Here is a 115,538-nt window from a genome sequence, read left to right as displayed (position 1 = left end):
TCAAGAGTCACTGCCTTTTGTTTTCTTATCTGAATCAGTTGATTCAAATTCAGGCTCCACCTTCTCCCCACTCCCTCTCCCCAAAACTCATCACAAGTGGCTGACAAGTCCTGACTCAGCCTGCAGAGGTGGTGCAATTGTGCTTTCCTTAATGACTTTCTGCCCTTCCTCCCTTAAGGAGTTTTTTGAGAATGTATTAGTTCACATTCTTAGATAATGAAAGAACCACATTTCTGAAATAGTTTGAAATCCAAAAATTAATCAATGGTTCATTTGGAAAAACTTTAAAGTAACAAGGCCCTTTAAGAAGACATTACAGGGCTCTTCTGATTTCTCAAAAGGCCAGACAACAACTTAGTTCGGGTTTGGTGACATGGAACTTTAGCAAAGATGACTCCATTTTGATCTTTAGTCCGGTCGGTTGGGGCCTACTGCAGGAACTTAGTCTAAAACAATGGCCTCCTGTAATGTTCATTTAACAGTCTTCTCACTGCACAAATTACAATGTGTAATTCTTTTATTTGTTTGTTTACTTATTCATTTTGTCTCCCCCCAATAGAATGTAGTCCCCCAAAAGAAAATGGTCTATCCTGTTTACTGCTGCATCTCCAACTGGCACATAATAAGTGTTCAATAAATATTTGTCGAATGACTGAAAAGTAGGACATTGTTTCATCATTTACCAAGGAGGTTGACAGGAAGAGAAAAATGGAGTTTGAGAAGTCACAAGATATGCTAAACCTTGAAAAAGTGCCAGGTGACCAAGAGATTGAGAGAAGATAAAGCTGGCTTATGTGAAGCAGCAAGCAAGTCAAGTCAGTAACCATTTGTAAAAGGCCTGCTCTGTTCAAATCATGGGGTCACCTAATCTCTCACTCTGAGGTCTTACAATCTAGTCAGGATGAAGGGAAATTAACACAAAAATAGAAAATAAAAATGTAGCATGGTGGACCATCATCTTTAAAGTAATGAAAGAAAAAAAATGGTCATCTGAGAATTCTATACCCAGTGAAACTCTATTTTTAAAAAAAGGTGAGGGGGGTGGAAGAAGATATAACAATCACAATTACTTGAAGTTGATACGACAAGCAAACAGAAAGGACATTGTTGGGGGGAGGGGGGGAGGGAGGAGGGAGGGAGGTTTTGGTGATGGGGAGCAATAATCAGCCACAATGTATATCGACATAATAAAATTAAAAAAAAAAAAAGGGGTGAAATAAAGATGTTAAAAAAGTAAAATAAAGGCATTAGAAAGCTTCTTAGAGATCTCTTTGCCAATGTACAAATTCATATTTCCATAATCTCTAAATGTTTTCATAATTCTACAAATTATTCTTTTTATGGCATTGTTAACAATGAGGAATATAGAAAAATAAAAACTTTCTCAGTTTTGGTAAGTGACAAAGTAAGACCCAGAACTAAACATAGGGTATATGTCAACGCTTTTCAAACTCTTCAGTGTGAATCACCCAGGGATCATGCCAAAACGCAAATTCTGATTCATTAGATTCATCTGAGGTGAGGCCTGAGGTTCTGCATTTCTACAAACCTTGAAGATGCCCAGCTGCTGGTGGTTCACAGAGCACACCTTGAGTAACAAGGTTATAATATACATTATGTTATACATGTTAGTTTATGTAAAGACAATACTCGGAAAATACAGAGAGGATACACTAAAGCTATTTTTATATAGTTTATGCTTAGAAAAGCACATATGTACACATATACACCTAAATATAGAATAAAATAAAATCATACTGGAAACATATCAAATGTTAAAAAAGATTTAGGGTGATGGATGAGTTTTTGGTTTCTTTTATTCTACTGTTCTTTTTCCTCACAAAATAATCCATTCCCAAATTTTTCTGCAGTGACTATAACTTTTTCTTTTAATAGAAAGCTTTCTTTCTTTCTTTCTTTTTTTAAAGCAAAGAGCCACATTGAGTTTTATCACCAAGCACTGGTAATGTCCGACAGGAATAAGAGCAGGAAATCAAATGTAATGCATCTCAAAGGTGATAAAGGTTGTGAACAAAGGGTTTTAAGAGAGGTCGGCACTTGCCTGACCCATGGTGGTTACCTGCTCTGTGACATTTGTCTTATGGTCACTCGAGTGGTCAGGCGGCTTCTTGAAGTCTTTGATGTGATTCGTACATCTAATACAATTCTAGAAGATCATATTTTTCAGGGTGGTAAAGGTAAGGTCAAAGAGCCAAGGTCCAGCCATTCTTGGAGATTTCTTAGTATTGAAGATACCCAAGTTTCACTTTGGATGCACTCCCAGGACACTTGTGAATGGGAAAAGACTACTCAGGCTCCTCATACGATGGGATTCTGCTTGGATCAGGAGAACCTGTGAAGCAAATTCAACAGTACGTCAACTTACTAGTTTTTGTTTCCAGTGAGACATGTGCTTAAAGGAACTCTATAAACATGTAAGCAGTTAACAGAGAGGCTGGATAAATGCTTTAAAAAATTTTTTTCATTTAAAGAAGATAAAATTAACTCAAACATGTTTGGGTTAAAAAAGTTAAGCTAACTTGAATAAATATATTTTTGACAGAAAGGAGATAAAATAAAAACTAACTGTACCTACTCTACTTTTTGAAGATGACAAATCAGATTTAAAATTTCATAGGGAAAACTAACGTGACAGGTCCTAAAGAAAGTATTCAAAGGTCCTACCTTGCAGGAATGAGGCAGTCTGCGAAAACTTGATAGACCCTGTCAAGCTTAATGCACCTTAGTCCTTTGAATCTTAGCATGAGTCCTTACACAAGACATGGAGGTCATTTCTAAGGAATTAAAGGTATGTACTTACTGATCCGTTACATGTTAGGAAAAGCTGGGAATAAATCCTTTCAGGAGTGCCGAATAGAGTCTTAGTAAAAAACACTGGTTTGGCTTTCATTAGATTTCTTGTGTTATGTGCTTTCTGCTATTCATTATTAGATAAAAGATTAAAGCGAGGTTAGGATGAAAAGTGAACTAAACAATAGCAACCACACTAACAATAACAGCCAGCTTTAAACATTTATTGTATACCAGGTGGAGTACTAAGTATCTTCATTTAACTTATCCTAGAGAAAACTCTATGAGGTTGACACAATTTATTATCCCCATTTAACAAATCAGGACACAGAAGCACACAGAGATTAGGCACCTTGCCCAAGGTCACTCAGTAAGAGGGGAAGCCAGTTTTGAACCCAAGCAGTTGAATTCAAGTCTGCTCCACAGGGAAGACAACTGAATGAAGCTACCGGTTTGGGGTCATTATAAAGGAGGCTTTTCTTATTGTCTGTATTCAACGGTCAGTCACCTGGGGCATGTGATGATGATACAAACAAACTAGGAAGCTTAAGTCTTAAATTTATCTGCCGAGAAGGTTAACCTCATATAGGAGATAGACAGGGTGTTGAAGGAAAAGAGTTCGTTTTAAGGGGACAATATTACCTTTTCTATCTATCAAACAGCTTTGAACATGGATTAGCTCAGGTGCTGAATTCCTCTCTCAAGTGAGGGTCATGCAGATCTGAGAACCGCTTGTGGTGACTCTCCAGTGCACAGGCCTTGCAGGATTCAGGGACATCAAGGGAATTCTAGTACTTCTCATAAACTTGAGTTGTAAAACCCAGGATGTCATCAGTCATCTTTTGACCCCTAGAAACAAGTCCTAAGGGCCATTCCCAAACCTCTAGGAGGGAGATGACCACATTCTTTGTACACTTAGTAAGCACATGCAATTACTGTGTGATATACACAAATTATGTGACCTACACAAACTATGTGACCTCTAGACCAAGGTAAGATATATCTTACATGTCTTGCCTGTCAGGAGGCAAAAGGTGGATCAGATGACCTTTTGATGGCATTTCAAGCTCTAAACTGAAAGTAAGGGGCAAACGGGGAGGCCTTGGGTAGGAGGCACTGTTTAACTGTTTACTTCTCAAAAGCCAGAGTCCCACTTGTTTTGCTAATTCTTGCAGTAAACAAATACTCCTTCAGTGTTGGTAGGGTTGAGCAGTTTATCTTTCTCCAAACCAGGCCTACTAATTAAAGAGTTAATAAAGATGGTGTTTAATAATAAAAAATAAATAAAATAAGAAAAAAAGAAATTAGTTGTTTCAATAGCACCAGGAGAGATGTATTCTCGCCTACAAATCTTAGGATAAAAATCTATGGACAAGAATAGATATACAAGCATTTTATGGCAAACTATATATTTCTATTTACCTTTAGATCAGAAGACAAATATGCAGTATTTTTAACATTAAAATAATTAAAAATTTCAGACAAAAGGCATTTTTTATTGGACTAAATTAGATATTCTTTTGAGTAAAGCACTTTTAAACGGTATTTTACCTTCAAAGCTCAGTCTTCTGTCCCCTCGCCACCCCACCCTTCTTTCCTTAGCTCCTCTCTTTTTCTTTCTACCACTGAAATGGGGGGAGGGAAGGGAATGAAAACCGTGCACATCAAGAGAGTGACAAAAAAATTCTGTTAACTTGCTGCTGTGGTTTTATTTCCCCATTTCATTTACTTTATTGGCTTTTATAACAATTCTCTCTCCCACCCACTTTGCAGAGAGCAGACCTCAAACTTCCGCTTTTAAGTTCTAAGGAGGAAAGGGGGAGACAGAAAAGAAATCAATTGAAAATTATAGCAAAACGCGAATTAACAAGTTTTTCTTATTTCAAAACTCCCCATTCTGACAATTTGAAAATACCTTGTTTCCCCCTCTTCTAAAATGACTTGGGTCCCCAGACTCACAGTATTTAAACCCAGCTGTACTGGGTGTCTTCTGCCTCCCTGAAGCGTAGCGCCAGCCTCTTAAAAAGTTCTTCGGGTCGGTTCATTGTAGTTTTGTGTCCCCAGAACAGCATTTGCTGTTCAGGATTATTGTTCACACACCAGACCGTAACACTCCTCGGTCTCCTCTTTCCTGTTTAATTTCCTTGGGGAATCAGGTCCTTGGGGACGGTGGAGCGATCCTCTCCGCGGCGCCGTCCCCGGGTGCCTCCGTGCCAGGACAGCCAGGGCTTCAGCGGGGGTCCCGGCGCCCCACGGGCTGTCTCACTCCCTATTGGTGCGAAAAGTGACCGCGGTCATGCAGTGCTCCTCGGTCCTCGTGGTCATGCGACCCTTCGTCCACGCGGTCCGCAGCACCTCTTGTGTCACCTCATAATCCACGACCCGCACGAGCACGGATTTGGGGGGGGCTGCGGGGTCCCGCGGCGGGGCTCCGGAGCGAGCGGCTACACGCCTGCCAGAGATAAGCTTTTCCCGATGGAAGAGATGAGAAGCGCAGTGGGGTTTCTGGTTGTGGTCATCTCCGCGCGCCTGGGGGAGGTCCTCCTCACTGGCCACCTCTTCCCTTGCAGGGTTCCCTTGAGTCCCCAACCACCTCTCTGGATGCAGAAGAAAGAGCAACTTTCTCTCTGACCCAGGGCTCACAGTCCAAATTCTCTCTGGCCGGTGGTCCGAGGGTCCGACCTGCCGACCGGTCTTGGTGGGCGCTGACCCGGCTTCCGCTGGCCTCCGCCACCGTGGGGTTCGGGGCGCCGGGATCCAGGGGAGCCCCGCGCCCCATCTCGCTCGGAAAGGATCTGGCGCGCCCCAGGTTGTGGGGGGAGTCCGTGCGATTCGCAGCTCCTTCCCGGGTCCCCATCCCGGCGGGAAGGTCATTCATCCGCTTGTTCTTTCGCTGGTTCAGGCAGAAGCTCTTGCTGAGCTCTAGAAAGCGCGGGACAGGCAAGCCCTGGGTGTGGCCTCCACGGCAGGCCCGGGACTCCCCGCCCGCCAAAGCTGGAGACAGGATCAGCCTTACGCCAGTTTGGGCTTAACTCTGCCTGCTCTCCCTCCGCTCTTCTCTCCGACTCGTCCACCGCCGGGCTTTGCAGCCATTCCCAAACAGAAGGCCTGACAGCCCCAATCGCTCCTCTACCCCTTCCTACCCCTGCCCCTAGCCCTGCCCCTTTAGTCGTCGGTCTCATTCTATCCCTCTCACTTCTGTCCCGCTTACCCTACGTTTTTCTGCAGAGCTGAAATGCAAAGGACACCCTCACACTGCGCCTCCTGTTCCCGCCCCCCACCCCTCACCCCGTGCCCCAAAGAAAGTATGTTTTCTTTCAACGGAGGCTCCTTCCTTGAAGGAACAAGGAAATTTGTTTATTTTTCTAATTATTTGATCTAAACAAATTCTTCCGAAAATGGTTTCCCAACCACACCGAAACCACCCCCACCGTGCTGCCAAGAGTATCAAATACAGATCGAAAGGTCAGTTGAAAAGTTGAAGCCTTGGAAAAAATAGCTTTTGATGTGTTTGTCCTTCTTCCTTTGGAATGCTGGAAAAGGTAGGACAGGGTCACACGTGTCTTCATGTTGGTTATAATCAACTCTTATTGAAAGGGACATTAGGCAAAGTGTAGCCATCTTTGGGGTAACTTGCCGGAGTCCAGCCCCAGCTGGTTCTTGGAGCCCGAGAAGGATGTGTGGAGTCGGCGAGAAAAAAAAAAAGAAGAAAAAGGCGGACCAATGATGTCTAGTGCGTCAGTGGACAACGGACAAAAGCCGTTTTCCTTTATTTATATCATGTCTATCCTCCAGTTATTACACAAAGCAAGCATTTTTCATCAGGTTAATATTACACTATGAACATAAAATTGATCAATACAATACTTAAATCATTTTCTTTTGATCATACTGAATCATAAGTTTTTAAAGAACTACATATCATTATTTATAAATCATAATCTTTAGGAAAGTACATGTTATTTTTCAAATTAAAAAAGGTAATGAATCATCTCAACTGATTGTTCCCAATCAGTCACAAATCACAATCTCCTAGAAAAGTACATATCATTCCTTAAAGTGACACAAACTTAACCAGCAAGCAGGAGTTTCAAACCGAGGTCTGTGGCCAGTGTCCAGAGACCTCACGGTTGGCAGCACATGCGGGTTTTGAATAAAACATTTAACCCTTACAACATATGATTTTTATATACCCATCACATTTTGATTTTAATTTTTTATCTTAATCAACTAAAAGCAAGAATTATTTAAAAAGGCATATTCTTTTCAAATATGATTTAACTATTTGTGTAAAACGATTCTTTGTTTAAAAATTTTTTGAGGAACTTAAAAGCCCAGACCTAACTGATTTTTTCATAAGCAAAACTTTAAATTTTTTGCTCATATTTAATCTTATCATATCGTATATTTGTCCTCTATATATGGCCCTGTATAAGAAAGAGGAGGTCTATCAACTCCTACATGTAACATGCCATTTCTTCCTCCAGGAGCTCACCAGACTTTTAAAATTTAACCAACACAATTGTCGTCTCTGACAGTAAAAACCAAACCCATGCGTGGTAAAATAATGTCCCGGGCAACTTGTACCTCGGGTAAATTTACAGGAAACTTATTGTTATTTTACTTTATCTCACCGCCCCATCCATTCATCTGTACAGAAAGGCCTCTTGGTTTCTCTGTACCTGTTTTCTGGAACAATGGTTAGAACAAATCATAGACCCAGGTGTACTTTTTAACATTCTTGCCTGGGTTTAATTAATCAAATCAAACCTATTTTTCTTAACTAAAAGTTTCCCAGAAAACCAGTTTCAATAACCAGAAAAAATGTAATCTCATTTGTATCGTTATTAAAAGGTACAACTGCCACCTCACGCCAAACGCACAAGAGCAAAAACATTCCCATAAAACATCCAATTATATCCAGGGGGGTTGATGACTACATGCAATCCAAAGAATACCGGAATGGGGATTTTTGGGAAAACTTCCGCGGGACCCCTTGCCACACATACGGAGATTCTCCGCAGCTCTGCTAATCGGAGAACGGTTCTCTTTACATTCCCACACCGGAGTCCACTGACGCATGGCTTCCGACAGCAACTAATACCGGGTGGAAAATTCCAGCTAGCCATTAACTTAGGAACAATGCTATTACAGATCCATGACTTGCTAATTGCTTGCACAATTCTTAAAGCTAAAGACATTCCTGAGACTTTCCAAGAAGCTGATAATCATCAGTGCCTTAAGTCACCAGAGGAACTGCAAAACTGACCATAGGGCAGAAACTGCCCAGATATGAAACTGTGCCCCAGAAGAATCCTCCTTAGAAGTTTATTTCTCTTTGTTTCCCACCTTATGCTCTTCTGCTTACTTACTTAGATTTTATATACGTAAAACTGAGGATCAAAACTAAGTTCCTTCTATTTCGCCTTGCTTTTCTAATCAATTTGTGAACAAAGGAATTCCAAGGCACCCTAGCTGAATATTAATTTACTCACTTGCTAGAGTTAGATTGCGTTCACATTAGTCAAGGGCCCAAGTCAGGCAGTTTTATGTTCCAGTAATGCCAGGCTGAAATTATTGTCTTTGAGTTCTCCGTAGGAGATAAGGATTCCAGCCTCAAGATAACATCAAGGGTTTGAAACTTACCAGTCTGCAGACCGCAGACTCCATGACACCAAATATTCAGTCCATCATGGGACTCTAACATCAGACTCATACCACCTGCTAACCCTGTGACCAAACCCCCTCGTCTGCAAGGCTTCAAACCTTTACCTCACCTTCCCACCTCTTCTCCTTTATAAACCCCAGATCAGACATCAGAAGGCAGGAGGATTTCAGCCTGGTCATCTCCCAGATGGCAGTTATCGGAGTAAAGCTTCCAATCCTTGCACCAATGTTTGGACCTCAAGGTTGTTTGTTAAGTGCGAGAGGGAGCCAAACCTGTTGATAATATCGTTATCTCAGGAAGGGGCTTAGTGTCTTTGATTTAAAACAAGCTATAAAACAGAAACAAAACAAACCACTAAATGAACTTCTTCAGAATTTAAAATTCTATGTTCGTGTTGTTTTTTAAATCCCCTCTTCATCCATCCTTCCTCTTTAACCCCTGAGGTTAAAAAAATATATATCTCTGGCTACCCTTTCAAAATCTACCCATTGCTGGGCCCTCTGACCCTTTGCCTAAGGTTAATAGGAAAAGCTAGCTAATAGAAAAAGAGAAGCTTAATTTGTGATTTCCAGTCCATCCTTGGTAACAGGTGCTTGTTTTATTAGAAAATGCCCACTGTTTTCCAGTCTGGTTTAGAAAAATGGCTGTGATGGTAGACATTTCTGCATTTACAATGTCTTTGCAATGTCTTCAAACCTATGTTCTCCTCTGCGAGGTATAAAAAATACCTGCCCTGCTTGCTTCCCAAGGTTATCAGGCAGTTCGATTGAAACAATTCTTCTGGTAAGCCTTTGTAAACTATAAATCCTGCAAAACATTTAAAATTTTTTAAAGTATATTGTTCTTTAGAACGGGGAACCCAAAGAATAGTTTCTGATGAGGTCCTCAGGGAAAAATGCCGAAGTCAAGGGCTTAAGCTAGGAAACGAGAACCAGACTTGTAATCTTGGGATAGAAGAGCAAATGTTGGTAGTTATAAATTCAGGGGGAAAAAAGAAGAGAGGGAGAGTAGCAATTCTGTAAATATAAAGCAGCTTAGCCCAGCTTTAGCCAGTGGCCTGAGATAAAGTGGAAACTGAGGTAATGTTTTAAAAAAGAGATCTTTGGTTTAAAGTTTTAGTGACTCATATGTGTGTTACTGGGAGAAAATAAAATATGTCTAAGTTTACATAATACGTGACTCTGAGACTAACTTGCTATATATATTTTGAATAAAACATTTAAGCACTTTCACTCCATAGAGAGGTTGTGACTCCTGAATGATGTTGGCAAGTCACTTTGAAATTTGGGGTTAAAAGGCAAAGAATACTAGGTTTTCAGAGTAACTGCAAGGGATGACTCATGTAGCACTCTGAGTAATTAATAGCAGCTTAAATGTGATTTTAAAATTGTAATTCAGTGTCAGCTGCCTGAATTATTCAAGGTTTTAAAGTATATTCATCATTATCCTCTTCTGTCAGAGATGAGATTTAAGACTAGACTCTGAGTATGAATAAGCAACTTACTAAACAGGAAATTGCATCACCAGTAACAGAGTCAACATTTAATGGTAATAATAAAGAACCAATGTTTTTTAGCCCATATCCATCTTGAGCATAAACAGGAGTTTATCTGTTCAATAGCAGCACATAGTGTTATTTCACAGAAAATTTAATCTTTGACTAAAGATCAATACTTTTATCTAAGTTAATATTTATTAAATATTCAAATAAAAGAATCACTTAGATTAGTAAAATAAAGGTCATGATTTTAGCAACCAATCCTGATTAGGTTACAGTAAAAAATTTTAAGGGGGCAAGGAAATTTTTCATCCTATTATGTTATTATATAATCAATGTACATGAGATCAGGTTAGGATTTTGACAACTGTGGGAATCCTCAAAAATATTTTAGATCTGCAGAGACTTCATTTCCCAAATATTTAGCTCCATATGAAGATTTAAGACTGTGCTACATTATATCAACAAAGCAAAGAGTGCGTAGAAGATACTGCTTGTCATTCAGCAAGTTTGGGAACAAGTTGATATGGAAAGTCCATGAACTCAAAGAAACTGTTAGTAATAATCTCTTTTTATTCCTTGTACATTCTTCATAATTTACCCCTAAAAGGCAAGGCTTGGACAAAATGATACAGTAGGATGTGTTTGTCATTAGCCAACCCTGCTTCCTATCTCTACTACACCTTCTTTCTCAACCCCTATGTTAAGGACAATCTCATATTATTTTCTTATTTTCAATACCATAATTTCATTAAGAAAGTCACAGAACTTAACTGTCAGTTTAATACTTCTGACAGCTCTTTTCCTCTTAACATGCTTTACATCTCTTTTATTCTTCCTCTGCACTTTCTCCTATTCTTTGTCTTTTATGCAATCCCTTCCTTACTTTCTAATGTGGTATAGTGCAGAAGTGAAGAGTGTGGGTGGTGGAGCCAAAGTCCCTAGATTTAATTCTTATCTCTACTATACACCAGCTGTGTGACCTAGGGCAGGATACTTACCTTCCCTTTGTTCTAGTTCCATCATGTGAAAAGCTGGGTAAAAAGAGTACCATTCTCCCAGGATGAGTTAATATAGGTTAAGTGCCTAGAATAGTGCCTGGCACTTAGTAAAAGCCATTTTCTCCAGAACAAAGGCAGGGATTTTTGTTTCTTTTGTTCACTGCAGTGCAACCATCACTGCTGGATCCCCCATACCAAGAACAGCACCTGACATCATTGTCGAGTTAATTAGTTTGGCTCTTTCCTCTCTATTTCTATCTTATTTATCATATTCATCTCACTAATGTGCTCCCCAAGCCCCACGCCCCATCTGCCAGCACTGCTTTCTCTTTCTTTCCTCTGTGAGATGTCCTTGTTTCTACTTCTACATTCTTTCCCTCTAAGGTTTCCATCATCTATTGCTGATGTGCTTGTTTCTGATGTCTGGGTTTAAGGTTTTTGAGTAGTATAAACATTGCAATTTTAATATTTATTAATAATTATTAGTCATGGGTTTACCAATAAAAAGAAATCATTTGTAAGGAAAATTTTTAAGAAAAATCATTTGTCAAGGAAAATTTAAAATAAAATAACATTTTAATATATTTTACACTAAATTTTTGGTGACCTGTTTCAGTCATTTGTACACAGTTTGAGTTGACTGTTAATCTGCCATTTTTAATCAATACTTTTGATTTAATATCAAATCATTTAATTTTCCTGAGTTTTTATTTGCAAAAATAAGCAGAGATCCTATGTTGACATACACTTTTCTTATTCTTTCTTACATACTCTTGTGCATGTAAATTTTTTTTTAAATTTAAAAATATATCATGGAAGTTACTCCATTTTATATCATAGAGAACTTCCTAAAAACTATATAGTGCTCTATTGTGTGGATATATCACAATCTATTCAATTAGACTCTTAAGAATGGGAATTTAGGTTGTTTCCAAAAGATATTATATTACAAATAATATCAGCATGAACTGCCCTGTGCAAATATTTGTTTTATATTTATGGAGGAATCTTCAGGATAAACTTCTAGAAGTTGAATTGCTTGGGTAAATGCATATGTATTATATTAGATATTACTAAATTCTCCTCACTGGAATTGTAATATTTCACATGCTAATTTGTCAGTGTATGACAGTGTCTGTTTATAGCTTTCAAGATTTTGTTTGTTGTAAAGATTTTGGTTTTTTCCAAACTGATAGGTGAGAAATGGTGTCTCCTAGTTTAAATACCATTTTTCTTTTGAGTAAAGTTAAGCATATTTTCATATTTTTAAAGGTCATATTGTTTATGTTTTTTTGTGAACTAACCCTGTCTCTTCCCCATTTTTCTTTTGGGTTTTGAGTGTTTTTTCACCTCTCAATTTTAATGGCTTCTTAAATTTTATAGACAATAGTTTTTTTCAACTGTGATATAAGTTGTAGATAGTTTCATCTAATTTGTTATTTGCATTTTGGCTGTAGTTCTGCTATTTTGCCACTGAAAATCACACACATGCACACATATTTAAGTTTTTGAACTTAAATTTTTACAAATATTTTCTTTCTTTCATTTTTTGGCTACTGGCCAGTATGGGGATCCAAACCCTTAAACTATTTTATTTTATCAAAAAAACTGCCAGCCAAGAATACTATCCTAGCAAGGCTATAGTTCAGAAATAAAGGAGAAATAGTGTATTTCCAAGACAAGCAAAAACTGCAGGAGTTCACCACCACATGACCAGCTCTGTAAGACATCCTCAAGGGAGTCTTGAATCTGGAATCTAAAAAAGTGATAACCACCACCATGAGTATTCAAGAAAGAACAAAACCCATTGATAAAGCAGATATGCAAATGAGAAAAAGAAATAAACTACATCTTACCACCTCAAAAAAACAGTGAATACTGAAGAAAACAATGAAGAGAAAGAAAGGAACTATAGAAATTTAAAACAAACACATGAAAGTCAATAAAATACCAGGAGTAAGACAATACCTTTCAAAAATAACCATGAATATAAATGGATTTGAATTCTCCACTAAAAAGACAAACACTGCCTGATTGGGTTAAAAAACTAGATCCAACTATAGGCTGCTTACAAGAAACTCACCTCAATGGTAAAGACTCACACAGACTAATAGTGAAGTGATGGAAAAAGATATACCATGTAAAAGGAAACCAAAAATGAGCAGGAGTAGCTAGCTATTCTTGTGTCTGATAAAATAGATTTTAAACCAAACATCATAAAAAGAGAAAAAGAGGGTCATTATGTAATGATAAAGGGATTTATCCAGCAATAAGACATAACAATCATAAATATATACACACCCAATATTGGAGCACCCAGATATAGAACATACACATAATTAGATCTAGAAAAAGAGATAGACCCCAATACAATAATAGTTGGGGACCACAACACCCCCCTCTCAACATTGAGCAGATCATCTAGGCAACAAATCAATAGAGAAACAATGGACTTAAACTATACTTTAGGCCAATTGGATTTGGCAGACATCTACAGAGTATCTCATCCAATAACAACAGAATAAAAATTTTTCTCATCAGCACATGGAACACTCTCCAGGATAGACCACATGTTAGGTCAGAAATCCAGTCTCAACAAACTTAAAAAAATTGAAATCATTTCAAGTATCTTTTCAGACCCTGACAGATTAAAACTAGAAATCAACAACAAGTAAAACTTTGGAAACTATACAAATACGAAGAAATTAAACAACATACCCCTGAATGACCTATTGATCAAAGAAGAAATTAAAGAAGATAAAAATTTATTGAAACTAATGAAAATATAGACACATCATACCAAAACCTATGGTATACTGCAAAAGTGGAACTAACAGGGAAATTCATTGCAATAAATGCTTACATCAAAAGAACAGAAATACTTCAAATAAACAACCTAACGTTACACCTCAGAGAACTAGAAGAACAAGAACAATCCAATCCAAAATTAGTAATACAGAAGGAAATAATTAAGATCAGAGCATAACTAAATAAAATAGAGAGAGAGAGGTCTTTATATATATACACACATATGTATATGTGTACACACACACACACACAAGATCAATTAAACAAAAAGTTGTTTTCATGAGAAGATAAATAAAATAGACAAGCCACTGGCCAGACTAACTAAAACAAGAAGAGAGAAGACCCAAACAACAAAAATCAGAAATGAAAAAGGAGACATTGCAACCAGTATCACAGAAATATAAAGAATCATTTGAGACTTATGAACAACAATATGCTTAAAAGTTTGAAAACCTGGAGGAAATAGATAAATTTCTGGACACATTCAGACTAAGACTGAACCAAGAAGAAGTAGAAAACCTGAACAGACCAATAACAAACAATGAGACTGGAGCAGTAATCAGCAGTCTCCGAACAAAGAAAAACCCAGGACTGGATGGCTTCAATGCAGAATTCTGCCAAACCTTTATTTATTCATTTATTTTTTTCTACTACCAAATTATTTAAAAGGAAATACCAATTATTATAGGAATAATAATTGATAGAAATCAAACCAATTCTTTCCAAACTATTCCAAAAAATTGAAACAGAGCCTATTCTCCCAGACTCATTCAATGAGGCCGTATCACCCTGATACCAAAATCAGTCAAAGACAAAACAAATAAAGAAAACTACAGTCAAGTATCTTTGGTGAACATAAACATAAAAACCCTCAATAAAATACTAGCAAACAGAATACAGCACACATTCAAAAAGATTATTCATCATAATCAAGTGGGATTCACCCCAAGGATGCAAGGATGGTTCAACATATGAAAGTCAATAAGTATGTATCATGCGGTGTATCACCACATCAACAACAAAGAAACCAACAAACACAGAAGTCTACAATAAAATAGAACAAAAGGAACAAAAGATTTTAAAACATCCAAACAAAAATCAGTAAAATGCCAGGAGTAAATCAACACCTTTCAATAATAACTCAATGTAAAAGGACTAAATTCCCCACTCAAAAGACACAGACTGACTGACTGCATTAAAAAGATAGATCCCAAAATATGCTGTGTTCAAGACACTCACCTCAACTCTAAAGACATACATAGACTAAGAGTGAAAGGATGGAAAAAGATATACCATGAAAATAGAAACCAAAAACGAGCAGGCGTAGTTATTCTTGTATCAGATAAAATGCACTTTAAACCAAAAACCATAAAAAGAGACAAAGAAGGCCACTATATAACGATAAAGGGATCTATCCAGCAAAGAGACATAACAATCATAAATATATATGCACCAAACATTGAAGCGGCCAGATATATAAAGCAAACACTATTAGACCTGAAGAAATAGGAGTAGGGGACCTGAACACCCCTCTCTCAACGTTGGACAGATCATCTAGGCAAAAAATCAGCAGAGAAACACAAGACCTAAACAACACTTTAGACCAATTGGACTTGACAGACATCTAGGACATCTACAGAATGTTTCATTCAACAACCACAGAATATACATTCTTCTCATCAGCACATGGAACATTCTCCAGGATAGACCACATGCTAAGTTATAAGTTAAGACTCAACAAAGTTAAAATAATTGAAATTATTTCATGTAGTTTTTCAGATCACAATGGATTAAAACTAGAAATCAATAACAAATGGAATATTAGATATGCTCTTAAAACATTCGAATATTTTAAATATTCAAAGTTTCTACTCTTATCGATCTTTTACTTTTATTTTTACATTGATTTTATTTTTAAGTCTTAAAAATTATTTGAAAGTATTATGAAATCCATTCTTATTATAAAAATAGATATTTAACAGTATATAACTATATACATACATAGCAAACAGTGAGTCTCTGATCTCTCATTTCTTGTGCCTGCTACTTACCAAGAATAACTGTTATTAGTTTGTGTATCCATCTATAATTCTTTTTCTCTCTCTAAATATATATTCACACATATGTTGTATATATACATATGTATATATGTATATGCACATATTATTTAATAAGCAAAACACAAATATACTTTATTTGTGAATGGGACTATGCTATACACATTGGTTTGAAACTTGCTTTTTTGGTATCCTTTTCTGTTGCTTATTTATTTATTCATTTTTATTACCTCCCACATATAAGTGAGAACATGCGTATTTCTCTTTCTCTGCCTGACTTATTTCACTTAAGATATTTTTCTCTAAGTTCATCCATGTTGTGGTGAATGTCAGTATTTCATTCTTTTTTTTTACCAGAGCAGTATTCCTCTGCAAATATATCACATTTCCTTATTCACTCATCTGACAATGGACATTTGGTTCCAACTCTTGGCTACTGTGAATAGAGTTGCAATAAACATGGGAGTACATGTGTCCCTTCAACATGATTTCCATTTCTTTGGGTATACACCCAACAGTGGGATAGCTGGGTCATGTGCCAGTTCTATCCGTAATTGTTTGAGGAACCTCCTTGCCATTTCCCATAGGTGTTGAGCCATTTTAAAGTCCCACCATCAGTGTAAGAGGGTTCCCTTTCTCCACACCTTCACAAGCATTTGTTATTCACAGTCTTTTTGATAATAGCCAACCTAACTAGAATGAGACAATATCTCAATGTGATTTTGATTTGCATTTGCCAGATGCTGTGTGATGTTGAGCATTTTTTCATGTGTCTGTTGGCCATTCTTATATCTTTCTTTGAGAAATGCCTATTCAGCTCCTTTGCCCATTTTGGGGGTTACTTGCTTTTTTATGTTAAGTTGTTTGAGTTCCTTGTATATTCTGGATATTAATTCCTTTGTTGTATGCACATTTTGCAAATATTTTCTCCCACTCTTTGGTTGTCTTTTTGCTCTGTTAATTGTTTTTTTTTTTTCCTGTGCAGAAACTTTTAGTTTTATATAATCCCATTTGTTTATTTTTCCTTTTGTTGCCTGTGCTCCTGGGTCATATCATAAAGTCTTTGCCTAGTCCTAATTCCTGAAGTGTTTCCCATATGTTATCTTTTATCGGTTTTATAGTTTCAGATGTATTTTAATTCTTTAATTCATTGTGAGTTGATTTTGTTATACAGCAAGAGGAACTGGTCCAGTTTCATTCTTCTACATATGTATGTCCAATTTTCCCAGCACCATTTATCAGAAAGGTACATAAACTTTAATAAATATAAGTGTCCCTTCTTAATCAAATTAATAAAGTGTTTTTATTTATTCCTTACAATGTAAACAAAACTACTCAGCTACAGTGAGGTCAAATGGAATAATTTGGCACAATTATTTGAGACAAATGTTCCTTGTTATGTACCAATATTTTAAGATGTTCACATTGTTTGATGTGGTAATTAAGCTCATAGGAATCTTCTGAAAATGTATAGTCCAAAATGCAGCAAAAATTCTAATAAAACTAGAAACAATTCAAGTGCTCCCGCTGTTGGGAAATAAAATAGATCTAAAGTCTGACACCTAGTGTTCACCGACATAACTGCATGGTATTAGCTAAACTGATAGTCTCATTATGTATAAGCAATGCCTTTTAACAATGTTTAAAACCTAGAGCTTATTTAGTCTTGGAAACATGTGCATCTAATGATAGAAGAGAAATTTACACACAAAATAGTAAAATAAATACTCAGACATTAGCTATTCTTTCCATCATTTTTTAAATCAAAAGTGCAGAGTCAATGGAAAGTAACACAAGTCCTGTCAAGGAAAAAGAAAAGCTTATTCAAGAAATGAATGAAATTGGGACAAGGCTAGGACTATATATGACACCAGCACTGCTGAAGTGAGAGAGGGTAAGAAAAAGAAGAGAGGCTGGCAGTGGCTGCTTTATCGTTTTTATCCCATTTTTCAGGTAGAGTACAGGGCCAAGATCAAGGGAAAGGCAAAGGGCTATCAGTAATTGAGTTTTACAGTTGAAGCTAAGAAACTTAGACTACAAGAAACTTGGGAAAAGTGAACTATGTTGTTAATTATAGCTGCACTGGTATAAAAACAAATTGTATTTTATACTTCTAATATTCCCATTTTCCCCGCTGAAATAATTTTATTGATTGATTTTTTTTTTTTTTTTTTTTGGTGGCTGGCTGGTATGGGGATCTAAACCCATGACCTTGGTGTTAAATGTCTGCTCTCTAACCAACTGAGGTACCGGCCAGCACCCCCCCACCTGCCCACCCCATTGAAGTCTTAAAGCAACCATTGCAGGAAAGAAGAAAGAAATCATTTTTATACTTGGTGGTATGCTATTCCATCTGCCCACCTGTTACTTTCAGTGTTATTTTTTCCTTGGCCCTAGTGTTTACTGAAGTTAGGGACAACAGATACAAAACTTTAGGTGTATCATAGACAACTGAAGGAAATTTAATATATAATTATTTTGTATTTCTTTCTGAAAATTCAAATTGCCAAACAAAAATTAGTGATTATGAAATGCAGAATGAATAGAAACAAACCTTATATTATTGAGATTCTATTCTACAGGACATATAAATATCCCCCCAAACTGCAGTCTTATCTTGCTCCCAAAGTTTAAGCACAATGAATTTTCAATTGTTCCCCTATAGTTCTCAGTGAATTGTTGGCAGAGTGAATACTCATTCTTGCTAAAATACACAGATGCTTACAAAGCTTGGTCAACATCCATTCAGAACAAGCACACATCTCAGAACTGAGCATGTTACCTGTATTGACTTTTATCATTTTATCTAGCCATGCTATGTAGCCATGACACCATTGAAATACTTTTTGCCACTTAGTCTCCTCTGTCCCCAACAAAAGCCATTAAGCTACTTTTAGAACTGTCTACCTATCTATTTACTCCCTCTTTACTATCACAGCTGAATTTCAAATAGATTATACATACTTTATTATAATCGTTTTGCATTTAGTATTATCATGTACCTCTTTTCCATATGAACAAAATCATAGTTTTCTAATGTTCCACAGAATTCCACTGAATGGATTGTTAGTTGTACTATATTAATCACTGAGTCATTTAAAATATTTGTTTTTTGCCTTTATAGAACAATGCTATAATAAACATTGTTTTATATAAATCTTCGCATACTTGCTAATTGTACTTCTTAGCTAAGAAATAGAATTGTTAGATCAAAGTAATATGCCCTTTGTAGTAGTCCATTTCTGTTGCTTATAACAAAGTACCTGGAACTGGGTGATTTGCAAAGAAAAAGAAATTTATTGCTTATAGTTTCAGAGGCTGGGAAGTCCAAAGTCCAGGGAACACATAACGGTGAGGGCCTTCTTTGGTGGTGTCTTTACAGCAATGCAGGGGTCTGTTAGTAGAAAATGGAAGAGCAGAGAGTGGGACAGACTCTTTGTGCTCCCCTTTTAAAGCTCTCAGAACCACACCCCTGACCATCATTATTAATCCATTCACTACAGCATGGCCCTACAATCCAATCATCTCTTCAAGGCCCCACCTTTCAATTACCATAAAAGGATTTTACCACCCTCTTAACGCTGCCACAGTGGGGGTCAAGTTTTGGGAGGACACTCAATCCAAGGCACCTATTTTTCAGATTCCGGGCTTGTTTTCTATTAATTAATATTTCTTATTGCAGTATAACATGCATACAGAAAAATACATATAATTGTAAAGCTTGATAAACTTCCCATAAAGTAAACACACCTGTGTAACCCACCCAGGTTAAGAATGAGAATATTACTATAAATCCAGAAGCCATTTTCATTTCCTTTTCTAGTTACTATCATAGAGAGTAACTATAGCTACTTTCACATCTAATGCTATAGATTAATTTTGGCTGGTTTTGAACTTTATATAAACAGAATCATACAATATGTAATCTTGTTTCTTTTCTCTTTTTCTTTTTTTTGGTACATGTGTTTAAAACATTTTATAGTGCAATGGAGATTTTTTATTTCTTATGTATTCTAGACATTTTGGCATAACTTGGCACCATTGCTGATATGATTTGAATATTTGTCCCCTCTAAAGCTCATATTGAAGCTTAATCCCTAATATGGTATTTGAAAGGTGGGGGCTTTAAGAGGTGATTGAACCATGAGGGCTATGCCCTCATGAATGGATTAACCCATTCGTGGATTAATGGGTTAATTCATTGATGGGCTGTCATAGGAGCAGACTGGTGGCTTCATAAGGAGAAGACAGCATGTTAAGATGCTCTTGCTCCCTCATCATGTGATGCTCTGCACCACCTTGGAACTATACAGAGAGTCTCAACCGAGAAGAAGGCCCTCACCAGATGCACCACCTGGGTCTTGGACTTCCCAGCCTCCAGAACCAAAATAAATAAATGCCTTCTTGTTATAAACTTCAGTTTTAGGTATTCTATTATAAGTGACAGAAAATGGACTAAGACAACTGCCATCCCTCCATTATGAAATTTTTCTCTTTTCCATGACAATCTCTTGGCTTTCCTCCTATCTTCCAACTGCTCCTTCTCTTATTCCAGACCCTTCCCCTTCACTCACCTAAAATATTTGATGTATTCAAGGTTCAGCCCTAGACAATCTCAGCCAAACCCATGGCTTCTGTTGTAATTTACATGATGATGACTCCTAAATTTATTTCTATCCCAAACAACTTCACTGGGCTTGAAACTCAAATATCCAACTAGATCCCATAACTTGCATGTTTCTAAACATTTGGAAACTAAACAATTCTTCCTGCTACCAATTGCCTCAGACCTGGTACTGTTCCAGTGTTTCTGATCTCAGTGGGAAAAAAACCACTAGCTACCAGTTCCACAACATAAAAACCTAGGAATCATCCTTGGCATTTCTCTGTCATCATACCCTACAGCCACTAAATTACTAAGTCCTGACAACTTTTCCTTCTAAATAGCTCAGGTAACTGTGCTCTTCTCACTGTCATCACTACCAGCACTTAAATCCAAGCTACCATCACCTCTTGCTTAGACTATAGCCTCCCAATTAATTTCCAAACAGATTAATACTCTGCTTAAAACTCTTGTTTTTTATATTATAGTAAAGAATTTCCTTCAATCAGCAAATAAGGCCCTATGTAGTTCTAGCCCCTTCCTACTTCTTGTCTCTTTTTCTCTTTTCCTTGTCTTCCTCTCCTTAATTTAGATATTTCTCTGCACATTCCTTAATAGGGTCAGAAACAGGGTTGAGAGTTGAATAATTATATCCAAGATAGTTATGTGTAAGATAAAAGTAAGGAAATAAGATGATAAGTACAATGTGGTAGTAAAAACTGTCTTTTGAAATATGGGATTTATTGATGGAACAGAGGTGGAGGTGGAAAATTCGGAAAGCAATGAGATAAAGGAATAATTGCCTTCAAAGTGTTCTAAGCTGCTTACGAGGACAATTAGCATGACGACTAACAGTACAGGCTTTGAAATCTGACAAACACAGGATCTGATCTTTACTTGGACACTTGAAGCCTGCATAACTTTTGGTGAGCCATAACACCTCTAAACCAGAATTCCCACAATAAGATAATACCTCATCCTTCACAAGAATTAGGTTAGACACATCTAGTGTTTGGCAATAGATGCATATAAAAATTATCAGTACATAGATAAATGCTAAATAAATGGTAGGCAAATTATCATTAGGAAGAAAATAAAGCTATAATAATATTGCCATATATCAGTCCGGAGTAATCCATACTTAATTAATGTAAAAGACAATGAGCACCTCTGGGGTGGAAACTAGACCATGTTCTCCCAAGGGGTTTATGGACTCCTATTACTCTCTACTCTTCCCTCTGGCACCAAAGATGTTTCCAGGTAACCACTGGATCAGGATGATCTAAGCATATATTCACTCTCAAGGAGTCTTATTTTTTATTAGAATGTGCTCTACTTCAGACAGTTTGTTTCCTTTTCTCAGAAAAAAACACCTAAAATTTGAATTTTCCTTTATTTATGTAGTAATGATTTTGCGACTTTTTTTCTTATCGAAGGGGATAAGAATCCAGCATTTTCTATATGGCTAAGTCAACTTTATACAGACTAGACAAATCCAAACATTGTGTTTACGCCTGCTTTTATTGCAAATGGAGAATACAGCTTGTGATGTATATCTCCTCCTTTGCTGTCCTTGAAAGATATATATACACAAGCAATTGGAGCTCAAATTAAAAACAAATAATGACAAGGATAAAATAAAAGTATTAATTTAATTATTTAAGCATTTAAATTTTCCTTATAAAAAGGGTACATGATTTAGTGAAAAGAACAGATTGAAATCAAAACAACAGCATTCTGGCTTGGCCTCCAGCATTAATTATATATAATATAATCTTGAAGAACTCATTTATTTTCCCTGGTCCCCAAATTCTTCATATGTAACGAGAAATTAAAGTTTATTATCTTATCGAAGTTCTATGAGTATATGTATATGCATATAGAAAATACAAATGGAATCTCTATGTAAATGTGTATGTATATGTGTTTATATGTTGTATACACAACTATATATGAATCTTAGTTTTTTTTGAGAGAGATTATAAACAAGGGGGCCGAAATAGGTTATAGAAGATCTTGTCCTATGCTGACATCATCAGTTTATAACATTAAAGTGCTCATATCTTTATCCATCCAAAGTAAGTCGGTGGTGGGAACCTATTAGAAATGCAAATTCTCAGGCCTTACCTCATACTTCCTGAATCAAGAACTATGGGGGAGAGACGGGCCCAGTCATGTGTTGCCAACTGCCCTCCAGGTGATTCTGATAAACACTAAAATGTGAGAACCACTGCATTTGGACATTCCCAGGGGAGAACTACAGGCTAGAATCATAGGCAAAAGTGGAGAGCCAGTAATTAAAGGGGAAAAAGCAGCATATCCTGCAGGGAACTTGGGGCAGAGGTGGTAGAAAGAGAGGTTGGTGAGACATAGTAGTGGGGACAGGGGAGTGTTTAGGGCAGTATGGAGCAGTGTGTTGTGAGAATACAGAGCAGGAGTCCAAGCAGCAATAATAAAGCAGCAGCCACAAGTTCCTGTGTTAAATCATTTGTTCTCATACAGTCATTTCTGCTACTATGCTAACAACTGCTGGTTTTAGAACCTTTTTTCCTACCACGGATCCTAAGGGAGGAAATCATCCTCTGCTCTCAGCCACAGCTACCCCTGACCCCTAACAGATATTTACTGCAGAAACCAATAATGGGAAGAATTAAGGCTTCTCAGTCTGACCCTGGATGTCTTCTCCAGGCCCTTTTCAACAACCCAAGATTCTCTTAACTCTAGTTTTAACTCTTACCTCACTGGCAGCTAAGAGTGTGTGTGTTCATGGAGAGTAAGAAAATTCCTCTAGTTTCACTGGGCTAGTGGTGGGCTTGGTCAGAGAATGTTGCAGGGGTGAGAATAAGCCTATGAAAACGACAAGGCAAGAACTCAGCATGGACACTCTTCAGGAGGCTTATCGATGCCACATTGTCATCCAGGACGTTTCCCTGGGAGGGGAATCCCCGGCTTTGCAACTTCCTGGCCAGCGTGAGGGCCACCAGCCGGCTATAACCTTTCCTGCGATGCTCTGGCAGGGTATAGCCATGGCACATGGTGGCAAACTGGTCTGTGATAGACCAGGAGACTGGGTTTCCCTTATCATCACGCACACACACACTGGGGAAGCAGGCGATGAGGTTGGCAATGTACTGGAGACACTGTTCATTTCCACCCCGTGACCAAGTCCGGTTGAGTAGATCAGCATCAGCAACACTCAGGTAGGTTAGTCGTGGGGAAGACCCTGTTCTACAAGAAAACAACATCAAATAAAATATGAACTCTGAATCATATGACTGTCAATAACTGCTTCTGTTTTCATACAGATTCAATGTGAAAAACTGTCCCTGAGTCAGTGCCTAACATTTTCAATGAGTTAGAATCCACTATTCCCTACTTACAAGCATCTTTCAGGGTTTAATTTCTGATAAGATAAAATACTATTACAACAAATTTAAATCTTTCCTTCTAATATTATGTCCACTTGTTTTTGTCTTCAGTACAGATTAGGTGTTTCTGTTACATCAACTTCATAACATAACATAACATATTTAAGTTGTTAAATCAACTTAACATTGCCTCATACCTAGAGTACTGAGGTAGCAAAGTATAACCTAACTTAGTATGTAAACTAACCAACACCTAACTAAGGGGTATAACAAACAGCCAAGTTTCAGCCAAGCATTAAGCAGCTGAGCTTCAGCCAGTCGTAGGCAGGATGATCATACCATGCCCACATAAGGCGGATGCCTCACTTTGGCAATAAGATGATTTCTCTACTTTGCTTCTGTGTTAGGTCTAAAACAGGTCTTTGCCCACTCTGAGCTGGAGCTCTCTTAACCTGTTCTGGTTTTGAGTGCTGCCCAATTCATTAATCATTCTTTGCTCAAATAAACTCTGATAAATTTAATTTTTCTAAGGTTTATCTTTTAACACTTTCTGTAAACAAATTCTCAGAATTGCTCTTATTAAGTCTGAATCTACTGAAACTCTCTGTGAGGCTTTAGACAAGTCCTGACTCTTTGAGCCTAAATCTTTTGTTCAGTAAAATAAATGTTTGAATATAAAACTTAGGTCATTATGTACCCATGGCCAGCAAAAAAATACAAATTGCCTAACATGTCAGGCCCTAGAAATGTTACTTTTTCCAGACCTTTCCCTAGGTCTGCTCTTCTCTAGGTTAAATTTTCCCAACCTCCAGCTTTAACACTAGCAATATTTTTATAGGTCACTAGCCTTCACTATAATTATTCTAATGTTATATAATTTCTATTAATTTACTGTGTAAAGGGCCTGATATTAATATTAAAAATTAAGATTAAAAAAAAGGAATTGGTGAAATTTCTAAGAACTGAGATGAATCACTTAGTTGAAAACCTATGAGACTGTGCCTCAGATTTGCTTTCATTCTTGAAGTTATCAATATCATAAGGCCATCTCCAGTAACTGGTAAAAGACTGGTAATGTTGTTCTTGTTATGATTTTTATACAGCACAAACTTGTGTTTTCTTTTTATTAGGAGCATGAGTATTAGCTCACATTCCAGGCATACTGTCAGCTATGGCTCTGGGCCAGGCATCTATCCACTAAGCAGGGGTAAAAAAAATCTACAAGAATAACTGGCTTAATAGGATTTTCAAGTTCAGTTTTAAAAATGAAATTTAAAGCAAGAGCAAAGAAGCCTCATGCAGAAATGCTGCAAATAAAACATGGCCCAGGCAAGAGTTTTAGGAATAGTTACGTTTGAAACTCTAAACTTGCTTCTGAAGGGCAGGATATTTACAATAGAGTTCACAAATTTGGATAATGACTTAGATGTTAAAGATAAGTTGTCTAACTTCCTATGCAGAAGAGATCAAATTAAAACCTGATTTAGGCCTGACTGGGGACAGAGGAAAATTTTAAATAACACCTTCAGGATACAACAGTAAATAGACTGTGGGAAACTCTAAAAGACAAATAGCCTGATTTATTTTTTTAAAAAGTAACATAAGAAATAAAAAAGATAAAGAGAAACATATATGTGAAAAGAAACTTCAGATATATTAACCAATATTACAAAAATATTATAACAATTGGGAAACGAAGAAACTAAGTAGTTATTTTACTTTAAGGAAATATTGTTAACAAAATTTTAAGGGGTTGTGCAGAAATGAATTAACATAGCAGGCTTGAGGCCATTATTCTTAGACAGGCCTAATTGTAACATTTGCCCTTGGCTGGTGTCTGGTAATATGTATATGGAGGGGTCCTGGCATTCCCAAGACTGATATTAGAGGCTGTGACTAAACTGTACAAACATGGTTTATGCTGAACACCTGTTTTCCTTCTGGGGGTCTAGGAAATTGGTCTATGCTAGGCATAGGGTGCCTCCAGTAAAAATCCTGGCCACCGAGTCTTTAAAGAGCTTCCATGGTAGACAACATTTCACATATATTGTCACAACTTATTACTGAGGAATTAAACACTTGTGTGACTCCACTGGGAGAGCACTCTTGGAATCCTGTGCTTGGTTTCCTGTGGACTTTATCAATCCCCTTTTCCTTCTTTTGATTTTGCTTTGTATCTTATAATTGTAATCAGTCATATTCATGAGTATAACTATATGACGGTACTTCAAAAAGTTCATGGAAAGATTTGTATTATCTTTTAATTCTATTTTTCCACAAACTTTTTGAAGTACCCTCATATTTGCTGAGTCCTATGAGTCAACATAGAAAATCATAGGGCCTGCGGGTGGTCTCAGGGACCCCTTACACAGGAATGATATTTCTATAGTGCTTTTTTAAAAAAATCCTTATCTTTTAGAGTTATGTTTAAAAATATTCAAGGGGGCCAGCCCGTGACTCACTCAAGAGAGTGTGGTGCTGATAACACCAAGGCCATGAGTTCGGATCCCATATAGGGATGGCCGGTTGGCTCACTGGGTGAGTGTGATGCTGACAACACCAAGTCAAGGGTTAAGATCCCCTTACCGGTCACCTTTTATAAAAAACAAACAAACAAACAAACAAATAAATAAATAAAAATAAAAATAAAAGTATTTAAGAATTATGTCTGGGACACTACCTGCAAAATAATCCAGAAGGTGAAAAGAATATATAGAGACAAAAATATATTAAAAAACTAAACCTAAAAAAAAAAAAAAGTACATAGGGGCATAGATTAAATAAGATTAGCTAGGTATTTTAGCTATGTATTGGTGTGAGGTTCTTTACACTATTCTTTCAACTTTTGTGTATGTTTAAAATTTTATTAAAGAAAAAAACAATAAAAGAAAAATCCAGTTGCTTTCCTGTGATATAAAGTGCCCATTATTTTTTACGTTTAATCTTGTTTTGCTCAACAATTCCTTCAACATTCACTGTAGAAACAAAACTAACATTCATTGAAGTGAGTACTTTTCAAGTATCTTGTTTTCAAAAAAGACCTGTAAAAAAGATATAACTTAATTTTTGAAAAGAAGAAATTGAGGCAAAGTAAAGTTAAACTGAAAGGAAGGCAATTAGTAAATGACAGAGCAGGAACTCCTAAGTAAGAGAAAGGAAGAACAAATGCAGATACAATCTAACAAATGTTCTTAAAGATTGCATGCCGGAATTGGATATTTTAGGATTATTTCCTGGCTCTACAATTTACTCCTGTGTGCTACTTGAACTCTGTTTAAAAAGGGAATAATAATAGTTCTACTTTATAGGTTTGTGTAAAGAATTAAACGGGTCATATATTTAAAACATTCAGTGCCTGGCACATAAGAGTTCAACATAAATCATAAGTTATTTACCCTTACCCCTGAAGCAACAAAGACCAAAAAATAATAACCTTGGACTCCGACAATAGAGATTATTTAGAATTATCTTGGGGAGGAAGACACTAAGAAATCAATTTTCAGTGTATACTATGAAAATATAGGTTTCCCAAGTTCATTTACAACTATGGACAAAGATACTGATTTGATTTTCAAGGAAATTATGAGCAGTTAAGCACAAGGGAGAAAAGAAGAGTAAATAAAAAAACGTGCATGCACATACAAATTTAGGCTCAATAGCTCAAATCCAAAGTGCCTAAATATTCCTTAATGAGACTCTTATTACTGCGACTTGTACTTCTATAGCAGTAAGTCCTGCCCCAAATGCAGAAACTTGGTTTACTTACAGGGAACCAGTGTTTGGCAGAGTTGAAACAGGAGAAAAATGAACAGCCTGGAAGGAAGTAAGCTTTACTTGCAACTGCTTTGAGTTGGCAACAGTTTTGGTAACATTGTATAACTCACTCTGCAGCCCTATATATAAAAAGACATAATTAAAAATGTGGGCACTTAATTTGAAAAAGCAAAAAGAAAATCTGTTGCACTATTTTTGTACTGAGTACCATGAATATCACGTTTGCCATCTTGTATTATAGTAACTACCATATATTTATATTTAAATTATTATAGTTATTTTCTGATATTCAAATTTTCGCGGGACTTTGAAATCCCCATTATGTTGCCGATTGTGACCACCTGTCATTATCTTTCATGGAAATTTCTGATGGGAATATTCCATGAGAATTTGGAATCTCTTGTGGGAATTTTGATTTTGCTTTTTACTCCTGAGACTGACCGTAAGTTTCTTGAAGTAAGGGACAATGTTATATATCTCTAAAATTCTGTGATCTACCATACAGCTAGAAGTGTAAAACAGCTTAGATTGTTTGGTGTGGCAAGCTAACTTTAAAGACTCTCTTCCACCCTGTTGCCAAAATGCCCATTTACAGAATGCAAGGTGCAAATTCAGTGTTGGTGAGATTTATCCTAAATTTAATGCACCCAGATCCACTTACTTATCATAGCTATACTACATGATCCACAGATCTTTATTCAGTACTTTTATATAAAGCACTGTGCTAGGCACTGGTTCACAGTGGTACACAAAAATGGTATGGTCTCTATTCTTATACAGCTTCCAGTATTACTCCCTTCTCTACCTCTCCAAATCCTCATGTACTCTACCCTTTCTGTCTGTGTCCTGATTAACTGAATTCTCTGGAAACTGACTTTCTCTCCCTCTTTCTTCCATAACTAATGGCTTGTTTCCTCCCTTCTGGTGAGTTACTTCTCAGCATGGCCCTTTGATATAGTTTGGATATGTTTGTCCCCACAAGGCTCATGTTGAAATCTGATCCTCAGTGTGGTAGTGTTGGGAGGTGTCAGGGTCATGGGAGCGGATACCTCATGAACAGATTAATGCCTTCCCTGGGTGAGGTGGGGATGGGAGTGAAGTGGGGAGTGAGTGAGCTCTCCCAGGAATGGATTAGTTATTAAAAGGAGCCTGGCACCTCTCCTCTCTCTTTTGTTTCTTCTCAACCATGTGATCTTTGTACACAGCGCCTGCCTTGCCACCTTCTGCCATGAGTAGGAGAAGCCTCAGGCCTGCACCAGATGCAGCTGTCCCAGAATTGTGAGCCAAATAAATCTCTTCTTGATAAATTACCCAGTCTCAGGTATTTTGTTATAGCAACACAAAAACAAACTAATACATCCTGTGACTTCTTGGAAAATACGTGAATGGGAAGGCATATTAAACGCAGTGTGATATCTGAGTCTAGGCTCCTTCCTCAGAGAGTTAAGCTTCAGGAAAGATAAGCAGGTCTTCAAGTTAATGCTATGAAAATTATAGGTGCTGTCACTAGCATTCCATTTTAACAGTGAATTACATTTAAGTAATTCAAAAGACTACTCATGAGAAAAAAGTAGGCAGTGCCAACCAAAGCGCAGAGGGTAGTTCAAGCAGAATTTCTTTCTCCCAAATTAAACTGAACCAATTATTTCTAAAAGTCAGATTAACATGTTTAAAAAAATTTTAAAGTTGTAAAATGTAACAGATAAAGACAACTACATGAAACAAATGCATAGCTTAATTATTATGCATTTTAAATTAGGGACATTTACCACTCCAGCTATATTTGGTGCTACTAATTCACATTTGTCCCCACCATACCTTCAGGAAAAATGATTAGGTCAATTTAGATGACTGTGACTCACGATGACTATGACTCAAGACTGTCAGCTCAGTCATCTGAAAAAATATTGGCAATTATAGGCATGTTCTCCTCTTAATGATGGATTGAGGTGATTTAAGGATAGTAGGCCTATAGCACCAAGATCCATCCAATTATTGCCATAATTTTTCACACCAAGGAAGAAAGAGATTTACTCATTTCCACATTAAAGTAATACTGGTAAGAGTTTAGAGCTTCCTCCATAAGGACTTTTTGAGCATTTACAAATGAATTTTATACAACATCCCAAGTCTTTAGGCTATGACTATGCATTAGTCATTGTTTGTAAATTTTCAGGATGAAAGCTTTTCCTTGTTTGAGGGCTTCAGCTCTGAAAAAAAATTACTAGACTTTCTATTTCCAATATGGAAATCTCAACCTTCCTATCAAATGATCAAGAAATTCATTTCACTGGAAGTCATGAACAGCAACTTCATTGCTTGTATCAACCCCCAATCATTAGGAAAAGTCTGAAGAGTAAATGGTACACTGAAGTTGGAACTGTTCATCCAGACTATGGGAAACTCATGATCTTCCTCTGTCTTGGCATAAAGTTTTGCCACTAGCACTGATGGCCATGTGATTATCTCCTCAGAGCTCACATAGCCTCTTTCCTCAGGACATTCTATGCAGATCAATTGATTATTTCTTTCCAGAATCATCTGTTTCAGAAGGAAGAAAAGGCTTACCCTATTGGCTCAGACTTATATTTATTTTAAATAGTTGTGATAGGAAAGGATTGAAAGTAGTAAGACAAAACCCGCTGTGATACTCACTGATATCCATATTACAGTGACAATAGAAAAAAAAGTCACTAAAAGCAGCTCCATTTAAATAGCCTGCTCTACTCTGAAGGCCAAGCCTCATTAGGAGTAACAAGTGTTCTTATAACACTATAATACACAAAAATTCATACATAAAATGTATGTGTGTGTGTTTGTGCATATATATATGCATGTGTATATATCTGTATATATCTCTCATATAAATGAAAAATCTATCTGTATCTGATACATATGATAAAGAGGAGGAAACAAATGACTGCATAATGTTTGTCTTGCACTTGACCTCACCTTGTATTTGAAAAACTTGGTCCCAGTTAATAATATCACGTTCTTCCAATAGCTGCTGGTAAGCCCTGACATCTTTATAGAACACAGCATAAGCATTAGTATAATGGTCGAAGTTATCTGTCTCAGCCTAGGACAGAAAACATAATTATAAAAACATAAACATATTCTCTGGATAACCCAAATCTTAAATAGATTAGATACCATTATCTGGGCATGTCTAACTAATTTTTCATTACCAAAATTAGCCACCTATAAAGCAATGGCTAAGTGGGAACGAGGCTAATACGCTGAAGTAAGGGGAAGAAGAGATACTTTATAACTTTTGCTTTGATTCTTTCTTAAAGGATTAGGGAAGTTTTAAGGCATTTATTTTACACTATTCTAGATATTTATTTATAAAAATAAAAAGCATAAATCTCAATGTCATCCACCTCCAAAAATCAAATTCAGAATCTTTCTAATGTGGTCAGGGAAGCACATCTTTGATCACTTGGGTTTCTACTTGCTATCAGAGGCAGAATGGTGGAAATTTTGTCTTCTTCAATCTTACTCCCTGTTTACCGACATGACCAAAGTTATCAGTCATAAAAAATAATCCACCTCAGTGGAAAAGCTAGTATGTACAGGCATAACCTGATCACTGCAATAAAGCCAACATTGCAATTAAGAGAGTCACATTTTTTGGTTTCCCAGTATACATAAAAGCTATGTTTACACTATTCTGTAGTCTCTGAAATGTGCAATAGCATTATATCTAAAAAACATAAAAGTTACATTATTGCTAAAAAATGCTAACAATCATCTGAGCCTTTGGCGAGTCATAATCTTTTTACTTATGGCGGGTCATGCCTCAGTGTTGATGACTGCTTATTAATCAGGGTCGTGGTTGCTGAAGAATGGAGCGGCTATGGCAATTTCTTAAAATAAGACAACAATGACGTTTGCTGCATCAATAGACTCTTTCATGAAAAATTTCTCTGTAGCAGGCAATGTTGTTTGACAGCATTTTACCCATAGTAGGACTTCTTTCAAACTTGGAGTCAGTCCTCTCAATCCCTGCTGCTGCTTTATCAACTAAGTTTATGTAATATTCTAAACCCTTTGTTGTCATTTCAACAATGTTCACAGCATCTTCACCTGGAATAAATGCCATCTTAAGAAACCACTTTCTTTGCTCAGCTGTAAGAAGCAACTGCTTATCTGTTAAAGTTTTATCATAAGATTGCAGCAATTCAGTCACATCTTCAGGTATTACTTCTAGTTCTAGATCTTTTGCTACTTCCACCAAATCTGCAATTACTTCCACCACTGAAGTCTTGAACCTCTCAAAGTCATCATGAGGGTTGGAATCAACTTCCAAATTACTATTAATGTTGCTATTTTTACCTCCTCCCACGAATCATCATGTATGTTCATAATGGTATCTAGAACGATGAAACCTTTCCAGAAGGTTTCCAATTTACTTTGCTCAGATCTATGAGAAGAATCCCTATCTATGGCAACTGTAGCCTCACAAAATTTATTTTTAAAATATTAAGCCTTGAAAGTTGAAATGATATCTTGATACATGGGCTGCAGAATGGATGTTGTGTTAGCAGGCATGAAAACATGAATCTCTTTGTACGTCTCCATTAGAGCTCTATGGTGACCAGGTGTATTGTTAATGAGTAGTATTATTTTGAAAGGAATCTTTTTTTCTGAGTAGTAGGTCCCAACAGTGGGCTTAAAATAGTCAGTAAACCATGGTATAAAGAGATGTGCTGTCATTAGGCTCTGCTGTTCCATTTATAGAGCACTAGTAGAGTAGATTTAGCATAATTCTGAAGGGCCCTAGGATTTCTGGATTGGCAAATGAGCATAGGCTTCAACTTAAAATCACCAGCTATGTTAGCCTATTACAAGACAAGTCAGCTTGTTTTTAAAGCTTTGAAGCCAAACATTGACTTCTCTCCAGCTACGAAAGTTCTAGATGGCTCTTCTTCCAATAGAAGGCTGTTTCGTCTACACTGAAAATCTGTTGTTTAGTGTAGCTACCTTTATCAATGACCTTAGCTCTATTTTGTGGATAACTTGCCGCAGCTTCTAAATCAGCATGTGCAACATCAACTTGCATTTTTATGTCATGAAGACAGCTTCTTTCCTTAAACCTCATGAACTAACCTCTGCTAGTTTCAATCTTATTTTCTGCAGTTTCTTTACCTCTTTCAGCTTTCATAGAATTGAAGAGAGTTACGGCCTTGCTCTGGATTAGGCTTTGGCTTAAGAAAACATTGTGGCTGGTTTGATCTACCCAGACCATGCTAATATTTTCAATATCAGCAATAAGGCGGTTTTTCTTTTTCTTTGGTTTTGCTTTTTCATGTGTTCACGGAATAGCACTTTTAATTTCCTTCAAAAACTTTTTCTTTGTGCAACTTGGCTAACCGTTTGGCACAAGAGGCCTAGCTTTCGGCCTACCTTGGCTTTTGACATGTCCTCCTCATTAAGCTTAATCATTTCTAGCTTTCAACTTAAAGTGAGAGACATGCAACTCTTCCTTTCACTTGAACACTTAAAGGCCGTTATAAGGTTATTAAGTGGCCTAATTTTAATATTGTTGTCTTTTAGGGATTAGCGAGGCCTGAGGAAAGGGAGAGAGATGGGGGAATATGGCTGGTAGATGTAACGGTCAGAACACACACAACATTTATTGATTAGGTTTGCCATCTTACATGGGTGCAGTTTGTAGTACCCCAAAACAATTACAATGGCAACATCAAAGATCACAGGTCACTATAACAGATATAATAATAATAATTTCCAAGAATTACCAAAATGTGACACAGTGACATGAAGTGAACACATGCTGCTGGTAACAGGATGCCAATAGACTTGCTTACCATAGGGTTGCCACAAATCTTCAATTTGTAAAAAACGCAATATTTTCAAAGTGAAATAAAGTGAAGTGTAATAAAGTAAGTATGCCTCTGCAAACCAGCCATGGATGCTTCATGCGCCTAGAGATTATTAAACACTAAAGAAACACTTTATTGAACACATTTGTACTAGAGGTTTTCCATATGCCTTATACTCCAAAGCCAGTCAAATTAGACTAATGGTAAAATATGTAGTGTGTTATGCTAAAGTATATGGCTACTATGGTTATACTATCCCTATTAACTAATCTTTCTTTCCAGTTGATGCAATTGTTTTTTGTTTTTTTTTTTCTTTTTGTCTTTCAAAACTGTACCCCTCTCTGTCGCCGGGTGATGACAGCTTTGAAGTCTGGCCATGAATCCAATATCACTTCCTTTTGAAAGGGATTCCCACGATTTATGTTCATCACTGCTCCATAAACCTGAGGCAGAGAATCCAGAGAAACAAGCCAATCACATTACTAGTTATTTCAGTTACATATTACCCTCCTCATTTCTTGTTCTGTACAATCATGGCCATAAGGGGAAATTACAAATATATATACATACACATAAACAATATATGCACATACAAACATCTCCACTCTCGTTTTCTCAGTGTGCATGAAAACTGGTAAAAAGTCTATGAAAGCTAAAGTACAACAGTGAGAGGTACCAAACTGATAGGCTTACTAGAAAGGAACTTGGCACATAGGTCAGCAATAAATGCTTGCTGAATGAATCAGAATCTGACATATGGACTTAGGCTCATATGTATTTCAAAAGTTCCACAGATAATTTTGATGCTTAGCTGCTTTTGAAGTTCAGTGTGCTATCTGAAAATAACTTGTGAAATGCAACTACTCCTTCAACCCTAAATGAATCACAATTAAACATTATTTGAAGGTGAAACAAATGCAAATTAAAAAAAACAAAAATCTGCATTTCAGATTTGATAGAGCAAGGCTTCATAAACATTCCTTGTGGGTCATAACATGTCATATTTACCATTATATCCATGGGACCTGACATAGATGGGGAGCAGGAAGAAGTAGTGTTTGGAAAGGAGCATTGGTAGTGGACAGGAGTGGCACCTGAACTAATATTCTTCCTGGACTGAAGTGGATTTACATAGGTATTTGCTTTATGAAAATACATTGAACTGCATAATTATATTGTGTACAATTTCTAGTATGTTAGACTTAATTAAAAAAAATTTTTTTTTCAATTATAAGGGCGTTGGAACCTACATTCTACCTCCTTTATCACTATCTTAGTCCAAATCTCTCATCTTTCCTCAATGGCTAGAACATTGTACAACTTTCTTTTGTCTTACCCAATCTGGGACCTCACTCGAATATTTTCATAGAATGTGTTTTTCCAAACTGAGTTTGTCTTATGTTAATGTGTAACATGGATCACCCTTGCAAATCCAAGAACTAAAGTAGACTGAAAGAGTCACGCTTGTCCTGTTAATCATTAAATTCTGTGGCTGCTCATCTTACATATACAGATGATGTTACAGATGATGTTCATTAAAACGGTTTCACATAAGGAAACTGTACATTCTTATTCAAGAATGTAGCCTAAATATGATTGGAATGTTCAGAATATTAAAAGGGAAAAACCTTTTCAATATTCAGATTTTAAGAGAAAAAAACAAATTATATAAGATCTGGAACTAAAATATTTGGTATTGCATAAAAAACAAACAAGCAAACTCTTCCAATAGCTATTTATTCAAATAAATTTGAGGGGGCTGGCCAGTTGGCTCAGTTGGTTAGAGTACAGTTTTATAACACCAAGGTCAAGGGTTCAGATACACGTACTGGCCGGCCAACAAAAAAAATCCCAAAACAACAACAAAATAAAAATCAAATAAATCTGAGTGTTGAGTGGAGAGGGGGAGAGGCTAGAAGGAGGTAAAGATGCTGGAGGAATAAACTGAGCTTATGAAGAAAATTGGGAAAGATATTTAATCACTTAAACACTAAGCTGAGGTTATAAAAAACATAGCCATAAACTCCAAAGAATGAAGAAAGGGAGAACAAACAAAACTATATTTCCTTTAACTTTTTGTTCTTTGATATCTTTTATGACCCTGTGAAGGTCACTGAAATCTTTTTAGTTATCCCTGGCAAAGGAGTTAGACATTATCAAAGCAAAGTAGCTGTCTTATTCCATTGATTCACCTCAGTGTCAGTGTTTGAAATGAAAAAATTGGGGTCATATTGTCCATTTGGCACTTTTTAAAGCTATGCAATCTCAAATTATTATTCAGATTTCATACAATTTAAGCATAAGCAATACAACATACAATTTAAGCACAAGCAATAAGGCAAGATGACCAGATTTAATCAACACAGTTCACTAGAGGACTCCCTTTAGATTACTTTTGCTCAGATTTTAGTGTACATAACGATTATCCAGGGTGTTTATTAAAAATGTAGGACCCTGGTCGCTATCTTCAAATATTCCAATCCATTAGGTCTCTCCTGGGTGATCTGCATGCTATTCACATTTGAAAACCACTGTCATGGGGCTGTCTCTTTCTCTCAAAGGCTCAAGAAAGTCAGCCTTCAAAGGCAATTTCACTGCATTCTGTACTTTTCCTCCACGTACTTATAACAGTTCTAATATTACATTTATTGCAATCTCTGATTAACAACATCTTCCACGGTAGTGCTAAATTATCAGTAGGCCCTCCTAGATTTTAGAACACATAGAGGGTTGATGACCTCAGAGCCACTGAAAAACCTTCAAAAGTAAAGATCTTGAAATAAACAGAAAAAATTTTATAACAACCCCTAAACTTCAGTTCTATTGTTTACCTAGGTGATGTTCTTAACTGCAATACCACACAATTGATACCCTTCTGCCATTTAAAAAATCTTAGAAATCGAAAATATTTTGAAATAATATAGTTCTGCATTACCTAAATTTCCCTGGGAGGCATCTAGAGTGACTGTGAAAAACATAATTCCCCGGGCCTTATCCACAATCCATTGAATCAGTCTCTAGCAGGAGGGAGCTGGGAAACTGTATGTTTAAAAAGTGCTTCTAGAAAGTCTTATTGGAAAAAAATGGGGAACAGCCACAAGTCTGACATTATTTCACAGATAAAGACAATAATAAAATAAATAAAATTCTTAAGTTTACAGTACCTTGAGTGATTGAGGAAAGTGATTCTTCAATATTTTTTCCAGTATCAGTAATTTGGTACAACAGTTTAGCACCAACATCTTCTCCAGAGATCTTCCAATTCTAGACCTAATTAGAAACTTGAGGGTATGCATTTAAGTTTTGCCTATTAACATCTGAACCTACTTGGGTACATCCTTGTAGTCCCATTTTCATTGGGTGTAACTCTGACTGCTATTGCTCCCTCTGAAGAGGGAAGGAGGAAGATGGGGAGACACCAGGATGGGTAAAACACAGAATACATGGAAATGGAGAATGTTAATGATCTAATCCTGAACAAATGTGAGTATCCATATTGTATTGTCTTTCTATTATGCACATTCACTGTACTCTAAGCTCTTCCTTTAGGGCACTTATAACATTTGTAATTTTACATTTATTTGTGTTTTCTTTGATTTAAGACTGTCTCAAGTAGCCAGTGAGCTGCATAAAGGCAGAGCCCATGTTTGCTTTGTGCCCAGTTGTATCCACAGCACCTGCCACAGAGCCTGGTACATAGTAGTGAAATTCTAACTAGTTGGTGAATGGCTAATATGAAGCTCAGAGTAAGAATCTTGGGGTTAAGTAGGGAAACTTCTTTTTCACAATGTGGGGCAAAGACTAGAAAAAGACTTGAGTGGAACAAATGGTTATGAGGAACAACTGAAGGAGAAACACTTTGATTGAAAATGAAGAGTCAGATGTAGGCAAAAGCTGAGGCTTATTCTAGCCAGATAAAATTATGGAAAAAAGAAGGGCCTAAATATAATGTTTGTAACCTTGTCCATTCTTATGTAATTACATTTTCTATATTTGGGGGTTCCACCTCCCTTGCTTTGTTCCCCTAAAAAACTTTTCCCCTAATATCCAATCAGGGCTTGACTGAATTAAAGAAAAACATTTTTTTCTCCTAAAGTCAATATAGTGGAGCTCGTCCACTTACACTCTTAGCAGCCAGGCACTAGGATGGCAAAGATAACTCAGTTAGATGCGAGAACCTGGTGCCTCTGGGATTGTGTGGAGAACTGGGATCATCCCTTTATGACACATTTTCCAGACTGAAAAAGTCTCTTGATATCCCTATGTGGAATACCTGTGTGACTACAAGATACACATAGTGTTTGATTATGATCTACCCAAAATTCACTGTAAAATTCTGTCATGAGTTTTATGCGAATCTGAACTTCTAGAAAGCATGTGATTAAGCCTGTAGGCTCTATAGAGTTCACTGAGTGATATACTTGAGGTGTTTTTGTTCTCTACAGGAGTCAGAAGAGATATCAGGGGTCAAGGAAGCACCAAAAAATGAGGAGGCTTTTGGACTCTATGACTCAGTCTGAGCCAAAATTAGAAACTTTGAAAAAATCAAGTTTCTGGACTTCAGGATGAGCAAAGAAATGAGAAGTGTGGCTTGCATCTGCTTGTCTTTTCACTCACTCATGTCATCTCTAAATAAAATTTTAACTTTTTAGTAGATACATGTGTTAAATGCATTTACGTATTCTAATTCAATATATCTTGATAGAAAATGAAATGAAATTATTTCAAAGGGTAGTTTATCACAAATCTCCTAATTAGTTTTGATATCTAGAGCTTTTCTTATGCCCTGATACTAAGCAAAGTAACTAATAGTAAGAGTAAAATTACAAGTATTTGTTGATTTGCTTATTTATTACCCAGTTTGTTCCCCAAAGGATCTAAATATACCAAGAAAATTAAGTTTAAAGTAAAATTCAGGCAAGGGAAAAATAGAGATACCAAAGTAATATAGTCAAGAGTGAGGTTAGCATGAAAAGCATGTGGAATATATCCTACATATACAGTTGATCCTCTTTATTTGTGGATCCCATATTTGCAAATTCACCTATTTAACTTAAAACTTTATTTGTAACCCCCAAAGCAATACTTGCAGCACTTTTGCAGTCATTTGCAGACATGCACAGAGCAGCAAAAAAATCGAGTCTCCCAACACACGTTAAAGGTTGAACAGATCATGCTCTGCCTTGTTTCATTTCTCATCCTATAAACAAATGTCCTTTTCTTGGTCTATTTAGTGCCACGTTTTTCTCATTTTGTGCTCTGTTTGTTGCTTTTGGTGTTTAAAATGGGCCCCAAGCATAGTAGTTAAATGCTGTTCTGGTGTTTCTAAAGTGCAAAAAAACTGAGAAGTGCCTTATGGAGAAAATACATACGATGTGTTAGATAAGTTTCATTCAGTGGGGCTGGCGGGTTAGCTCAGTTGGTTAGAGCATGCTGATGACACCAATGTCAAGGGTTCAATCCCTGCTGTACCAGCCAGTCCCTAAAAAAGAAAAAAAGTTTTGCTCAGGCATGTGTTATAATGCTCTTCACTATGAGTTCAATGACAATGAGTCAATAATATATGTTAATAATGTCTTTTAACAAAGACACACATAAAGCAAGGTAATGTGATAATCTGCTGACAAAAATATTGTGACCAGAGGCTTACAGGAACCTAACTCTGTATTTCCACTAGCAGCAATGTTTCAGTATTGACTAAGTCAATGTTTTATGTGACTTTATTGAACTTTACCACAAACAATGAGAATCAACTGTACTTGCACGAGATAAGAGCTGCTTTGACTCTAAGCTTTCTAGTAGATAACACAAAGAGAAACAAACATGATCAGCTACATGATTCAATTTGCCCATAAAATTATCCTTATGCTTTTCCCCCTAGTATTTCCTTATTTTTTTTACTTATGCCATCTCTAAAGAACAATTCTCTAACTTCTTAATAGTTAAAACTTTCCTTGATCTGGCTTCAATCTACCTTTCTACACTAAGCTCTATGCAACTTACAAATTACTGATGGTGACAATTTAAAAACCAAGAGACATTTCCCCATGGGGTCACACGGAGAGAACACTATAATTAATGCACAACATTTGACAATACCCTTTCAGTAAACAGTGATGAATTTCATAGGTATCTTTCATTAAATGCCATAAAACAGAATGCAGAAACTTTCATAGATGCAGAAAATATTTTTTACACATTTTTGAATTATATTAGAAAGACATAATGACAACTATTAACTCTGATACGAGATCAGAATGTCATATCCTTATCACTCAATTACAGACTCCCAATAATCAGTATGTGTTCGAGAATTGAATGACAGAGGTTTGTAACTCTTTTAAGCAAACTGCTATACAACAGACTCAATAACTTCTGAAAGTCTTTGTCAAGAAAAATAATTATACTCATAAGTTTAAGGAACTGAAGTTTCTTTGGGGTATTTGAGTATTCAATAGCACACAGCAAGCACCTAAAATATTTTTTATTATTTAATATTAATCATACAATGAAAGCATGACACTCTCTTGGGAGACTTTTAAATCTTATAAACAAATAAAACATAAAATCTCTGTTTTTATGGTGTAATACACCATTTACAATACAATGGTGGGCAAGTGTTAAGGAGGAAAGAAAAGTTTTTTTTAAGCAACTGCAATCCAGTGCTAGTAATTATTTTCCATATTTCAGGTTTTTTGTTTGGAGATTATGCTTATCTGTTGCTCTAGCTGTGCCCATAACACAATGCAAGGAATTTTATACTTTATAATGCTTATTCTCCTAAGAAATTTAAGAGTCAAAGATGAACACAAAAACATACCAAAAACCAAAAGAATCTTTTCCTCTAAACCTAATTATAATTTATTCTTTCTATATAAGGTTGAATTTCATCTCTCCCGTATCTCCCACTCCATCCAGCAATTATAAAATAATGATATGGATATCTATTATTTCAAAGAATAAATGCTTACCTGCTGTTGAGAGTTTAGTCTGAAATTGAAGTTTTTCAGTTGTGCATCAATGCAGTGGCTCCTTCTAAATGAAGTTTATTCAAGGCTACTTCCCTAATTGGTCCTTAGTGGAAAGAGGAAGAGAAAAAAAAGTCACCATACCTGTAGAAGGGGAGGGGTTTATGACGTCAATAAGGTGAAAATCATCTCACGTACAGCACAGGCATTTTCATTCCATCTCTTTCTTTCTGTCACACTTAGTCTTATGGTATAAAAGCCGATGAATTCTAATCTTGATTTAGAGACAGACATTTTCTAGACATAAAACCATAACATCAGGATCTCATGGAAGAGAACGAACAGAAGTGAGACCCAGGCAAATGAGAGTACAATAAAAAAATAACATAAAGGTACTGACTATCTATTCTGAAGAGAATGATTTTGCTGCCCTAAACTTCCAAAGCTGAAAGAGGGTAATCTCTAAAGAGGATACTTGTGAATTGAGAGTAATTTTGAGAATTTTAATTCCTTTACCCTATTCTTTTAAACAAAAAGTCATTCAGAGTCAGAGTTTATTCACTTCCCTCAAATGGCTGCAATTTCACCCACTGTATAAGTATTTTCTTGGGCATCACAACACACAACACAACACCTGAGTCTTTGGATAACATGCAGTACAAATGTCTGAACGGCATACGGAGTACTTCAGTTTGAATGTGGTCACATGGGAAGATACTGTTTACCATCTTTATGTTTCATAAAATGAGCATTCTTTATTAGAAGACACCAGGTTAAGTAATACAATGGGCAGTTGGTAGTTGAAAGTGAGTGGAGAAATTAATTACGTTAGATGTTAATTACTGGAAGTCAGAAAAAGAGTGTTTTTGACCCTGGTATATTAATAACTTTTAAAAAGATGCAGTTAAGGACAACATATATCTATTCATGGCCCTATGGATGTTATATAATAAAGTCTTTTCTAAACATTAACTGAGTAAAATAGATTAAAAAAAAAAAAGAACAGAAACTATTTGCAGAACAGAAAATCTTTTAGATATTAAGTACAATATCCTAGAGAAAACTTTAAAAAGTTAGGGGTCAGGTTATTTATGGACCCCAAGAAATGTATAATGGTCTCCCCAAATTTAGATTCCATCCTGTTTCCAAGTGAGTACATCCAAAACAGAAACTTCTATACTTTTTTCAGAATTCTTTGTTCTCTATAAAACAGAACTAACAAGCATAGTTGCTTTTCATCTGAAAGAAAAATAATCAAAAAGCAAAGCATATTACCTTCCAAGGAAAACTGCACTAGTTCAAGGTAGTTTAATTTGAGGTATATCCATTAGGCTTAGATGAACTTTTAACTCTGAGATTAAAAGGAAAAAGAAAAAGAAGGAAAAAAGTTTGCCAATGTAAAATACATTTTAAGGAATTTTCTGTAAATCCAAGTGAACAAATCCATAATAAATACCATCATTATACTCAGAAAAATACATGGATTTGTACTTTTTTGTAACAGGATTTACTCATTAGATTCAGTAGCCCCTTCTGCTTATAGCTTATCAGAAAATTCCTAAGAAGCAAAATATCAATTATTTTTTTCACTTCCTAATTCTATCACTTACTATCTATGTAATCTTAGGACAGTTACTTTGCCTCCCTCTGCCTCAGTTTCTTCACCTGCAGGAAGTAGATAATAGTGACTATTATGAGGTTTAATCTGCACAAGTTATTAAGATTAAACATTAGTATAAACACATGTATACATGTAATGGGCTTAGAATGGAGCTTGGCATACAGCAAGCACTTAATAAATGTCAGCCACTTTTATTGCTGTTATTATTGTCATGTAGCCCTGTTGTCCCATTTGAAAATTTACATCAATTTTAAGGACCTCGTTGGGGGTAAAAATGGGCTAAAACAGGCTAGGCATATTTGTTTCAATTAGTAAAAAAATAAGCAATTTCATTTTATAAAAGTACTAAAAAATGTAGTTTTATTTAATCTAGAAAATGTTATTCTTTCATGTCTTTGTCCAATTTTAACAACTATAATCAGTCTTTGGATATGACAGCAACTTCACAGCTCTGATAACAGTAGAGCCCACTTTAAAGAAAAGAACAAACACTAAGCCAAGAGAAAGCAGTTCTACGGTGGTTTAGTAGTGAAGAAATACATTCAATAGCACCAACTCTTAACAAGAAAAGCAAGTTAGAACACAAAAATGGCTTAGTCATTTTAGACATGATAAAGCCCAAATGAGAAATCTGAATTTCTCTATTTTTGCTTTCCTTCTTTCCTTTCTCAAAGCTATTTCTTGACAATGAATGAAACATGAGAGGATTTAGAAGACTTATGTTTAGAAAATAAGCCAACATGAACAAATTGAATACTAATTTTGACAGGTGTAACTGCATATTTTTGGTAAACAGAGAATGCCAAGAAATTCTATCCTACCAAAATAAAAGCAAGTAAATCCCTTAATTTTAGATTCCAGTGTCTCATATTTAAACAAAACTTGTTTGTTAAACATATGTCCAAGTGAGAGTTGGGGAATGAAAGGCTCATATAAAGTTTTACTGAGCTGCCCCAGGGTCACCATGGCATGTGGTCTCCCTCATTAAAAATAGGCATTAAACACACCTTGTTTAACTATAGGTATGTTCCTGGTGGTCTCTGCCTGGGAAATACTTATAGAATTATGGCATTTTCTAAATCATGATGAAATATTCAACATTATAGACAGAAAAATAATTTAATCACAGTTATTTTATTGTACAAATAGAAAAAAGGACTCAAGAAAATACACTGTAGTTGGTTAGAAATGATTTTTGATATATTTAAGTGATAATTTACTCATACACATAAACTTATTATCACAATAAGAAGAGATTTATACAAAAGGGTTTTCTGGTTGGTTTTTGTTTTGGGGGAATAAATATTCCTTTTCAAAAATTTCCTAAAGTAAAAATATGCTTTGATGGCAGTAGAAAGTACATATTTGACATCTATTCACTAACCAACCCCCAAAATAAAATGTTGACGTTACCTCCAAAGTTAGAGATATCCAGTAAATCCTAACTACTTCACAAAAAGATTAGGGAGTTAGGTAAAAGAATGAAGGCATTTGGGGATTACTCAAGTTCCAGATGACCAGACAAAATGCAAGCCATCAGCTAATAATAAGTAATTGCTAACACTAGGTTTTATGCACTAGGCTCTATACATAAACGTTTTACATATATTACGTTACGGCATCAAGATTCCTCTGTACTAACCAGTAAAAGAGCTCCATTCAGCCATTATAACTGTTAGATCATAGCTATTCTTATTTTATGGTTTTAGGAAAATAACTGCAGGTATAGCAATATAAATGTTGATTCCCTAGATTTGGCAACTGCTAAGAGCTCAGAGTTTTCAGAACTATATTAGATACTAGTGACAGATCTACACAGGTAATTTTAAAGTGCATATTAGGGGATAATGAATCTTGCAGAAGCCTCAGCCTCTGTAATATCATCATAGGTTAAATTTTACAAATTCAAAACCATTAATTTAATATGAAACAACCTAAAAAAAACCCCCAAAACAAAAAACAACTTTTAAGAGGCATCCAGTTTCTTATAGGCTTCTTCAATGAATGTTAACATGTCTTTCATCTGGGATGAATTATGAAGAACATCCAAGTCCTTTAGAAGAGCATTCTGGTTTGGAATTAGTGTCAAAATTTCTTTCTGCGGGTAAAATAGTATAATTAGTTTTTAACGTTTTATTGAGAAAAATGTTGTGGGAGAGGGGAGAGGGAGGGGGGAGGGAGGAATTGGTAATGGGACACAAAAATCAATTACACTGTATATCGATGAAATAAAATAAAATAAAATAAAGAAAAATGTCAAATGTATGCTATTTAGAGAGAACAGTATACAGGTTGAGTATCCTTTATTAGAAATGCCTGGGACAAGAAATGTTTCAAATTTTGGATTTTTTTGAATTTTAGAACTTTTGCATTATACTTACAAGGTTGAGTGTCCCTAACCTGAAAATCCGAAATCTGAAATGTTCCAGTGAGCACTTCCTTTGAACATCATGTCAGTACTCAAAAAGTTTTGGATTTTAGATTATTTCAAGTTTTGGAATTTTAGATTAGGAATGCTCAATCTGTATGAAACCTCAACTACCCATCAGCCAACTTAAGTAACTGTCGACTCATGGCTATTCTTTTAAATCTCTTTCCCTCTCCCCACTTCTGCTCCTCTCACCACTGGTCGATTAAAGGTAGAAAAATTTTAAATTACTTTTTGAGAAAACATGAAGATTTTCCACTGCTATAAACATTTACATTGTAATATCTACTGGAGTCTTTGAAGAAAGATAAAATCACCAGTGTAGAGTTTACTCCAAATAAAAATGTTATTTTATAAAAAGTTATATGCCACTGTTAGATGCATAAACAAAAACTGTCAAAATTTACTCCCAGAAATGTATCCTGCAGTTATGACTTCACAAATATGTAAAGATGTACGTACAAGGGTGTATCTAGCATTAGATGTAATATAAAACTTATTTATTTCCAACAGTAATTTACAAATCATATTATGGTATATCCATGCAATGCAATGTTATATAGCTATTGACAAGTTCACGAGAGATCTACATGAACTGACAAGAAAAGAAGCTCAAGCTACATACAGTAAAATGAGAAAATCTGTTAAATAATTTACATCAGGATTCCATTTGTTTAAAGAAAGAAATAGGACATAATGTTTTTATATACATGCTATGCATAACTGGTGATATAGTCCATATGGTAAATGGGTGCTCACCTGAAGTGTAGGTGCTCTGAGACTGTTCTGAGAAAGTTCTGGAAGAGAAAGTACCCCACTACAATCCATTTGAAGCATCTACAGTAGAAAAAGCTATGAATTACTTCAAAATGCTGATTTCTCTTATCTTATTATACTCAAAACCTGTCTTGGTAAAATATAAGCATCAAAACCAATATTTAAATTCTAGAAATACATTTTTTAATAATTACCTGTTTTACTTTCTCCTCCTCTTCTTCCACCTCACTTGCCAGAATTTGAATTTTGTTCTTTAGGCCCTGAATATTCCCAGTCATTACCTCTACGGTTTCTACTATTTTATGTATTTCTTCCTGAGTCAAAAAAAGAAAATTAACATTTTAAATTAAATATATTATTAAATCAAACCTCAACAGATATTATTATATATATATATATTTAAAAACACCTCATAAATTAAAACTTTTATAAGAAACTGGTGAATTTACTTTATTTTTCTTTCAAAAAGCAGACTTCCTAGAAAGTTGCTTTGCCAATTTAACAATGCATTATAAGGAAACATAATTCCCCTATGATGTCGAGATATACCCCATGTACATGGATGTTACTTCAAAAACTTACCAAAGCTGATAGTATGAGAGATTCTGGAAGACCCACCAAAAATGACTCTATTAGAGCCCAAGGGCTGATAAGAGCAAATACAGCAGTCTTTCTTAAACAGCATATAACATCACGTAGCACAGAAACTAATGTTAATTTTTTTCATTTATTTAGCAACATTGGACTGTCTGTTATTCTAATCTGCCAAAGAAAGCAGTGCTGGGCATTAAGGCAGGGATAGCAAAAACAAAAGAATGAGTTTCCCAAATCATTAAAGGAACGTACAGGGGAAGACAAAGGAAAAAATGAAAAATGAACAAAATGAATACGGAGATATCATGGATGTGCTGACTGCAGGCCAAGTATGGAATTGGCCAGCTTCCAGGTTTCTAAATTACTTATTTTAGTACAGTCCAAGAACTATGAATAGTTTTTACATTTCAAGAATGATTAAAAACCAAAACAAAGTTGGCCAGTTAGCTCTGTTGGTCAGTGTGGTGCCGATAAAACCAAAGCCTAGGATCTATCCCTTCACCAGCCAAAAAAAAAGCTTTTCCTTGGGGCTTCTCCAGCCTCACTGGTAAATCTTTGACTCCAGTCCTACGAGACAGCTCTTCACCTGGTGATCTCAGCTCCTGTCCTATCAGCCTGCTGTTGCCGATTCACTGAGAGTTCCATCCCCAACTCCTGAATGCCAACATCACCTCTCCTTCCCTTTGTTTCTCTAGCGCAAGGAGAGAGAAACTCAGAATAGCCACATAGAGAACAGAAGGAAACACCCAGCTTCCACTGCCCCATCTCCACCCAGGAGCAGCAGGGAGCCAGGAGGAACTTCTCTCTGTAAGGAAAAGGTAAGTGAGAGGATGCTCTGAGCCCTCATTAACACCTTGACCACCTACCATCCTTATCACTGGGAACCTTGGCAGTCCTCACAGGCCCTAAGCCCAGCTGAAGGAGCTGCTTGGGATCCACACAGTTGTGCTCTCCCAGAGGAGCCAACACTGTGCCCTGCCCTCTGTGGCTCCTGTGGCTACTACACCATCTTGAAACTGGAAATTCTACTGCAAGGTGTCTTATCCCAGGGGTCAGTGATACCCTTTCACTCCAGAGACTAAGTCACCATTGAACTGACTTCCCTAAACCAAGGTGAGAGAAGCTGTTACACCCTAATCTGAGGGACTAGGTGGTAGTAGAACCTCTCCAACCATTCCTCCTAGTGCAGCAGAGGCTAGAACTGAAGCTGCAAAGCTGCACGCTCCCTCTGGGGAATCATTAACTACATCTCCCTGTCCTGGCTGTACCCCCTGGGGCCTCAGCTGAAGGGGTGCTTCACCTCTTGGGGAAATGCTGTTTTGGCGAAGCTAAGCAGTGCATCTCAGAGCTGAGCTGAGGCACCTTGCCTGAGGGGCCGAACAACTCCAGTACTCTGCTTCCCTGGAGCTGGACTATTCACCTAGAGACGGAGCTAATGACAAATGCCTTCCCCTGGGAGTGAAGTCAGTGCTGTGCTGCTGCCTGCACCCAAGGCCCAAAAAACAACTGCACTCCACCATCCTGGGTTCCTGCTACTGTTGTACCTGGCCTAAAAGAGACTGAGATATTGCTGAGTTCTGCCATTTCAGGGGCTAGGGTCATCACTATAAGGTGAGTCACCCCCGTGATCAACTGATTCCCATTTGCTCTGGTACCTGAACTGCAGCCAGACTCTGCTCCCTTGGCCTAAATCTCCAGAGTATCCCTTCTCCCAGAGAATCAAGTCAGTGCTGTGCTCAATCCCCCAGGGTCAGAGTCATAGCTGTAACCCAGCCCACAGAGCCTGAGCTGCCGAGGGGTCTCAAAGCCACAAAACCTGGCACAGTGGGCTTTCAACATCCAGTACTGCCACAGAGAATGATATACCCCAAGAGCTAGGTGCGACGATAGGTTTGCAAGACACTGAGCCCAAGATCCTGATCCTGGCTCCACAGCAACTCCAAGCACCCGTACCTCGAACCCAGCACCACTGCAGCTTTGTAGGTTGGGGTAGACCCAACACCAGTAGGAATTTCCTTGACAAAACTGTCCCATTGTGGAAAAAATGAGAATAGAAGGACCCCAAAAGCCCTTGTCACTGAAGACCTTAACACCCTACACCGCCACTCCTACCACAAACTTCTACAGCTTAGGACACTGAGACACCCACAGTTAGTGGTGAAATTGATCACAGCTGAAGAACCTGCCCAGAGAGTAAACCACTGCATCTACATGGAAACAAACACCACGCCTTTTTCAACCAGCAAACTAAGACCCAACTATGGGTGAAAGACACTCTCTATGAAAGCTACTTCGTAAAGTTTGGAAGAGGCAGCTGTTTCACCAGGTGCACAGATGTCAACACAGGGAGATGAAAAACGTGAAAAAGGAAGGAAATATGATGCCACCAAAGGAACACAATAACATGCCAGTGACAGACCCTAAAGAGAAGGAAATCAATGAACTGCTGGAAAAGGAACTGAAATAATGATTTTTAAGAAAACTCAACAAGATGCAAGAGAATACAGATAGACAATTCAATGAAGTCAGGAAGACAATTCATGATATGAACGAGAAACTTAATAAAGATATAGATAGACATCATAAAAAAGAACCGAACAGAAATCCTGCAGCAGAAGAATTCAACAAATAAAAATACAATAAAGAGCTTCAATAGCAGATTAGAGCAAGCAGAATAAAGAATCTCTGAACTTGAACACAGGCCATTTGAAATTACTGAGGGAAAAAAAGAAGTAAGAATTAAAAAAAAGTGAAGAAAGGCTAGAGGAAATATACAACAACATTAAGTGAACAAATATTCAAATTATGGGTATTCTTGGAGAACAGAAGGAAAAAGGCATCGAAAATCTATTTAATGAAATAATAGCTGAAAACTTTCCAAATGTTGGGAGAGATATGGACATACAGATTCAGGAAGCACAAGGATCCTCAAACAGATTCAACTCCAAAAGGTCCTCTCCAATGCATATTATAGCCAAAATGTCAAAAGGCAAAGACAAAGGAAAAATTCTAAAAACAGCAAGAGATAAGTGTCAGGTCACATATAAAAGAATCCCCATTGGACTAACATGAATTTCTCAGCAGAAATTTTACAGGCCAGGAGATAATGGGATAATATATTCAAAGTGCTGAAAGAAAAAAAAAATGCCAACAATACAACAATACAATACCCAGCTATCTTTAGGAATGAAGGAGAAACAAAGTCTTTCACAGATAAGCAAAAGCTGAGGTAATTTACCACCACTAGACTGGCCTTACAAGAAATGCGCAAGGGAGTCCTACATCTAGAAGTGAAAGGAAGATAACCACCATCAAGAAAACACATGAAAGGAAAAAATTCACTGGTAAAGAAGGTACACAAACGGGAAAGAAAAAGTAATCAAACCTTATCACTACAGAAAAGCACCAAATTGCAATGATAAATGATAAGAGAGGCAGAAAGGAATAAAAAATATCAAAACAGGAAAACTATGAACAAAATGGCAGGAGTAAGTCCTCATCTATCAATCATAACTTTGAAGGTAAGTTGACTAAATTCCCCAGTTAAAAGATATACATTTCCTGATGGATGAAAATACAAGATCCAACTATATACTGCCTTCAAGAAACTCACTTCACCAGTAAAGACATACATACACTGAAAGTGAAGGGATGGAAAAACATTTTCCACACAAATGTAAATCAAAAGTGAGCAGAAGTAGCTATACTTATATCAGGTAAAATAAACTTTAAGTCAAAAACTGTAAAAATGATTCTAAGTAAGACAGGAGAAAACTAATGAATACAGAGTTTACAAATAGCTATTTCAAAAATGCTCATGCCAACGAAGAACTCTCTTGCCCAAAATGCCAGTGGTGCTTCCACTGAGTAACTGATTACCAAGCAAATCATAGACCATATTTACGCATCTGTCACACAGAGGTCCAATTTTAGCTGTAACCTAGAAATGCTTCCCAGTATTACGAAAATCACACTAGTATTTACTAGTTTAAAACACCTTTAACTGATTTGTGGACATATTAAATGTTAAAATAACCTTTGCCATTATTATATCTTAAAATAACCTACATTTAAATAACTGACATTAATGTCATATAAATGTTACTAAGTGGTAGAGCTAATGCCAATACCAGAAAGATGCCCTGAAAAAGTAGTAACATTGGGATGGAAATTAAATATATCACACAATGAATAAAGTAAGCCAAGCACAAAACTACCACTTTATTATTTCGCAATATATGTAGATTTGCTGCTCAGAAACCTATCCCTTTAACTTTATTCTCAATCCTATGGAAAAACTGGGATGAATTATTTGTGAATTTTGATTTACTAAAAATTCTTGGGTTAATGTTCCTTGAATAAACTATTACCACCCTACACTTACTGAATTGCTAACAAAGACCTAAGCACCACATCTACAAACTACTTTAAAATGTCTAAGAGATATATAGTCCAATCTGTTTTAGTTTTATAATTATTTAACAAGCTCCTTAAGGTGCTTTTCTTAGATGTTCAAATATCTACTAATTAAAAGCCTGAAGTTAATCATGACAGTTAATATTATCTCCCATTATCATTTACAGAATGTGATATAGCATAACGATTAAGAGTCATGTTCTAAAGTTAGACTGATAAGGTTTGCATCTCATTTTTAAGCAGTTTGTCTAAGACTCAGAAATAGCAGTGTCTTTTTTCATATTTGTAAAAAAATAAGGATAATTTAGGTCAGACTCTTTCAGTCATTGTGAGGATTAAGAGATACAATTATAATGGGCTTAGAACAGTGCCTGGAATGTCCTAAATACATGCTAGTTGTAATGATAATAATGACGATGATTGTACCTTCTTGCCATTTGCAGGATGGAAAAATTAATATGTTTTGAAATTTCACATTTAGTGATTAATTCCTATAACTTAATTAAAAATACAGTCATGTGCTGCATAATGACATTTCAGACAATGACAAACCACATACGACGGTGGTACCATAAGATTATAATGGAACTGAAAAATTCCTATTGCCTAGTGGTTTAGTTGTTTTAACACTGTAGTGCAAGACATTACTCATGTGTTTGTATTGATGCTGGTGTGAAAACAGTGCACTACCAGTCATATAAAAGTATAGCATATATAATTACGTATATACATAATACTTGATAATGATAATAAACAATTATGCTATTGGTTTATGTATTTACTATACTGTCATTTTAGAGTGTACTTCTTCTACATATAAAAATAAAAAGTTAACTTTACAACAGCCTCAGGAAGGTCCTTCAGGAGGTATTCCAGAAGATGAAAACTCCATGCCTGTTATTGCTCCTGAAGACCTTCCAGTATGACAAGATACAGAGATGGAAGACAGTGATACTGATGATCCTGACCCTATGCAGGCATGGGCTAATGTGTGTTTGTCTTTTAGTTTTTAACAAAGAAGTTTAAAAAAGTAAAAAAAAAAAAATTAAAATAGAAAAAGCTTATAGAACAAGGATATAAAGAAAGAAAACATTCTGTACAGCTGTACAATGTGTTTGTGCTAAGTATAATCACAAAAGAGTCAAAAAGTTAAAAACAAAAAAGTTTATGAAGCAAAAATATTACAATATGCTAAGGTTAATTTATTCTTGAAGAAAGAAAATTATTTTTATAAATTTAGGGTAACCAAAGTGTACAGTGTTTATAAAGTCTACATAGTGTACAGTAATGTCCTAGGCCTTCACGTTCACTCACCACTCACTGACTCACCCAGAGCAACTTCCAGTCCCACAAGCAACATTCACTGTATGTGCCCTATATAGGCATACCATTTTTTATCTTTTATACCATATTTTTACTGTACCTTTTCTATGTTTAGATACGCAAATACTTACCATTGTGTTACAATTACTTAAAATAGTCAGTACAGTAATATGTGGTACAGGTTTGCAGCCTAGGAGTAGCCTAAGTGTGTAGTAGGCTATACCATCTAGGTTTGCTTAGGTACACTCTATGATGTTTGCACAGCGATGAAATTGCCTAAAGACATTTCTCAGAACATATCTCCATTGCTAAGTGATGCATGACTGGACCAAGATAGTTCAGTTAAAGTAGTTAAAAGTCTGTCTGATGAAACACATAGGACTGCTACTTATCCAGATATATTAGAAATACTTCAACTACTGAAAACCAAAGTTTGGACAAAGTTTTTGCTTTGATTAAAAAAATACTAATTTAATAAAAAACCTGGTCCAGAATCTAGTATTTATTACTGGAAGAATATCTTAATAATTTAAAAAGCTTTTTGTTTTCTTCCCTTTTCCCTTAACTCTCCAATTATGGATTCCCTGTTCAAATTTCATACCTGCAACGATGCCAGACCTTCTTCATTAGCTCTGTTCTGTGCACTTTCCATTTTCAGTAAACTTGACACATTAGCTAAATCTTTCAGCTTTTTGGGAGGGACTTTTAGGGTTTCACACAGTTGTAGCAATCTTAAGAACAGGATAAAAACATGATTATTTTGTTTATTTTTGAGTACCGTTAGTATTATTTGTTTTGAAACAGTTCTCATTTTTTTTTTTTTCCTGCCCTCATATTCCTAAGGGTTACAACATTCTTTTATTAACAGTGGCTAACTAAGGCAGTAGGTGCCCCCTGACCAACAAAAGCCCTGAAAAATCATCATTTAACCATTTAATTTATTAAGATTTACTTCAAATTATGGGGCACTGAGGCTGCTTTACTAAAACAAAATTCTATTTTACACATATAACAATTAATTTATTTATATTTTAAAATAAAAATTTCCTTGAATCATCTAAATATGTTTCCTAGACTTTTACAGCACTTAAGTCTATCATTTATTGTAGATTGTTGGGGAAGAGACAAAACACTAGTTTAGAAGTCTTACCTATGACCCTATAACTCAAATGTTGGTTGTTTTAGAGAATGCGACCAATAAAAGAGAACTTTTATGTTAGTTACTCTAAATGGTTCAAAGAAAACTGAGTTCCATAGAGTTTAAGGCAGATAAAACACTAAGATTATAGTGCTTTGCTCTAAAGTTCTATTAACACAAATGATATTCAATATTAAAGTTAAAAAGAGAAAAGTAATCACTAAACATCACAGTCAGTGGTGTGGCTTTTAAGAATACTAGAAAAGAAACCTCCATTAGTGACTTGCCGCAAAATGAAGAGCAGTAATATTCTGGAAAAGTATACTTGTTGCTTGTGCAAATAATGTAATACAATATGAAATAAAGGAAAAACGCAGCAATATGATAAATATCAGATAGATAAAAGAGGTGAACTGTTAACTTCAAATTGTTAAAAACGAAAGAAGAGAGTTAAAGTTGACAAAGTATTTTTCTAATCTTGATACAGAAAAGTGAACTGTGGAAATATGCATTTTCTGATTTTCATATTGTTTTACAAATTATCTGAAACAACTTATTTAAGAAACGCATGCAGCAGCAGTTTAGGGATGAAAAAATACATATTTCCACATTATTTATCTTTTTAAAAAAGAAAAAAAACTTATATTCCATAAATGTCTGTTTTGGCAACACAGCAAGAAGTCAGATTTTAAAAAATTAAGTTTTAGCCATTTTTAATTGCATATTACCTTTTCTTCAAGAAGTTAAGATGATATTGAATTTGTTCTTGTTCTCTAATACTCTTAATTAAAATTGGTCTAGAAAAGAAAAAAGAGAGATTGAATAAAAATTAGTTTGAAATGCAAATTATACAACCTGTGTACTTTTTGACTATGATTTTTCTCAAGTGCCCCTCCTCACTAGCCAGGCAGAATCAGTCACTTTCCTATTATATTAAATACATTTTAAAAGAGGTATAATGAAAGATTTGTGTTTTTTTAACCACATAGTATTGTAATAATTAACTTATATGCCTGGCTCTTCTTCTGATGGAGTTCAGTTCCATGACGGCAACAGTCTGTCTTATTTTCTTTGCATCCCTTCTAGCATGGTAGCTTCCATAAAAAGCATCACCTTGAACTCAACTTCCTCCTAAAGAATCCTTATTGATAGAGGTTAAAATTTTACAGATAGTATATCAAGCCACATAGACTTGATTTTTATTTCATTGTTGGAATCCTAAGTTTCTAAAATTAAGGAAGACTTTTTTGCTGAAGGCTAATGCCATCACAAGACATAAAATGTATCTTCTTCTAAAACGGAAAAGTACTTTGTCACCTTAAAATACTTAATAACATTTAGAATATTTAGAAGGACAATGTCTATAGGAGCACGTAAGTAGGAAGAATGAAATGGAAAAAATATATACTCACATTATTGCTGATTCCATCATAGCTTGCAAATGCTCTCTGCTACTCTTTGAAAGAGGTTGCCAGGTTTTCCTCTTGTTGGGTGCTATCTTCACCAGTTTTAGATTAGTATGCTTTGTTTGTCCTGTCATTGGTGATAGAAGAGACTCTGATCAATCCAGAAGTTTGCATGTTTTTACTTAAAAAGTAATTTTTTAAATCTAAAGTATATGAAATTATGAGAACAAAATATAAAGCTTTGTAAACTGTTTAATTTACTTTTTATTGCACAGCTATAACTTGCCAGGTGTTGAATATGAACATACTGTCTATTGTTATGTTAACTGAAACACTATTAAGTGATATTGCAATACAAATTTAAAACAAATAATTTTAAATGAAGGACTAAGCTACAATTATTAAAAGTTTGGTTCTCAGAAATGACCTGAATTCTTTAAAAGCTTCATTCAGAAGACTAGAAAACTATTTCTACAAAATGTTAGATGGCAACTGGAACAAAACAGACTAACCAAAACACAAACAGATATTCAGTGTTGACTACGTTGTTGGTACTATTCTACTGACAAGGGAAATACAATAGAAATACAGCAGTGACTCTCATAAACGTTAGATCTGGAGAAAAAGGATATTAAATGAATTACAGGTGTGCAAAGCATTACAAAAGAAAAAAGTACTGTGCAATCTGGTCTTGGGTGAGCAGATGTAGGGAACCTTTTCATGAAGAAGTGAAATAAGCAAAGATGACTATTCCAAACCTCCAAACTAATTTATTCCAACCAAACTTAAATAGTGGTTCCAAATTAATCTATACAGTGGTGTTGGAACAGTAAGCATATTTGTCTTGAATAGAAATCAGTAGGTTTGTCTTTACTATATCAGTAATAGTTCAGATTGTGGGTCACTTCAATTTTCTTGAGCTCCTATCAACTTAGTGGCATAGAAAGAAGCCTCCATAGTATTTTGCTAGAGGTGCTAAGTAAAATTTCAGTTGACCAAAATAACTAATTAGTATTACCTATTGTTGCAAAAATGCAACTGCAGTTGTTTATTACTATCTTTAGTTTTTGCAGAGCTCATAAACAAGATGCTGAGAATTTTTTCATGAATGTAGATAGCTTAAGAAAGACACAGGTTCAACAAGATATAGAAGAAATACCTTCAGAAGACAGATGCTTTGGATGATTTTTATTTCTTTTCACTGTGTTTCTCATCTAGAGGGAAAACGTGCACACACAGAGCATTAAACATGATAAAAAGATATTGCTTTTGCAATAGATTTGTCATGTTTGCTGAAGAGTATTCATATACCCCTGGTTTATAGAAAAAAAGTATATTGCCATTTGTACAGAAGGGTATATATTTATTACAGGCAGAGGAAATACTAAAATAATTCTTGGACAATGGTGATAAAAGAATTTAATATGGTGTTAAAGAATGTTTTAAATAAATCATTAATCACTTTGCCTGTGAAATAATGTTGCATACTTTACCTGCAAAACAAATATTGGCATTGTGTAATGAGCAGGTTGAGACATTGAAAAGAGTTTTGATTAATTCATTTATTTTTTTATAAGACAGGGGCAAAATTATGGTAGGAAGAGAATTCGTCCCAAACTATTTTTTCTGTGTGTTAATTAAAATCTCCTCCACCAACTGAGGGATTCTCTTGTCTTTTAACATATGAATGCTGTAAAAATTTGTGCACTTTATTCCTAGTCTTCCCATTTAAATACCTTAGCAATGCCTCATGACCCCCTCCTCCCCAAATAATTCTATGGTTAACACTTATGCTTAGAAATTGAAGTAAACAATAATTTTTGTCTCAGAATTTTACAAATCATGTTACAAAAGCTCCCACATAATATGAATTATTTGTAGTAAAACTGACTCTTAGCTTTCACATTCTCCTCTTTACATAGAACAGATAACATTTATAATCAAAGAGCTAAATAATAAACATGATATTTTTATTACCTCTTTCTCGGACAACTTCATTTCATCATCATCAATTTTTCTTTTTGGATTTCTTTGTAACTGTTCAGACTTTTTCTTGGAAGCACTTGCTTTACCAGGCATTTTAATCTAAACAGAAGTTATAACAGTGCTTAAAACAATCTGTAAAGATGAAAAGAACAGAAAAGCACTAAAAGGTTGAACAATGTTTGTTAAGAAGACTACCAATAAATGTTCCAAATTCTCCTTTTAAAAAAATAATAAAATTTTGGGGATAGTATTATTTTTAAAAAATCACTTAAACGTATTTTAAAATAAATAATTTTGGCCCTCATCAGTATATCTAATTCCTAGAAATTATTTCCATTTTTACGGCCTTAAAAAATCATTTAAAAATGCTTTTGCATCTTTTACTTTACACTCCTGCATACAATAACATTATCTCCATGTTTAAGTCCAAGAAAATGGAAATATAACGTGGTCACAGATAATGTCGGTTCAAAGAGCAATACCAAGGTCTTTTTATTTTAAGTAATAGATTTACCATTACTCAACTACGCCAAAGGTGGAAGGAGATCAGTTTTAGGATCATTCCATCAAACTATGTTGTGGAAATTTATGTGATAGTATGCCACGCATAATGACTTAAACTGTAATCCTATATGGACTATGTGTATTTTAACAAGAGTACAGAATTATACAGATTAGTCTGTCCTCTCACAAATTACAATACAGACATGGGAGTGGGAATGACAACATTTAGAATAACTTCTTTTCCCTCTCTAATAATCTTTTATCACCAAACTCATTTCTGATAAAAGAAATACAGAAATAGGTTATTCTTTCCTTAGACCATAAGGAGTACATAGCTTAGAAATTAGGTACACTATACTAGGAAATATGTATACACATACACACGTATATATATGTATACATATTTTTTCTAAGCATATATAGCTAGATATATAGAAAAATTAGTCACCATTTCTTTTCTAAACAGTCAGAATTAATTATATTAACACAGTTTAATTATATATGCAGATTTGGAGACAGACAATAAAGGGAGTACTCTGGATAAATCTCTTCCCTCAAATATGAAAAGCTTCAAGTTTGTTTTTTCCCAGTAAGACTGAACAAAATTGTGGGAAAGAATTAGCTGAAAGATCACAAACTACATTTACAGTTCTTAATGATCAAGCTCTGCATAGCTTTCCATACTTCTCTCCTACCACTTCTTAACTGAATCTCCCTCTCTAGGAAGATGACTTCCTGAACACGAGTAACTCTGCCTCCCATGCACATACTGTCCTTCTACCTGAGCTGCTTTCTCCCCTGTCTGTCAAATCTCTCAGAATATAAGCCACCTCCTTCCCAAAGACTTCCTAACCACTCCATTTCTCTCTAAAAGTCTGAGCCCTTACGGTCTCTCTCATTTGGCACTTCTTAATAATTTGGTTCTGTTAATCATTTTTTTCTTAACAGTTTTTATTCAAAACGTGTGCTACTCCAAATTTGATTCACAAACTGACATAATCCTTATAAATAAAGAAATTGAGAGTAATCATTTAGAAACATTTATCACAATTTGACAGTAATTTTATGTATATTGAGTCTAATCATAAAATAATTGACCTTTCTTCTCTATCTCATTTCTCCAGTAATTAATGTTAAAAAAAAAAAAAACAAAACAAAAACAACTTCAGAGCAGTTTTAGGTTTATCGCAAAACTGAGAAGAAAGTACAGAGTTCATATATACCACCTGCCCACCCCTACTCCCTTAAAACCTCCCCTGCTATCAATATCTCACACCAAAGTGGTACATTTGTTACAATCAATGTACCTACATTGACACACATTACCCAAAATCCATAGTTTACATTTGGGTTCACTCCTGGTGGTGTACATTCTATGGGTTTGACTAGTAATTCATTTTTAATTCTACTTTACAAAAGTATCAGCTGTGACTGATTAGAAATAAAAAAAAAACAAAACAAAACCAATCCTTTACCACAGTTTGAGAAGTGTTTTCATTGATACCTACTTGAGACAACAGACCACAGTGCAAAAAGTTTCTCGACCCTGGCACGATTAACATCTTGGATGAAATAATTCTTTGTTGTGGAAGGTTGTCCTGTGCATTGTAGGATGTTTAGCAGCATTCCTGATCCCTACCCACCAAATATCAGAATCCCCTCACCCCCAAGAAGTGTCAAGCAAAATTGTCTCCAGGCATTGTCAAATGTCTCCTGTGGCAAAAAATCACCCCAGGTTGAGAACCTCTGCCATAGTGGTTAAGGGCAAACCAGGGATGAGGATAAATTGCCAGGCTCCAAATTCTGGCTCTACCACTTAACTAGCTATATAGTCTTGGGCAAGTAAATTAAGTCAGTTTCCCCGTTGGTAAAATGGGTTAATAAAAGTACCAACATCGAAGGCTTTCATAAAGCTAAAATGATTCAGTACAGAATATATAAAGTGCCTAGAACAGTTCTTGGGACATAGTGAGAACTCAATAAGTCAAAGCCATAATTTCTATCACTGTTGGGCAGTGTATATAAAAATGAACAGAAATTTTGTCCTGTTTCTAGATCCACAGGAAACCATAGCCTAGTGATAATGAGTAGGTAGGAACAGATATGAAAACAATACTATGTACAATGTGATAAATGCTACAAAAGAAATGAGTGAATGACTATCTCAAATTGGTTTGTGTGTATGTGTGAAAATATACAGTATTCAGATAAAAAGTATTATTTGAATTATGTTTTGAAATATTAGCCAGAGGAAGGGAAATGAAGTATTCAAGAGAAAACAGCAAAAGCCGGATATCAGGACAGCTCGAAAGAAACAGGTATGTTCAAGGACAGTAAAAGTTCAGTGAGGCTTTTTAATGTGTATAAGAGAAGTGGAAAGAAATAAGGCCGGAATGGTACTTTTTTGAACGAAAGAGGGGGACATCCTAGGTTGTATTTTCTGAAACTCGTGGAAATCAAGTATTTCAATGTAGACCTCTATGTGTGCACAAGAAGTGAGCACGACGTCTGGCAAAACATAGACAGCAAGCTCCAAGGCTGCACTTTTCCCTACTACTGGCTGCGGGAGAGGTTCAGGGATAAGGATAAGGATGATTTGAGGGAAGTATGGAGGAACTAGGTGTGGCTTTACTCCCTCTTTGAAAATCAAACGCCTCAATCCGCGGCTCCGAATGGCAGACCTGTTGGGACATCTATATTTCCCCTTGAAAAAAATCACCTCACGTTTCTCAAATACAAACGGAAGGTTGCCACAATCGAATTGGCCACAAAACGTCCCCCAACCCGTATCCACCCTGCGGTTTAAGCGGCTTCACAACTCACCGCTGATTCCTCCTGAACCCTTCTGGGAGCCCAGCACAGAGCTATTCGCGCCCAAACAATCTAAAGCCGAGGAGACGCGGAAGTGGAGCGGAAGAAAGCGGAAACACCCGTAGCTGGAGGCTGGATTCTAGCCGTACTGTGACGTCATCAGCAACGCGCCCACAAGATCGCCATTAGATTGGCTGGAGAGGGGGCGGTGTCGGCCTACGCCCCCTGACTCGGCTGGCAAGCGCCTGCGCTTGCGCAGTGGGGGTTGGGGGCTGAGTCCACCTGAGGACCTCTGACTAGTGGGGCAGGGGGCGCGGAAGTCCTAAACAGGCCGGCAAGTGAGTAGGACTGTGCACGTTGAGACAGGTCGGCCTTTCGGATCCCTCCGTTCTTCTGGCTCCTACCTCTGTTCTAGTCCTGTCTTAAGAGCCTCTGTTTTTTGTTTTCTTTTTTTACCTTCCTACTGTTGCGGGATCCCACTGTCCTCTACCTTCTACTTGGTTTTGATTCTTCCCTCTACCGACCTCTCATTTTTGGCGAGGTCCTTGGGAATTCGGAAGTACCGCTGGAAATGAGTTGCTTTTAACACCTTAGGGGCCCTGTCGGTTGTCTTCTCGGGCCAAGCACTCCGAAGTGTTCCCGCTGGCAGAGGTCATGTGTACGGTTCCAGAGGGGTGCGCTGGCTCCACGGCTGCCTCCCTTCTAGGCTGTGGTTCATGTTTTTGTTACGGTTTTTGTAAGAGGTGGCTGCAGTAAAAGTGGCTTTCTGTATATAGGTGGTGTTAGGTGTGAGAAGTGGAATAGGAAAGACAGGTCTAAATTAACAGAAAAGAGTAGATTGCGATCTTGTTCTCGGTTCTGTTTAGTAAGAAAACGGTTTTTTAGAAGTTCGAAGCCCTGGATAATGTTCTGTGTGTAAACTTGTAAGCCACCTGATAATTTTCTCCCAATATATTTTTGTGTTTAATGATTTATGTTAATACTAAATTTAATTTGCATGCCCTATTTTGCCATCTTCATCCCAAATTGGCTGAACATTGGAAGTGATTAGTCTTCCTTGAATTGCTAATGTGGAACCATATGTAAACAGTCAAAATTTAAAAGTTATTTGTTTCATAATTTGTTTTCTCTGGGGGGGGGGGTTGAGGCAGGGGCATAGGCTTCATCATTGCTCTTTAGCACATTCTAATCATCAGTAACATTTGTTTGCTTTGCATGTTCCTTCTTTGAATGCTTGAGGCCTCTCTCCAAGGGTCTTTTGAGAAAATTCAGAATTTCTATTGCCATCATCAGTAGTTGTGTTCTTATCTAAAAATGGTGTCTATTTCCATCCTCCACCAATTTGACATGTGATTTTCAGGAAGTCACGGTTATACAGGGCTCTGTCCTATCATTTGTCCAGGTTTAGGAAAACCCCACGAGTATTTTGTGTGAAATGATGTGATATTTCCTGTGGACAATCTAGTCTTAGGCAGTTTTCAAATTACCTTTTATATCATTACTACAGAAATGGTTCAGTTGTAACTTCATTATTTAAATTCATGTAACTTCATGAATTTTTCATTATTCATTTTTCTCACTGACCTTTTAAGCTAGTAAATGTAGTGGGTGGCTTGCAAAAAGATGACTGACAAGGACTCCATGGACTTAATAGACTAAAAATCATAATAGTTTTTTTAAAAATGGGAGTTGTTTTCATTTTATTTCCTTTTAGACTTTATTCTATGCATTTTTTTACCTAGTTGAATACATTGCATTTATAATTATGTATCCAAATTCTTTCACTTAATATTTTTGAGACTTTCTTTTTTAGAAACTTTGCATAATACAGTTTTAACTTTTTATTTATGTATAATATACTTATAGAAAGTGCACATATCATAATTGTACGGTTTGATGAACTTCCACAAACAGAATACATCTATATAATTGGCCTTTAGATTAAGACCATCACCCAAAGGCTCCTCTTTTGCTTCCTTTCTGTATTAGCTCCATAAATAATCACTCTTCTGATTTCTGAAGTCATATATTAGTGTTGCTTGTTTCCTAAACATATTTTAATAGCTGCATAAAATTCTATCATTGGATATGCTGTAATTCATGTATTCTTATGTTATTTGACATTTGTGACATTTGTGATGTTTCTAAGTTTTCTCTATTACAGATAAAACTATAGGGAATATCTGTTTTTTTGTTTTATTACAGTAGCTTTCCCAGGAGTGATGTTTCTCAGTGAAATGGCAGAAACATTGCTGAGACTTTTTTTTTTATATATATTGGCAATTTACTTTCCAAAATAGTTAAAACAGTTAATACTTCCACCAGTGGTTTATGTCTCTTGTTTTATAACCCCATAATAAGTGTTGGGTATTTTTTTTTTTTTTTTTTGAGCTTCACTAAATTGATAGATAAGAAATGGCATGGAAAATAGAATTTTAAACTCTCTTTACTTCTTGCCTTAGCCAATATAACACAACATGGTCTGATGAATATATTAATAAATTTTGTATCTCAAAATCTTTTAAAACAATAGTTTCTGTATGTTGAGGCTGTATGATTCTGACAAGTATTTAGTAATTCAAGTGAACAGTTTATTGCTTTGCTGTGTGGGATTTTGATCAAGCCATTTTATTTCTCAGAACCTCAGTCTCTACATCTGTGAAATGGTGTGTATAAGTCCATTTCTGTTGCTTATGGCAAAATACATAGAACTGGATATTTTAGAAAGAAAATGAAATTTATTGCTTACAGTTTCGGAGGCCAGGAAGTCCAAAGTCCAAGGAACACATCCAGTGAGGGTCTTGGTGGTGGCGGCAGTGACTCAGGGGTCTCACATGACGGAGCAGAGAATAAGAGATAGTTCCTCACACCTTCTCCTTTTAAAGCCCTCGGAACCAAACCACTTACCACCATTATTAATCCATTCACTACGGCATGATCCTACAACATAATCACCTTCAAGGCCCCACCTTTCAGTTACCATAATAGGATTTCCCGTTCTCAACACTGTCACAGTGGGTGTCAAATTTTGGAGGGACACTCAATCCAAGGCATAGTGAAATTGGGTCCAGTCACCTAGCGTAGGACTCTGCTAAGTATAAGGAATATAAAGGTCTAATGCTGGAGCAGCAGTTTGTACACTGGCAGAGAAGTGGATTACTGAAGAGGCCATTTAGGCCAGCTGGTGAGTTCAGGGAGAGTATGTGAGGATATTAGCTAAATTCAACGACTTTAACAGTAGGCTAGCTAGGTTCAAATGCTGCCTTTTCTGTACCTCAGTTTTCTTACCTTTATTTTATTTTAGTTTTCTTATCTTTAAGATGTGGGTAATATTAGTACCTACCTCTTGCTGGTGGTATGAGGATTAAAATTGCTACTCTGCATGAAGTGATTAGAGCCCTCTTTGTGCCTGGCATATAGAAACCCTGCATACTGGAAATAATAATGCCTTAGCTGAATTAGCCAAGGAATAACATTCTAGGCAAAGGGAAGAGTAAGGGCAAATTCACAAAACTTTGACATGTGCAGTGAACTATAGGTAATTTTGTATTTCTAAAATATAAAATATGTAGAGGACAAAGGAAGAGATGAGTTTAGAGGTAACCAGAGACCAGGTCATGGAGACCTTGAATGTTTGTTTATTTTGTTCATCACTTTTCTCTATCACCCAACACAATGCCTGTCATAAAGTAGGTATTAAGTAAAAGTGTTTTGGATGAGAAAATTAATTAAGAGGCTATACTGTATCCTCCATGTGATGCAGAGATTTGAAAAAATTTGTGGACTGTGACATAATTAAATCTATATTGGTGACAGTGTGTAGAATGGATCAGAGGGGGCTAAGAATGTAGTCAGTACGACTAGCTAATATGCTATTGAGGAAGAAGACTGAAACTAGAACAATGATAGTAATTATGGAGAAGAGGGGCCAAAGTTAAAAAATACCATGTGCAGGAAGCAGAAAAGGGGAAGAGATGATATCAGACTAATATACCCTCTTCCGTCTCTTTTCCCTTCTCACCAATAGCCAACATTTTCCCTCCCTTTTCTATATGTACATACACTGTGTTTCTTTTTTAGGTCAGTTCCTGTTCCTGTTGAGTGTTTCTATGTTCCACCATGTGGAGGGCTAAGAATTGGCTTTTTTTACTTTCGCCCCATTACTTGAAGCAGCTAAAAGAATTATCAGGTGCCAGGCTCACATGGCAACGACTTGTACACCAGCAACTACCTCTTCACCCCGAATGGGCTGCCCTGGCTAAAAAGCAGCTGAAAGGCAAAAACCCAGAAGATCTCACATGGCACACCCCAGAAGGGATCTCTATAAAGCCTTTATATTCCAAAAGGGATACTAAGGATTTACCCGAAGAACTTCCAGGAGTGAAGCCATTCACACGTGGACCATATCCCACCATGTATACCTTTAGGCCCTGGACTATCCGTCAGTATGCTGGCTTTAGTACTGTGGAAGAGAGCAATAAATTCTATAAAGACAATATTAAGGGTGAGATGTTAATGTGAGACATAATATTTATAAGACATATACCTCCTAATCTTGTCATTTTTTGAGGAAGACTGATTAATTTCCATAAAGATGATGTATTACTCCATTTCTGTTTCTTATAACAAAATACATGGAACTGGGTAATTTATAAGAAAACGGAATTTATTGCTTATAGTTTCTGAGGCGGGAAAGTCCAAAGTCCAGGGAACATATCTGATGAGGGTCTTGGTGGTGGTGACAGAGACCCAGGAGACTCACATTGCAAGATGGTGGAAGTAGAGAGAGACACTAGCCTCTTCATTCACTCTCCTTTTTAAAGCTTGCCAAACCATGACCATGACCACCATTTTTAATCCATTTACTATGGCATGGACCTACAGTCAAATCACCTCTTCAAGGCCCTACCTTTCAATTACCATAATAGGATTTCCCACCTTCAACAGTTACAGTGGAGATTAAGTTTTGGGGGGGGGACATTCAACTCAAGGCAGATGATACTCACTTTATAATTTTGTAGTTAAAAACTATACTCTGAAGAAATGGATGTTTCTCAACTTGCATGGCCAAAAAGATAAAATGAGCCAGAATAAAGAGCTAAATTCTTGGAAGTAAAGAACCCTTATATGTACATTGTGTAAAAGGAATAGGGGAGGTGAAGTTGTATAAGGAAAAGAGACATTGACTTTGCCTCTTAAAAGCTTTTAACTAACATTGTTGGGACAGGAATTGGAGGAAAAGATAGTTTAAATGATGCCCAAAGAAGGTAATAGAAAAGTGGTAATGTGGTATAAATATATTCAGTGCAATCTGGCATGCATCCTCTGAAAATTATAATAACTACTATTTCTTCTTTCTGATCTATGATAAAATCATATTGTTTGAATACTAAACTTGAGGATTTATAAGTTTGTATATTGTCCATGGAGATCTGAACTTATATTTAGGGTATAGTGTTCTATAAATATCAATTAGGTCAAGGTGATTAATAATGTTCAGATCATGTAGAGGTTTACTGACTTTTTTTTTTTCCCGGTGGCTGGCCAGTATGGGGAACCGAACCCTTAACCCTGGTGTTACAAGGCTGCGCCCTAACTAGCTGAGCTTGAACTTATATTTAGTGTAGACTATTTGAGTTATTGAAAAATTTTGTATGGTTTTCATAATTCTGTTTCACAGAATATTTGAATAGCCAAGTTATCCTGTTACGACCATATTTAGATAAAAGAACAACAACAAAAAAATAAGTGAGCATACAAATGCTAAATTATGTTAACTATATATGAACAGTCAGATCTTTTCATGAATTTTAGAAATATCGCAATCAAAAACTGTTAAGATTAAAAAAAAAAAGATTTGATGCTTAAGCACCAAATTCTCAGAGAGATGTGAGATAAATGAGATGTGCATTTGTGCATTTGGCACATGGGAAACAGCTGACTCTATTTGGAAATGAGGTATCTTTATTTAAATTTGTTTTGAAATGTATGAGCATAAAAATGTTTGCTATAAAAGTATACTGTGATGAGCTGAATTGGCACTTTCAATAGTGTTAATCAGTATACTTTGATACCAGCCTCTTTAACCTTACATTATTTTTCTTTATGTATTTAGCTGGTCAGCAGGGATTATCAGTTGCCTTTGATCTGGCAACACATCGTGGCTATGACTCAGACAACCCTCGAGTTCGTGGTGATGTTGGAATGGCTGGAGTTGCTATTGACACTGTGGAAGATACCAAAATTCTTTTTGATGAAATTCCATTAGAAAAAATGTCAGTTTCCATGACCATGAATGGAGCAGTTATTCCAGTTCTTGCAAATTTTATAGTAACTGGAGAAGAGCAAGGTGTACCTAAAGAGAAACTTACTGGTACAATCCAAAATGATATACTAAAGGAGTTTATGGTCAGAAATACTTATATTTTTCCTCCAGAACCGTCCATGAAAATTATTGCTGACATATTTGAATACACGGCAAAGGTATACTTTGTGGTTATTATTGGTTTTGCTGTAGTTCTTTGAATGTGGGAATTTTTGCAAAATGCTACAACATAATTTGAATTTGGTAATGATTCTGAATCATAGTATAAAATCAGGGTGTTTCACTGCTGTTAGTTTTTAGTGTTTTGTTTTTTTTTAAAAAGATGACCAGTAAAAGGATCTTAACCCTTGATTTGGTGTTGTCAGCACCATGCTCTCACAAGTGAGCTGACCAGCCATCCCTACATAGGGATCTGAACCCGTGGCCTTAGTGTTATCAGCACCACATTCTCCCAAATGATCCATGGGCTGGCCCTTAGTGTTTTGTTTTTAATGCACTAATTTTATGGTCTGTTATCACTTGTAGGAATCTAGGCAATAGACACTGTATTTTCTTTATCATTAACATTTAATTCTTTGATAATTGTTAGAATCAGGGAGGTCCCATAATTTACACTTCTTTATTTCCCTTCAGAATTCAGATGTGAATTAGATGTGAAGTAGACACTGTGTCAAATAGAACATCAGCTTTATTTCTACTAAAAGCTGTATTGGAAGATAGCACTTATATCTGTAACTTCAGTGAGGTTTCTATTATTCACCCCTGAACTAGATTCATCTTTCCCAATCAGAGCAATGGAAAAGAAGGTTCCTGTAGTGATCCTGAAGTAGCAACAGTCTCTCTATAGGGACGCACTTTTTTTCTTTTTCATTTTCCTTTGAGTAATTTTTATGTTTATTTTTCTTCATTTTTCACACTTTGCTTCTTGCTAAAAATCCTCTGCTTTTCCTTGCCTGCCTTAAAATTAGAACATTATTTAGTGATAGAAGGAAAATCTCTTCTTGATCAAACCATATATATATATATATATATTTCTTTTACTCCTTGTAATTACTATTATTTCAGAACTCTAGCAAGCATTGCCTACACTCCTTATTTGATATCTAGTCTTTACACTTTGTAATTTTATTTCTTTTCATGTATTCTCTCTGCCCAAGTGAATTGCATTGCATAGAATTGCATATTTCTATCACCTTTTTAGATTTCGAGAACGTATGAACAGGAGGATTATGTTTGGCAACATATGAAAACCAAACACACAAATAGTAGTAGATTAAACTAAATAAGAATTGAGTATCTTTTATCTAAAAGAAGTAGGAAGGTAAGCTGTCAGGGACTTGCTTATATGGAAGTTCCACTGTCATCCGGGTTCCAGGTTCATCTTGCTAATCCTTTATTGTTAGTGTGACATCTCATGGTTCAGCAAAGAGGTGGGCCAGGTTCTCTGATTTAAACTGAACGTCCAGAAGGAACACAACAAACTCCCACATGTATCTTCAATGGACACACATGGTAGTAAGAGAAGATTGGAAGTGTAGTCCTTATACATTGGCACTTTGAATTTATGGTTCAGCTATTAACAGGAGGAGGGTGGAGAATGCTTATTGGAGTAGATAGTAGCAGTCTGTGTGCTGTTATATGCCTGGTTATTTCACCTTGTGAAAGGTGCTAATATGAAAGGTTCTGAGTTCAAAATTGCTTTATATAGTCCTTCATGTAAATGGTAAAATGCCAATTTCAGATACTGATCAAACAATGTTACATTGAAGTACTTTGTGAGCTGTGAACTTTCGTATCTTTTAAAAAAAATTTTTAATTGTGTCAAAATACATGTGATGTAAAATTACCATCTTAACCATTTTTAAGCATACAGTTCAGTGGCATTAAGTACATTCACATTGTTGTGCAACCATCATCACTAACCATCTCCGCAACTCTTTCATCTTGTAAAACTGAAACTCTGTACCTATTACACAATTATTTTCCATTCTGTCTTGACTCCCAGCCCCTGGCAACCATCATCCTACTTTCCATCTCATGCATTTGACTACTCTAGGAACCTCATAGAAGTGGAATCATACAGTATTTGTTATTTTATGACTGGTTCATTCCATTTAGATTAATGTACTATATACTACGTTTCTGTGATTTAGTTTTTATTATTTTATGTTTGGTTACCTCTTGGGAAGGATAATTTTTGGCTCTGCAGGATGTGCGTGACACATACTCTTATCTAATGTGAAATTTTAGGGGAATAGTTTAAGTGCAGTTTTAATTGTGATTGTGGTGGGAAGAACCTGTCTGGGTTATGCCTAGGATTATATGTCACAGTAAATCCAAACTGAAATCTTTGATTTTTAAGCCATGGATTTTGTCCCATTTTGTTTTAGCATATTGTACTAAGGATCGAAATCATTGTCTTTTTTTCTTTTTTTAGTTGTTCATGGTTGATGTGTACTTACTCATGTTTGATGCCTTTATTCAAATAAGAAAATTAATAACTAGTAAATTATAGTAAATATACACATCTTCAGCAGATTAACCCAAAGTTATAAGGTCTTATAACCTCTTATGAAATCAAAGTCATAGGTTTGGAATTAAATATGTCTTCATTCAGTTCTCAGGGCAAAGGTTACATTCCTTACCTTAGCAAGCTAATATCCAAATTTAAACTTCTAACTCTAAGGTATGGTTAGTACAGATTCTTTTCCACTAAGGAAATAAAGTGGGTACAGTCCTCACAATGGTTCATAGACCTGTCATTTAAATTGGAGAGTGAATTAAATATAACAAATAAGAATAAAATATTTTTAGTTAACATTATAAACTACCAAGTATTTCTGAGTTGAACATCATTTTAAAGTAACATTTACTTTTATAAAGAAAATGGTTTTAATAGAAACTTTTAATATTTTATTCACTATTGTATTTTTTATTGCTTTATATAGCACATGCCAAAATTTAATTCAATTTCCATTAGTGGATACCATATGCAGGAAGCAGGGGCTGATGCCATTCTAGAACTGGCCTATACTATAGCAGATGGATTGGAGTACACTAGAACTGGACTCCAAGCTGGCCTGACAATTGATGAATTTGCACCAAGGTGAGTAAATTAAACTTAGGTATTATTTCAACATTAAGAAAATGCAGAGGCCATTTTATGAGTGTACAGCAAAATATATTAATAAAATGTATTTGTAAATGTAAATTTTATGCTGGATTTAGATTTTCTAATGTTTTATCTGAGTGATGAGAGAATAAGCTAATACTATTTATAATAAAAAATTGGAATTAAATTTGTCCACACTTCTTTGTAAATTAGAGGAATATCTTAACTCCCGCTGTTCAGAGAACACAGTAAACTTGCACATTTTAACAAATTATATTGAAATATAAATATAATGTTAAGACAGTTTTGCTCTTATGCTTTTAATTTTTCCATTTTTTTTTTTTTTTTTTTTTTGTCTTTTTTGTGACCGGTACTCAGCCAGTGAGTGCACCAGCCATTCCTATATATAGGATCCGAACCCCCCGCGGGAGCGTCGCCGCGCTCCCAGCGCCGCCGCGCTCCCAGCGCCGCACTCTCCCGGATGCGCCACGGGCTCGGCCCTAATTTTTCCATTTTAAAATATAGAAATCATCTATTATATTTTATATTTTTCTATTGCATTTGTGTAGTACAAATGTTTTTGGGTGCATGGTGCTATTAAAAACATTTTGTTGCAAAACAGCTTGATAATAAAATTGTATGAAAAATATGAAAAAACTTAAAGTTTATGCAGTATTTAAATTTGGGGTTCAAAAGTTAATCAATGTTTTGGTCAGTTCAGCAATCACTTCCTAAGTTTTGCTCCGGGCCAAGCACTAGCCTATATGCTGGCAATACATATAAGATGTAGAAACACGGTTTTTGCCTTCAGAGAGTTTATAGACTAGTGAATGCTCCTTTATACCAGGGATGTTGTGTACTTTATGACAGCAGTTCTCAAAGTGTAGTTCAAGGACTCCAGGAGGTTGCAAAAACCCTTTTTAGGGCTTTCTTGATTATATTGAAACTTTGTTTGCTTTTTTCACCTTCATTTTCCCAAGAGTTTACAGGGGCGTTTTCCAGAAGCTACCATTATGTGTAATACTACCATTCCAGACATGTGATGTAGCAACAGATTGAATGCAGAAGTAGATATGATATTCCAACTATCTTCTCTTAAGTCATACATTAAAGAGATTTGCAAAAATGTAAAAATAATTTTTTGTTTAGAGAAGTATAATTTTTTTCAAAAGAAATGTTACTTATGTTAACATGTTTTATGTTTATTGGTATTTTTAAATGAACTAGTAAATAAAATATGATAGCTACTATTGAAATAAACATTATATGGGATCTTCAGTAATTTTTAAGAGTGAAAAGGGATCCTGAGACCAAAATATTTGAGAACTGCTGTATTAAGAACTTCTTTCAAGTGTGTATCAAGAATTTTTATTAAGTTCTGGTTTCTTAAAGCTCACTTTGTTTTTTATAAGGAATCACAACTTTTGTGCCTTTATAAACAGGCAAGTAACTTAAATGTGTAAATCAGCTACAGAATATAAGATGAAAGGGAGTAGTGAGATTGGGGACAAATTGGAGAAATATATGCCTAGATCAAATGCACAATCATTTTTTTTTTTTTTTTTTTTTGGTGGCTGGGCAGTATGGGGATCCAAACTCTTGACCATGGTGCTATAACACTATGCTTTAACCAGCTGAGCTAACTGGCCAGTCCACAATCATTCTTTTCAAAGAAAACCTTTCTCGCTATCCAAATAAACTAAGTTTATTTATTTGTTTATTTGTTTTTCCTTTTGTAGGGTACCCCTGCCTTACATAATGGGTATTCCTAAAATCCTAAAATATTTTATTTTTAGAAGTGAATCTTTAATTAAAGACACAAGAGGAGATTTTTTTCCTAGAGAAAAACCAATTGCAAAGTGAATAATTCTTTCTTAAAGCAAATAATCAAAGCTATTTCTTTTGCATGCATTAAAGTGTACTTTTATACTTCTGTGTGTTAGTTTAAAGCTATGTAAATATATGTTCATTGATTTTAATTCAAGTTAAGTGTGAAATTAAAATCTGGAATTGATTTTCTAGTGTGTGATAAAATTAAAAACTAATTATTTTCTCTTTTATATTTTTAAATTTAATCCAATTCTGGTCTTAACATCACTATTTTAGGTTGTCTTTCTTCTGGGGAATTGGGATGAACTTCTACATGGAAATAGCAAAGATGAGAGCTGGCAGAAGACTCTGGGCTCACTTAGTAGAGCAAATGTTTCAGCCTAAAAACTCTAAATCTCTTCTTCTAAGAGCACATTGTCAGACATCAGGATGGTCACTTACTGAGCAGGTATGTATATAATTTAAAATATAGAATTTTAATAAAGTCATATATTTTATTCCAGTCAACAGGAAGTCAGGAAATAGATGTAAGAGCATAAATTGCTAATATTTGAAAATCATAAATATTCTGAAGCATAAGGCACATTTAGGTTTGTATTTATACACCTATAATAAATAAATAAAATTGGCTCCCTCTACTGGTTGACAACATAAAATCATTTAAATCTTAGTTTACCTAAGGTAAGCTCAGGGAGGACAGAAACCTCTCCTGAAGCGGAGGGACAAAAGCTCACTTGATCTTGATTTTCAGTGGGAATACAGACCGTGAAAGTGGGGCCTCACGAAAAAAAAAAAAAATCTTAGTTTACATGTAGTGTTGTTTTACTTTTATCTTTATTTAATTTTTTCTTGTATGAGTTATTTTAAAAATTTTTTTTCATTTTATGTGTTTATGGGGTACAATTTGTTGTTCCAAAACATGCATATGTTGTATAATGATATGATCAGAATACTTGGCATATCTATCACCTAAACATTTGTCATTTCTTTGTGGTTATAACATTCAATATCCTCTTTACTGGCTTTCTTGAGATACACAATACAATATTGTTACCTATTATCACCCTAGGACACCAGAACTTATTCTTCCTATCCAATTGTAACTTTGTAACTTTCTACCTGTCTACCAACCTTTCCCCGACTCACCCCCCACCCACTTTCCCTGCCTCTGATAATCACTATTCTGTTCTGTGTATCTCTTTTTTTTTTCCCTCTTTTTAGTTTTATTTCTTAACTGACCCATGATAATTGTATATATTTATGGAGTACAATATGATAATTGGATACATGTGCAATGATAATATCAGGTGCTTAGAATGTCCATCACCTCAACCATTTGTCACTTCTTTGCATTAGGAACATTCAACATCATCTTGATTACTTTTTTAAAAGTAAAAACTGTTTGATTATGAGGAAGAAGAAAAAGTCATAACTTAATATTCTTCTATATAATTTTAAGAGTTAAAATTCTTAACATTAAATTGCCTAATTAAAATTTTATTTTATACACATACATATTTTATTTATTAGAGTTATTTGATTTAAAGAGCATCCAATCAAACAGATTATTCAAAGACTATTATTAACCAGTTGGGTAATTTATTTTAATTTAATTTTATTCTGTTGAAAATTGTATAGTGATGACCTTGTTTTTAATACACGTTCTTTTTATATATTGAATTATTTTAATACATTTAAAAATATGTTTAAAATTACATTCCTTTTATACATTTGAAAGTGGAGAACTAGTATATATGAAATATAATTTCAGATCCTTATAAGTGGAGAAATAGAGATTTTCAGAGTTGGAAGGACTTTATAGTGTTTGTCTTAACCTACTTGTTTTTAGACATAAGGAAATTAAAGCTCAGATAGGTTCAATGAATTGCCCAAATCACAAATTAAGAATGCAACTAACTACAACCCAAATTTCCTGTCTTGTATTAATTACATTGTTCATCTGTTTTATTAGTCATTTATTGAGTGCCTATTTTGTGCATATCATTGTGGTAGATACTTTGAGTTATACAAAATAATTAAGAGACAATGAATTATGAGATGAAGAATCACATAATTTAAGTAGAAAATTTATACATTTGTGATGTACTTATAAAATAGTATTTAGGCAATGTGAAAATAAGCACAACAGATATTTGATGTTTCAGAAGATTATAAGAGAAAATGTTTTAGTGCCTAAGCTCAGACTAGACACCTTGACTCAATTCTGATTTTGGCTTGTTCACTAATTTATATAAGTTTATTTGATATTCCGATGCCTAATGTAAACATTGGCATAGAATGTATGCGGTATAGAAAATATCACTGCCTAATCCTATTGTTATTTACAGCTGCAATATCTACCAAATATTTTCTTGTTTTGTTTTTTTACTGAACGTTTTAGGATCCTTACAATAACATTGTCCGTACTGCAGTAGAAGCAATGGCAGCAGTGTTTGGAGGGACTCAATCTTTGCACACAAATTCTTTTGATGAAGCTTTGGGTTTGCCAACTGTGAAAAGTGCTCGAATTGCCAGAAACACTCAAATCATCATTCAAGAAGAATCTGGGATTCCCAAAGTGGCTGATCCTTGGGGAGGTTCATATATGATGGAATCTCTCACAAGTGATGTTTATAATGCTGCCTTGAAGGTCAGTTTCTCCTCTTTGCAACTTTGCTTTCAAGATTTATACATTTATAAAGATTTATAGATTTTTTGATTTATATATAAAATCATTTACAGATTTATATCAAGATTTATAAAATGCTTGACAGAAGAAGCGAAATTCAGATTTGATTTTATTGTTTTCAAAACTAAGACTTAATTTAAAAATACATATGTATTTGTATTTAAGTATTTTATACAAAGAGTTGAACAGACAACCAGCACTAAAAAGCATATACAGAAAAACAGCAAGCAGTCCTTTGTCTTCCACTTGTTTTTTTTCTGCTTCCAGGACCAAGTTACATACTTCTTTTTTGTTTGTTTGTTTGTATCTGCATAGTTTAAAATCACCTGCATGTACTGTTTCTTCTAATTCCATCAACTTTAGATGTTAGACTTTAGACATTATCTTTTGCTTTTCTAGTATGGTAGTTTAGTATTTTAGCTGATTCTTACTCTTTCTTTTCCTCCTCTCTTACTACCAAAATAATTATATCTCAATATAATTCTTCTTGAAGTCCTCTAATGTTCTCATTTGATTCAAACTGATTTCTCTCTAGGTCTGCTGACCATTGCTGTCTTTTGACTTCTCTTTGCCATTATCCTGGGATTATTTTTTCACTTCTTTGTTGAATTCTGACTCCTGAATCCCATGTCTATTTCTTTGTTATTTCGAAGCACGTCTCATAGCGACCTCCTAAAAAATGGTGCATGGGAGATGAATTATATAAAATGTTGCATGTTTGAAAATGTTTTTATTGTATTCTTGTACTCGACTGTTAGTCTGACTAGATTTGAAATTATTTCCATTCAGGAATTTAAAAACAAATGTATAAGCATTGGTCTGTTTTTTTATTCTAGCTTTTTATTCTAATTTCCAGTGTTTCTGATCAGAAAGTTTATGCCATTCTCATTCAGGATCTTTCTTTCTGAAAGCGATAGAATCTCTTATTATTTGTGTCAATGTGTAACTCTGTGTGTGTTTTTCTTCCTTTATTGTTCTGAACATTTGGTGGGTCTTTTCATCTCACCCTCCTTTTTGTATTTTCATAGCTCTGGGAAATTTGCTTGTTATTATTTCTTTGATAATTTCTTCCTGCCATTTTTCTATGGTTTCTCTTTCTAGAACTCCCAGTTATAAGATGCTGGACCTCCTTAAATAATAAATATGCTGATGTTCTTATCTTTTCTATAATGGATCTTCTTGACTTTTTGTTCTGTTTTCTTGGAGATTAGTAATCTTTATCTTTGTACTTGAATACTTTAACATTCATATATCATATTTTTAATATCCAAGAGCTCATTTTTATTTTCTAATTTTTCCCCTTGTATTGTATGTCATACTATTTTATTTCCTTGATGTAGAATTTCTTCTTCTTCTGAGGATATTGTTTGGTGTTTTATTCTGCATCCTGTATTGTCTTTATTTTCTTTGTGTGCTTTTTCCTTTAGTCTTATCATTCAGAATGTAGGCTTTTATTTCAGTAAGACATCTTATCTTTGCCTCTTTCTGTATTTTGTGTTTAATAATCCATTGCCTCTCTAGTTTATTTTCTGCAGACAGTAAACTTCAATTCTCCTGACAGAATGGGAGAAGGGTAGTTCCAAACTCTCAAGAGGTCTCTCTTTAGCTTTCTACCTTGCCCTCATCTTCTGTAGAATCCGATACAGATATGTATTTCTTGAATTTACAGGGAAAATCAAGTTTGACCTTGTTCCTTTCGGCTAGGTCATGTTTCATCTCACTATCAATATTTGGCTCTTATATATGAAGCTGTGATTGAAGATTTAGGTATTTTCTGGTTTTATTAAAAATGGAGTTATATCATTTCTCTGCTGCCCAAATCAGAAGTAAAATTGCAATTTGAAATATATTTTTCTTAAAGAGTCTTTATTCTGTGACTATGAGAACTTTGTGTAACTAAAAATAATGTTTAGAGAATTGATGTTATCTTTAGTTTCCTCTAAGAATTGAGTGAGAAGTTTTGTGTTTTCCAGAATATACTGGTTAGTTTTTCTGTTGTCTTTTCAAATAACTTTAAACACACAAATTCTAATTAATGCCCTTGATGTTTACTTAATTTTTTTCATGAAACATTGGCATTTAGTTTATAATTTATTAGTAATTATCTTAGTAATACTCATTACAAATTTGTATATTCAAAATATGAACTATAGCTCAATCTGTATAATTCAAATTTTCATGTTCTCTTCTGTTTTTATTAATCTGTTTTTCTTATTAGCTCATTAATGAAATTGAAGAAATGGGTGGAATGGCCAAAGCTGTAGCTGAAGGAATACCTAAACTTCGAATTGAAGAATGTGCTGCCCGAAGACAAGCTAGAATAGATTCTGGTAAGAAAAAATGGAAGAGTTATATATGAAATCCAGTATTTAAAGGGAAATATTAATATCTACCTGAAGATAACATATATAATTAGCAAAACAAAAATAATGGAAAAATGGAACTTGGGTAAAATTTTTTTCATATTTATTTCTATATGTCTATATCTGTGTTTGTATTTTTGCATGCGTGGATGCACACAGGCAAGCATATGTAAAAAGTATATGTGTATACATACCTATTATATATGTGTACGTGTGTGGGTGAATATTGACAACATTCTGAAGATGTCACTCTTAATGGTGCTTTTGCTTTGCGTTGGACCATTCATTCATTCATTGAATCAATGAATGCTTTTTTAGTCTGCTGTGTGTGAGGCACTTGCTATGTCTGGGCATACAACTGTGAACAGGACTTACATGGTCTCTGTGCCCATAGGAGTTACATTCTGATGAAACAGAAAATGAACAAGTAAATAAAATAATTACAGATTATGATAAGTGCTGTGAAAGAAACATGAACGAAGTAAGAAGGAATATAACTAGGGGTAGGGGTGGTAGGATGTCTTCAGATAAGAGTAATATCCTGGTAGTTTCAGGCAAAATATATTCTTTATCATGTAGGGATGTGTGTTTGTAATTTTGATTTATTACTTATAGATTTTTAAAGTATTTGTCCTTTATTGTTTTAAAGTGATTGGCTATAATAGAATTCAAGGAAATATTGGAAAAGCTATTGGATGTTACTTCTGTACCTTATAAATTTTAGATAGTAACTGCTCTGATTGTTTTTATTTTGTAGTGATAGAAGAGAGTTTATCAGAAATTCTAGGAAAGTGTGTAGTTTGAGAGAATAATAAAAGTCCTCCCTTACAGAGATTCTGATAGAAACCTGTTCTTTTCCCTTACACCCTCATCCTAGATTGGGATTTGCTGATTTATATGGAAGTTGCATTAAGAGTTAAGAATAATAATGTTTAAAAATATTAAATTTATAAGGAAAATACATGATCATCAGAGCATTACTCTTAGGCAATTATTTGTGAATAGACTCTACATATTATTTTCTTTTGGGAAATTAACAGGTTCTGAAGTAATTGTTGGAGTAAATAAGTACCAGTTGGAAAAAGAAGAATCTGTGGAGGTTCTGACAATTGATAATACTTCAGTGCGTATCAAGCAGATTGAAAAAATTAAGAAGGTATTAATAGGTCTTTTTTTATTATTTTCTGTGTTCTGGGCACTGGCTAAGCCCATGTATTATTCTGCTTAATCCTTACAACAACCACATGAGGTGGGTATTATTTTCCATCATTTTAAAGATAAGGAAACTAAAGATAAGAAATTGAGAAACTTGCTTAGGATAAATAATTGGATATGTTGTTATTGAAAAACACACTACAATAATAATACCTTCCATAATTTACAGATTAGAACTAAGGCTTAGATGATTATGTAACCCACTCAGAGTTAAAAACAAAATAAAATTCAGTGTCAGTATTTGACCCCAGGACTTCTCATTGTGATTTCTTTCCATTAGACAATCATTTCTGATACTACTAATAAAAGAATCGTTTGCTTTCTGATTTTTAAAATTCAACTATATTTGATAGTATGTTAGTAAGCTACAGTATATAGTGAACTTTGTTTATTTTGATTGAAACTAAAGTACTATATTTCCTTTTTATTTTCAATATCTCACTGAGATGATCCAAAGTATATGAAATAGTAAAATAGATAAAATGTATTAATTCTTACTGTTGTAACATATATTTGTTGTATGAAGCTACCTTGGCCTTCTAATCTCTACCTTTTGTAATTACTGTTATTTCCAAGTCAGAAAATCCCATAGTGGTTTTTCTCTGTTCACTTTCTGTTTGTTTAAGATATGATTTATTTTTCATAGTTCAAATGTTCTGTAAAAATCTAATAGACTTTGTCCAGTTAGATTGAATATATAATGATCATCTTCAATTTTTTTTTCATTAGAGTTAATGGCAAATATTTAATGATGTTATTTCCCCATCATCCTCAATCTAATAAGGAATAATGACTCCTCTATCACATTTTGTCATTTTTTTAAAAGGCCCTAGTTAGTATATAGTATTTTATTTTCAGTGACTATAAGGACTATAAGAGCCTTAGTATTTATTATATTTGGAAAACTCCTCTTCTCCTCTCTTATACTTTAGGTTCTTATTAACTCTACACTCTCAAAGTTTGAGGGTGTTCCATTTACCGTAAAAGATGATAAACCTTTGGCCAGCCACCAAAATATCAATAGAAATTTTAAAAAAGTAAAGATGATAAACCTTACTTGGAGCAAGAGAGAGAAATTAGTAATGATGATATGGGAATAATAGTTAACATTTACTGAGCGCTTATTATGTACCACACACTGTACTAAGTGCTTTTCTTGAATTATTATTGTTTCTGTGTATTATTTAATTTAACAGGTAGTTACTATTTTTATTCTCATTTACAGATGAGGGAACTGGTGATTGGAGAGTCTCATTTAATTGCTTAACTTTACACCATAAACTGGGAAAGCTGGGATTTGAGTGCAGCATTCCTGACTTTCGTGTCAGTTTAGGAGAAATTGAGGCACTGATGTAATTTTTTCCTAATTTTGAATCTAGAATCAATCTTAGGACCGTGACCAAATCAGAGTTCTTCCATTATGAAAATTAATTTTCACCGTAACTAAAATGAAGAGATATTTGTATAGTGAAACGTGTTTCTGCTGCAGTAATGTGAGCTCTTTTCAATACTGGAGTAAAGTTTATATTTTCTCGTACTTACCTTTTGCAAATGGTTGCAATATTTTTACTACTGGTAATGTTGACATTTTTTTTTCAAACTGAACCACCTCAGTGGTAATTTTATATTAAGTTGTTTTCTCCAATTCTCCAATCCCCAGCCCCAGTTAATTTTAGAATGTATTTTCACTCCATGAATTTTTAGCAAACTTGTTCAGATAATTATAGCAAACTACCTAATCTAAGGATGACTAAATTTTTAGTAAATCTGAAAAGGTGTACTTTGAGCAAACTCAAATGTCACCTTATTTATGAAGCTTACAGTGATCGATATCTATAATAGCACCTACTCCACTGTCCCAATCACTTCTTTATTTACTCTATTGTATTTTTCTGTTAAATTGTGTGTTTATTTGGTTATGTGTTTATTGTTTCTCTTTTTTTCTCCAAATAAAATCTAAGGTCCACAAAGACATGGACTTGGTTTTTTGCAATATCACCAGGACTAGAACAATGCTAGTCATGAATAGGTGCTTAATCAATATGTATCCTCTATTTTAATTAAATTAGAAAATGTTTATGAAGATAATTATTGTTTGAGTTGAACAACTTGGAATACTGTGTATTCAGGAATCATCTATGTCTTAAAACATGATTGCTAAAAGTGCATGTTCAGGATTGAATTGCTAAGCCATGTAAATGTCATGTTGGTTGTATAAATAGGTTTTATTTATTTATTTATTTTTGCTGGCCAGTACAGGGAAGGTCATATTTACAGAAGCTCTTGTTTTCTAAAACCATGACTCTACATGCTTATTACTGTTACTTATAAAATTAAGATTTGTTGAATGCCTTTGCTATGTCAGGAATTGCCTTGAATATGCATTTTCTTGTTTACCTTTATAAGAACCATATTCTTTTCATTAATACCATTTGCCAGAAGATTGATATGGAGAGATGTTAAATAATTTCCTTATGTCCATTCAGCTAGCAGATGTCAGAGGTGGAACTTGAACCTAGGTGTGACTCCTGTGGTAGTAATGTTTGACTCCTTACTAGTGTCTTTCCAACATTTTTGACCATGATTTACAGTAAAAAATACATTTTACCTACATGTCTACCTACACACACATGTGTATTCAGATGTATGTGAACACACACATAACTAAAATGGAAGTTCCACAAAATAATGCTTGCACAAACTATGTGCAGTAAATTAGATATTTTCTATTTTAATTCTTTAAAAATGTTGATCACAATCCATTAATTCTATATCACCATCCTCTCATGGATTAGGACTTACAGTTTAAGAAACAGCACCCTATACTACATTTCTTCTCCTTTGATTAGAAGTTTAGATCACAGAAAAAAATGTAGGCAACTGAATAAAATGAAGAAAAATGGGCATTTTCATAGAGAATTTGGTTTTGGTTTTTTTTTCTTGTCCTAATATAAATTCTCTGTCCCACCTCTGCTTATATATACTGAATATTTTTAGTGGCATCTTAAGCAGTGTCATATTTCAAACTCTTACAAGTGGTACAACTTGTAGAAAATTGAATTTAGGTAACTTTGTTTTGGCAAGGTGTCACAGCAGAGAAGAGCTAGGACCTGGGGAAAAGTTTTTGACCATAGTTTCATTACTTTTCTCTCTCTGTCTTAGTCTCTCTGTCTCTGTCTCTCTCTCTCAAGATTTTTACATACAAAGAACAGCAATATACATACATATTATTACCAATATATTGTTAAGTAGCTAAAGGAAATCTAAAATGTAACTAAAAATTCTCTAAATTCTAATCTGTTATTTTGTCCTTTTTACTATTAATCTTTGATGTTCCTTAGAAATGTTTCACATAAAAGACACACTTGTTTTCAGTGTCTTGCTGCTTTAGAAAAGCCTAAGTAAGTGCTCCTTGGGAAGGTCAGCACTATAATTACCCTGCTTTTTTCTGATTTGTCAGGGTTACACCAAATTTAATATAATTTTAGAAAATCCTGAGCGAATGAACAAATTGAATGAATGAAATTCCTAGGTTATATATTATTCACTTTATTTTTTTTCTCATTTTGGGGGTGAGGATTATGGAAAAATTTCCATGGTATTATCAGGGTCTCTAATCCCCTGATCTCTGTTTTGGTCTCTGTTTACATAAATTGTCCCTTTCTTTGACATTTCCCATAAGATCAAATCTACCAGGGATCAAGCTTTGGCTGAACGATGTCTTGCTGCACTAACTGAATGTGCTGCCAGTGGAGATGGAAATATTCTGGCTCTTGCAGTGGATGCAGCTCGTGCAAGGTGAGAATATATAAATTTGGAGATTTCCAAAACTAAAATTGACAAGTTTAGCTTTTCAGAGTATACTTAAATAAAAAGTTGATCCTATAAGCCATGTGAACTCAAAAGAAAATAATGGAAACCATAATAAATTTAATTCTTGTTTTACTTAAACATCTGTGCATTTAAAACATCCATATATTTTTAATGGAGGATATTAATACTTTTATATTTCACTGTGGCTCAGGACATTTGAAGCTATTGTAACTCACTGATTTGCAGGTTGAAATTTTATGTACTCTCAAGTGTGTCATTGGGCTTATGTGACTACCTTGATATTTTACCAGTTAAAATGGCTTTTGCAGGTAGGAACGTTAATCTGAGAATTGATAGGAAACCTTGTTGCCATGCTATTGCTTTTGAATCATTCTTAGTCATGAAGCAACCGGAACAACCACTAATTTATCCATACCCTGTCCCAGTCCTCCTTCCCTTTGTTAGAGCTGTGTACTGTTTTAAGAGTAGAATAATTTTTAATTGTTCCCTGTCTCCTGTTGACATTTTGGCCTATTGCATTTGGTTTTGTATTGTAATATAACTGGTTTTACTAAGTTCACCACTGACCTCTTCTTTACTAAATATTGTGGAGATTTTTTAGTCCATATCTTCACTTCTATACAGTATTTAACAATATTGATCATTTCTTCCTTCTTGAAACTTTTTGCCTTTATAACCCTTAACATCCTCCTTTGTTCCCTAACCTTTGCCATCCTGCATTTAAGAACAGGCTGAATAGAAAAACAGGAGCTAATTTCTTGTTATACCTGCTTCTGTGTTATCATAGGCACAAATGGCAAGGTAGAGTTTTTTGTACTTGCTGCCTAGGAGGATTGTTTGCAAGGATACATTAAATCAATAAAAATAGTACCTGGAACAGAATATGGCACTAAATAAGTGTCATTATTTTTATATGTTATGCTATTTTAAAGTTATCTTGTTACATTATATATGATACATAAATATATTAATCTATATAAATGTATTATATTAAGAAATGGAAAGGGTCTGAGATTTTACCCTTGTTGCAAGCTAATACATTATTCTGTAAAATTTCATGGGTTGCTGGTTGAAGATATGAGACCCCTGGGTCAGAAATGAAGGACAGTGCATTACTGCAGTAGCAGTAGCCAGAGTATCAACAGTCTTTACGCAGGCTCCTCTGAGCCCAGTTCCTACAGGGCAATGTGAAAAGGGCCAGATGATAACTCATGTACAGTTGACTAGGTTGCATTCCAAGAGAAGAATCCTAAGCTTAGGGATTCTGAATCTTTTCTAAAGGGTAACAAGCATGCCTGCCCTTTGTTCTAGAGGGAGACATCATCGTATTGGAAAGTAAGCAAACCTACCCTTTGCTCTGGAGGTAGACAATATCTCTCTCCTCCAAGAGTATCACTGTACAGGCATCTTTGAAAAACTAGTCCAGAATAAAGAGCAATCAGTGCTTTGCTTCACAGGACATGCAGAAAAGTGTCACTAAATAAATTATTTTTGCTTTTAGGTATTTATTGCTTAATATAATGAACTTTTAAAAAACATGTTAGTTTAAATGGTTAAGGTGTAAATAGTATGTTTTTGGGGGGCTTTTTTTTTCTTTCCAGTTTTAATTTCATAAGAGAAATTAGATGACTTCTCTGCTTAAAATTCTCCCACGGTTTCCCTATTTTTTAGGTTAAAACCAAATGTTACCATGGCCTGCAAGATGTGCTAGATGTAACTCTTGCTTCTCTCTCTGACCTCATCTACTTTGCTCACTATGCTGTGCCCCCACTCTCCTTTCTATTTTGAGAACACAAAACATTTTCCTACATCTCAGAGCCTTTGCATTTAGTATTTCCTCTTTCAAACGTTCTTTCCCTTTATGTTCACTTGGGTTCTTCCTTCTCATCATTTATTTCTTAGTTCAAAAGTTGTATCTTCACATCTTCAGTATCTTCAAATTAGCTCTTCCAGACAATCCATTCTGCCTTTGACTGTTTTAGTGTCTTCATAATATTTATTACCATACGAAATTATCTTATGAATGTATTTGCTTGTGCATTGTCTGTGTCCTTTATTTAGATGACAAACTGTATAAGAGCAGTCACTTTTGGGGCTTTTATTTATCACTCTCTCTATCTACCAGCACCTGGCACATATTAGACACACAGTTAATGTTGAATGAATTAATGAACAAATGGATGAAATATGTTAAAAGATTCACTTCTTATCAAAAAATGTCAGTGGGACTTTTGCTCTTTATCCATTTGTATTGTTAAGTGATGAATTATTCAGTAACTTTCAGATACCTATCTATTTATAGTTTTTAGATCATACAGTCATTTTTTTGGTTGATAAATGTTGAAAAGAGGTTATGATGCATATAGGCATCCAGAATCACTTTTTTGTAAGTATTCTCAGGAAAAATGCTTTCATAGTACATTAAAAACATTCTTATTTAGATATTTGACTGCTTTTTTTTTTTTTTTTTTTTTACTTAGGTAATATGATGTGTCTAACTGTATTGAATATTAAGGTAAACAAATGCGTTTATCTCAAAATAATAAAGTTAATGGAATCACCTCTTAATATTTTAGATGTACAGTTGGAGAAATCACAGATGCCATGAAAAAGATATTTGGTGAACATAAAGCTAACGATCGTATGGTGAGTGGAGCATATCGCCAGGAATTTGGAGAAAGTAAAGAGATATCATCTGCTATCAATCGGTAATATGTGACATTACTTAGGTCAGAATTTGATCTTTTCTGTGAATTTGATCTTTTCTGTGAACATAATTCCTTTGAATCTACTGAGAGCTTAATTTTCTCACATACAGAAAGTGTTTGAATTGACTTTCCTGTTTGTTGGTAGTTCTAGTAAAACTAATAAATATTAAACTTAATATTAATTATTATTATTTATATTACATATAATACATTACATATGGTTCATGTAATATATTTAATTCATTTATGATATAATTATATAATTATATATTGTATAATATAACTATTAATGAGATTCTGTATAATGGTATAGTATATTATACTATTATTTACTAATTGATAAATACTAAATTAAATATTAAAACTAACATAGATTTACTAAAATTAAAAATATTTTGAACTTTCATCATAGTCCTCTCTGGGAGTTTCTCATTTCAAACAGATTTTTAACTAACACTGTTATTGCTTCATAGCCTCCAGATATATAGATTTCAATCTGCTTACTATGATAGACTTTCGTAGTTTCTTAAATTTGTTTACATTGTTCAATTGCTTGAATAATTATAAAATGTTTATTTTTCTATTTGAAAGTAAACATTTGCTTAGCAACTACACATAAAATCAGTCTTCACCGAACTGATAATAAGTGATACTTCCACAGCATGATTTGGAAATACAGATTAATATGATCATTTTTCTTGAGTGTAAAAACTGGCATCTTGGTGATTGGTGTACTCAACCTTTGTAACAAACTTCCCACAAAATTTTATGTCTATACTTATATACTAGATAAATATCAAAACAGCCAGTGTGAAAGTCATCAAAATGGAGCATTTTTTCTTTTAACAAAAATAAATGTACTGCTTTTTTATGTTGGGTGTAAAGGTCAACTTAAGCAGTTAGCATTTTCTTTATACATTATTATAAGAGACCATATTGCAGTCAGCTTGGGGGAGTTCACAGTTGTGAACGGTAGGTGAGGTATGGACAATTCAAAATAGCCAGTGAGTCACGTATATGTATAAATGACTCTGAAAGGCACTTTTTAGTTTATATTTAAATATTTCTTAGTACTATACTCTTGAGAAGGTAGAAAGTTGTCATTTTTTCATCTTGTTTCACTGTAATATTCTCAGTGATAGGGGCTTACAGACTGTGCCATCTTTCAAATTTTCCTCTAAGGCAAGGAGATGGTAACCACATTAAGGCTTTAATGGAGCTCTCAATGTGAAATAGACATATTAAAAAAATGCAAGTAAAAAGATTAGATGTTTGTAAATAAACTTGAATGATTTGCTATGAATGAATTACAGTTTTTATTTCCTCACTTTGGACAATTAATATTTAACTGTTGTTATATTTTAAATTGTTCATTCATTAGGGTTCATAAATTCATGGAACGTGAAGGTCGCAGACCTCGTCTTCTTGTTGCAAAAATGGGACAAGATGGTCATGACAGAGGAGCAAAAGTTATTGCTACAGGATTTGCTGATCTTGGTTTTGATGTAGACATAGGTCCTCTTTTTCAGGTACAAAAAATTGTGAGGAATTTCAAAAAGTATGCCATAAGTCACTTACATTTAGAAAAAGTAGGAAAATGATGATAGACTAAGATGATTTTTTAAAATTTGTGAAAGAAGAACATGTTCAACAGGTTCTCTATTTTTAGTTATCAGTTTTTTTAATTGAAACATAATTGATTATACATATTTTTGAGGTACAGAGTTGAATATCAGTACCTATGTACAATATGTGATGATCAAATGAAGATAATTAGTATATGCATCATCACAAAACATAATCATTCTTTGAGACCCTTTACCAATTCTCGCTACCTCCGTCTCCTACCTCTTTCCCACTTCTAGTAACCAAAGCTCTGTTCTGTTCTTTCTAAAGTTCAGTGTATTATTGTGATTGTTGTATCTTTCCTTCTTTCTTTTTTATTTGTTTATTTTTAGCTGCCACTTTTGCATGAAGACATGCAGTATTTCTCCTTCTGTATGTGGCTTATTTCACACAACATAATTTTCTCCAAGTTTATCCATGTTGCTCTGAATGGCAGAATTTCATTCTTTTTTTATGGCTGAGTAGTATTCCATTGTGTATGTATACCACATTTTCCTTTTCAGTTGTCTGTTGATGGACATTTAGCTTGGTTCCATCTCTTCGCTATTGTAAATAGAGCTGTAATAAATATGAGAGTGCAGGTATTCCTTTGACATCATGATTTCTATTCCTTTGGGTATATACCCACTAGTGGAATTGCTGGAACATATGACAGTTCTAATTATACTTGTTTTCCATAGTGGCTGCACCAATTTACAGTCCTACCAGCAATGTAGGAGGGTTCCCCTTTCACCACATCCTCCCCAGCATCTTTTATTCTCTGTCTTTTAGATAATAGACAGTCTAAATGAGGTGAGATAATATCTCTGTGGTTGTGATTTGCATTTCCCTGATGCTGAGTGATGTTGAGCATTTTTTCATGTGTCTGTTGACCATTTGTATATCTTCCTCTGAGAAATGTCTATTTGGCTCTTTTGCCCACTTTTAAATCTAGTTACTTGTTTTTTACTGTAATGAAAGCAATCTGTGAAAATCAATTAATACTTTGCTGTTTCAGTAAAGTGTATAGAATATTTTATTATTTGTAAATTGTCTTAACGCATTCTTTATATTATTAAAATTTGTGTGTGTGTGTGTATGCCTACTTTTTTTTTCTGGTGAGGTGGGTAGTCACTACCACACACCACTTGAAGAGGGTCACCTGATTAATAATTTGTCACAGAGGGGCACACCTCTGCCAGAATCATGGTGTCATGGTATCATGGCAGAGAGGCAGCATGGAAAAAATATACTGACCTCTTTCTCTTCCACTTGGAAAATCTGTCCAGAGCCAGAGAGCAGGGGAGTCTTATGTAGGGGTGCAGTCTCTGGGGCACTGAGCAGGGTAGAGAATGAATCCTGGGGTTGTACAAGGGCAATAGAACTAAAAGATATTTAGCAAATAACCTATAGTACTTAGTAGTGAATGTGGACTTTGAAAGAATGGGAGAGTCTTAATAAAGTTTTCCAGATTTTCAGCATAGAATCTGGTGCCATTCACTGAGATAGTTCTTGAGGAAGCAAAGATGGGTTTGTTGGAGAAGATGCTGTACTGGATTGAAAAGTGTTCTCCCAATATTCATGTTTACCCCGAGGCTCTGAACATGACCTTATTTGGATATAGGGTCTTTGCTGATGTATTATTTAAGATACTGGAATGGGGTGAACCCTAAATCCGATAGGACTGTTATCCTTATAAGAAGAGAAGACAGACACACAGAGGCACATAGGGAAGAAGGCCATGTGATGACAGAAACAGAGATTGAGGTGATGCTGCCGCAAACTGAAGAATGCCAAGGATTGCTGGCAGCCAAGAGAAGCTAGGAAGAGGCAAGGAAGTATTAGTATTCTTCTCTAGAGACTTTGGAGGGAGCCTGGCCTTTGTAGGTACCTTTTATATGAAATGATTTAAGTACATGTAGATTAGTAAAGCAATGTCACAAACATTGCAGAGAGTGGATAAGATCTTGAGTAACTCAATTCATAATTTACTACTTGCAGATGTCCTTTGTGATTCTGTATTTAAAACCGATTAAATCCAGTTAATAGGTGAGAAGCAAACCGTCCTTGGCACCATCCCATCTTTTATTTATGCACTTGCCTGGATGTGGTAGCTCCTTAGTTAGTTTCTAGCATTTTCACATTGATATTTGGTCCATATATTACAGTTAATTTGGTGTCTCTATGGGAGAACAAGGGTTTGGACATTCCTAGTCCTCCATCTTGCTGACATCACTCACATACTGTTTAAAAACTAAGATTCCCTTTTCCACATTGTATTCTGTGTTCAGTATTTTACTTCTTCATAAATACTATATAACATGTTGCTGTGTACTGCACAACCACTGAATAAATGTTGATAATGAAGACAACAGATGTACTTTAAAAAAACTAATGAGAGATACTGTTTTCCTGATATTGCTTCTTTATCTTGATTGTTTGGGAGAGCTTTTATGTATTTATATATATAACTTAAACCTAATTGATTAATTCTAGTGCTAGAAGCAAATATAGCATTGATGTTTATTGCATCAATAGAATAAGTGGTATTTATGATCTGAGAATGATGAAATGTGGAGTGATATTCACATTAAGATTTTAAATGAAGAAAATCTTGGAAAATTGATTTAAGTAGTTTAACACTTTTAAAACAGTTTTTTTTTTTTTAGTCTTTTCCTAGGAATAAATGATGATTTGTCTCTTTATGTTCTGATTGTTTAGACTCCTCGTGAAGTAGCCCAGCAGGCTGTGGATGCAGATGTGCATGCAGTGGGTGTGAGCACACTTGCTGCTGGTCATAAAACCCTAGTTCCTGAGCTCATCAAAGAACTTAACTCCCTTGGACGGCCAGATATTCTTGTCATGTGTGGAGGGGTGATACCACCACAGGTATTTTCCATCTCCTATTTTTCTAGTACTGTGATGGGAATCCTGAGTACTAATAGCTTATACGTGGTTCTAAAGGTAAATTTGTTGTAGATTTAGAGCCAAATTATTTCCTGGTGATTTCATTAAGTAAATTCTATAGAATCCAAAAGTAGTCAATATTGTTTTCTATTTAAGCTATATTGTAATTTATTATGCATACTTTGACAGTTTATAAAGCTTCTATGAGAGAACTACCTCCTTGCAAACCGGTAACCTATGATAGATATGTACCTTCTTCATATTCAATAAGCAGTGATGAAGAAGGAACAGGATAAGAGTAATAAAACCTCACGACTTGAGTAGAGAACAATGGTAAGCACACAGCGAAAGTGTCAAACCCTAGCTAAAGATCTAGTGAGGTCTCTGTGTCCCGATGGTGAGTGAGTCCTTTAGTTTGCTTGCTTCTGTTTTAGAGGAGCTACCTTGTCCATTTCCTCCGTGTTCCCATCCTAAATGTTGCCCTACTTCAGAGTTGTGTCAGTTACATGTCCTGTAAAACCCCCTTTACTGTTTGAGCTAATTTGATTAGGGTATGGTTTTCTTGGAGCCAAAAGTATCCTAATGCAGATATAAATGGAATCAGTTTGTGCTGAGAATTATAGGCTGAATGGGGAAAAGGTGGATACTTGAACAACAATGTGGAGGATCCCCTTAGGAAAGGAGAATTGGATGCCAAGTAACAATGATGTCAGTTAATTTATTAATGAGGTGGAAGACATCTACATATTACATTTCTGATTAGTTGAAATAATTAGTTAAGGTATAAACAGGGTCTATTTTCAATTATACTAAATTAATCTTCTTTTACTGAAAATGGAAAAAATATTGATTTAGAAGAACTGTATATAAGGCTGTCCTGAGTAAATGATTCATAGATGCTACAAAGGCCCCACCACTATAGCAGGAATCTGTCAGTGAAATGTAACCTGATTTCCAGCTATACAATTTTTTTTCTCCATTACCACTCAGAATATAGAATAATGAATTTATGCACTACTTATGAAATGAGAAAATGCATATGTGAGATTGTGCATTACTAATAATGAAATTGTGAGATTACTAATAATGCGGGACTAGTGAACAAACTACACATTTATTTCCTTTCTAACAACACAGTATTTAATGCGATATAGTCAACACAAAATTCCTTTTGTTGACACACTTGTCTATTTTCATGAATGTAGTTTATTATTTGGTAAGGTAAAGGGCTGCTGTTATTTATTGCTGTACATTTATGGAACACTTCTGTTTTAGAATATATACTGCAGTTTTAGAATCTGTAATACCAAAGCTCAGGCATGATATTAAAATGTAATTAGGCAGCAGGAAATATTTGAATTGAAACATGAGTTCAGAAAAAATATAGGCCTGTTATGTAAGTGAGCTGACATTTTCAAGAAGTATATTTCACACAATTTTTATTAACCATCTGGATATTTGAATTAGGTGTTTGCCATACTCTTTTCCCCATGAATTTAAAGACTAAGGACCATTTTCTGTGTCACATTTCTATGTTAATATGGGTGTCCTTTATTATGTAATAATAACAGTCGATACCCTATATTTTTCTCATTTGTTTGCACTGGATACATAAAATGCTTCTATTATTCAATTGAAAGTCACTTAGGTTTTAAATAATAAGGCACCAACATATAGTGGTTAATCAAACAGGTGTAGTCCTTTCCATTGTGGCTCTCAACAGTTGCTGCAGTTTGATTAAATAACTATGGTCTAGCCTCACCAATATGTTACAGTAATCAAGATGTTCTAACACTCTTAGACCCTCTTGTGACCTCCAAGTATTTTAGGCAAGTACAGCAGACTCATGATGCCTACTACCATCGCGAAGCAGGCAATATGATATTCCTGGCCCAGTTAAGTGGAGGCCATTTTAAAATAATACTTTTTTATTTGGAAATAATTTCAAATTAACAAATAACATGCCAAAGTAAAAATAGTATGAAGGATGCCTATATGCCTTTTACCCAGACTTACTTATTGCTAACATTTTATCACCTCACTAAGGTACATTTTACAGGGCTTATGTAAAATTTAAGTAAGTCAAAAACCTTTTTTTCAGTTGCAACATTTTGCAGTTCTCTCCCAGTTGAGTTCTCCATTCTAAATTCATAACTCAAATGTTAGGACAAATGGTACACAGCATTATCAGGAAAGAGAGAAGGAGATAACCTATCAATCTATCCTCAATTTGGAGTTGATCGTTATTACATGTTTCATCCAGTTTTCTTATGAGCTCTTAAAATACATACCACCTGCTCAAGAATGATGATATGTTTTGAGTGCCTTTATGTGCCAAGTTCTGGCAGTACAAAAATGATTGGACATTATCTTTGCTCTCAGAAGTTCACAGACTAGAAGAAGACAAGTTCAATAAGATGTTAAGTGTCACTGCAAAATTATAGTATTATAAGAATATTATAAGGATATAATACAGACAGAAAAGAAGTGGCTGGGGGATAATAGCATAACCATATAATTTATCATCCAAATATGATCACTTGAGAGTGGAAATAGGTACTATTAAAAAGGATGCTACAAAAGTAAGCACAAACCAGACAGACTGTCTTGTTATATGTGGTCTCCCTAGTCAATAAGGATCAGGGGCTGAAAGCATTCCTAACCTTTATGTTATAGCTACAAGTGTTCTGATGTTAAAACAGCCTAAAGTCTAGAGCAGTATTTATGCCCTGGAAATCTTTTCACTCAAATTTTGACTACCACTAAAGTAAACTTAACAAATACTAGCAACAGAGAATGGAAAAAATGAGATAATCTTCATTTATAGAAAATCTAATTCCATCATGAGGCCATATTCAAAGTAGCACACTATCCGCTAGCCACAGACAAAATACTTAGGAGGAAATAAATAGCTCCTGGCTATTGGTAGCAGTCCCTATCAAGGAAGAATTTGTTAGCCCCAAATGCCAATACTATAGCAATTGAGAAAGTATTGGGCATTGGGGGCAAAGAAGAAAGGACAGGGATTATCATTTTTATTTCCTTGAAACTGGAAATAGTGTCTCTTTTATTAATTAAACAAATTCTTTCAACAGGATTATGAATTTCTGTTTGAAGTTGGTGTTTCCAATGTATTTGGTCCTGGGACTCGAATTCCAAAGGCTGCTGTTCAAGTGCTTGATGATATTGAGAAGTGTTTGGAAAAGAAGCAGCAATCTATGTAACATCCTGTTTTTGTCTTAGCATTTTTCTAAAATATAATTTTAGTTACGATTAAAGATGAGGGTAAAGCTGTGTCTTCAATTTAATTCCAACACCAGATAGGTACTTTTTTGAACACTATACATTAAAATACCTTACTTATAAGGATATTGTTATGCTGTAAGTATGTGTGCAGTTTCACTTTAAAAAAAAAAAAAAAAGAATTGTTCCTAAAAACTCTCCATAACAATACTTTATCAGAAACTCTAGACAAAGGTATATAAAAAAATCATGGTGAAATATCGTTAGAAATATTTCTTATACATCTATTTACTTTCTATTTTAAAATTAAACATTACCTAAAAAAACCTGATTAGATTCATTCCTCAATTTAGTATTACATCGACTTAAGCACCAGAAAATAAGATCCACATATCAATAAAATAATGACATCTATCTTGGAAAAAATAGTGGAGAGTATTTATGTGGGGAAATAGATTGTAGTTGTGGTCTTCAGCCAAACTCTACCAGAATCACTCCAATAAAAGTGTATTAAATCAAACACAGCAGGATGAAATAGGGGGGAAAGGGCAGAATGTTTCCTCAAGTCTGATTTTACTTTCTTCCTCAGTATGAACAAATGACCTTGTTATTGCTGGGCTTGGCTCAAGACCCAGGAGAGTGGATGTTTATGAACATTCCCTTAAATGAAAGTGCTTAGGTTGCTAATATGGCATCCTCCAGAATAGTGATGTCAGCTGTGGGTGTAGGTCTATGATAAAGAATTGAGGTTTTCAGATCCAGAAAGGTACTACATTACATAAATTTGCTCATTAAAGATTAGTTGCAAAAATAAAAATAGCACAAAAAACACCTGCACTTTGCTTACTAAAAGATTTGCTCATTAAAGAAGGAAAGTTGTTTTTTATTGTTGACATAATTTACTGAATGAATATAAAATAATTGATTTTTTTGTAATGAATTTTTATTGTATTTTGTTAGGTTAGAGAACAATCTTTTAGAAAGTATTATATGTTGCTATAGAATTTACAAATTACACTGTAACGCAACTTTAATTTTCAGAACATTACTATTAGAATGGTATTGTCATAAGATTGTTCCCATCTTACAGATGAGCAACGTGACTTCCAATCCAGTGATATATTCACTGTGCCATTTTATTGATTTTTCCTTATAAAAAAATGTGTATTAATTCAGTAAGTATGTGGTTTCTGTGATGTGTTTAATTGTGCGCTGGGTGATGTGTGAAATGAACTCATCTTTTAGAAATTTACAGTTCTTAACATTCAGTGTCTTTTGAGTAGACCATTTTTCAAAGAAGAATAGCAGCTACCTGCTACCAAATTTTACATCCATTATGTATCTTTTACCTGGACCCAGAAGTACTGGCTCACTGTCTGAAAACCTGTTTCCTGAAATATTCATTGGCATGACTCATAGGAATTAAATTTGGCCTTACTTTAAGATTAAGTTTTCTCTTTATTATTATATCTAGAAAATGTCAAAACTTAAATACTTAAGTGGTATTTATATTCCAAAATATTACAAAGAAATTTTACTTTATATCTAACTTTTATTACTGTCCTCATTTTTTGGATGAAAACTTCTGTGCCCACTAAGGGACAGACTTTTGGAAATGGTCAGGACAATGACTAAGTATAAAATAGAAGTACATACATGTTTTATACAGATAAGCTATCCCATATTCACCAAATAGCGTTATAGAATATTAATGGATCAGGAAGAAATTTCTTTCTCATTTCTTTGTGATGAGAACACCTGAAATCAAAATAGAAGATTCCAGTGATAATTATGAAGCACAATCCAAATATACTGCAGACAGAAATTTAACTTACTAAGTTATATGTTGTTTCACAGTTTACCATCCTCATCAACCTAATAAAACATTGAGATCGCATATCTTAATCACAGCTATTTCATCCTTGACAAGATTAGTTAGTTTTATAACACATGATGCCAGTGAGGGCAAGATTGTGTGTTTATATATGATTTGTTGTGAGGAATTGGCTGACAAAATTCTGGAGGCTAGCTAAACCTCCTGAAATCCACACAGCAAACGGAAAATCACGAGTAGGCTGGAACCCCACAGGTACAAGCTGAAGCTTGTTCTCCATAGGCAGACAGGAAGGAAGCTAGGATGAAGGGAGAGCAATTGTAGATACAGCTGCTGTTTGGAGTGTCTGGACTCAGGAAAGCTCAAGCCACCTTCTTAAGGGCTTTTATCTGATTAAAAGTCAGATGGCCCACTCAGGATAATACCTTTTGATTAAAATCAACTGATTGAGGACTTAAAAACATCTGCAAAATCCCTTCCCAGCATCTATCTAGAGATTAGTGTTTAATTAAGTAAATGGGGGAATGTATGTGGGGGCTACAAAATGTTATCTCCTTTCCATCCTTCAACTCTCACAAGAAAATATCCTTTGTACCCCACCCTAACTGGTCATATATTAGAAAGAGAATTTTGGAGACTATTATTCAGTCTAGCTAAATTGATGCATTACAAAGCCATCAAATCTTTTCACTTTATAGTTAGGCAACTGAGGCAGAGAAAAGAAGATTTAGCCAAGGTGACATATTAGTATTGAGAGCATGTCTCGAGACTGGGTCTGCTGACTCTAAGGCTCAGCAATTTCCATATTCATGTGAAGAAAAGCACATTCATAAGATTCATACCTACCCATATTTGCTATTCCATCATTCAGTGGAATGTCCACAAATCTAGAGACAGTAGATATACAGTTGCTGATAGAAAATTTAGAGAAGAATCACTTCTGTATTGATTCAAATATTTACATCAAAGGTATCTGGGGATCTACTTTCTCAAAACCAGTCTTAAAAATATTATTCTCAGAGTTGTTAGCTAATTTAGCACCACTTTTAAGGTATGACTCTTCTGAGAATTTTTTAATGCCATTTATATTATGAAGTCTCTTCATTCCGTGCTGTAGATTAGATGTCCCCTCCCCACCCCCCGAGGCTTAATCCCCACTGTAACTGTTGAAAGTGGGAAATCCTATTATGGTCATTGAAAAGTTGGACCTTGAAGGTGATTAGATTGTAGGACCATGCTATAGTGAATGGATTAATAATGGTGGTCAGGGGTGTTGTTCTGAGGACTTTAAAAGGGGAGCATGAAGAGTCCGTCTCTCTGCTTTGCTGTTTTCTGCCATGTGAGACCCCCAAGTCACTGTTGCCACCAAGAAGGCCTTCACCAAATGTGTTCCTTGGACTTTAGACTTCCCATATCTGAAACTGTAAACAATAAATTTTTTCTTTATAAATTACCCAGTTTCAGAAATATGTCATAAGCAACAGAAACAGACTAATACACTCTGTCTGGGGGGAAAGTGAAATAGTTCTTGCCTTGTGTAAATACTGAGAATTGTTTGGACTGCTGCTATTTGGTGGTTTTTTCCTTGGTCTTGTGGAATTTCACAATATGCATGCACAGATCAGTCCTCAGCCAAAGACTGCAAATTCTCAGTTCTCTTTTATATGTGCAGCATCTCCCTCTTTGGTATATTGCCTTGCAAATTCTACCTGCCATGACCTCCTCAACTCTGATCTCAGTCTCCTCAATTCAGTGAGACTGCCATGTTCTACTTTGATTTTATTCCCTGAACTGTGGTTTGGAAACTGCCTTCATGCAGCAAACTAGGTCAATCAACAAATGGTGTTGGAAAAACTAGATATCCACATGCCAGAAGACAAAGTTGGACCCTTACTTTATACCATTTGTAAAAATTAACCCAAATATGTTAAAGGTCTAAATGAAAGAGTTAAGACCATATAACTCTTAGAAGAAAACATAGGGGAAAGGCTTCATGACATTGAATTTAGCAATGATTTCTTGCATATGACACCAAAACATAGGCAACGAAAGAAAAATAGATAATTTGGCTTCAACAAATTAAAAAGTTTTTGTACATTGAAGTACATAATCAACAGAGTGGAAAGGCAGTTCACACAATGGGAGAATATATTCACAAATCACATATCTGATAAAGTATTGATATCCAGGACATATAAGAAACTCTTAAAACTCAATAAAGACAGAAAACAGGTAACCCAATTAATAAATGGGCAAAAAGCTTGAATAGATATTTCTCCAAACAAGTTAAACAGATGGCCAATAAGCACATGAAAAGATGATCAACATCACTGGTCATTAGGTAAATGCAAATCAAAACCATAATGAAATACCACTTCACACCCATTAGAATGACTATTATCAAAAAACCAAAAAAGAACCAAGTGTTGGAGAGAATGTGAAGAAACTGGAACCTGGTTCACTGCTGGTAGAAATATGCAATAATGGGGCCGACCCTGTGGCTCACTCAGGAGAGTGTGGCGCTAGTGCTGAGGCCGCAGGTTCAGATCTTATATAGGGATGGCCGGTGTGCTCACCGGCTGAGTGTGGTGCAGACAGCACCAAGCCAAGGGTTGCGATCCCCTTACCGATCAAAAAAAAAAAAAAAAAAAAAAGGAAGAAATATGCAATGATGCAGCTGCAGCAGAGAAGAGTGGTGATTCCTCAAAGAAATTAATTATAGAATGACATACGTTCCATCAGTTCTACATCTGAGTATATAACCGCAAGAATTAAAAGCATAGACTCAAACAGATATTTGTATACCATTTGTTATGGACTGAATATTTTTTATCTACCTCAAATTCATGTTTTGAAACCCTAACCCCCAATGTGGTGATATCTGGAGGTGAGGCTTTTGGGAGATGATTAGGTTTGGATGAGGTCATGAGGGTGGGGTCTTTATGATGAAATTAATGCCCTTATAAGAACAGACCAGAGAGCTTGCTCTCTCGCTTTCCCTGTCATGCGAGGATACAGTAAGAAGGCAGACATCTTCAAGAGAGCCCTTGCGAGGATCAGCACCCTGATCTTCAACCTCCCAGTCCCCAGAACTGTGAGAAATAGTTGTCTGTTGTTTAAATCACCCAGTCTTTGGTAGTTTGTTATGGCAGCCTGAGTAGACTAAGATACAAATGTTCATGGCAGCATTATTAATACAAATGTTCATAGCAGCATTATTAAAAGCCAGAAGTTGGAAGAGTTATTAATAATAGCTAGAAGTTGACAGATGAATGGATTTAAAAAAAATGTAATATATACATACCATGGAATATTACTCAGCCTTAAAAAGGAAGGAAGTTTTGACACATTCTATAATATGAACATGTGTCATTGAAGACATGCTCAGTGAAATAAGTCACAAAAGAACAAACATTATATTCCAGTTTTATGAGGTTCCTAATGTAATCAAATCCATAGAGACAGAAAATGAAATGGTTGCCAAGGGTTAGGGAAGGGGGAATGGAGAATTACTGTTTAATGTTTACAGAGTTTCAGTTGGGGAGGATGAAAAAGTTCTGTAGATGAATGGTGCTGATGATTGTAACACAATGTGAAAGAACTTAAATCCACAGAACTGTACCCATAAAAATGGGTAATGTGATCAATTTTATGTTATAACACAAAAAGTACATTTAAGACAGAAAGTACATTTAAGACAATATGATACAGGCTTGACAAGTGTTGTTATTGTATTGCTATTATTCCTGTTATTATTATTTTAATAAAATAAATGAATAGTAAGGCACGAAATGAGTAGAGTATCCTGAAGGTCACAGCAAGCATATTAGGGTTTGAACCAGGGAAGTGATCTCATATTTTGGCACAGCGGCTGTGTGGATGCCTTTTAATGGGGGCAAGAATTAGGTATTTTCTGTGTGGGATCTGCTATGCCCCCTCACCTGTTTTGGTTCTTCTGTGGACCTCTTTTAAAGGACAGTGATTTCATGACTGAATATACTGGTATAATGTCAAAATTAAGAAAATGTACATTATGGGATTTTTCCCTATTGATATACTTGTCAGTACTAGAGCTTTCTAAGTTTTTCTGGCTTCGGAAGCACACTAGAATGTCTTTAGGGAGAACTGAAAACACCAAAATCCTTTTTCTTCAACATAACAGAAATTTAAGTATTATGTAAATAATTTGATGCCGGTATAGAAAGTGGAGGAGAGATTTGGAGAGGCATTCTTTCTGAGGAAAACCTTCATGGAAGCAGGAGATATAAAGTAATAGGAAAGAAAAGAAAACTGAATGATTACTCCTTCCTTCGATTTCCATTTTAGGGAGGGGGAGTTCATATAACGGAGGCAGATATGAGGGGTGGGCTTTTATTTTTTTATTTCATTTTTTAATTATTATTTTTTAATATTTCAGTTCTCATTTATCCAAAATAAATACCTGGGACACAACACAATTGGAAAGCCTTTCTTGAGGTAAAATGCATAAGGAAGCTTCAAACAGGTCTAAAGTTTGTGAACAAAATTAAGTTTGATATTTTATTTTATTAAACTTTTTTATTTAATAATATAGAAGTATATTATGATGAACTCTTCAAAGCAAAAATGTTCTAAACTGATTTAGAAAATTCAAAACTATCATAAGAGAAGAGATGCAGAGAAGAAATAAAGTAAGGAAAAAAACTTAAACCATAATGAGAAATGAGTTTGGAGCTTAATTTCAATCTCCCATAGCACACTCTGCCAAAGAATATGAATGATAGTTACATATTTGACAAATTACACAATATATATAAAGGTTATTATATCCTAAATGAATTATGTAAAGTTAATGTTTGATTAAAATATATTTACATCCGTGGTGCTTTATAGACTGCTTAATAGTCCTTTTTATTTTTTTCTTTTGGTTCTTTATCTATACTGACCAAGAAAAAAAGAGAGAAGACAGAAATTACTAAAATCAGAAATAAAGTAGGGGCATGGTAGAGTAGTTGCTTTTTCTATTAGCTGGAGCGGCCTTTGAGGAAAAAGACACCCTCTTCTTTTTCCAGTTTTCCCTGGTGACTCTCCTTGTGTCATTGCAGTTGGGAGTCTGGCAGGCACCTGCACGGTAGCTGTGACTACTGCTGTGGTGTTGAGCCCCTTTCGCGGCAGCTGTGACTATGGCGGTGGCTGTGGTGGGCCACCCACATGGAAGTGGTATTTTTGGTTTGCTTCTTGCCTGTTTTCTGGCTGGGGATGTTGCCCTCGGCTCCTGCCTAAGGACCCTGGGCATGCTCTGTTTCTTGCTTGTTTCTGGGTGAAGGGGGACTGGTCCTTGGCTCCAGCTTTAGGACCCTGGGCATCTGGGTGGGGCTTTTAAACAGCTCTAGATCTATCTGTCCATGGACAAAATTATGTTGTATGTCACTGCCACTCTACACTAGTGTCCTGAAATTCCTATCCACTTTTACTACTCAAAAACCTATTTTAAAAAAAATAGTTTAATAAAACCATATATATTAAGACATAAATGTTTATTAGTGTGGAATAGGTTTATCTTGACAGGGATATTTTTAATTTTAATTTAATTTTATGTTAATTAGGAAAAAAATCAAAGTGATCAAAGTGATTAATGTCTCAATATACTTGTTGCTTTTTGTTAAAAATGGTGGTGATGATGATGATGACGACGACACTAATGTTATTTCTACCAATAAGTAAATCCCTACTCACTTCCAAAAGAGCTATGGCCATCATTTAAGCCATTAGGAAAAGTTTGATTTTAGAAGCAGCCTAAAGCTGAGAGATAAAATTGAAAAAAAAAAGTACTTTTTATTAAAGTATTCTTGTTTATGTTGTATCATTTTGAAAAATGCACTCTCGGCATTCAGAAACATTTTCAAAGAAAAATCATTTTCGTTTTACTAACTAAACATAATGCTATTGTTTTCTGGTTCTCTGATCCTCCTTTTATCATTTTCTACTATACCTGTAGGTGTCTCCCTAAGTCCAGAATTATTCCATTTCCCTGACACTGTGTTTGAAATTGTGCCCATTCTGCGCATTTGTTTAATAATTTACTTAGATGCTCCTAAATGTCATCCTTTGTGATTGTGATTTGTGGTCAATAAAATTAGATGTAAAATTGATAACTATTTATGAACTGTATTGTATATTGTGCTAAATTGATTAGTTCGTTAGCAGTAAAACTAGAATAATATGATATTAATATTGAATTCGATCTGTAAATCCATCCCTAACTCACACTGACTCATTTGAAGTTACTAATTCTGTGTAGCCTGTTTCCTCCCTTTACATTCAAACTTCTTACTGTTATACTGACCTCTTCTTACTGTTTACCAGGAGATCAAGACATGATATTTAGGGTATTGGCACAGAGAAAACACAATGCACAATCCCCCTGAAGTCCCTAAAAAGAAGGGAAATGCAGAATAAAATAACTTCTTTCTGGATTACTCTAATTACCCTTTTGATTCCAAGATCACAGACAAAATAGTCATTCAGATAAATGCTATGAATTCATGATAATATATACTTTTATTTGTTGACTGTCATTTGTTAAATTCTAATATGCAATTTTGGAAAATAAAAACTTAAAAATTTTCTTGTGTTTTTGCAGAACTACACATGCCTAATAAGCATTACATACCTCTATAGCAAAGAGACATTTTTGTCATTCAATTCTTTCTATGAGCAGAAAGCTCAGCCTAGAGCTTGCTTCAGGGTGTAGAAGAGGCAAGCAACAGGGATGATATTCTCAGGTTTTCTGAACCATCTTTACTTGACTTCAGACATTCTGTCCTATTGTCTCTTTTAGTTTTGTCATTCTGATCAGACCATATGGTCATCAGAACAATATTAGTGACAATTTTCTGTCAGGTAGAATAAATGGTTATCTAGAGATTAAAAGTATTGATGACACTAGGCAGATGGCCCTCTTTGCCTCTTACATGTTCTCTTTAGTTTAGGATATCAATGCCTTTAATTTTTTTTTTTTTAATTGCAAATACACCTGAGAAAAACCTAATATTAAGTTGACCATTTTAATTTAATTCTACAAACATTGACTGAGAAGGGCATTGCTAACCGTGCGTAGGTTGTGTGTGTGCACTGTGCAACTCCAGAGAGCCATTAACTTTTTTGTCACATACTGTTGTAGCCCTGTGTACTTTGTCCTGCAGATTTCCATCTTAAAAGAGAAATAGTAACAGAGCCCAACTGAAATGTTTGTTATAAGAATTAAATGAGATAACGCACATAACCTCTTTGAACGGGGCACCATAGAGTTTCTAGAGCACAGTAAATATTTGCTATGATAATTTTATTATTTTACTTTATAACAGCCTCACTTCTTGCCCTTGGAGATAAAAACAAAATATGCATACAAGGTTCTTCTCCTTGATGAGCTGGTAGCCAATTTGCAGAAGATGAAGTTATAAAAAGACTGTGACTATATGTTGTAAAGTAGGTCTTCCACATAGTGCTGTGAGAACACAAAAGGAATTGCTCATTTTCTCCTGCAGTAGAAATTAAGGCCTCAAAGAGACAACATCTGGAGCCTAAATAATGATAGGTATTAAGTGGGCAGAGGTATGAGTATGTTTAACAGAGAGTATGTTTAGCAGAACGTGTTCAGGGAAAAAGAGCGGTTTATATGGCTGAAGCTTAAAATTCATGAAAGGAGATAAGCTTGAAAACATAGGGTAAGGATTTTATCATTTATTAACATCTTACTGTGAATCATTTTTTAAAAATTGATTTTTTTCTGGTAGCTGTCTGACTTTAAGTAGGAGATACGTGTGTATTATTGCTATAGCCAAATAATTCTCTATATATTTTTTATTTTTTTCATGTGCAAGAGATTTATTTTATTTACTTATTTATTTATTTAATTTTTATTGAATTAAAATTGATTATACATATTTTGGGGGTTCAACACTGAGATATGTTGATCAAATCAATATTACTAGCATATATATTGTTACAAATCGTAATTCTTTATGCCCCTTGTCCAATCTCTCCCTATCCCCCTCTCCCTGCCCCCTCCCTCCTCTAATTACCCTAGATTTTTTCTCTCCTTCTGAAAGAATAATGGTTACTCTGTGGATTTGTTGCTTTGTTCGATGTCGAGAGGTGTGATCAGGTCCCCAGTATTATCATAGAGCAGATGCTTCTTCTGTCACTCCGAAATAGGCTTTGTGGAGAGAGACATCCTCTTCTTTTCTTTATCTCTACTGGTGACTCTCTTTGTGTCTATGCACTCCAGTGGCTGGCGGGCCATCTGCTTGGAGGTTGTAGCATCGAGCTACTTTCATGGCAACCATGGTTATTGTGGCGGCTATGGTAGGCCACTCACATGGAGGTGATATTTTTGATATACTCTTTGGTGCTGGCAGCGTGCCTGGTTGTGGGAGGGGGGTCTGGTCCTTAGCTCCATGTCTCAGTATATATATATTTTTAAATTTGAGCTTTCACACTTTTTTCTTCTCACATTCTTTCTATAACTATGTCCTTTGTGATAGATAATAGCTTTCTCAGATGCCAATGAAATAGGGAGCAGAAGGGCATTTTGCATTTCCTTTTTGCCTAAGATTGGCAAAGGCCTCTGTAATTAGGGAGATATTTCCTAAGTTATGGCATTTGGTCCACCTGCTTTGGAATACATTATGATTACTTACTGAAAATTTAGTTTAATTCAGAATAGACCACTCAGTTTCAAACCATTTTGTAAACCCTACATTCAAATCCAGGGGTATAATATTAAACATGTGTTATTGATCACAAAGGAATCTGATAAGTAGACCACTGGCAAACCATTCCATTGTTTGGAGGAGAAAACAAAATTTTCAGATATGTGCCTTACATATATACTTGGGTTAACAGTATCATTCATATAAAATGGTTCAGAGAGACAGTATCTGCAACAGGCCAAAGAACTAAGATAACTTGTGTTAACTGACTTTTTAAGTAAGGAAATTTAATCACTTTCTACTTGACTTACTCAAATGGAAAGACATTTCTCCCCAAATCTAGGCTTTTTGACTAGCCTCATTTTGATCAGCAAAAGATTCAAGAGTAGAAAGAGATTTTTTAATTGTTGTTCCAAGATTCAAAGTGTCCTTTCTGTCCTCCAAAATGTCAGACTTTACAATCAAAGATATTTGAGACAATTCTAGACTTCCATTTGCTTAGAACCCAGCTAAGGGTTCTTTAAGCATCCAATTGTTAGCTGATCTGTGGGGGTGAGCCACTCTTCAGTGGAATAAAAATGGTTCCATATAACACCTTTCTTCCATCATTTTTCTGAAGATGTGGCTAATTGGGATTACCATGATTTACTTAATAGAAAACAGCAGTTTTATTCATTCAAAATTTCTGACTCTCATCAAAGTCACTATTCAGTTGGACAATGAATTTGTAGACCAAGAGGAGAAACAGTCAACTAGTATGATTTCAGAGATGCTGTCCCAAAATATAGTTTCCCACATGCTAAATTATGCTGGAAATTCCTTCAATAGTAGACCACATCTTTAATTCCAGTTTGAACTGAGAGTAAACTACATAACTCTGGGAGAGGTGTTGACAGTCCACATTAGATTATTTTAGACACATACATTTTGATCTGGGAGAAATTATAAAGGAGCCAAAGGTGTGAAAAAGGGGTTTATGTGAGTAACAGAATGGGGAAAGAGGCAGAAAAGAGGAAACAATTGAGGCACTTTCTTGCAAGTTTTCTTGAACAATGGGAAATTGGCAGCAAAGGTATTTTTTAGTCAGCGTGCACAGCTTAGGCACTTGTTCACTCTACTACTCCACCATCTACCATCAAAAAAATATGGCATTACTGAGGTCAAATTTGGTTCAAGAACCAGGACAGCTCAAAATATGTATGAGAGGACACCTCCTCAAGAGAACGTCAACAGGAATTCTTGTACTCCAGAGAGAAGGGGGGAAACAGTAGACTAAGAAATGCTACTTGCACACGTCCTCTGTATAGACACATTTCCTCTGTCAAATTCTTTATTCTCACTAAATAGTTTGATTATTTTTAGCAGGCCTGTATGTATGTACATGCACATTTGTGTGTGTGTGAGTGTGCAGGTAAAGTGGAAGTAACATAACGGTGGGTATTGATGAGTACAATGCCTTCTATTTCTAAGATTCTGATTTCAGTTTTAGATTAAATCTCCCTTTCCTGCTTTCTGTCCCATTGATCAAGCTTTCTCTTTAGGCTTTCATGATTGCATGCTCAGAACATAACACCTCAGCTCAATGTCAGCAAACCGTATTGAGTTGTGAAAATAGCATGGACTTGGGCATTAAACTGACCTGGGTTCTAATTCTATTTCAGCCTCTTACCAGCTGTTGGATTCTAGACAAGTTGTCTGCTTGTCCTGCTAAGGCTCAGTTTCTTTAAAACCTTAATACTCCTTTTAAAGGTTCTTTATATGAATGTGTGTCTCAGACAGAGTAAACAGATGAAATGTCAGTTTTACTTCCCTTATGGAGAGAGAAAAGAAATGTGTGGGTTATTCAATAAAACAATGGACAAAGTTTTTCACTCAGTGAAAACTGGAAGAAAAACAAAATTGGATTTTTCTATTTTAACTACTAAAGATACCAGAGGACACTAGTATATAAGGTATGATATTTATTTAGTCAGTTTTTAAGGTGTGGATTTATGTTATATGGAAATCTACAGCAGCACATCCAAAGTAAGTTCGGCAAATGGATTTGATTTGAGTCACCTTGTCAGTTTAGAAACAATATCATAAATATAAATGACAAAGTCCAAAGGAAAGGCAACAGACATGCCACTTTGCTAGCTTTCACAAAACCTAATTTTACATGCAGTCTCTGGTGCATTAAAAAAATGAAATGTAACATCAGTGTTGAAGGGTGTTTCCAGATGGCCTTTCATTAGCTCCTGAGGAGAAGGCTGCTTCTGTTCTGTATCAACTGCACTCATCACAGCAATTTTCACTTATCTATGCAATAAACTATAATTGTTGCATGAGATGCTAAATGACACTTGGAGTACTGGCCACTGAAATATATTTGGAAATGTCATGTGCATGGCATAGTTTACATGACCACAAAACTGGATTTGCTTTATTTATTTGAAGGTCAAACAATGTCAGTAAATGCTTCTCACCAGCCTTTTCCATTATTTCTGCTTTTGACCTCTCTTATAAAAGTTTCATTGAATGTAATATATCTCAGAGGACTTTGAAGTGGGAAAAAATAAATGATTTTACTTAAGAGTTTATTCAGCTGAGCACATCCCAACTGTTCAAAACGAGTAAGAAATTCCTCTGTAAAAGCAGGTCAAGTTAATTATATTTAAAAATACTGAGGATAAGGGTAACTCCTTGCCTTACTTTGTCTACTTTCCATGAAATTCCCTGTCATATTTCAGTGCCTTTCTACTTTTCTAGTTGTACCATTTTCATAAGGATCTTTCTAGAGCAAATTCATTCAAAGTTCCACAAAGGTACAGATTTAAGACCAAATAAATTAAATTAAATTAAATTAAATTTTAAAAAAAGAAAGATAAAAATGATTCAGGATTTAATAAATATATTTTTGGCTAAATTCTGGATAGACCCTAGATTCTGACATGTGTTGATTACATGGATATTAAGAATGTGAGAGCAAGGTCATGATAAGTCCCTGGTCTGAATAGGAAGAATTAAAGACCACCAAGAGTAAAGTATCTAACCAAATAGAAGCCAAGGACTCTCCTGACCATCTTATTACTGTCCTCCAAGGGACCTACGTGAAAACCCTGGAATGTGGCTCTACCAACTCAAACTCTTACCAAAAATACTCAGAGCATTAAGCATTAAGCATAGGGCATCCTGTCCAACATCTACCCCGATCAATTGGTGTTTGTTTCAAATGATCTGGGCATCAAAGTAGTTCTGTAGTAAGAGAATAAATTTCCATTAATAATGAATTTCTCACATGGAGGGAGAAGAAAGATGAATAAAAGACTGTGGTATCCTGTAAAGATGATGTCCTCAGTCAAAAAGGAAAGGTGTGGAGGAGACTGAGAGGAAGAATGGGAAAAGTAGGACAAGTGACATTTTCCCAGACTGTGCTGGCTATCTTACACAAACCATCACAATCACCCTAGGGAGAATGTGCATGATACCCAATTACAGATGACAAATGGGGCCCAGAGTGCTTAAATGGCTTTCCAGTTAAGTGGTGGAGTCAAGAGTCGAAACCAGGGACATCATCAAAGTCCGCTCCAGTTCCACAGATGACTGCTTCATTCCCTATTCTACTCCCATTCTCTCCCTGCAGAGCCATTCAGGGCCCCAGTCAGGCTATTTCAGCAGGAACCAGGGACACTTGCCTCTTAGCCATTTTTGCTCTTTCTGCTCTGTTGAGATTTGCCTCCCACTTGCTTCTGGTATATAAGGATTGTTCTTACCTGCTGCCCTCTCTTGTTACCTGCTCCAGACGACCCTTGGACCAAAAGCCTCTTATTTCAAACTAAAAATTATTCTTCATTTAAAGACAAACAAACAAACAAAAAAATCGAGTATTTGCTCACTAGTTCAATTGCTTGAATGCAATGGGGAGCAGTCTGTCAGGAGACAGGGGAGGGGGGATAGTCCAGAAGATACAAGGAACAGACTGAAACATGGAGAAGTGCCAGGATACTCTGAATATCCTAAGAAGATAGAAAGTTCTAGTTGTTTATTCAGGGAGGTGTGGACTGGGAACTACAAAGGCAGACGGAATCAAGGAGCTTAAATGGGATTAGCACAGCTCCCCTGAATTCAACTTAACCAGGGTAAGTGACCATTTCCTATAGCTGATCCTCTTCCTTCTTCTCCTCTAACAGATGGGAAAACTGACAATGAGAAGGTGAAATCACTTCCTGAACGTTTTACAGCCACGTTGTAGTACAAATAATGATTAGGCCCTTAGTTGTCCATATTAAGCTGGCAGCGTATAACAGAACAGTCGACAGCTTCTGAACCCACTGGGGATAGAACTCAACTCAGTGTCTTCTGTGCAGCCTAAGAACGTCTTCCTACCTGCTCCATCCCCTCCGCATTCTCCTAGTTCAGGCTCTCCCGGGTTCCAACGAGTCCGACTCCCGGACATGGCCTTTCTGAGTCAATCCTGCCATGTCATCACTTATGTATAGAACCTTTCTTTCAAGTAATACAGGTGACAGATGATTACACACTTTATAAGATGCAAACAATATAGCAGTGTATAGAGCAAGTGTGAAAAGCCTTCTTTATCCCAGTCCCCAGATGTATTCACAATAAAATGTTATATGTGTATTGTTTACATATTTTTAATGTTTTGACATTGTTTTTTATATAGATGGGACAATTTAATGTATGATTTTATAAACTGCCTTTTATAAAAAATTAAATATGCCTTATGTCAATGAGCGTGGATCTACCCCATTCGTTTTAATTCTCCATGATATTTCAGAACTATAGTTAGGTAGCAGTTCTTAAATTGATGAATGTGAGAATTGTTTCTATGTTTTCACCTAGCTGAATGTTTATTTCAAATTGATTCCCAGGATTGGAATTATTGGCTCAATGCTTTTCAGCATTAATATTTATTCTTCTCTCAAAGAATAGAATAAGCCTCTTTGCAGTGTCCTAAATATGATAGGAAAAGCTATAATAGTATATCAGCATGGTCAGTTATCTTTTTAGAAAAGAGGGAGTAAAGTGACCTCACCCCAAGTGAGCAGTGACCAGGTCATATCCTTGGAGATCTCTTTCAGATGGCTTTATCTGTGTTCACCTCTCTTAAGATAGGAAGTTTCTACTGGCCAGATCTTTGAAGTATGAGAATAACCTCACCTATAGAGTACTGGAAAAGTAAAATATGATTATTTCTTAATATTACCCAGAGTTGGAAACAAAAAATATATTGTTTTGGAAACACGCTTTGGTCTTATATTTGCCTTTTGGAGCTCTGCAACTTTTACTCCCTGCTTCATGAAAAGAATCAATAAAGAAATAAGACTGATGAAAAGATAAAAATTTAATGCTCCTGATATTGGGTCAACAATTTCGCAAAACACCAAGATGATTTGCTTGTCATACTTTGAGTTTGTGCTGGAGTTTTTATTTTGTCAGAGAGACCAAAACTCTGAAGTCAGAGGGCACCATTCAGAGGTTGAATGCAAGGGGAGAGGCTCACTACGTAAGTGGATTGACAGAATTGACTACAGCACAGCTGAGTCCAAGTTCTTGACATCAGCTCTCAGGGGCCTCAAAGTTAGGGCCCATATTTAAATATCTCACTCTTGTTTGTCTGCCTCTAATGTGTTCTGTTCCATGGAATTCTGCTTCTCAGCTAGAAGGCATAGCTGGAGGTCTGGGTCACTTAATTTCAAGCATATGATCAACTTAAGTTTATGATGACACACACAAGAGTATATAAACAATGGTGACATTTTGAAAAATATCTGTTCCCTTTTCAGAATCACTGAAAACAGTGGTTTGAAGATCAGATGGAGGGCATAACACTACAATTTTTCTTACTTAGGAAAACAGAAATATTGTGGCAATGATTTGGGGATGAGATAAAAATGAAACACTTTTTTCATTTATTTATTTTTTATTACGGCCTCAGAAAATGTGGCTATTACTTGATGTATTATCTCCAGACTTTACTAAAATTTTATAATGTGCCATGTACCTATTTTGTTTTAATTTACTCTTCATTTCTTTAGTTTCTTTTTTTAGCCAATTACCCCTCAAATATTTATTTAGCATATGTTATGTGGTAACACATCACAGATACATAACCAATTGGATACCATTGTATTAGTCAGGGTTCTACAAAGAGACAGAATCAATAGAATATGTCATAAATACATGAGAGGGGATTTATCAGGGGAATTAGCTCAAGTGATTGTGGAAAATCCCATGAGAAGCTGTCTGCAAACTGGATGCTGGTACCAAGGTTCAGTCCAAGTCTGAAGGCTTCAGAACCAGGGGAGCTGATGGTGCCATTGGTGTAAGTCCTGGAACACAAATGCTGAAGAATCTCAAGCTCTAATGTCCATGGACAGGAGAGAAGAGTATATCCCAGCTCCAGCAGATAGAGAGAGTGATTTGCTTTTTTTTGTCCATTTTTTAAATTCTCTCTGGGCCTCCAGTGGATTGGATAGTTCCCACCCATACTGAGGGTGGATCTTTCTCACCCAGTCCACTCAGGCTTTCATGCTAATCTCTTCTAGAAACACCCTCATGGACACACCTAAAAAGAGAGCTTTACCAGATTTCCTTAATTTAATCAAGTTGACACCTAGAATTAACTGTCACAAGTCCACCCCTTGTCAACTGGGTGTCTATACTTATCTCCTTAAATCATACTTAATCCTCAAAAGAGACAATAACGTGCTACTTACACCTAACATGATGCAACTGTCCTGCATACAACTGAGAACACATGAATCCCTTTCCCAGAAGAGGAGGTAAAGTCTTTAGATGATATTTACCCTTCTCCTAATATCCCATGACTTAAATGCAAATACTATGATATAAAGTTAACAATATTTAAATGCTGATATAAAGTCAATAAGTCACATGATAAGGAACAAGAGGAGCAAAAACAAAGATAATAGTTTAATATTATATATATAGTATGTTACAGACAGACATATTCTTAACATAATAGGAAGGACAATTACAGTCCTCATTTCTTAACTGGTCAGATGGTTGAAGCTGGTATTTATAACTACCTTCTACTACCCATTATTCATTTATTATTTATTTTTAATTTTTTAAAAATTTATTTATTATTAGCACATTCACTGTTTCGAATCATACTTATTCTTGATACCCCTTATCCAATCTCCCCCTCTCCCTACTCCTCCCTCTTCCGCTCTCCCTTCTCCTTCCCCTCCCCCTCCCCTCTAATAACCATTTTCTCCATCTGATAGATCAACTGTTTCTCTGTTGGTTTGTTACCTAGACAATCTGTCCAGTACTGAGACAGGTGTGATCAAGTCCTCCCCTATTATCGTAAATAAAGTGCTTCTTCTATTACTTTGGAGTATGCTTTGTGGAGAGAGAGGACCTCTTCTTCCTTTGTTTTTTGGTCTCCGTTGGTGCCTCTCCTTGTGTCAATGCAGGTGAGAATCAGGCATGCCATCTGCACGGTGGCTGTGACTGCTGCTACAGAGACTAGCTGCTTTTATGGCAGCCATGGCAATTGTGGTGGTTATGGTGGGCTACCCACATGGAAATGGTGCTTTTGGTGTGGGCTTTACCTGGTTGTGGCTGGATTTGGCTTCCCTCGACTCCATGCAGGGGCCCAGGGCTTCTACTACCCATTCTGTATTCCCTTTGTCTTCAGCAAGCACTTCAGGTGGTTGTAGTTTTTTACCCAGTGGAGTGACCTTCATCCCTGAAGAGCCTGAGTCATTCATAGTCTTGCCTGGATTTGGTTGTTGTAATTCTCCATTGATCTTAATCACAGGGCATGGTAGTACTAAGAGACACCCTGAGGGATCTCCTGTGATCCAAATGTAATCTTCCTTACCTTCATGTGAAGTAGTAGTCCAATTTCCCCTTGGTAGTCTGGGTCAGTCACCCTAGCCAACACCGTAACTCCTTTCCTGGCCTATTGACTCAGAGGCATGAGGAGCCCAAAGCTTCTGGGTGGCAGACTTAACTTCCAATTCATGGGGATCATTTTTGTGTCTCCTGATGAAAGCATTTCTCCCACTGGAACCAAGACCTCTAGATCAGCAGAGCATAGTCGCAGGGACAGAAAACAAAAATTTTACTAGTGGGTCTCTAGGAGTAATGGTGGGTGGTGCCACTTCTGTTTCCACCCCTTGATTCCTGGACCTGTGAATCCTGGCTATGGGAGAAACAATAACATATATTGGGCACTGATTTAGAGCATATACAGCCGTTTGGGGAACCTTGCCCCAGACCTGTAGGGTATTGTCACCTAGCTGGTGCTATAACTATAACTTCAAAAGGCCATTACATCATTTTATCAGACCGGCTCCTTCAGGATGACAGGGAACATGGTAAGACCAGTGAATTCCATGAGCATGAGCCCATTGCCACACTTCCTTGGCTGTGAAGTGAATTCCTTGGTCAGAATTAATGCTGTGTGGAATACCATGATGGTGAGTAAAGCATTCTGTGAATCCATGGATGGTAGTTTTGGCCAAATGAAAGCATTTTGTGCTGGGAAGGCAAATCCATATCCAGAGTAAGTATCTATTCCACTAAGGACAAGACACTGCCTCTTCCATGATGAAAGTGGTCCAATGTAATCAATCTGCCACCAGGTAGCTGGCTTATCACCCTGGGGAATGGTGTCATATTAGGGGGGTCAGTGTTGGTCTCTGCTGCTGGCAGATTGGGCATGCAGCAGTTGCCATAGCCAGGTCAGCCTTTGTGAGTGGAAGTCCATGTTGCTGAGACCAGGGATAACCTCCATCCCTGCCACCATGGCCACTCTGCACAAGAGCCCACTGGGCAGTGACAGGGTGACTGGAGAAACAGGCTGAGTAGTATCCACAGAACAGGTAATTCTATCCACCTGATTATTAAAATCCTCTTTTGCTAAAGTCACCCTTTGGTGGGCATTCACACAGGAAACAAATGTCTCCACATCCTTTGCCCACTCAGAGAGGTCTGTCCACATACCTCTTTCCCAAATTTCCTTCTCATCAATTTTCTAATCATGTTTCTTCCAAGTCCCTGAATATCTAGCCAAACCATTGGCTACAGCCCATTAATAGATATATAATTGCACATCTGTTCATTTCTCCTTCCAAGCAATGTGCACAATCAGGTGCACTGCCTGAAGCTCTGCCCATTGAGAAGATTTCCCCTCACCACTGTCCTTCAGTGATGTACAGAAAGGGGCTGTAGTGCCACAGCTGTTCACTTTTGAGTGGTGCCTGCATATCATGCGGAAGCATCTGTAATCCAGGCCCAAATAGACAATATTCTCTCATTGCTTGAAAGAGACTGTCAAATCAAATGGAGAAAAACCTTAATTTATACAGTTTCAAGGAAATAATTGTACAACAAAGTAATTTGAAAGTTTGAACAAGTGAATGGGCAAAGACAAAGGCAGATATATTAATATTAGACAAGATGAAATTTAATGTTAAAATCTCTAACCAGGAAATGGAGGGTTATTAGGTTTTGATAAAAGGGTAGGTTAAGAATATATAATTAAACGTATAAAAAAACTATATTTATTATTCTATATAAGATAGCAGCCATAAAAAATAAATATTAGAAATGCAAGACCTTCATAAAAGTATAATTTTAGTTTGAAACATCAATGTATCTTTTTGAATATTGTATAAACCTAGTTCACAAAAAAATAAGTAAGGTCAGAGAAAAATTGCAGAGTACAATTAATGAACTGTATTAATTAAGGTTTTCTCTTTCAATTTGACAGTCTCTTTCATGCAATGGGAGAATTTTGTCTACTTGTTGTTAGTGTAATGATGATTTTATTCCTCTCTTCTCACTTTCTGATTTATGTTGTTGCTCTGCTTTTCCTTTATCCTAATTTTAATTGGTTTGCAACATTCTATTCTTCATCTTGTTTATTTGGAAGATTTCTTGTACTATTTCAGTACATTAACAGTTACCTTTCTTTCCTTGTACTTATAATCTTACATGAATTTCTCTAACACTTTTTGAAAAATAAGATGGTAGACATTTTCTTAGCAAGAGGCACTGTTTGTCTCCATTACCCCACTTCTGGTATCAGTTTTCTATATTAGTCCATTTCTGTTGCTTATGGCAAAAATACCTGGAACTGTGTAATTTATATGAAATGAAATTTATTGCTTAAAGTTGCAGAGGCTGGGAAGTCCTAAGTCCAGGGAAAACATCTGGTGAGAGTCTTCTTTGAGGGTGGCTTTATAGCAATGCAGGAGTCTCAGATGGCAGAAAATGATGGAGTAGAGAGAAACTCATGTGTTCTCCTTTTAAAGACCTTGGAATCACACCCCTGACTACCATTTTTAATCCATTCACTATGGCATGGTCCTACAGTTCAATCACCCCTTCAAGGCCCCACCTTCAATTACCATAATATGATTTCTCACCATCTTTACACTGTCACAGTGGGGACTAAGTTTTGGGGTGACATCAATTCACAGCACCCATATACAGAAATTCCATGTAATCTATCTTCCTCTATTCCTTTCTTCTTCTCTCCCTCCCTCTTTCCCTTCCTTTCTTCTTTTTTCCTTTCTTTCTTCCTCTCCTTCCTTCTCTCCTTTCCTCCCTCTTTCTACTCACTCTTTCTTTATGTACATATTTAATGTGTGTCTGTTATATGCCAGACAATTTTATAAGCACTAAAAAATAGTGTTGACTAAGGTGATCTCACAGTCCAATGTGGCTGCCAGACAGAGGACAAATATCCATTAATCAAGCAACTTAGTTTTAGACGGTGGTGGCTATTGTGAGGAAAATGAAACAGGGTAAGGTAACAAAAGATGATAAGTGGTCTGGGATGGGGGTGTGGAAAAAGAAACATTAGGCCAGGGAAGGCCTTTTCAAGGAGGTGTATGGGGGAAAGTAACAAGGGGTGGGGGGAGAAGGGCAGAAAGCTGTGCAGTGTTCATTCTTTCAAACTGTACAACTAAATTTTGCCTTTAGGTAACTGCATTTTTGGAATTTGTACTGATAATCTCACTCTTATTTTAGTGAGGGGGTCTCTAAAACTTCTCCTAGCACCTCTGCACTAATGTTCTTAATCTACTCTCCTTCTGGATCAATGTTGTGGGAAAGCAAAATATTTTAGCCCCAAAATATATTTCTTTGACATATTTCAAGGTGGCTAATTTGGAAAGACTGGAAAAAACAGCCTTCTGGCTTACCTTATTTTTCCAGTCTTTCCAAATTAGCCATCTTAAAATATGTCAAAGAAATATATTTTGGACTAGATAAAATTCCTCTCTCATCTTGTTTTTATTTCCTGGCACTTGGTTTGTGATCAAGTGAGAGCATTCTCTCTTGGCCTCCACAATCCAGGGGTATGGGTGTCACCTCATGTCTGGTGGCCACTTTGATCTAACTGGGAAACAGTGCACGCTCTTTGTTCTGAACGTATAAAGCTCTCAGGAGAGTTTGTCATAAGAGGCCCAGTACATAAGGGCTTTTGTCATCTCAACCTTGTTTTGTTTGTGCTGGGAAACTCCCTTTCCAGTATTTCCTCTCCAGGGTCACAGATTAGCAGATCTGTGATTAGAGGATCCTCATTTTCAGTTGGGGACTGAATACTTAGCCTTAACCACCTGTGGCAACAAGAGTTTTCTGCTATGTCAGCCTATCTCTGGAAGTGACTTTTCAGGGCTTCCTCTTCTATACCCTCTCCAGGACCTCCTGGTCTTTGTTGGCTAAACTACTATTGAATCGGGTGCACCACTGGGGGGATCCTAAATTGTCTCTGGGTAGACAATGGATCCTTTGAATTAGCTATGTTCAAAACAGAGCTTTTTAGAGAGCTCTTGTCTTAAGCAGCTGTCTTATAGGTATGAGTGAAAAGATTAATATGAGGACTAGCCTTAAAAACTTTCTTGACTCTGTAGTGTAATGATTAGGATTCAGTGCTTTCACCATCACTGCCCAAGATCTATTCCCAATCAGAGAACTAATCCCTTGGAGATATAACTTTCTTTGAAATGAAGTTAATATCCAGAAAAGTAGCTAACAGCATTTGAGCAGAGATTGAATTTGAAACAAAGTTTAGACCCATCACAAAATTCTTTTAACTCAGGAGAGAAGCATTTACAAAAGTTAGTTTAAATTCTTTGTCAGATTTGCTTTTGATTTTAAATTTTGGTTTATAATGTGTTAGGAACTTTTTCTGTTCAACTTATCTCTGGGCTCAATGAATGGGCTCAATTGTGATTAGCATACTGACTGGTTCTGGATTCTGAGGCAGTTTCTTTGTACCACTTTGGTTTTGTTTAAGTATATTTTCTTTAAGGCCCCTATTTCTCTCTGTGGATTTTTGCCTCTCCCCAAAGAAACTGTTTAGTCAACCGAACCCCTTTTTCTTAAACTTCTATTAACTACGCACTCCCTCTATATGCTTCTCTTGTTGGTGTTTTCACCAAGGACTCTGTGGCCTCCTGACAAACACAGCCATGGCATACCAATGATGTGTTTTGGGGTCTGCTTCCTTCTTCTCAGACCCCCAAGAGTAAACTAGCTTTGCCCTATTTGATAATTGGCTCAGCCCTTGGCTGAGTAATCCAGTTAAGAAACAAAAACTAGATTAAAGGCAACCTGTCTAACTAGATGGTCTCTAAAATATGACTTTCTGGTGTTCAACTTCTAGGCTCATCTGTGTATATCCTAAAATTCTATGATAAAATTCTATGATTTTATTTTGTCTTGACATTTTTTAAAATCTTTCACTGTGTCTCCTCTGACACACCCAAACTCCTTGGAAAAATTTGCACTCTTTCTCTGTAAATTTGCAATCTTGCTTTCTCTAAAATGTGGCTAGAGCTTCAGCCATGTGGGGCAGATAAGCTTTGATTTGTTTCATTTAGAAACACCATTCCAATCCAATGGTTCCTTATTTTATTTTACTTTTTTATTCAAAATATTTTAACATTTACTTGTACATATTTATGAGGTACAGTATGCTGTTTCATACATGCATATACTGCACAATGATTCACTTAGGGTAGATAGCACAGCTTCATATCCACTAGTCCACCAATTTTCCTCCTTACTGCTCCCATCCCCCGCCCTCTAGTAACCATTATTCTATTCTCTCTAGTTCTATGAGAACCACTTTTCCCCCCTTAGATTCCACATATGAGTGATATCATGTGGTATTTGGCTTTTTGTGCCCGACTTACTTCACTTAACATGATGGTTTCCAGTTCCATCCATGATGCTGCAAATATATCATTTTTTTTTAATAGCTGAGTAGTACTCCATAGTGTAATTGTACCACAGGTTTTTATAATCCATTCATCCACTGATTAGTGTTTAGGTTGATTCCATCTCTTGGTTATTGTGAATAGTCCTGCAATGAACATGGGAGAGCATGTGTATTTTTGATGTATTGATTTCATTTCCTATGGGTATATAATTGGTAGAGAGATATCTGGGTCATAGGGCAGATCTATTTTTAGTTCTCTGAGGAAACTTCATACTGTTTTCCACACTGGCTATATTAATTTACAGTCCCACCAGCAACGTAGGAGAGTTCCTTTTTCTCCACATCATCACCAGCATTGTTATTTTTGTCTTGTTGATATTACCTATTCTAACTGGGGTGAGACGATATCTCATTGTGGTTTTAATTTGCATTTCCCTGATGATTAGTGATGTTGAGCAATTTTTCATGTGCCTTTTGCCCATTTGTATGCCTTCTTTTTAGAGACGTCTGTTCAGGTCCTTTGCTCATTTTTTAATTGGGTTATTTGTACTTTTGTTGTTG

General features: G+C 35.5%; 4 protein-coding genes across 6 annotated transcripts; 1 reads left to right on the top strand and 3 right to left on the bottom strand.

Moving 5' to 3' along the window:
* Positions 1–5,073: 5,073 nt before the first annotated feature.
* On the bottom strand, positions 5,074–5,689 carry C5H6orf141 (chromosome 5 C6orf141 homolog). The gene is given in 2 exon segments (XM_063096136.1): positions 5,074–5,427; positions 5,429–5,689. Coding segments are annotated over 2 exon segments (615 nt in total).
* Positions 5,690–23,247: 17,558 nt separating this feature from the next.
* On the bottom strand, positions 23,248–36,676 carry GLYATL3 (glycine-N-acyltransferase like 3). Its single transcript, XM_063098473.1, has 5 exons — positions 36,599–36,676; positions 33,770–33,877; positions 30,541–30,667; positions 27,581–27,707; positions 23,248–23,674 (listed from the first exon to the last, which is right to left on the bottom strand). The coding sequence occupies exons 1-5, from the start codon at positions 36,674–36,676 to the stop codon at positions 23,248–23,250; spliced, it is 867 nt and encodes a 288-aa protein (XP_062954543.1).
* Positions 36,677–43,295: 6,619 nt separating this feature from the next.
* Positions 43,296–59,507, bottom strand: CENPQ (centromere protein Q). The gene is made up of 9 exons (XM_063097987.1): positions 59,419–59,507; positions 56,083–56,190; positions 55,265–55,319; positions 54,112–54,232; positions 53,428–53,496; positions 52,163–52,292; positions 45,423–45,542; positions 45,211–45,288; positions 43,296–44,121 (listed from the first exon to the last, which is right to left on the bottom strand). The coding sequence occupies exons 2-9, from the start codon at positions 56,182–56,184 to the stop codon at positions 43,990–43,992; spliced, it is 807 nt and encodes a 268-aa protein (XP_062954057.1). The 5' UTR covers positions 56,185–56,190; positions 59,419–59,507; the 3' UTR covers positions 43,296–43,989.
* Positions 59,508–59,673: 166 nt separating this feature from the next.
* On the top strand, positions 59,674–92,412 carry MMUT (methylmalonyl-CoA mutase). Of its 3 annotated transcripts, none has more exons than XM_063096594.1 (13): positions 59,674–59,744; positions 63,487–63,910; positions 65,522–65,889; positions 68,680–68,837; positions 70,950–71,121; positions 73,075–73,323; positions 75,581–75,692; positions 76,766–76,848; positions 80,623–80,738; positions 83,351–83,482; positions 84,864–85,011; positions 87,809–87,976; positions 91,090–92,412. In XM_063096594.1, the coding sequence occupies exons 2-13, from the start codon at positions 63,526–63,528 to the stop codon at positions 91,216–91,218; spliced, it is 2,220 nt and encodes a 739-aa protein (XP_062952664.1). In that variant the 5' UTR covers positions 59,674–59,744; positions 63,487–63,525; the 3' UTR covers positions 91,219–92,412. The 3 variants fall into 3 exon arrangements, with proteins under 3 accessions (XP_062952664.1, XP_062952662.1, XP_062952663.1); XM_063096592.1 differs by having other exon boundaries at positions 76,766–76,881; XM_063096593.1 differs by having other exon boundaries at positions 59,719–59,772; positions 76,766–76,881.
* Positions 92,413–115,538: the final 23,126 nt, after the last annotated feature.

Source organism: Cynocephalus volans, chromosome 5, assembly GCF_027409185.1.
Source record: "Cynocephalus volans isolate mCynVol1 chromosome 5, mCynVol1.pri, whole genome shotgun sequence".
NCBI lineage: Eukaryota > Metazoa > Chordata > Mammalia > Dermoptera > Cynocephalidae > Cynocephalus > Cynocephalus volans.
Note: the sequence above shows the minus strand (reverse complement) of the source record. Positions and strands in the feature narration are given on the sequence as shown.

Bases quoted from the DNA above. Each gene is read 5' to 3' on its own strand.
- GLYATL3 (XM_063098473.1), bottom strand. From the start codon at position 36,676: ATGTTGGTGCTAAACTGTTGTACCAAATTACTGATACTGGAAAAAATA. The intron at 33,878-36,598 runs GTACTGTAAACT...TCTCTGCCTCAG, and splicing joins ACTTTCCTCAATCACTCAAG to GTTTATGGAGCAGTGATGAA. The intron at 23,675-27,580 runs GTAAGTAAACCA...GTTTTCTTGTAG, and splicing joins CTGCCAAACACTGGTTCCCT to AACAGGGTCTTCCCCACGAC.
- CENPQ (XM_063097987.1), bottom strand. From the start codon at position 56,184: ATGCCTGGTAAAGCAAGTGCTTCCAAGAAAAAGTCTGAACAGTTACAA. The intron at 53,497-54,111 runs GTGAGTATATAT...TTTCTTTTCTAG, and splicing joins ATGATGGAATCAGCAATAAT to ACCAATTTTAATTAAGAGTA. The intron at 45,289-45,422 runs GTAATTATTAAA...TTTCTACTGTAG, and splicing joins AGGAGGAGAAAGTAAAACAG to ATGCTTCAAATGGATTGTAG.
- MMUT (XM_063096592.1), top strand. From the start codon at position 63,526: ATGTGGAGGGCTAAGAATTGGCTTTTTTTACTTTCGCCCCATTACTTG. The intron at 65,890-68,679 runs GTATACTTTGTG...TGCTTTATATAG, and splicing joins TATTTGAATACACGGCAAAG to CACATGCCAAAATTTAATTC. The intron at 85,012-87,808 runs GTACAAAAAATT...CTGATTGTTTAG, and splicing joins ACATAGGTCCTCTTTTTCAG to ACTCCTCGTGAAGTAGCCCA.